Below are 144,179 nucleotides of genomic sequence, written 5' to 3' on the forward strand. Positions count from 1 at the left end.
CTCCAACAATACTTCCATTTCATCATGCCATGACTAATCAAAGAAAAGTGAATCACAATTCAGTAATCTTTAAAAATTTTAAATAGGTAAAGATCAATATACTTTTGTTAGATGTTATTAAACAAGTACTCTTTCTTATGCAAATTTTTTAAAAAGAATTGTGCACCATGAAAAGAAAATCAAATGTGAAAAAGAAAGCTGAAAAAGTAAATGTCATTCTTCAAAACGATAATCCTTTGAAATATAAAGACCCTAGTTGTCCTATAATTTCACGTCTTATTAGAGAATATAAAATTGAAAAAGCTTTACTTGATCTTTAGAGCTAGTGTGAATTTACTTTCATATCCAGGTTTTCAAAGTCTCAATCTAGTTGAGTTAAAACTAATGCAAACCTTGTGATCACGTGATCATGCAATCCACACGCAAAGACACCAATTCCTGGAAAGCCAAGTAAATCAGGTTTGATAGGAGTGTGACACGAAAATAACTTGTACCTAAACACCAGCACTATTGGAAATGGAAAACACCAGCACAAGTTGATAAATTCATTTATTCTATGGATTTTAATGTTTTAGATACACAACCTATTGAAGCATATAATTTAATTCTTGTTATTTTAGGACATCCATTTCTTGCAAGATGAGGTTATCCTTTGGAAACATTGATGTAATCATATTATTCGATAGTTTCACTCATATTTACCTAGTTTTTCCTATGTTTTATATATAAAATACCATGATATTCTTTGTTTTATATTTTGAAGACACTTTTAGATGAAAGATTCAAAAAAAAGTAAATTGGTTGATTTGACCTCCAATCGATGTTTTGTGTAGAGCTTGAGCTTTAGAGGTCGAAATGAAATGATTCCAATGGCATTAGAAATCTAACATACCTTTTTATATATATATATATATATATATATGGAAATAAAAATAAAACTAGAAAGAGCATGGAAATCGCAGCCTTCAAAGACAAATCTTGCATTCTTTGAGTGTTAAGCTTCGACCATTCCGACTTGAATATCTTGAGCTAGAGAAGTTCATTTGATGCAAACTCAATTTTGTTCGATTCTTGACTCAAAGACCTATTAGCTTACCAAATTGAGATTATCTATTGCTAAGTTTTCTATTAACACCAGAGTTGTATATAAACTTTGAAGCAATTGAGATTAATAGTTATGGCAGATTGAGGTTATTAATCTTAGGGAAAATATTCGATCAATTCAACTTACCAAAAAAAAAAGGAAAATATTAGATCAAATCAAACATGAACTGCAGACAGTTATGTTGTCTAGATTAATCAATCTATCTAGTTCTTAAGGCTGCCATTGAAATAAATTACTAGGGCGGACATTGTGGTTGTTTGATGGTTAGGGTTATTTATACGGCGGATCTGTTAACTAACCAATGTTAAGAAAAGATAAATATTCATAATATAAATTGATGTATCGTTTCAATAATCGGTTTTAATTTCTGTAGGTGGACATCTACTTGAAACCAAGGTTTTTTCTCTTGATAGTTTTTTGATTTATTTAATTTAGCTTGATTTTTTTATTCTACTATATAACCTAGATAATCTCAAACCCCCCCATCGCATCGTATAGTATAAAAATCTGAACTAAACCTTCCTCTTGTGTTCGACTCTTGCTTGCTCTATATTATCTTGTTTATGTTAGGCTAATTAATTTATGTGACCGCGACATAGTAACAAACATAATAGTAGAAATGAAAGTATTTAACATTTATAAACAGCCTGAAGATGATCATGATTTATAAGAAGTAGATTTTATTAAAAAATTAGTTTGTGTTTAATTTGAAATACTCCTTAGTTGTTGTGGATTAGCCCATGAACACCAAGGACCCATTACATTTTCTAAAGAGGCCGGTCACAAGATCCAATGAGAAGTCATTGAAAGAAGCATTAAGAGGATTGGTTGGGCAAGTTTCAGCCAAGAATGAACATGGGGATCTTTTAGAGCATCAAGAGGAGGCATTAGTGCATTTAATCCATGTGCAAAAGGGGCCCAATCCACCCTTATTTTGGGCCATGAAGTTTTGACAACAAGGCTGCCAATTTTGTATCATTTTTTGCCAGCCTTGTTTAGTGATGTCTCCATGTGCTTTGTGGATTATTAACTAGTTTTGAATTTCCTATCATGTATGGGAACATTAATTATCTCCTTTAAAAATTAGGATTTATTATTTTTATTTTATTTTCTTGTTAGGTGAAGAAAAAACACAGCAAAAGAAATAAAAGAATCCAAGCTGACATAGAAACACATGTGGCCGCAAAGTTTCCTTGTTATGCAATCTGAATAATTTAGTAGCTTAATTGTGTTTCCTAGCATTAGAAGGATAGCTAGAGTTGGAAAAGAGAAGCGTTAAAAGCAACATCCTTTTCCTCCCAAAAGAATGATAAATAGAAGGTTGACATCAGAATCCTATTGTTACTTGGAAAACAAAGAGGTGGCAACTTCTCTTTTAGGTCCTTGGATTATTGGGTAGCATAATAGGCTATAAAGTAAGTCTTGTATTAGACCTACAATGTTTTATTTTTTTCTCTTCTCACAGTAGAATAAGGCTTAGACTTATGAGTTTTATTTTTATTTTGTTAGCTACATCCCAAGGATTGTTTGAGCTTAATTAATATTTTAATTTCAGCTAGGATCCAAGGCTTATTTAGATAGGATTTGAGTTTACTAGTAAAGGCTTTGGGTCAATTTTTGTAAGCGAGTCAATTTGGCCCACAAAAGTAGATCTATTAGGGTTAATTTCTTAGAACTTTTTAAACACATGTAAGCCTAAATTTCAGCACTTTTTGGTCAATAATACTTTTGAACTTTTTAGTTTAACGTGTGTGAGAGATTCTTGCATTCTTTGGTTCTTAAACAAATTGAATCTGACTTATTGAAGATTAACTGGTTTTGTGATGTCATTGGACTTCATTCTAATAGTGTTAGTATTTTGAGACTGGTTTTCAATGTGCCATACTCCTATCAGAGCTCTTTTAAGTTTCCAGGATCAAATCTTAATCCTAACTATATGTTGCATGACCTCGTGATCATGAGGTTTAGATTATTTGGTATTAGAGCTAGGTTGTAAAAACAGGTCATGTCTTTATAAAAAATTTATTTTCCTAGTTTTCATTAAGTTTTTAATGTTCACACCAATCTTCTTCTTCGAACTTCTTCTTCTTCGTGTTTACGACATCCTAGTACAAAAAACTAATAATTAATATTTTGTTTTATTCCTGTCTCTAAACATATTAGTATCATTAAATTAAAAAAAAGAAAAAAGAAAAGAAAAGATGTTATTTGAAGCTTTTTGCAATTCTGTTGTAGAAACACAACACTTTGGGAACCCTAAGTAAAACCACCTTAGAATTAATTAAAATTTTATATACTACTTTCTAGGGGTTCAGTTTCACTACATAATAAATTTGGGATTATTTTGATAATGTTTTCTTAAGGTTTTAATTCGGGGTTCAATTCTGTCGTAAACTGATTAGTTTTAATGCCTAGACACTGAAACCCATGTATAAACTAAGAAGAACCTATAAAATGAGATCTATAGTTTTGTAGGTAAGAGATTAATACATATTGAATTGAAGGTGATTTTGATATCATTAGGTCTAAGTTTCAGTTCTGGTGCTTTAAAATTGTGTAGTTGGTGAAATTTGTGTCAAGTTCCAAAACGTGTTTGTCTACTGTCTATTTCAAGCAAATAAGTTTTTTTCTATTTTGTTTTGGTTATTTATGAGCCAAATAAGTTTCTTCATTAATTTTCATTTTTGTTTTATTTCGCGTCTTCGTTTCATCCACAATTCAAACGACGTTGTGTTGCTAATCATGAAATCGTAATTGTAGTTTTGTTTTGCTTGTTTTCAGTATATTTATTGATTCTCGAATCAATATTCATAAATGGATTACATTGTGAAAGGTGTTCTCCAATGATGTTTCCATTGGAGTTCGTTCGACGAAGGCTTAAAGTGGTCAACTTAGTCAACCACGACTATGGATACCCATTGCACAAAACCATTGTTTTTTTTTATGTTCACACTTCAAGATGAAAAGCGTTGGCCATATTTCTCTCGAGATCAAAAGGCCATAAACAACTCATTTCCCTCCAAGTTTAGCAAAACCATCATAATCTCAAAACCAAGCTTGTTGTAGAACCACCATTGCAAAACCAACAAGGTATAAAGCTTCCAGCTATAAAAAAAATACCCAAAACGCTTCCATTTGTGTCAAAGGGTGAAGCATTAATCAACCATGATCAAACCTTAATCAAAATCATAGATCAAAACCCTATAAATACCCTCTAAAAGATTAGAGCAGGAGGAGAAAAGGAGGAAGAAGGGGGTATAAAGATTCTTTAAGCTTTGAGTGTGGAGGTAAAGGTAAACTTTGCAAAAGAAAAGCATAAATGGGAAGCAACCATTAATGAGCTTTGAAGGTATAAACTTTCTCTAACCTAGTAGGTAATGTCCGTGAGGCACACCTCTAACTTGTTTTGCATGTTTAAAGATGTTTATGAACTTGTTTTGATGTTATAATGTCTTTAGTTTTGATTTTGATTAATGTATAAAATGTTGTTTCTTCTTTTTTTCATCATGCTTGAAGTTGTTCGTTATTGTTGCTGGATGTAAACCCCTTAAACATCAATGCATGAGATTAAGTAAATAGAGAAGATCCATTGGCAAGAAACAAAAACTTTAACTTGAAGTGTGAAATACCTAAGTGAATAAAGAGAAAATTAGGACCTAACGTTGGAAAAATAAAGGGAGAGGATTAAATTGAAAAGGCATGGACAAGTGAGGGATGCTTTAAGGGGTCATTCAACCCTCTAATATTCCAACAACCAATAAGCACAGAAAAAGAAAATAGGGGACAAACAACAACCCGAGGATTACCTCATCTTGCCTTTTTCATGAATAGGTAGATTTCTTAATCTTCTTGGACAAACCCATCAAACCCTTCTTTTTTATCGAGAGAGTCTTTAGCCTTACTTGCTAGCTGATTACCGTGATCTATTGCTGGAATGAAAAGGAGATTGAGGTGATGACCCCGTCACTTTCCTTTTCCCTTCCCCTAACTTCCATATCAATCTCCTCCTTGCACCCATCTTGAAGCAAACCTCATGATCCCGCAACTCACAATCAAGAATGTGATTTAATCTTGGAAGGTCGAAATAAGTCTGATAGGAGTGTGACACAATATAAACTTGCCCTAAGGCACCAACACTATTAAAATAAAGTAGAATGACGCCACGAAGCAAGTTAATCTTTCATAAGTCAGATTCAGTTTGTTCAAGAACTAAAGAATGCAAGAATCACTCTTACACGTTAAAACTAAAAAATTCAAAAGTAATATTCATCAATGACTGCAAAAACTTTGGTTACATGAGCTTAAATAGTTCTTGAAAAATTAACCCTAATGGAACCCTTATGTGGACTTATATGAGGTCCCAAAAACAAACAAGCCTTAAATCCTAGTTGAAAACAAAATATTAATTAAGCCCAAACAAGCCTTGGGTTGTAGGTAACAAAATAAAATAAAGCCCCTAATATTAAATCCATGTTGATGCGAACCTCGTGATCACATGGTCATGCAACCCACACGCAAAGACATTAATTCCCGGAAAGCCCAGTAAATCAAGTTTGATATGAGTGTGACACAAAGATAACTTGTACCTAGACACAAATATTGATTCACGAATGAGAAGTATAAGGATGACACCATGAAGCCAGTTGTTCTTTGATAAGTACTTTTCAATTCTTTAGAGAACCCAGGATGGAGATTATCCCACCAACACATAATAAGTGCGACAAAAAAAGTTTATTGATCTGAAAATTGCATCACCTTACATGTCTGGTTATGCCCTTATTTATAGTGACTCCAAACAAAAATAAACCATAATCGACCCCTTATGTGGACTTATATGATGCCCGTTACAATTTAACCCAAATAATATAAATAAACTCTAAAGTAAGAAAATAATAATGATAAAAATAATAAATCTGAATTTGATATCCTAAATATGATAGGATCAAATTTGTTGCTCTTTAGAAGTCCCATATAAGTTAAGAGAATCGAATCTGAAGGTATAATTAATTATGAATCTGAAGGTGATGCCTTTCCGAATTCTGATTCAATTGAAATATTAACCTAAGGTAGGAAAACCTTTATGGAGAGTCCATGTAAAATTGCAATCCGATCCAATGGTTGAATTAAGAATTATAACTCTTACCGTGAAATTGGACAGTTGTGCATTTCACGTCAGAATCCAAATTTAATTGTTTTTTCATTGCCCGAATAATATCACATGTTCTACCATGAGAAGAAGAGATGGAAATAAAATATTACAGAACTAATTCAAGGCTTATTTTTCATGTAGCCCATTAATCCTAGAAACAAAACGAAAAGGTAGCCACCTATGTTGTTTTCAAATTGTAGTAGTATTCTTTTGTTTCCTTTGCTGTCCTCACCTCATGGACCAAATAAGGTTGTATTGAGCAACTCTTGCACATGGATAAGACGTACTAAGACCTCCTCTTGATACTCCAATGGACCTTTCAATTCTGACTTGGTCAAAACCTTTAAAACCCTTGTCTTGAACCGAGTCATTGGACCATTTGGAATATATAATGGTTTCTTGGTGGTGTTTTTAGGCTGGTCCACATCATTGACCCCTCTCTCCTTGAATGTATCACGAATGATACATTCGATTTGATTAAAGACCAAATTCGAAGTTCTAGACATTCCAGCAAAGATCCTTGCATTCCGTTCTTGCCATACATGATACACTGTAGCTGCAAAACTCAGTTTACGAGAAAAATTGACGAAACTCTTGCCATGCCAAGAGACAGTGGCCCATCGAATCCATTCATCCCAGCCTTTTGTCATTCTTGGAATGTCGCATCTGTCACAAACATCCCACCAGATCGCTTTAGTATAGGAGCATTCAAAGAACAAGTGGTTGTGATCCTCATTGTTGCGGAGACAGAGCGAGCATCTATTGGGACCATGTATACCAAACCGATGAAGTTTATCTTGAGTTGTGAGTTTCTGTTGGACAGCCATCCATAGAAGAAATGAATGTCTTGGAACAGCATTCTTGAACCACACAATGTCATGCCATTCAACCATCTGACGATGATGTCTTAGTTGTTCCCAAGCTACTTTGATCGAGAATCTGTGATTTGGTGAATCCAACCAAACTATCTCATCCTTTTGCCCCATTTTAGGATTAGAATTGGAAGGAATAGCTTCTATAATGGGGTGCCAGCCAATAGCTTGGGTGGTAGGAGTTTTCCATTCTGAGTTATGAATTAGCACATTCACCTTCGCGTTCTTGGCCATACCTGAATCATAGATGAATCTTTCCCCGTAAGAATCCGCGAGTGGGCTGTGAGGATGCCAATTGTCAAACCATAGAGAGGTTGTCATTCCATCTCCTATGATGTACTTCATCTTCGGCCATGCTAAGGATCTCAGCTTTAGAATCTTTCCCCAAGCCCAAGAGCAATTCTGTGGTGTCTTGATTGTCCAGAATGCTGTTCGTCTATACGCTTCTACCGTCAGGTCTGAAGAGAGTTTTTTCAAACAGAAGGCAAGGATACAATGGCTTAGCTTGGGGGATCAGAATACTAGCTACTTTCACAAATCAGTAAATGGAAGACAGAATAGAAATAAGCTTCTATCACTTACAAGGGAGGATGGAGAGGTTGTCGAAGGACACGAGGCAGTCAAATCAGAAGTAATTGCATACTTCCATCGTGTGTTAGGAGTGGATCAGATGCCTAGGGTTCTGAACGAGGAAGTGATGGAATCGGCAATTAACTTGAAACTGTCTTCAACGCAACAGCATCTACTCGCACAAGATGTAACAAGGGAGGAGATTAAGCATGCTATGTTTAGTTTGAAGAACAACAAAGCCCCTGGTCCGGATGGCTTTAACGCAGGTTTCTTCAAAAGAATGTGGCACATAGTTGGGGAAGATGTAATCAACGCTGTTAGATCCTTCTTTCAGACTCGTAGAATGCTTAAAGAAATGAATGCTACATCCATTTCTCTTATTCCTAAAGTTGCTAATCCTACAAGGTTGACTGATTTTCGTCCTATATCTTGCTGCAATACAGTGTACAAATGCATCGCTAAGATTCTAGCTGGGAGAATCAAAGTTGTTTTGCCATCCTTAGTTGGTCCATATCAGACTGCTTTTATCTCAGGACGGCGAATCAGTGATAACATTCTTTTGTCTCAGGAACTAATGAAAGGCTATCATAAATCTACGGGACCTGCTCGTTGTGCTATGAAAGTTGATCTGATGAAGGCTTATGACTCGGTGCGGTGGGATTTCGTTGACGCCATGTTAATAAAAATGGGATTTCCTAGAACAGTCATTGATTGGATCATGGTTTGTGTTACATCATGTCAATTCTCTATCAACGTCAATGGTGAGCTTGCAGGTTACTTTCAAGGGGGAAGAGGGCTGAGACAAGGGGATCCATTGTCGCCATATTTGTTTGTCCTATGTATGGAAATCCTTTTGGGGCTATTCTGCAAGATGAGTGCCAACCAAGAATTCAAGTTCCACTGGAGATGCAAGAAGGACAAAATTTCTCATCTTTGTTTTGCTGACGACTTGATGATTTTTAGCAACGGGGATGTAAAGTCAATTCGTATGATCAGAACGGTGCTCACAAAGTTTCAAGACCTATCAGGTCTGTATCCAAATCCAAACAAAAGTGACATCTTCTTGAGCGGTGTGTTAAATGCTGAGAAGGAGCAAATTATTCATATTCTTGGGTTTAGAGAGGGGGAGCTCCCTATGAAATATTTGGGAGTACCTCTTCTCTCATCCAGACTAAAGGCTGTTTATTGTAAGGGCCTTGTGGATCGAATCACCTCTAAAGTTCGACATTGGACTTGTCGAACACTCTCGTATGCAGGACGGGTACAACTGATTAATTCAGTCTTATTTTCCATACAGGTCTACTGGGCATCTCTCTTTCTCTTACCTGGGCAAGTAATTAAAAATGTGGAGCAAATTATGAAATCCTTTCTTTGGTCAGGTTCAGATATGAGAACTACTGGGGCTAAAGTGGCTTGGGATCAGGTATGTCTTCCAAAAAAAGAGGGGGGGCTAGGAATAAAACGGATAACAGAATGGAACAAGATTGCTTTGTTGAAACACATTTGGAACCTGTGCAATGACTCAGATGGCTCAATATGGTCTACTTGGATCAGATCCAATCTTTTGCGAGGTAGGAATTTCTGGACAATCAAGACACCACAGAATTGCTCTTGGGCTTGGGGAAAGATTCTAAAGCTGAGATCCTTAGCATGGCCGAAGATGAAGTACATCATAGGAGATGGAATGACAACCTCTCTATGGTTTGACAATTGGCATCCTCACAGCCCACTCGCGGATTCTTACGGGGAAAGATTCATCTATGATTCAGGTATGGCCAAGAACGCGAAGGTGAATGTGCTAATTCATAACTCAGAATGGAAAACTCCTACCACCCAAGCTATTGGCTGGCACCCCATTATAGAAGCTATTCCTTCCAATTCTAATCCTAAAATGGGGCAAAAGGATGAGATAGTTTGGTTGGATTCACCAAATCACAGATTCTCGATCAAAGTAGCTTGGGAACAACTAAGACATCATCGTCAGATGGTTGAATGGCATGACATTGTGTGGTTCAAGAATGCTGTTCCAAGACATTCATTTCTTCTATGGATGGCTGTCCAACAGAAACTCACAACTCAAGATAAACTTCATCGGTTTGGTATACATGGTCCCAATAGATGCTCGCTCTGTCTCCGCAACAATGAGGATCACAACCACTTGTTCTTTGAATGCTCCTATACTAAAGCGATCTGGTGGGATGTTTGTGACAGATGCGACATTCCAAGAATGACAAAAGGCTGGGATGAATGGATTCGATGGGCCACTGTCTCTTGGCATGGCAAGAGTTTCGTCAATTTTTCTCGTAAACTGAGTTTTGCAGCTACAGTGTATCATGTATGGCAAGAACGGAATGCAAGGATCTTTGCTGGAATGTCTAGAACTTCGAATTTGGTCTTTAATCAAATCGAATGTATCATTCGTGATAAGCTTGATTTGATGAGGAATGTCGCACCAACAAATGAAAACAAAAGGATCCAACGAGCTTGGAGGGTGAATACCATAGATTCTTAATTTGTTAGTTAGCTGGTTGTATTGGTTTCCCTAACGAATCCAGTGAGGTTTCAGTGTTATGGTCGGTGGCTAGCTTGTAGCCATCTGTTGTTTTATGTTTCTGTTATCATTGTAAATCTGGGGTATGCCCCTTATAATGTTTGTATCTTCTTCTTTTAATACATACGTCAACTTACCAAAAAAAAAGAAAGGATTCAACCTGGAATCAAAACTTGTGTCAAACAACGTAAGATCAGCAACGTTAAAGGTAGCACTAACACCATACTTACGTGGAAGATCAATTTTGTATGAGTTGTCATTGATTCTCTCTAAAACCTGAAATGGACTATCACCACTAGGCTGTAATTTTCATTTCCTTTGGTTAGGAAATCATTCCTTATGAATGTGCACCCAAACCCAATCATCGGGTTGCAAAACAACTTGTTTACGTCCCTTATTTGCTTTAGAAGCTTATAGTCTATTTTTTTTCTCTATTTATAGTCGAACTCCCTCATAGAGTTGTCTCACCGTCTTTGCCTTATTTTCACCATCTAAACTTACCCTTTCTTCAAAAGATAAAGGAATTAAGTCCATAGGAGTTAGTGGATTAAACCCATAAATAATTTTAAAAGGAGAAAAGCTAGCGGTCGAAGACATAATTCTATTATAAGCAAACTCAACAAAAGGCAAACATTTTTCCCAACGTTGTTTACATTCTTTTGAATTACAACACGTAAAAGTTAGGATAATGTTCTACTCACTACCTTAGTTTGTCAATTTGTTTGAGGATAAGATGTTGAAAACAAGAGTTTACTTCCCAACTTTCCCCATAATATCTTCCAAAAGTAGCTAAGAAACTTAACATCACGATCTGACACTATACTCCTAGGAATGCCATGCAAACGTACAATCTCTCTAAAGAACTAGTCTGCAATATAAGATGCATCATCTGTTTTATGACATGTAATGAAATGCACCATTTTAGAAAACCTATCAACCACAACAAAAATAGAATCTTTACCTTTCTTTGACCTTGGTAAACCTAAAACAAAATCCACAGAGATATCTACCCAAGGTTCAGTAGGCATAGGCCTCCATGCAGTTGCACTCTAGATTTTACTTTTTTACAAGCAATGCACTGTTCACAAATCACCCCCATGTGCTTCACGAATAAGAAATTCAAGCAAAGAACTAGTAGGAACACATAATCTATTCTCTTTGAATAAATAACCATTCATCAAATAAAAATTACCAAAAGCTAAATGTCAACATGCAATATATAAATCTCGGCAAAGTGAGAATCTGATGTGAACATCTTGAACACACGGTTAAGCAACCCTCATGTGAAGACACCAATTCCCGAAAAGCCAAGTAAATCAGGGTGGATAGGAGTGTGATACAAAGATAACTTGTACCACCAACATTATTAGAAACGGAAACCCCCACCCAACGTATATTGATTTGCAAACGAGAAGTATAAGAACGACGCCACGAAATTAGTTTTTCTTTGATAAGTTATTTTTCAGTTCTTTAGAGAAACAAGGAATGGAGATCATCTCACCAACACACACACATACACACAAAGTGCAGCAAACAAGAATTTTTATTAATCTGAATTGTCTAATTTACATGTTTGGTTATGGCTTTATTTATACTAACCCTAGACTGAAACAAACCCTAATGGACCCCTTATGTGGACTTATATAATGCCCACTTACAATTAAACCCAAATAATGTAAATAAACCCTAAACCAAGAAGAAAATAATAATAACAATAATAAATTTGAATTTAATATCCTAAATATGATAGGATCAAATTTGTTGCCCTTTAGAAGTCCTATATAAGTTAGGAGAATCAAATCTGAAGTTGCCTCTGCTTTAGTTTCCTTTTTCTTTTTTTTTGGTAAGTTGACGTATGTATTAAAAGAAGAAGATACAAACATTATAAGGGGCATACTCCAGATTTACAATGATAACAGAAACATAAAACAACATATGGCTACAGGCTAGCCACCGACCATAAAACTGAAACCTCACTAGGTTTTTTTTTTTTTGGTAAGTTGACGTATGTATTAAAAGAAGAAGATACAAACATTATAAGGGGCATACCCCAGATTTACAATGATAACAGAAACATAAAACAACAGATGGCTACAAGCTAGCCACCGACCATAACACTGAAACCTCACTGGATTCGTTAGGGAAACCAATACAACCAGCTAACTAACAAATTAAGAATCTATGGTATTCACCCTCCAAGCTCGTTGGATCCTTTTGTTTTCATTTGTTGGTGCGACATTCCTCATCAAATCAAGCTTATCACGAATGATACATTCGATTTGATTAAAGACCAAATTCGAAGTTCTAGACATTCCAGCAAAGATCCTTGCATTCCGTTCTTGCCATACATGATACACTGTAGCTGCAAAACTCAGTTTACGAGAAAAATTGACGAAACTCTTGCCATGCCAAGAGACAGTGGCCCATCGAATCCATTCATCCCAGCCTTTTGTCATTCTTGGAATGTCGCATCTGTCACAAACATCCCACCAGATCGCTTTAGTATAGGAGCATTCAAAGAACAAGTGGTTGTGATCCTCATTGTTGCGGAGACAGAGCGAGCATCTATTGGGACCATGTATACCAAACCGATGAAGTTTATCTTGAGTTGTGAGTTTCTGTTGGACAGCCATCCATAAAACCTCACTAGGTTCGTTAGGGGAACCAACATTATATAAATGTAGTAGACGATAATAATTTTAAATAAACATGTATTGCCATCCACTTGGGTGTATATTTTTGAATGATAACAACTGCTGCCCTCTTTCGTTTTTTATCCCTTAGGCGCTGAACTGAAGCTCTCCATTATTCACGTTCTTTATTTGTTTCTTTATAAACATTTGCCAGTCGTTCAACCTCGCCCTCTTTATCTAACATCATAAAAGCATTATGAGCATAAATATTTGAAACTCGAAACCTCAGTTTCTCCTCCTTACTCATAATGAATCTCCTACAATCAGCCCTACTAATCTGTTGCCTCATTGAATCTATATCATCTTCCATCTTATTTGCCTCTGAATTGACCCCTAGTTCTATTCCCAAAATCCCTTGGGTTTCTAGGATGCCGAAAGCCTTCTCGATAGCCTATGCGAGATCTTATTCTCAAAATCACCATCACCAATATCATCAACGTCCTCCTCAAAATCCTCATAATCAGCCCACCTTGGCCTTTCGACCCTACTGCCACTGTTTGATTTTGATTTTGCCCCAACCTTCCTCACGTCTTGGGTGCTTGTACCAGTCTTGTTGCCGTGTCTCTCCACCCTATCAAGTCTGTCACACACGTTACCCATCATAAATTCATCCTCTCCATCATCCTGCGTCATGGCTTGCATTTGGAACTAAAGTTCTTCCTCGAGAGGGGGTAGTGTGTTGTTTTGATTTGACATGATAGCACCTGCAAAAATTGGTTAGCGGTAAAAAACAATATCCTCATGTCGCTTGTGTTCAATCAAACACTCTTAATATCCTCACATGCTCACACCTCTCATCTCACTTTCTTGCAGTTCTTGTGAAACTGAAACCAACAACAAATAGAATCAACCTAGCATCGCATACCAAATATGTATTATATGACTGAAGAAGCAATAAAAACCAGAAAACAAGCAAAACAAAACTGCAATGATAGACTCGCGAGTAGTAAGCAAATCTATCCAAAATATGAACAGTCTTTGTTGACTAGTATCGTGATGCCTTTTCGAAATCTGATTGACCTAAAATTTTAACCCAAGGTCGTACAACTTGTTTGGACACTACATGTAAAATTTCAGCTTAATCCAACGGTTGGATGAAGAATTATAGCTACTGCCGTGAAACTGGATAGTTGTGCATTTTATGTCAGAATCCGAATTTAATTGTTTTTTCATTGCCCGGATCGTATCAATACACTATAAGAATTCCACATTAATATGACTCATTGCACATATCAAAACTATGTTGTTGTCCATTAAATATCCTTGCAAGACTAAGAAATTCCCAAAACTAGCTGTCACATCCTTGTAGGAAAAGAATCCTAGCCAAATAGAAAGTCCAAAAGTCAAAAGAAAGTAAATAACAAAATTCATACGGCCTCTGTTGACCAGTATTGCGATGTCTTCCTAACTACGATTGACCTAAGTGTTTAACCCAACGTAGAAAAACATGTTAAAAGACTTCACCTAAAAGTTCAATTCGATCTAATGGTTAGATTGAGAATTATAATTGTTTTCGTAAAACAATTATACCAGCTACTATGTTTTCGTAAAGCAAATTATTTACCATTATGTTTTTCGTAAAACATGGTGCATTTTACGTCAGAATCCGAATCTAATTGTTTTTTCGTTGCCTGGATTGTACCAGAATCATTATCATACAATTCCTTCACATATTCAAAGCCTAGCAATCTAGTATTCATGGTGTGTAAAAAAACATACTTGTGTGAAAGTGAATCAGCTACTATGTTCTCTTTGCCTTACTTATACTTGATTACGTAAGGAAAAGTTTCAAAGAATTCAACCCATTTTGCTTGTCTTCTTTTCAACTTACTTTGTCCTTTCAGATGTTTCAAGGATTCATGATCCTAATGGATTACAAACTCTTTTGGCCACAAGTAATGTTGCCATGTCTCAAGTGCTCTTACCAATGCATGAAGTTCTTTATCATTAGTGGGATAGTTCAAGGTCGTTACACTTAACTTCTCATTGAAATATGCAATAGGTCTTCGATCCTACATCAAAATAGCACATATTCTCATTCCCGACGCATCACATTCTATTTCAAATGCTTTTGTAAAGTAAAGCAAAGCTAAAATAGGTGTAGAGCATAATTTCTCTTTTAAAAGAACAAAAGCTAATTCTTGTTACTCTCCCCATTTAAACCCAATTGACTTTTTAACAACTTCATTCAAGGGTGCAGCTATTGTACTACCATCTTTCACAAAACACCTGTAAAAAACCAGCTAACTCATGAAAACTCCTTACCTCACTTATTGATTTGCGTGCAGGCCAATCCTGGATGACTTTAACTTTCTTATCATTCATCTCATTCATCTCACTACCCTGTGCAGTTACAAAATAGCCAATAAACACAATTTTTCCATGCAAAAGGCAAACTTTTTAAGATTAGCATATAATTTCTAACTACGCAACACCTTCAGTACATTACGCTTAGTTAAGTTCTTGCTATAGATCAGAATGTCATCAAAATACACAACCATAAACTTACCTATGAATGCACACAACACATGATTCATTAAAGGCATAGATGTATTAGGTGCATTTGTAAGTCCAAACGACATTACAAACCATTCATACAACCCATGCTTCATCTTAAATGGTGTTTTCTACTCATCCTAATCTAACGGTACCCACTTTTCAAGTTAATTTTAGAGAAAATACAAGATCCATGGAACTCATCTAACATGTCATCAAGCCTAGGAATGGGATGTTTATACTTTACCATTATATTATTGATGGCTCGACAATCAACACACATCCTCCATGTTCCATCCTTTTTAAGCACAGATTGCAGGGGTACAACACACAGGGTATACTCTCATGAATGTAACCCTTTTCCATTAGTTCATCAACTTGCCTTTTGATGCATACCTCGTGATCACGTGGTCACGCAACCCACACACAAACACTAATTCCCGGGAAGCCAAGTAAATCAGGTTTGATAGGAGTGAGACACAAAGATAACTTGTACCTAGGTACCAGCACTATTGGAAACGGAAACCCCTACCCAACGAATATTGATTCGAGAACGAGAAGTATAAGGATGACACCACGAAGCCAGTTGTTCTTCGATAAGTCGTTTTCAGTTCTTTAGAGAACCAAGGAAGGGAGATTATCCCACAAACACACAACAAGTGCAGTAAAGAAGTTTATTGATCTAAAAATTGCGTAACCTTACATGTTTGCTTATGCCTTTATTTATACTGACTCTAGACTTAAAGAAACCTTAATGGACCCCTCTTAGGTGGACTTATATGAAGCCCACTTACAGTTGACCCAAATAAGTAATAAAAACCCAAAAACTAAGAAGAAAATAATAAAATTAATAAAAATCTGAAGATTACCATCTTAAATATGCTAGAATAAGATTTGTCACCCTTAAGAAGTCCTACATAAACTAGGAAAAATCTAATTTGGAAAATTTGTGTTGCTGCTCCCTTTCCTTTTATGTCCTTAATTAGCTTGGATTTCCTTGTTCAGCTTGGAAAAATAAGAAAACAAATTTCCTCCTTTGTTGCTGATTTAATTACTTTCCTTCCTATGTTAGGAAAAGCATTAAATAGTCCTCCCCTCTTTAGGAATAAGATATGACCAACTTCCTTACTTAATTAGGAGAATAAATTGCTGACTTTTTATCCTTGTAGCATTAGGAAAAAAAACAAGCCTAACAAGACTGGTATTGGGCCGGACATATCAACCCCTTGTTCCACAGGAATTGGGCTCTTCTTGAACCTGAACTAGATGAATTAAAAGGTTGTCCATCATGCTCCTTAAATGTCCCAAGCCCCTCTAGGTCCATCATGCTCCTTAAATGTCCCAAGCCCCTCCTTAAATGTCCCAAGCCCCTCTAGGTCCATCTTGCTCCATAAGTTCTGAACATGATAATACCTGCAAAATTCATCCTCAAAATCCTCATAATCAGCCCATCTTGACCTTTCGGCCCTATTGCCATTGTTTGCTTTTGGTTCAGCCCCAAGCTTCCTCACGTTTTGGGTGCTTGTACCAGCCTTGTTACCACGTTTCTCCACCCTATCAAGTCTGTCACACACATTTCCCATCACAAAATTCATCCTCTCCATCATCTGCGTCATGGCTTGCATTTGGAACGTAAGTTCTCCCTCGGGATGGGGTGGTGTATTGTTTTGATCTGACATGATAGTACCTGCAAAAATTGGTTAGAGGTAAAAAAAATTATCCTCACGTCGCTCGTGTTTCGCTCAAACACTCTTAATATCCTCACACGCTCACAACTCTCGTCTCACCTTCTTGCGGTTCTTGCGAAACTGAAACCAACACCAAATAAAACCAACTTGGCAGTGCAATCCAAATATATATATATATATATATATATATATGACTCAAGAAGCAATAAAAACCAGAAAACAACCAAAACAAAACTGCGATGATAGTCTCGCGAGTAGCAAGCGAGTCTATCCGAAATATGAACAAAACTGAAGACTCGAATAAAAAACAGAAATAAAATATGAAAAATGATGAAACAACACCCAGATATGTTGGATATGATGAAAATAAACTACAAGAAATGAAAACAACAGAAAGCAAGCGAATTTCAAGAGTTGACGCAAAACGAACTGGTTTACAACGAGTTAAGTCCGAATCTGGAACCTAGAGTAAATGATGTCAAATTGAGTAAAAATTTCAGATATAGTGCTATATCAACCCAAATAGACAGAATATAAATTTTGAGCAATTTACGACAAGGTTTGATATACTGACGCAAAAACGTTATGAATCAGACCTGATTAGACCCGAATTTGAAACCCAAAGAAAACGATATCCAATTGACTCCAAATTTGATATGTGGTGCGACTAGGACATCAATAATTAGTATCAAATTTGAGCTAATTCCAAGTTGATTTGATCCAATTTTCTATTTTTTGAATGATTTTTTTTTTTGCTTCTCTTTTCTCTTTTTTTTTTTGTTTTTTATGCTACTGATATATTTTGAACAATAACAGAATGAAATAACAAATTTTTTTTTATATGCCGCAAATTCAAGGAGAGGAAGAAATTGGACACTAAGGAATTTTTTTGCGGAAACAAGAAACGAAAATTTCAGAAGGATATAACCTGGTTAATGGAGCCAAGCTCTGATATCAAATGATGCGAACCTCGTGATCACGTGGTCACGCAACCCACACGCAAAGACACCAATTCCCGAAAAGCCAAGTAAATCAGGTTTGATAGAAGTTTGACACAAAGATAACTTGTACCTAGGCACCAGCACTATTGGAAACGGAAACCCTCACCCAATGAATATTGATTCGCGAACGAGAAGTATAAAGATGACGCCACGAAGCCAGTTGTTCTTCGATAATTCGTTTTCAGTTCTTTAGCGAACCAAGTAAGGGAGATTATCCCACCAACACACAACAAGTGCAGCAAAGAAGTTTATTGATTTGAAAATTGTGTAACCTTACATGTTTGGTTATGCCTTTATTTATACCGACTCTAGACTTAAAGAAACCCTAATGGAACCCCCGTAGGTGGACTTATATGAAGCCCACTTACAATTGACTCAAATACGTAATAATAACCCCAAAAACTAAGAAGAAAATTAGAAAATTAGAAAATTATCATCTTAAATATGCAAGAATCAGATTTGTCACCATTAAGAAGTCCTACATAAACTAGGAAAACTCTAATTTGGAAAATTTGTGTTGCAGCCCCCTTTCCTTTGATGTCCTTGATTAGCTTGGATTTCCTTTTAAAGCTTGGACAAATAAGAAAACAAATTTCCTCTTTTGTTGCTGATTTAATTACTTTTTTTTTTTTTGGTAAGTTGACGTATGTATTAAAAGAAGAAGATACAAACATTATAAGGGGCATACCCCAGATTTACAATGATAACAGAAACATAAAACAACAGATGGCTACAAGCTAGCCATCGACCATAACACTGAAACCTCACTGGATTCGTTAGGGAAACCAATACAACCAGCTAACTAACAAATTAAAAATCTATGGTATTCACCCTCCAAGCTCGTTGGATCCTTTTGTTTTCATTTGTTGGTGCGACATTCCTCATCAAATCAAGCTTATCACGAATGATACATTCGATTTGATTAAAGACCAAATTCGAAGTTCTAGACATTCCAGCAAAGATCCTTGCATTCCGTTCTTGCCATACATGATACACTGTAGCTGCGAAACTCAGTTTACGAGAAAAATTGACGAAACTCTTGCCATGCCAAGAGACAGTGGCCCATCGAATCCATTCATCCCAGCCTTTTGTCATTCTTGGAATGTCGCATCTGTCACAAACATCCCACCAGATCGCTTTAGTATAGGAGCATTCAAAGAACAAGTGGTTGTGATCCTCATTGTTGCGGAGACAGAGCGAGCATCTATTGGGACCATGTATACCAAACCGATGAAGTTTATCTTGAGTTGTGAGTTTCTGTTGGACAGCCATCCATAGAAGAAATGAATGTCTTGGAACAGCATTCTTGAACCACACAATGTCATGCCATTCAACCATCTGACGATGACGTCTTAGTTGTTCCCAAGCTACTTTGATCGAGAATCTGTGATTTGGTGAATCCAACCAAACTATCTCATCCTTTTGCTCCATTTTAGGATTAGAATTGGAAGGAATAGCTTCTATAATGGGGTGCCAGCCAATAGCTTGGGTGGTAGGAGTTTTCCATTCTGAGTTATGAATTAGCACATTCACCTTCGCGTTCTTGGTCATACCTGAATCATAGATGAATCTTTCCCCGTAAGAATCCGCGAGTGGGCTGTGAGGATGCCAATTGTCAAACCAGAGAGAGGTTGTCATTCCATCTCCTATGATGTACTTCATCTTCGGCCATGCTAAAGATCTGAGCTTTAGAATCTTTCCCCAAGCCCAAGAGCAATTCTGTGGTGTCTTGATTGTCCAGAAATTCCTACCTCGCAACAGATTGGATCTGATCCAAGTAGACCATATTGAGCCATCTGAGTCATTGCACAGGTTCCAAATGTGTTTCAACAAAGCAATCTTGTTCCATTCTGTTATCCGTTTTATTCCTAGCCCCCCCTCCTTTTTTGGAAGACATACCTGATCCCAAGCCACTTTAGCCCCAGTAGTTCTCATATCTGAACCTGACCAAAGAAAGGATTTCATAATTTGCTCCACATTTTTAATTACTTGCCCAGGTAAGAGAAAGAGAGATGCCCAATAGACTTGTATGGAAAATAAGACTGAATTAATCAGTTGTACCCGTCCTGCATACGAGAGTGTTCGACAAGTCCAATGTCGAACTTTAGAGGTGATTCGATCCACGAGGCCCTTACAATAAACAGCCTTTAGTCTGGATGAGAGAAGAGGTACTCCCAAATATTTCATAGGGAGCTCCCCCTCTCTAAACCCAAGAATATGAATAATTTGCTCCTTCTCAGCATTTAAAACACCGCTCAAGAAGATGTCACTTTTGTTTGGATTTGGATACAGACCTGATAGGTCTTGAAACTTTGTGAGCACCGTTCTGATCATACGAATTGACTTTACATCCCCGTTGCTAAAAATCATCAAGTCGTCAGCAAAACAAAGATGAGAAATTTTGTCCTTCTTGCATCTCCAGTGGAACTTGAATTCTTGGTTGGCACTCATCTTGCAGAATAGCCCCGAAAGGATTTCCATACATAGGACAAACAAATATGGCGACAATGGATCCCCTTGTCTCAGCCCTCTTCCCCCTTGAAAGTAACCTGCAAGCTCACCATTGACGTTGATAGAGAATTGACATAATGTAACACAAACCATGATCCAATCAATGACTGTTCTAGGGAATCCCATTTTTATTAACATGGCGTCAACGAAATCCCACCGCACCGAGTCATAAGCCTTCATCAGATCAACTTTCATAGCACAACGAGCAGGTCCCGTAGATTTATGATAGCCTTTCATTAGTTCCTGAGACAAAAGAATGTTATCACTGATTCGCCGTCCTGAGATAAAAGCAGTCTGATATGGACCAACTAGGGATGGCAAAACAACTTTGATTCTCCCAGCTAGAATCTTAGCGATGCATTTGTACACTGTATTGCAGCAAGATATAGGACGAAAATCAGTCAACCTTGTAGGATTAGTAACTTTAGGAATAAGAGAAATGGATGTAGCATTCATTTCTTTAAGCATTCTACGAGTCTGAAAGAAGGATCTAACAGCGTTGATTACATCTTCCCCAACTATGTGCCACATTCTTTTGAAGAAACCTGCGTTAAAGCCATCCGGACCAGGGGCTTTGTTGTTCTTCAAACTAAACATAGCATGCTTAATCTCCTCCCTTGTTACATCTTGTGCGAGTAGATGCTGTTGCGTTGAAGACAGTTTCAAGTTAATTGCCGAGTCCATCACTTCCTCGTTCAGAACCCTAGGCATCTGATCCACTCCTAACACACGATGGAAGTATGCAATTACTTCTGATTTGACTGCCTCGTGTCCTTCGACAACCTCTCCATCCTCCCTTGTAAGTGATAGAAGCTTATTTCTATTCTGTCTTCCATTTACTGATTTGTGAAAGTAGCTAGTATTCTGATCCCCCAAGCTAAGCCATTGTATCCTTGCCTTCTGTTTGAAAAAACTCTCTTCAGCCCTGACGGTAGAAGCGTATAGACGAACAGCATCCCTTTCTCGCATGCGCAAAATTGGATTCTCATGCGCTGTATGCAGAGCCTGTTGAGCTCTATCCATTTCGTTTTTTGCATCTTTAACTCTATCTGAAATGTTAGAGAAGTGAGCCATATTGAAAAGTTTCAATTCCTGCTTTAGCTTTCTTAATTTGCAACACAGCTGATACATTGGACAACCCCCCGAATTCTGATCCCATACCTTCTTCACCAAGGGCATGAACTCGTCATGATCCATCCACATATCGAAGAATCTGAATGGTTTCTTTATGTTCTGATCATTGCCAATAACCTTTACCACCATAGGAGAATGGTCTGACATACCCGAAGGCAAAAATCTCGCTTCCGATAATGGAAAGTTCAGATTCCACTTCTCATTAACAAGTACTCTATCTAGTTTCCGCATGATCAGATTCTCAGGACATTGGTTCGACCAAGTATAATGCATTCCTGAATACCGAAGATCATCTACTTTCGCTTCTCGAATACATGTATCCAATCTGTCCATGGTACCAGCCCACGTAGTAGACCCTCCTAACCTGTCCGACTGGTTGCGGATAGCATTAAAGTCACCCATAAGAATCCACGGGGTTGACTCCCATCCATCACTACGACTCACTATATCAGCCCATAATGCCTCACGTAAGGAAGCATTGTTGTCTCCATAAATAATTGAAGTATTGAAACTGATTTTGGTAGCTAATATAGTGACAGAAACATGAATAGCCTGGTCTGACATTCCAACAACATCCACCTTCACCGTATCAGCATTCCAACAAACCCAAATACGACCACGACAAGAGAAATCATAATTATACAAGAAGGACCAAGAACGCAGAAGAAGTTTAGAAACATTATCTTTATTCTTGTCTTTAACTCGAGTTTCAACCAAACCAAAAAAAGCTATCCTCTCTTGATGGATGAGTCTACGCAATTCTGAATGCTTTATAGGATCATTCAAACCTCTAATATTCCAACATCCAATAATCATAGGAAAATAGAGAGGAGTACAAACAACAACACAAAGATTACCTTGACGTGCCTCCTGGAGAGGAGCCAGATTTCTGATTCTTCTTTGAAGAGGCTTTTGAACCCCTTTTCTTTTTCTCTAGAGAGTCTCTAGCCTTAATAGCTAACTGATTAACAGTTTCCCTTTCGGAGGAATTCAGGGTTTGAGGGGTTGTCATGATATCGGTTGGTTCCCCATCTGTATCACCTCCCATTGCGTCCATATCTTGATCTAAAGCAGTACTTGCAGCCCCTTGCTCCTGTTTCATGTCTTCTCGTAAACTCTTCAAGACAAGAGGAGAGGAAGGATTTTCATCTTCATGACAACCAGCATTGCACACATCTGATGTCGCATGATCATTCATATTACAATCAGGCATATGTATACCAGATGTTGAACAACCATTCTCATCACAATTACCCACTTTAGATGCCAAGGGAGCATTCTCCCCACTCACAGAACCCTTGTTTCGTTTACCGACTACCTGCCACTGAAACTGATTCGGCTTGTTATCCGCAGATTTAGAGTTCATAGCTCCTAGATTCCTCTTACCCTCTGCCACCACTTTAAGATTATCAATGTTATTAGTAGCACATAGCGCTGTGGTGTGTCCAAAGACATTGCAATTACTGCACTTCGACGGTATCCATTCGTATTCAGCTGAAATTGTTATGAATAACCCATTTGGACAGCGAAGATCATATTCCTTAACCAACGTCTTCGAAGCATCTATCTCAACGCAAACTCTTGCGTAACTAAGCCTTTTACGCAACAATGTCGTATGATCCGCATGAAGGGGGACTCCAATAGCACTCGCTACACAGCTCAGCCCCTTAATAGTCCAATACTCGAGAGGGACATTATACAGCTTAACCCATACCGGAACTCTTGCCAAATCATCTTTCAAAAATTGCATGTTCGGTTGCCAACGTTTAAGCACCAAAGGCCTGTTTGCCATGTGCCATGGGGCTCTTTCCAGCACATTAATGGCATGATCAACCGAATCAAAGGTGAAGATGAAGAAGCCATTATCCGAAGACAAAACTTCTGATAGACCGTAGGAGCTCCATATTCTTTTGGCAATAGAATTAACCACGGGATACGGTAATTTCTGCCCCACAAAATGACCAACTAGGGTGGATTTCCAAAATTCACAGCCATCTTCAAACACATCAAGAGGAGGAGCTACTGTCACACGACCATCAGTCATAGTAGGGGGAGCAAAGTGCAGATTACGGACTGAACTAATGCCAAGGGTCTTGCTACCCTCATTGTCATCAACACCAGAACCCTTCAAAGCATTTAAAAAATTCAATTTGGGTCTAGGTTTTAGTTGTTCTTGTTGATGAGACCCTACCTTCACCTCATCAACTTTAGAACCCAACACATGGTTCATTTCTGGAACAACATTAGAAGCTTGGGCAGTAGAGTGTTTCTCTATACTAGCATCAGAATCAGCTTGAAACTGAGAAATCCTCATCCCATGGCTATTCAACATATCTTGCAGTTCTAATCTTAATGTATGTCCAGACTTAACTTGATTATGTTGTTCAATGTGAGAGCTAACCATTGGAACATTTTCCACAGAAGAACATAGAGACATTATGGTAGCATACAAATATTAGAGAGAGCAAAATTCTAATAAGATAAACTGAGTCCAAGAAGCAACCTAAGCTCAGAAATAACAGAATTACGAGGCCAATATCTCCCAGCACACTGATTGTAACAAAAATCCGTTCGGTCAAGACTTAGAGTAGGTTCCGAAGAACAACATACTCAAATATGGTAACGATCCAACGGTGAACAAAGGAGATCAAGCTACGACAAACCACTCTGGAACTAGCAAGAAAATTGAAACTTTTCCAAAGAACTGTGATTTAATCTTCACATATGGCAAAGGCCTTCATGTCTATGACAGCCATAACAGAAATCATGAAGAAAATCCATGCAATATGCTGCAATTTCACCACTTCTCTATAGTTCCAGAACTGAAAATGCAGAATAGTAGAAATATTGCGAGATCAATATCTCTTACCTCGTTGATTGGATAACAAATCCGTTCGGTCAATGTTGAGAGAAGGTTGGAAGGAACAACATAGTCAAAAATGAGAATAATCCAACGGTGGACGGAGTAGATGTAGCTCCGACAGCACCACTCTCTCTCTCTTTCTCTCTTTTCTCTCTCGATTTAATTACTTTCCTTCCTATGTTAGGAAAAGCATTAAATAGTCCTTCCCCTCTTTAGGAATAAGATATGGCCAACTTCCTTACTTAATTAGGAGAATAAATTGCTGACTTTTTATCCTTGTAGCATTAGGAAAAAAAAAAACCTAACAAGGCTGGTATTGGGCCGGACATATCAACCCCTTGTTCCACACGATTGGGCTTTTCTTGGACCTGAACTAGATGAATTAAAGGCTGTCCATCATGCTTCTTAAATGTCCCAAGCCCCTCTTGGTCCATCTTGCTCCAAAAGTTCTGAACAAGCCCATTCAATGCTTCTTTAAGCTTCTTTGCCCTAGCTCTTGTGATTGGCTCAATTGGCACCTCCAATGGATCGTTTGCATGATTACGCTTGGTGTTGGGCTGATCTGCATCACTTATAAAGTTGATTTGCTAGGTGAGTATGGTGTTGGTGCTACCTTTAATGTTTTTGATCTTACTATGTTTGATGCAGGTGATGATTCGAGGTCGAATCCATTTGAAGAGAGATAGGAAATGAGGAGCAACCAAGACCAAACGTAATCATGCCAATGACCCAATTGGGCCAATTACAAGAACAAGGGAAAAGAAGCTTAAAGAAGTATTGAATGGGTTTGTTTAGAACATATAGAGCAAGATGGACCTATAGGGGCTTGGGACATTTGAGGAGCATGAAGGACACCGTTTTATTGATCTACTTCAGGTCCAAGAAGAGCCTAATTCGTTTGGAACAAGGGGCTGATGTGTCCGGGCCCATACCAGCCTTGTTAGGCTTGTTTTTTCCTAATCCTACAAGGATAGAAAGTCAACAATTTATTCTCCTAATTAAGTAAGGAAAGAGGCCAACTCTTGTTCCTAAAGAGGGGAGAATTATTTGCTGCTTTTCCTAACTTGAGACTTTACGTTATTTTTATTTCTTTATTTCTTCTGGTAGTGTTTTGCCGCATATAAATTGAGAAAATAAAACCTAATTAATCTGATTTGGTTTCTTTGCTACCGCCCCTTTGTTTTCCTTGATTAGCTTGGATTTCCTTGTATAACTTGAACAAATAACAAAGCAAATTTCCTCATTTCTTGCTAATTTAATTACTTTCCTACCTAGGTTAGGAAAAGCACTAAATAATCCTCCTCTCTTTATGAACAAGAGTTGGCCTACTTCCTTACTTAATTAGGAGAATAAATTGCTGACTTTCTATCCTTGTAGCATTAGGAAAAACAAGCCTAACAAGGCTGTTATGGGGCCAAACCATCAACCCTTTGTTCCCCACGAATTGGGCTCTTCTTGGATCTGAATTAGATGAATTAGAGGCTGTCCTTCATGCTACGTTTTCAATAGTTCTGGTGCCTAGGTACAAATTATCTTTATGTCACACTCTTATCAAACCTGATTTACTTTTTTTTTTCAGGAATTGGTGTCTTTGTGTGTGAGTTGTGTGACCACGAGGTTCAGATCATTTGGTATCAAAGGTTGCCTGCTGAACCTTGGGTAGATATCTTTGTGGACTTTGTTTTAGGTTCACCTAGGTCAAATAAAGGTAGAGACTCTATTTTTGTTGTGGTTGATAGGTTTTCTAAAATGGTGCATTTCATTCTATGTCATAAAATAGATGATGTATCTCATGTCGCAGACTTGTTCTTTAGAGAAATTGTATGTTTGCATGGCATTCTCAAGAGTATAGTATCAGATCGTGATGTTAAGTTCCTTAGCAACTTTTGGAAGACTTTATGGGGAAAGTTGGGAACTCTTATTTTCAACAACATGTCATCCTTAAACAGATGGACAAACTAAGATAGTGAATAGAACATTGTCCTAACTTTTACATTTTGTAATTCAAAAGAATCTGAAAAGTTGGGAAGAATGTTTGCGTTTTGTTGAGTTTGTTTATAATAGAACATAGTATTCAACCACTAGCTTTTCTCCCTTTAAAATTGTTTATGGATTTAATCCATGTAATTTGGTGGAATTAATTCCTTTACCTTGTGAAGAAAGGGTAAGTTTAGATGGTGAAAATAAGGCAAAGATGGTGAAACAACTCCATGAGGGAGTTCGACTATAAATAGAGAAAAAGAATAAACTATACACTTCTAAAGCAAACAAGGGACGTAAACAGGTTGTTTTCCAACCCGGTGATTTGGTTTAGGTGCACATGTATAAGGAACGATTTCCTAACCAAAGGACATCAAAATTACAGCCTCGTGGTGATGGTCCATTTCAGGTTTTAGAGAGAATCAATAACAATATAAACAAAATTGATCTTACAGATGAGTATGGAGTTAGTGATACCTTTAATGTTGTTGATCTTACATTGTTTGACATAAGTTTTGATTCGAGGTCGAATCCTTTCGAGGAGAGAGGGGATGATGTGGACCAGCCTAGAAACACCAGCAAGGAACCATTACATGTTCCAAATGGTCAAATGACGTGGTCCAAGACAAGGACATTGAAAGACGCATTGAATGCATTGGTTTTGAATGTTTCGACCAAGTCAGAATTGAACGGTCCATTAGTGTATCAAAAGGAGGCCCTAGTACATCTTATCCATGTACTAGAGGGGCCCGAAACAACCTTATTGGGGCCATGAGGTGAGGACAATAAAGGAAACAAAAGAATCCTACTACAACTTGGAAACAACATGCGTGGCTACCTTTTCGTTTTGTTCTAGGATTAATGGGCTAGATGAAAAATAAGCCTTGAATTGGTTCTATAATATGTTATTTTCACCTCTTCTTCTCATGGCAGAACATGTGATACGATCCGGGCAATGAAAAAACAATTAAATTTGGATTCTGACATAAAATGCACAACTGTCCAGTTTCACAACAATAGTTATAATTTTCAATTCAACAGTTAAATGGGGTTGAAATGTTACGTGGGATCTTCAGACAAATTGTGCTACCTTGGGTTAAAATTTCAGGTCAATCAGAGTTCGGGAAGGCATCACAATACTGGTCAATAGAAGCTTCACAAATTTTATTATTTACTTCCTTTTGACTTGTGGACTTCCCATTTGGCTAGGATTCTTTTCCTACAAGGATGTGGCAGCTTGTTTTGGAAATCTCCTAACTCTACAAGGATCTTTAATGGGCTGCAACATAATTTTCAAGTGTGGCAAGGATTCATAAATGTTTTAGAATTATTCTCTTACAAGGATTCCTTATTCATCCTGCCTACAACATGAGAAGAAGATTTCAGAATTAATTCTACCTTCAGATTCAATTGTCCTAACTTATATGGGACTTGTAAAGGGCAAAAAATCTGATCCTATCATATTTAGGATATTAAATTCAGATTTATTATTGTTATTATTATTTTCTTCTTAGTTTAGGGTGTGTTTATATTATTTGGGTTAAATTATAAGTGGACATTATATAAGTCCACATAAGGGGTTTATTAGGGTTTATTTTAGTTTGGAGTCACTATAAATAAGGGCATAACCAAACATGGTCACGCAATTTCCAGATCAATAAACTTTTTTGGTTGCACTTGTTGTGTGTTGGTGGGATAATCTTGTGGATTGTTGTTCATGAAGCTCTCTTTACTTGTAATAAGCGCTATAGTGCTGTTATTCAAACTATGCACTGCCATTTATGTAGAGGTGATAGGAAAGATGTTGATCACTTATTCTTATATTGTCCATTCTCCCATCGCATTTGGTTTGATATATGCTCCAAATGTCTGATTCCCTTTTGTCGTTGTTCTCAGGTTAGAACTATCTCTCAGCTTTTTAATTTGAGAGATTGCTTTTTTAATTATGTGCTTACGAGATTGATATTAGCTTCTGTCGTTTGTTATATTTGGAGGGAGAGGAATGCTTGCCTTCATGGTGATGCTCCTCGTACTAGTTTAATGGTTTTTAGAGACATTGTAAGTTGTATTGTTTCAAAAGTTAAATGTATTCGTAATATGGCTTCTTTGATTACTAATAGAAGACTTCATATAATGTAGGTATTTTCTGATGACATTCTCAATCCTATTTGATTTCTTTATTGGATTTTTAGGTTTTGAGGACATTTTCTCCTAGTTCCCGAGATTTACCCTGGTTATATATGTTGTTTTTGGTTTTGTTTAAGGTAAGCGGGTTTGTCCGCTAGTGCCCCTTGTAGGGTTTTTACCCTTTATTGCATTTCACTACTTTTTTTGTTAATATACTTACCTTATCCACAAGGATCTTTAATGAGCTACAATATAATATCCAAGTGTGGTAAGGATTCATTAATGTTTCAGAATCCTTTTTTTTATAAGGATTCCTTATTCATCCTAGCTACACAAGGAAAGAAGGGCTAATGGTATTTAATGACAAATTAGTTATTTTTATTATTTTCTTTCATGTTCGGGCTTAATTAAAACTTTGTTTTGAGCTAGGATCCAAGGCTTGTTTGGATCATGTTATGGGCTTTTCAGTTTAGGGTTTTTGGGTCAGTTTTGTATGGGGGTCAGTTCAGCTCACAAGGGTAGATCCATTATGGTTACTTTTAAGAATTATTTAAACACATGTAACCTAAATTTCGACAACTTTGATGATATTTACTTCTGAAGTTTTCAGTTTTAACGTGTGAGAGTGATTCTTACATTCTTCAGTTCTTGAACAAACTGAATTTGACTTATCGAAGATTAACTAGCTTTATGGAGTTATTCTACTCATTCCAATAGTGTTGGTGTCTTGGGACAGGTTTTCATTGTGTCACACTACTATCAGATCTATTTCGGCTTTCCAGGATCATATCTCAATCTTGATTGTGGGTTGCATGACCACGTGATCACGAAGTTCGCATCACATTTGAAATAGATTATCATGTGTCTGGAATGGGAATAAGTGTTGTTTTGATGCAGGATCAGAGACCTATTGCGTATTTCAGTGAGAAATTAACTGGAGCAACCTTGAACTATCCCATACACGACAAAGAAATGCATTGGTAACAGCCCTTAAGACATGGCAGCATTACTTGTGGCCAAAAGAGTTCGTAATCCATTCAGATCATGAGTCCTTGAAACATCTGAAAGGACAAGGTAAGCTGAATAGGAGACATGCAAAATGTGTTGAATTCATTGAAACTTGTCCTTACGTAATCAAGTATAAGCAAGGCAAAAGGAACATATTAGCTGATGCAATTTCGCGCATGTATATTCTTTTAAACACCATGAATACTAGATTTCTAGGCTCTGAATATGTGAAGAAATCATATGATAATGATTCTGACTTTGCTGAGATTTATAATGCATGTGCACATTCCGCTTTTGGTAAGTTTTATTTGATGGATGGTTATTTGTTCAAACAGAATAGTTGTGTTATTGCTAGTTCTTTGTGTGAATTGCTTGTTCGTGAAGCATATAAGGGTGGTTTAATGGGTCGCTTTGGGGCTGCGAAAACCTTGAATGTATTGGCCAAAGGTGAAAATGGATGTGACGAATTTATGAATAATGCATTATTTGTAGAAAGGCAAAATCTAGAGTACATCCACATAAACTATATACACCATTGTCTGTGCTTATTGAACCTTGGGTAGAATATCTCTATGGACTTTATTTTAGGTTTACCTAGGTCAAAGAAAGATAGAGACTCTATTTTTGTTGTCGTTGATAGATTTTCTAAGATGACGCATTTCTTTGCATGTCATAAAATAGATGATGCATCTCATATCACAGACTTGTTGTTCAGGGAGATTGTATGTTTGCTTGACATTCCTAGGAGTATAGTATCAGATCGTGATGTTAAGTTCCTTAGCTACTTTTGAAAGACCTTATGGGGAAATTTGGGAACTAAACTTTTATTTTCGACAACATGTCATCCTGAAACAAATGGACAAACTGAGGTAGTGAGTAGAACATTATCCCAACTTTTGTGTTTTGTAATTCAAAAGAATCTGAAAAGTTGGGAAGAATTTTTACCTTTTGTTGAGTTTCCTTATAATAAAACTGTGCATTCAACCACTGGTTTTTTTTATTTTTGAAATATTTTTTTTGGGTAAGTTGACGTATGTATTAAAAGAAGAAGATACAAACATTATAAGGGGCATACCCCAGATTTACAATGATAACAGAAACATAAAACAACAGATGGCTACAAGCTAGCCACCGACCATAAAACAACAGATTCAGACATTTTATTTTTGAAATTGTTTATGGGTTTAATTGACTAACTCTTATGGACTTAATTCCTTTACCTTTTGAAGAAATGGTAAGTTTAGATGGTGAAAGGAAGGAAAAGATGATTCCATTAGGGAGTTCGACTGCAAATAGAGAAAAAGAATAGACTTTACGATTCTAAAGCAAATAAGGGATGTCAAGAGGTTGTTTTCCAATCTGGTGATTGGGTTTGGGTGCACGTGCGTAAGGAACAATTTCCTAACCAAAGGAAATCAAAATTACAGCCTCGTCGTGGTGATGGTCCCTTTCAGGTTTCAGAGAGACTCAACGACAACGCAAACAAAATTGATCTTCTAGGTGAGTATGGTGTTAGTGCTACATTTAATGTTTCTAATCTAAGGATGAATGTCTGAATGATTTGTTTGCGACAGAATTGAACCTCAAATAGAGAGAGAGAGAGAAGAGAGAAAGAGAGAGAGTGTGGTGCTGTCGGAGCTACATCTACTCCGTCCACCGTTGGATTGTTCTCATTTCTGACTATGTTGTTTCTTCCAACCTTCTCTCAACATTGACCAAATATATTTGTTATCCAATCAACGAGGTAAGAGATATTGATCTCGCAATATTTCTACTATTCTGCATTTTCAGTTCTGGAACTATGGAGAAGTGGTGAAGTTGCAGCATAGTGAATGGATTTTCTTTATGATTTCTCTTATGGCTGTCATAGACATGAAGGCTTTCACCTCCTTTTTTTGGCTTCGTATCTGATCCTCTCTAACCTGTTGAGAACTCAATGGTAACAAGTTCACCTTCTTTCAATGCGCCACTCTCTCTTGGCATGGCAAGAGTTTCGTCAATTTTTCTCGTAAACTGAGTTTCGCAGCTACAGTGTATCATGTATGGCAAGAACGGAATGCAAGGATCTTTGCAGGAATGTCTAGAACTTCCAATTTGGTCTTTAATCAAATCGAATGTATCATTCGTGATAAGCTTGATTTCATGAGGAATGTCGTACCAACAAATGAAAACAAAAGGATCCAACGAGCTTGGAGGGTGAATAACATAGATTCTTAATTTGTTAGTTAGCTGGTTGTTTCGGTTTCCCTAACGAATCTAGTGAGGTTTTAGTTTTATGGTCGGTGGCTAGCCTGTAGCCATCTGTTGTTTTATGTTTCTGTTATCATTGTAAATCTGGGGTATGCCTCTTATAATGTTTGTATCTTCTTCTTTTAATACATACGTCAACTTACCAGAAAAAAAACATTGTGTAGAATTGGAAGACATGGTCTATATAGCAATGAAGGTGGAGAGGCAAATAAAGAGAAAGGGCAATACATGTTTGTAGACCAATTGGGCTTCATCTTCCTCAATATGAAGGCCGAATCTGAAGAGAGAAGGGGTTGTCCAACCAAAGCATAAGCAAAGGCTGAACCACCTAAGGCAAAAAGGGATGCTCATACGGATGGGAAAGGTAAATTTGAATCTCAACCTACTCGTGATAGAGATATTATATGTTTTAAGTGTTTAGTGAAGGGGCACATTGCATCACAGTGTCCAAACCGAAGAGTTATGCTTACTACAGATAATGGGGAGGTTGAATCTTAAAGTGAAAATCTGAAAGTGAAGAGATGCCACGTTTGGTGGATTGCAGTGATGAGGAGATTGGATATATTGTTGAGGGGGAGGCTTTGGTTATAAGATGTATAATTATAACCTAGACATAAAAGAATGACCTATAAATTGATTTTTGTTGTTTGTTTCGTATTATAATACTAAATATTAAATTTGAGGTTATTTCGAGATCGTTTGGTCTGGGTTTCAATTTTGTTACGTAAAAATTGCGTAAGAGGTTAGATTTGCGTGCAGTTTCAAAACGTGATCCTACTGTTTAGTTTTGTCCAAATCTCTTTGTTTCTATTATATTTGGGTTTTCTAGGAGTCAAGTAACTATTTTCGCTAATATTCGTTTCGTCCACAATTCGTATGAATTTGCATTTCTACTCGCGAAATCGTAATCGTAGTTTTGTTTTGCTTTGTTTTCAGTATATTTATTGATTCTTGAGTCTGAAAATTATAATTAGAGTGCGCTGCAAAGGCTACTGACTTTGATTTGTTGATTTCAGTTCCTAAAGAACCAAAAGAAAACAAATTTTGAGGTAAAAGGCTTAGTGAGCTTATTAGAGTGAAAAGCCTTGATTTTTTTTGTGTGATGCACGAGAGGTGTGAGGATATATTTTGCAGATTCAAAGAATGTCTGAAAACAACGAATCAGTGACACAAAATGCTGACATAGTTTGGTTGGATGAGATAGTTTGGTTGGATTCACCAAATCACAGATTCTCGATCAAAGTAGCTTGGGAACAACTAAGACGTCATCGTCAGATGGTTGAATGGCATGACATTGTGTGGTTCAAGAATGCTGTTCCAAGACATTCATTTCTTCTATGGATGGCTGTCCAACAGAAACTCATAACTCAAGATAAACTTCATCGGTTTGGTATACATGATCCCAATAGATGCTCGCTCTGTCTCCACAACAATGAGGATCACAACCACTTGTTCTTTGAATGCTCCTATACTAAAGCGATCTGGTGGGATGTTTGTGACAGATGCGACATTCCAAGAATGACAAAAGGCTGGGATGAATGGATTCGATGGGCCACTGTCTCTTGGCATGGCAAGAGTTTCGTCAATTTTTCTCGTAAACTGAGTTTTGCAGCTACAGTGTATCATGTATGGCAAGAACGGAATGCAAGGATCTTTGCTGGAATGTCTAGAACTTCGAATTTGGTCTTTAATCAAATCGAATGTATCATTCGTGATAAGCTTGATTTGATGAGGAATGTCGCACCAACAAATGAAAAGAAAAGGATCCAACGAGCTTGGAGGGTGAATACCATAGATTCTTAATTTGTTAGTTAGCTGGTTGTATTGGTTCCCTAACGAATCCAGTGAGGTTTCAGTGTTTTGGTCGGTGGCTAGCTTGTAGCCATCTGTTGTTTTATGTTTCTGTTATCATTGTAAATCTGGGGTATGCCCCTTATAATGTTTGTATCTTCTTCTTTTAATACATACGTCAACTTACCAAAAAAAAAAAATGCTGACATAGCTTTCCAATTGCGAGCCATAGGCCAGCAACTTGAGATGTTGTCTAGAACGTACAAGGATTTGAAAGATGAGGTGAATTCAATAAAGCAACAGAATAGTGGGGCTGATCACCGAGGAAATACAGTCCGTATGGCCGTACGAAATGTCAGATCTGATTTTGAAGAGTTTGTTGATGAAAACGCAGATACGATTGAAGATGACTATGATTTTGCATCTGCTGGCCAAGGAATCAGGTCTCGGCCAAACAGGGCTAGGAGGAATGTGAATTTCTGTGGCATGGGCACTTATGAAGATATGGATGGGGACTTGGACACTATTAAACTGGAAATTCCTAACTTTCAAGGTAAAAACGATCCCGAGGCTTATTTGGAGTGGGAGAAAAAGGTAGATTGGATTTTTATTGCCATATCTATTCTGAACAAAAGAAGGTGAAATTGGTGATAATTGAGTTTATGGAGTATGCATTGATTTGGTGGGATGAAATTGTAATCAGAAGGAGGACGCATGGGGAGCGACCCGTTCAGACTTGGAAGGAGATGAAAGTCTTAATGAGGAGACGATTTGTGCCAAACCACTATTACAGAGACTTATATCTGAAGCTCCAAGGTCAGAATCAAGGTTATAAGACAGTAGATGAATATCACAAAGAGATGGAGATAGCAATGATTCGGGCCAATGTTGTTGAGGATAGAGAAGCCACCATGGCTAGATTTCTTAATGGGTTGAATTGGGACATTGCCAATATGGTTGAGCTACAGCACTATGTGGAGCTAGAGGACATGGTTCACATGGCTACGAAGGTGGAGAGACAACTTCAGAAGGGACATGCTCGACCAGCGTTTAATTCGAGCTCTTCATCATCTTGGAAACCGAATCTAAAGAGAGAGGGTACTGTCCCGCCGAGATCCTTTGTTCCTTCTAGAACTGAACCACCAAAGGCTAAAGTTGATGTCCCTAATAATGCCAAAAGTAAATCTGAAACTCAACCTAAACGTACCCATGATGTTAAATGTTTCAGGTGGCAGGGATATGGACATTATGCTTCAGAGTGTCCAAATAAGAGAATCGTGATGATTAGAGATAATGGTGATATGGAATCTGAAAGTGACAAATCTGATTGTGAAGGCATGTCACCATTGGAGGATAGTGATGGGGATGAGTTTGCATTACCAGTTGAGGATTTCTTGGTTATAAGACCAACACTTCAGGTTCAGGTCAAGGAAGATGAAACTAATTAACAAAGCGAAAACATCTTCCATATGCGTTGTTATGTACAAAGCAAGGTGTGTGGTTTAATTATAGATAGTGGAAGCTGTGTTAATGTTTGTAGTACCACCCATGTTAGTAAACTAAATTTGTGTACTGTTAAGCATGCTAAACCATATAGATTGCAATGACTGAATGATAATGGTGAAGTGAAAGTGACTAAACAGGTTTGGTTCCATTTTTTATTGTGACGTGGTACCAATACAAGCAAGTCATATCTTGTTGGGGAGACTATGACAATATGATAGGAAGGCAATTCATGATGGGGTTAAAAATAGGTATACCATTGTAAAAGATAGGGAGAGAAAAGAAAAGGAAGGTGAGGAACAAGGGGAGAGAAGACCATCAGATTCGGCTAGAACCCAAACCACTACAGCCCAAATGCCACCCATCCAAACACAAACAAATATTCGGCCAACACTCCAAACAAATCATACCATTCGACCACAACTCAAAAACACCCAAGTTTGGTCGAGAGTAGAGGTAAGACATGAGTGAAGAAAGTCAGGAAGGGTGATGATAATTGTTTGGAAAAAATAAGGAAATAACCTAATTTTTATGCTAGAGGGTGACGTAAGATTTGCATTTTTCTTTAACAAGCCAATGATTTTACTTGTGTACAAAGAGGCTTACTTTAATACTAATGATCTTGGTCATATTGTGCCTAGTGTTGCTATTTCTTTGTTGCAGGAGTTTGATGATGTGTTCCTCGACGATACTCCTAGGGGATTACCACCATTGAGGGGGATAGAGCATCAGATTGATTTCGTACCTGGAGCTTCAATTCCTAACCGATTAGCCTATAGAAGCAACCCGAGGAGACGAAGGAGCTTCAAAGGCAAGTTGATGAGCTGATGGAAAAGGGCTACATTCGTGAGAGTATGAGCCCATGTGCTGTACCCGTGCTACTTGTGCCTAAGAAGGATTGAACATAGAGGATGTGTGTTGATTACCGAGCCATCAACAACATAACGGTAAAGTATAGACACCCTATTATATGGATCCTGTATTTTCTCTAAAATTGACTTGAAAAGTGGGTACCATCAAATTAGGATGAAAGAAGGTGATGAGTGGAAAACAGCATTTAAGACTAAGCATGGTTTGTATGAATGGTCAGTAATGCTGTTTGGACTTACAAATGCACCTAGTACGTTTATGTGTTTAATGAATCATGTGTTGCGTGCATTCTTAGGTAAGTTTGTGGTTGTGTATTTTGATGACATTCTGATCTATAGCAAGAACTTAACTGAGCATCTTGATCATTTGCGTAATACAATAGTTGCACCCTTGAATCAAGCGTTTTATGAAAGATTTCAATACAATAGTTGCACCCTTGAATGAAGTTCTTAAAAAGTCAGTTGGGTTTAAATAGGAGGAGGAACAAGAATTGGCTTTTGTTCTTTTGAAAGAGAAATTATGTTCTGCACCTGTTTTGGCTTTACATGACTTTATGAAAGCATTTGAAATAGAATGTGATGCGTCTAGAACCAACCAGACCCATCCTTCATTCATTTTCATCAGATTCATTGTTGCCGACTTTCGAATCAGTCACGGCATATCAGAAAACCTTGGACGTATTGCATGAGCATTTCTATTGGCAAAAGATGAAAAAAGATGTGCAACGAATTTGTGAACGGTGCATTGCTTGTAGAAAGGCAAAATCTAGAGTACAACCGCATGGACTATATACACCATTACCTGTGCCTACTAAACCTTGGGTAGATATCTCTATGGACTTTGTTTTAGGTTTACCTAGGTCAAAGAAAGGTAGAGACTCTATTTTTGTTGTGGTTGATAGGTTTTCTAAAATGGCTCATTTCATTGCATGCAATAAAACGGATGATGCATCTTATATCGCAGACTTGTTTTTTAGGAAGATTGTACGTTTGCATGGCATTCCAAAGAGTATAGTGTCAAATCGTGATGTTAAGTTCCTTAGCTACTTTTGGAAAGACCTTATGGGGAAAATTAGAAACTAAACTCGTATTTTCGACAACATGTCATCCTCAAACAGATGGACAAACTTACGTAGTGAATAGAACATTATCCCAACTTTTGCGTGCTATAATTCAAAAGAATTTAAAAAGTTAGGAAGAATGTTTGCCTTTTGTTGAGTTTGCTTGTAATAGAACTGTGCATTCGACCACGTTTTTCTCCTTTTGAAATTGTTTATGGTTTTAATCCACTAACTCCTATAGACTTAATTCCTTTGCCTTTTGAAGAAAGGGTAAGTTTAGATGGTGAGACAACTCCATGAGGGAGTTCAACTGCAAATAGAGAAAAAGAACAGACTTTGCGCTTCTAAAGCAAATAAGGAAGATAAATTGGTTGTTTTCCAACCCGGTGATTGGGTTTGGGTGCACATGCGTACAGAACAATTTTCTAACCAAAGAAAATCAAAATTATAGCCTCGTGGTGATGGTTCATTTCAGGTTTTAGAGAGAATCAATGACAACGCATACAAAATTGACCTTCCAGGTGAGTATGGTGTTAGTGCTACCTTTAATGTTGCTAATCTTACATTGTTTGACATAGATTTTGATTCGAGGTCGAATCCTTTTGAAGAGAGAGGGAATGATGTGGACCAGCCTAGAAACACCAGCAAGGACCCATTACATATTCCAAATGGTCCAATGACTCGGTCCAAGACAAAGGCATTCAAAGAGGCATTGAATGCATTGGTTTTGAATGTTGCAACCAAGTCAGAATTGAAAGATCCATTAGAGTATCAAGAGGAGACCCTCGTACATCTTATCCATGTGCAAGAGGGGTCCAATACAACCTTATTTGAGCCATAAGGTGAGGACAACAAAGGAAACAAAAGAATCCTACTACAACTTTGAAACATGGGTGGCTACCTTTTCCTATAGTTTCTAGGATTAAGGGGCTGCATGAAAGGCTATAAATAAGCCTTGAATCAGTTCTGTAATATTTGCCTTCTTTCACTTCTTCCCATGATAGAACATGGATTTACTATTAGGGGCTTTATTTTATTTTATTAGCTATAGCCCAAGGCTTGTTTGGGCTTAATTAATACTTTATTTTTAGTTAGGATCCGAGGCTTGTTTGGATTAAGTTATGGGGTTTTCAGTTTAGCGTTTTGGGTCAGTTTTGAGTGGACCTCATATAAGTCCACATAAGGGGTCCATTAGGGTTAATTTTTCAAGAACTATTTAAACATATGTAAGCCAAAATTTCAGCAGCTTTGATGATAATTACTTTTGAATTTTTCAGTTTTAACATGTGAGAGTGATTCTTGCGTTCTTCAGTTCTTGTACGAACTGAATCTGACTTATCAAACTGAGTCTGACTTATCGAAGATTAACTGGCTTCGTGGTGTCATTCTACTCAATCCAGTAGTGTTGGTGCCTTGGGACAGGTTTCCATTGTGTCACACTCCTATCAGACCTATTTCGGCTTTCCGAGATCAAATCTCAATCTTGATTGTGGGTTCCATGATCACGAGGTTCGCATCATAAACTTATTGCAAATTCAGAAAATGAAAGAGATAGAAAATAATTTTGAAAACATAATAGTACCCCTCCTTTTCTTCTCCTATATTCTGAACATAACCCCTTTTCAGAGGTTAGGATTGGTTATATATAAAATGGTGTGAAGAAGTTTTCTAGTTAATAGTTAATTTCTAATTAGATTAAATAAGGTTTTCCTTGTACTAATTTGATTCTAATGACTTGTGCATTGTCTTTAACCTTATAGATAGGTTTCCTAGTCACGTGGGACCTTTTCCATGGATAAAAACAAGTAGATTTGAAACAAAACAAGACAAAAAAAAAACTTAACATAAAGATATAACCTAATTAATGATACAATAAAAATAGAGTTTACAATGCAAAAACACTAATTTGAATTTAATCTATACCCTAGACCAAACGACATCCAATTGAGCTAAAAACTGATATTTAGTGCATAATAAATAGAATATTAATTTTGCATCAATTATGATAACATTTGATATGCTAATGTGAAACAAATAAGTAACAGTCCCTTCCTTATCTCGGAATATGAAAGCCTAATAAATTGATGCTTGAATGAATTGAAAATTTATAATTGGTGTATTCCCACCCCAAATAACTAGAATATGAAATTTGAGTCAATTTTTAGGTGTTTTGATAGTCTAACACAAAACAAATGTAATTAGACCAGATTTAGCCCAACTAACATTTTTGGTGTGTAATTTTCTTTTTTACTCCAGGAAAAACAACAACAATAATAATAAAATCACAATAGAAAGAAAACAAAAATGACCAAAACTGACCCTTAGGATTTGACCGAAAACAAAGATGCAAGGACAAAGATGAAATTAACATTAAGAAAAACACAAAAACTAAAATGCAAGAAATAAGGGATACCAAATCGATCCGGACTTATTGATCATGCGGCCAAGCAACCCACAACAAAGATAATTCAACTCCCAAACAGCCAAGAAATCAAGTTTAATAAGAGTGTGACACAATATGTCTCAAGGCACCAACACTATTGGAATAAGAAACCCCCCACACAATGAATACCAATTCAGGAACAAGAAGGATAAGAAAGACTCCAAAAGATCAGTTTTATTTTGATAAGTTAATTCGTTCTTTGTCCTAGCAAAGAACACGTGTTGATTTATCAAAACATAAGTTTATTTCATAAATTCATGGCTGCTGAAAATTTTAGCTTAAAAAACCTTATATAATGGGTCACCTAGTAACTCTAACAGATCCAAAAATTATGAGCATTAATTTACCCACTTACAATAAACCCAAAGTATGATAACTAAGCTAAACATGAAGAAAATAGTAGAAATAGCACCTAATCAAACAAAATAACCTAAGATAGATAATTTTCTAGTTTAAATAATATCATAAACGAAATTTCCATCCTAAAAACACTAAGATCTTTTTTATAGAATGATACGATTCGAGCAACGAAAAAACAATCAGATTTAGATTCTGATGCAAAATACACATCAATCTAGTTCACGACAATAGTCATAATAACCAATCCAACTGTTGGATCAAGATGCAATTTTACATGGCGTCATCTCACAAGTTGTCCTATCTTGGGTTAAAATTTCAGGTCAATTAGAGTTCGAGATGACATCACAATACTAGTCAATAGAGGATGTACAAATTTTGTTATTTACTTCCTTTTTATTTGTGGAATTCCTATTTAGCTAGGATTCTTTTCCTACAAGGATGTGACAGCTGGTTTTCGGAATTTTTCAAGTCTTGCAAGGATATTTAATGGGAAAAAACATAGTTTCCATGTGTGGTATGAACTCCATAGTAATGTGGAATTCTTATGGTATATGGAAACAATTATTCTATCCTTATTATTGTAGGAATCTATCATTAAATGGGTTTTCAAGTCAATTAAGAATACTTTGCAAACAAGGAAACTAAAGAGGAGGCAACTTCATATTTGATTCTCCTTGCTTATATGAGACTTTTAAATAGCAGCAAATCTGATCCTATCATAATTAGGATATTAAATTCGGAATTATTATTGTTATTATTATTTTCTTCTTAGTTTAGGGTTTATTTATATTATTTATGTTTAATTGTAAGTAGGCATCATATAAGTCCACATATAGGGCTTATGAGGGTTTGTTTCAGTCTAGAGTCAGTATAAATAAAGGCATAACCACACATGTAATGTTAGCCAATTCATATTAGTAATACTTCTTGTTTGCCTTACTTGTTGTGTGATGGTGGGATAATCTCCCTTTCTTGATTCTCTAAAGAACTAAAAATGAATTATCGAAGAACAACTAATTTTGTGGCATCATCCTTATACTTCCCATTCGTAAATCAATATTCGTTGGGTGGGGGTTTCCATTTTCAATCGTGTTGATGCCTAAGTACAAGTTATTTTTGTGTCACATTCCTATCAAACCTGATTTACTTGACTTTCATATTCTATCTATTGGGGGTGAGATCATAACTTATATAAAATCTAGGCTTATTTTAATATTGTTTGCTTGAGATTTTAATTTGAGGTTCAATTCTGCCACAGAAAACACTGCTCTTTGTGTTCATAAGCAAACCATCTTACAATCAATTGAAACTTTAAATTATATGTATTGGGGTGAGATCGCACCATATATTAAATTTAGGCATATTTGGATATTTGTTTCTTGAGGTTTTAATTTGAGGTTCAATTATGCCGCAAATTGATCATACAAGGGGTTTGGGAGACATGATAGAACAACCTATAAACTAAGATTTGTTGTTTTCTTTAGGTTCCATAATCAGGTTTTGTTTTGCTGTAATGGGTTTGTTTTGCGCTATCTTTCAAAACTTGTTTTGTTTTTGTTGATTTTGTTCTTGCTAGTATATTATCATCATATTTGGCTGTTATTTGAGTCATTTTCATCACTTTTATATATTTTTTTGTTTTCGATCAGTTCTGGTCCAAACAAAAGTCAGATTTGTAATTTCGAGTCTAAATCAGTGTTCTTCCAGTCGGAAACTCTATTCTTGTTGTGTCTTCATCTTCTTCTATTTTTCCTATTTGTGTCATGTATTCAGCAAGGGAGAGGGAACGAAGGAGGATTCTAGCTCAAGGATGCGGAAAACTAAGTAACGGTTTCAGGGTTTTAGAACAAGTTGATAAAGTGTAGAAGATTATTCAAATCTTCAAGCTTCATGGGAAAAGGAGGTACAACGTCAAAAAAATGAAAGATGAAGGAGAGTCGTTGTTGTTATCATTCAAAAGTATGTACGCAAGTGGTTCGTACGGCATGCTTACCTGAAATTCTTGTCAATCACCATTTTCATACGGTGTTAGCAATAAGGGAATTTTGAAGGCTAAAACAATAGGCTAATGAAGTCCCTACTAATCCTATTCAAGATTCGAGGGTGAATCTTTTTGAAGAGGGAGGGAATGATACAGTTTAGCCTTGTGATACAACCCAAGCAAGGTCAGATTCGAATTTTGGCGTAAAATGTTCTACCATCCAATTTTACACTATTAAACATAACTCCAAATCTAATCACTGGATCGAGCTGAACTTTACCAGAAGATTCTAGAGGTATTTGTCTATAATGAGATAAAGGTTTAGGTGAATCAAACTTTGAAAAATACTTGCAACATAGGTTAGAACAGGTTGTACAAATTTTATTTTTTACTTTCTTTTGACTTATAGACTTCTTATTTGGCAAGGATCCTTTTTCTAAAAGGATGTGGCAACTTGTTTAATGAATTTTCTAGTTCCACAAGAATTTTTAATGAGTTGAAACATAATTTCCAAGGGTGGCAACAATTCATTAATGTTCAAGAATCCTTTTCTTATAAGGATTCCTTATTCATCCTAGCTACACACGGAAAGAAGGGTTGGTGCTATTTAATGACAAATTAGTTATTTTTATTATTTTCTTTCATGTTTGGGCTTAATTAAAACTTTGTTTTGAGTTAGGATCCAAGGCTTGTTTGGATCAGATTATGGGCTTTTCAGTTAATGGTTTTTGGATCAGTTTTGTATATGGGTCAGTTCAGCCCACAATGGTAGATCCATTAGGATTAATTTTTGAAGAACTATTTAAACTCATGTAACCAAAATTTTGGCAGCCATTGGTGAATATTACTTCTGAAGTTTTGAGTTTTAACTTGCGAGAGTGATTCTTGCACTCTTCAGTTCTTGAACAACTAAATCTGACTTATCAAATTTTAACTGACTTCGTAGCGTCATTCTGCTTCATTTCAATAGTGTTGGTGGTTTGGGGCAGGTTTTCATTGTGTCATACTCTTATCAGATCTTTTTTGACTTTCTAGGGTCAAATTTCAATCTTGATTCTGGGTTGCTTGAGACGTGATCACGAGGTTTACATCAGTTTGATACTTGTGATATCTAAATTTTACGTCAAAATCCAAATCTTATCTTGCTTGGGTCGTATCACAAGGCTGAACCGTATCACATCATCTTTGTTACCACCTTTAGATATCCAAAAAGCTATGAAATTGATGGTTGAAGTTGTCTCCCTTTTAGTTTCCATGTTTGTTTAGAATAATTAATTATAGCTTTAAAGAATCCTATCAAGCACGGAATCCCTTGTTATCTTTCTTTAACCTTCCTTATAGAATTAGAAAACTCCCAAAACAAGCTGTCATGTCTTTTTAGGAAAAGAATCATTGTCAAATAAGAAGTTCACAAGTCAAAAGGAAAGAAAAGAACAAAATTCATACAGTTTTTTTTTTACTTATATCGAAAGGCTTTCCCAATCTCTAATTAACCTGAACTTATAGCTCAATATAGAAAATTATTCCGGGAAACTCTTGGTAAATTTTCAACCTGATCCAATTGTTGGATTGATAACTATAATTGTTGCCGTAAAACTAGACATTAGGCTCAATTATACTAGAATTCAAACTTTCTTATTCGATTTTTTTTTTGGATCACATCACTTAATACAAAGATAACAATCAAAACGTAATGGAAAAGGAAGGGGTGTGCTCATTAAGCTACACCCTCTTATCAAAGTTGAAATCTAACTTTATCTAAAAATATTGCCTCTTTAGTATCTTTCCTGATTTGTGATGGTGTGTGTGGCATTGTAATTGTGTGTCTGATAGAGGGTAGAGAGCTTGGTAACAATGGTGAGGATGGTTGGTTCAAAGGGTAATCTTTATTTTTTTACTTTTTTTCTTTTGCCCTCCCCCACTTGATGCGAATGATATGATCTAGGAAAGGTCAAATTCGGATTTTGACGTAAAAAGTGCAACTATAGAGTTTTACGGCAACAGTCATAATTCTCAATCCGACCATTGGATGGGGCTGCAATTTTACGTGGAGTCGTATACCTTGGGTTAAAATTTCAGGTCAATCGGAGTTCGGAAAGGCATCTCAATACGGGTCAACAGAGGGTGTACGAATTTTGTTATTTACTTCCTTTTGACTTGTGGACTTCCTATTTGGCTAGGATTCTTTTCCTAAACGGATGTGGCAGCTTATTTGGGAATCTCTTAATTCTTCAAAGATCTTTTTTTTGGTAAGTTGACGTATGTATTAAAAGAAGAAGATACAAACATTATAAGGGGCATACCCCAGATTTACAATGATAACAGAAACATAAAACAACAGATGGCTACAAGCTAGCCACCGACCATAACACTGAAACCTCACTGGATTCGTTAGGGAAACCAATACAACCAGCTAACTAACAAATTAAGAATCTATGGTATTCACCCTCCAAGCTCGTTGGATCCTTTTGTTTTCATTTGTTGGTGCGACATTCCTCATCAAATCAAGCTTATCACGAATGATACATTCGATTTGATTAAAGACCAAATTCGAAGTTCTAGACATTCCAGCAAAGATCCTTGCATTCCGTTCTTGCCATACATGATACACTGTAGCTGCAAAACTCAGTTTACGAGAAAAATTGACGAAACTCTTGCCATGCCAAGAGACAGTGGCCCATCGAATCCATTCATCCCAGCCTTTTGTCATTCTTGGAATGTCGCATCTGTCACAAACATCCCACCAGATCGCTTTAGTATAGGAGCATTCAAAGAACAAGTGGTTGTGATCCTCATTGTTGCGGAGACAGAGCGAGCATCTATTGGGACCATGTATACCAAACCGATGAAGTTTATCTTGAGTTGTGAGTTTCTGTTGGACAGCCATCCATAGAAGAAATGAATGTCTTGGAACAGCATTCTTGAACCACACAATGTCATGCCATTCAACCATCTGACGATGATGTCTTAGTTGTTCCCAAGCTACTTTGATCGAGAATCTGTGATTTGGTGAATCCAACCAAACTATCTCATCCTTTTGCCCCATTTTAGGATTAGAATTGGAAGGAATAGCTTCTATAATGGGGTGCCAGCCAATAGCTTGGGTGGTAGGAGTTTTCCATTCTGAGTTATGAATTAGCACATTCACCTTCGCGTTCTTGGCCATACCTGAATCATAGATGAATCTTTCCCCGTAAGAATCCGCGAGTGGGCTGTGAGGATGCCAATTGTCAAACCATAGAGAGGTTGTCATTCCATCTCCTATGATGTACTTCATCTTCGGCCATGCTAAGGATCTCAGCTTTAGAATCTTTCCCCAAGCCCAAGAGCAATTCTGTGGTGTCTTGATTGTCCAGAAATTCCTACCTCGCAAAAGATTGGATCTGATCCAAGTAGACCATATTGAGCCATCTGAGTCATTGCACAGGTTCCAAATGTGTTTCAACAAAGCAATCTTGTTCCATTCTGTTATCCGTTTTATTCCTAGCCCCCCCTCTTTTTTTGGAAGACATACCTGATCCCAAGCCACTTTAGCCCCAGTAGTTCTCATATCTGAACCTGACCAAAGAAAGGATTTCATAATTTGCTCCACATTTTTAATTACTTGCCCAGGTAAGAGAAAGAGAGATGCCCAGTAGACCTGTATGGAAAATAAGACTGAATTAATCAGTTGTACCCGTCCTGCATACGAGAGTGTTCGACAAGTCCAATGTCGAACTTTAGAGGTGATTCGTTCCACAAGGCCCTTACAATAAACAGCCTTTAGTCTGGATGAGAGAAGAGGTACTCCCAAATATTTCATAGGGAGCTCCCCCTCTCTAAACCCAAGAATATGAATAATTTGCTCCTTCTCAGCATTTAACACACCGCTCAAGAAGATGTCACTTTTGTTTGGATTTGGATACAGACCTGATAGGTCTTGAAACTTTGTGAGCACCGTTCTGATCATACGAATTGACTTTACATCCCCGTTGCTAAAAATCATCAAGTCGTCAGCAAAACAAAGATGAGAAATTTTGTCCTTCTTGCATCTCCAGTGGAACTTGAATTCTTGGTTGGCACTCATCTTGCAGAATAGCCCCGAAAGGATTTCCATACATAGGACAAACAAATATGGCGACAATGGATCCCCTTGTCTCAGCCCTCTTCCCCCTTGAAAGTAACCTGCAAGCTCACCATTGACGTTGATAGAGAATTGACATGATGTAACACAAACCATGATCCAATCAATGACTGTTCTAGGAAATCCCATTTTTATTAACATGGCGTCAACGAAATCCCACCGCACCGAGTCATAAGCCTTCATCAGATCAACTTTCATAGCACAACGAGCAGGTCCCGTAGATTTATGATAGCCTTTCATTAGTTCCTGAGACAAAAGAATGTTATCACTGATTCGCCGTCCTGAGATAAAAGCAGTCTGATATGGACCAACTAAGGATGGCAAAACAACTTTGATTCTCCCAGCTAGAATCTTAGCGATGCATTTGTACACTGTATTGCAGCAAGATATAGGACGAAAATCAGTCAACCTTGTAGGATTAGCAACTTTAGGAATAAGAGAAATGGATGTAGCATTCATTTCTTTAAGCATTCTACGAGTCTGAAAGAAGGATCTAACAGCGTTGATTACATCTTCCCCAACTATGTGCCACATTCTTTTGAAGAAACCTGCGTTAAAGCCATCCGGACCAGGGGCTTTGTTGTTCTTCAAACTAAACATAGCATGCTTAATCTCCTCCCTTGTTACATCTTGTGCGAGTAGATGCTGTTGCGTTGAAGACAGTTTCAAGTTAATTGCCGATTCCATCACTTCCTCGTTCAGAACCCTAGGCATCTGATCCACTCCTAACACACGATGGAAGTATGCAATTACTTCTGATTTGACTGCCTCGTGTCCTTCGACAACCTCTCCATCCTCCCTTGTAAGTGATAGAAGCTTATTTCTATTCTGTCTTCCATTTACTGATTTGTGAAAGTAGCTAGTATTCTGATCCCCCAAGCTAAGCCATTGTATCCTTGCCTTCTGTTTGAAAAAACTCTCTTCAGACCTGACGGTAGAAGCGTATAGACGAACAGCATCCCTTTCTCGCATGCGCAAAATTGGATTCTCATGCGCTGTATGCAGAGCCTGTTGAGCCTTATCCATTTCGTTTTTTGCATCTTTAACTCTATCTGAAATGTTAGAGAAGTGAGCCATATTGAAAAGTTTCAATTCCTGCTTTAGCTTTCTTAATTTGCAACACAGCTGATACATTGGACAACCCCCCGAATTCTGATCCCATACCTTCTTCACCAAGGGCATGAACTCGTCATGATCCATCCACATATCGAAGAATCTGAATGGTTTCTTTATGTTCTGATCATTGCCAATAACCTTTACCACCATAGGAGAATGGTCTGACATACCCGAGGGCAAAAATCTCGCTTCCGATAATGGAAAGTTCAGATTCCACTTCTCATTAACAAGTACTCTATCTAGTTTCCGCATGATCAGATTCTCAGGACATTGGTTCGACCAAGTATAATGCATTCCTGAATACCGAAGATCATCTACTTTCGCTTCTCGAATACATGTATCCAATCTGTCCATGGTACCAGCCCACGTAGTAGACCCTCCTAACCTGTCCGACTGGTTGCGGATAGCATTAAAGTCACCCATAAGAATCCACGGGGTTGACTCCCATCCATCACTACGACTCACTATATCAGCCCATAATGCCTCACGTAAGGAAGCATTGTTGTCTCCATAAATAATTGAAGTATTGAAACTGATTTTGGTAGCTAATATAGTGACAGAAACATGAATAGCCTGGTCTGACATTCCAACAACATCCACCTTCACCGTATCAGCATTCCAACAAACCCAAATACGACCACGACAAGAGAAATCATAATTATACAAGAAGGACCAAGAACGCAGAAGAAGTTTAGAAACATTATCTTTATTCTTGTCTTTAACTCGAGTTTCAACCAAACCAAAAAAAGCTATCCTCTCTTGATGGATGAGTCTACGCAATTCTGAATGCTTTATAGGATCATTCAAACCTCTAATATTCCAACATCCAATAATCATAGGAAAATAGAGAGGAGTACAAACAACAACACAAAGATTACCTTGACGTGCCTCCTGGAGAGGAGCCAGATTTCTGATTCTTCTTTGAAGAGGCTTTTGAACCCCTTTTCTTTTTCTCTAGAGTCTCTAGCCTTAATGGCTAACTGATTAACAGTTTTCCTTTCGGTGGAATTCAGGGTTTGAGGGGTTGTCATGATATCGGTTGGTTCCCCATCTGTATCACCTCCCATTGTGTCCATATCTTGATCTAAAGCAGTACTTGCAGCCCCTTGCTCCTGTTTCATGTCTTCTCGTAAACTCTTCAAGACAAGAGGAGAGGAAGGATTTTCATCTTCATGACAACCAGCATTGCACACATCTGATGTCGCATGATCATTCATATTACAATCAGGCATATGTATACCAGATGTTGAACAACCATTCTCATCACAATTACCCACTTTAGATGCCAAGGGAGCATTCTCCCCACTCACAGAACCCTTGTTTCGTTTACCAACTACCTGCCACTGAAACTGATTCGGCTTGTTATCCGCAGATTTAGAGTTCATAGCTCCTAGATTCCTCTTACCCTCTGCCACCACTTTAAGATTATCAATGTTATTAGTAGCACATAGCGCTGTGGTGTGTCCAAAGACATTGCAATTACTGCACTTCGACGGTATCCATTCGTATTCAGCTGAAATTGTTATAAATAACCCATTTGGACAGCGAAGATCATATTCCTTAACCAACGTCTTCGAAGCATCTATCTCAACGCAAACTCTTGCGTAACTAAGCCTTTTACGCAACAATGTCGTATGATCCGCATGAAGGGGGACTCCAATAGCACTCGCTACACAGCTCAGCCCCTTAATAGTCCAATACTCGAGAGGGACATTATACAGCTTAACCCATACCGGAACTCTTGCCAAATCATCTTTCAAAAATTGCATGTTCGGTTGCCAACGTTTAAGCACCAAAGGCCTGTTTGCCATGTGCCATGGGGCTCTTTCCAGCACATTAATGGCATGATCAACCGAATCAAAGGTGAAGATGAAGAAGCCATTATCCGAAGACAAAACTTCTGATAGACCGTAGGAGCTCCATATTCTTTTGGCAATAGAATTAACCACGGGATACGGTAATTTCTGCCCCACAAAATGACCAACTAGGGTGGATTTCCAAAATTCACAGCCATCTTCAAACACATCAAGAGGAGGAGCTACTGTCACACGACCATCAGTCATAGTAGGGGGAGCAAAGTGCAGATTACGGACTGAACTAATGCCAAGGGTCTTGCTACCCTCATTGTCATCAACACCAGAACCCTTCAAAGCATTTAAAAAATTCAATTTGGGTCTAGGTTTTAGTTGTTCTTGTTGATGAGACCCTACCTTCACCTCATCAACTTTAGAACCCAACACATGGTTCATTTCTGGAACAACATTAGAAGCTTGGGCAGTAGAGTGTTTCTCTATACTAGCATCAGAATCAGCTTGAAACTGAGAAATCCTCATCCCATGGCTATTCAACATATCCTGCAGTTCTAATCTTAATGTATGTCCAGACTTAACTTGATTATGTTGTTCAATGTGAGAGCTAACCATTGGAACATTTTCCACAGAAGAACATAGAGACATTATGGTAGCATACAAATATTAGAGAGAGCAAAATTCTAATAAGATAAACTGAGTCCAAGAAGCAACCTAAGCTCAGAAATAACAGAATTACGAGGCCAATATCTCCCAGCACACTGATTGTAGCAAAAATCCGTTCGGTCAAGACGTAGAGTAGGTTCCGAAGAACAACATACTCAAATATGGTAACGATCCAACGGTGAACAAAGGAGATCAAGCTACGACAAACCACTCTGGAACTAGCAAGAAAATTGAAACTTTTCCAAAGAACTGTGATTTAATCTTCACATATGGCAAAGGCCTTCATGTCTATGACAGCCATAACAGAAATCATGAAGAAAATCCATGCAATATGCTGCAATTTCACCACTTCTCTATAGTTCCAGAACTGAAAATGCAGAATAGTAGAAATATTGCGAGATCAATATCTCTTACCTCGTTGATTGGATAACAAATCCGTTCGGTCAATGTTGAGAGAAGGTTGGAAGGAACAACATAGTCAAAAATGAGAATAATCCAACGGTGGACGGAGTAGATGTAGCTCCGACAGCACCACTCTCTCTCTCTTTCTCTCTTTTCTCTCTCTCTCTCTCCTCTCTCTGATTGCTTCTGGTGCTCTGTTGCCGATCCATGTGTGTCAAGGATTCATAAATGTTTCAGAATCCTTTTCTTACAAGGATTCCTTATTGGGATAATCTCACTTCCATGGTTCTCTAATGAACTGAAAAATGACTTATCGAAGAACAACTGTCTTCGTGGCATCATCCTTATACTTCTCGTTTGCGAATCAATATTCATTGGGTGGGGGTTTCCGTTTCCAATAGTGCTGGTGCCTAGGTACAAGTTATCTTTGTGTCCCACTCCTATCAAACTTGATTTACTTGGCTTTCCGGGAATTGGTGTCTTTACGTGTGGGTTGCATGACCACGTGATCACGAGGTTCGTATCATTTGGTATCAAAGCCTGTTTCCATTAATCAGGTTATATCCTTCTGAAAATTTTCGTTTCTTGTTGTTTCCGCGAAAATTCCTTAGTGTCAAATTTCTTCTTCTCTTGATTTTTGCAGCATATCAGAAAAACAAAAATACTTATTTCATTTGGTTCCATGTATTTTGATGACGTGCTATGGCAAAAGAAAAAGCAGATTCAAAAGGAAAGGTGGTATCAAAGGGAGCGAAATAAAGAGATTAGTGTTCTAAAAACAAAATCCAAGAGTCTATCGCGTATTCTAGGAGAGATGAAGCAAGAACTTGATGTGTTAACAGCAACAATCAATGCCCACCAAGCTTCAGCAAGAGAGGAGAAAAAAAGGATGCAATGATGATATACAAAATAGAACAGCTGCTACTTTCATCCAAAGTTGTTGGCGACGATTGTTGGCAAGAAAAGAACTCCAAAGGCTTCAAAATGAGGCTAAGAAATTGTCGATTCAACTTGTTAGTGATTCGAGGACGAATCATCTTGAAGAGAGAGGGAATGATACGATCCAGGAAAGGTCAAATTCGGATTTTGACGTAAAAAGTGCAACTATCCAATTTTACGGCAACAATCATAATTCTCAATTTGACCATTGGATCGGGCTGCAATGTTACGTGGAGTCTTATGACATGGTTTCCTACCATGATTTAAAATTTTAGGTCAATCGAAGTTCGGGAAGGCATCTCAATACGGGTCAACAGAGGCTGTACGAATTTTGTTATTTACTTCCTTTTGACTTGTGGACTTCCTATTTTGCTAGGATTCTTTTCCTAAAAGGATGTGGCAGCTTATTTGGGAATCTCCTAATTCTCCAAAGATTCATAAATGTTTCAGATCCTTTTCTTACAAGGATTCCTTATTCATCCTAGCTACCAAAAGGAAAGAAGACTTTAGAATAACTTTTACCTTTAGATCAGATTTTCTAGTCTATTGGGACATCTTATTGGTGACAAATCTGATGTGGGGGTCTCCGTTTCCAATAGTGCTGCTGCCTAGGTACAAGTTATCTTTATGTCACACTCCATTTTCAAGTGAATCCACGTTCAAAAAAGACTTGCGATATAGGTCAGAACAGGTTATACGAATTCTGATACTTACTTTCTTTTGACTTATGAACTTCTTATTTGGCAAAGATCATTTCCTACAAGGATGTGGGAGCTTGTTTTGGGAATTTCCTAGTTCCACAAGGATCTTTAATGAGCTGCAATATAATCTCCAAGTGTGGCAAGTATTCATTAATGATTCATAATCCTTTTCTTATAAGGATTCCTTATCCATCCTAGCTACACAAAGAAAGAAGGGTTGGTGGTATTTAATGACAAATTAGTTGTTTTTTTTTTTTTTTTCATGTTTTGGCTTCATTAGAACTTTGTTTTGAGCTAGGATCCAAGACTTGTTTGGATCAGGTTATGGGCTTTACAGTTTAGGGTTTTTGGATCAGTTTTGTATGTGGGTTAGTTCAGCCCACAAGGATATATGCATTAGGGTTACTTTTAATAACTATTTAAACACATTTTACCTAAATTTCAGAGCTTTTGATGATTATTACTTCTGAATTTTTCGGTTTTAATGTGTGAGAGTGATTCTTGCATTCTTCAGTTCTTGAACGAACTGAATCCGACTTATCAAAAATTAACTGGCTTTCTTGCAATTTCATTCTACTCATTCCAATAGTGTTGGTGCCTTGAGGCAAGTTTCCATTGTCTCACACTCCTAGGAGACCTATTTCGGCATTTCGGGATGAGATCTCAATCTTGATTGTGGGTTGCGTGACCACGTGATCACGAGGTTCGCATCAGTTGGTTTAAGTAAACCTTTAGTAGGTCAATCTATTAAATCATAGGTTAAATAAAGGTTTGATTAAGTTTAAGAATCAATTTGGGATTTAATTATGTGATAAGACTTGATTAGACTTTTAATGAGTTACATTAATTAAACAGGGACTTAATTTGTGAAAATTCAAGTTTGGAAGCTTAATTTGGGTTTAATTTAGAAGACTAGAAATTAAAAGGACTAGATTTAATTTCAATTGGGCGAAATCAGAGATGAAATTGCAAGAAAATCAAATTTAGGGATCAATTAAGGGCCAAATTAAAGAAATTCAAAACTAAGAACCAACTTGTAAAACGCACGAGACTTCACGGATCAAAATTGATAAAATTTAGGGCCAAATTGAAGAAATTCAAAACCAAGAACCAACTTGTAAAACACACGAGACTTCAGGGATCAAAATTGATGAAATTAAGGGCCAAATGAGGATCACAACCACTTGTTCTTTGAATGCTCCTATACTAAAGCGATCTGGTGGGATGTTTGTGACAGATGCGACATTCCAAGAATGACAAAAGGCTGGGATGAATGGATTCGATGGGCCACTGTCTCTTGGCATGGCAAGAGTTTCGTCAATTTTTCTCATAATCTGAGTTTCGCAGCTATAGTGTATCATGTATGGAAAGAACGGAATGCAAGGATGTTTACTGGAAGGTGTAGAACTTCGAATTTGGTCTTTAATCAAATCGAATGTATCATTCGTGATAAGCTTGATTTCATGAGGAATGTCGTACCAACAAATGAAAACAAAAGGATCCAACGAGCTTGAAGGGTGAATAACATAGATTCTTAATTTGTTAGTTAGCTGGTTGTATTGGTTTCCCTAACGAATCTAGTAAGGTTTCAGTTTTATGGTCGGTGGCTAGCCTGTAGCCATCTGCTGTTTTATGTTTCTGTTATCATTGTAAATCTGGGGTATGCCCCTTATAATGTTTGTATCTTCTTCTTTTAATACATACGTCAACTTATCAAAAAAAAAAGAAATTAAGGGCCAAATTGAAGAGAATTGAAAGTTAAATAGTCAATTGGGGACTAATTTGCATAAATCAGAAACCAAAGACTAAAATGGAAAAGACGTTGAACTTCAATATTGATGTTTGAGTTTGACAGTGGTGAAATTGCATGAAATTAAAAGTTATAAGGTAATAACAAGTGCAATTAAAAGAAGTTAAGAGATCAAAGCCTAATTTGGCTTTTGGTCAAATCCCAATTTTAGAACCCTAATTAGCCAAGGGTTATCAAAATGGTGCAATTTTATTTAAATAAAATGTTGTGTTTTGGCCAAAACATGTGGTTTTTGTTCAAAATGATGTCATTTTGATCAGTCCAAAATAAATAAATACAAAAGAAGGCCAGAAGATGACAATAAACGTACCCTTTAACACCAAGAAGGATGGTTATTGGCACCTCCCAAGCCTGAAATTGCCCTCATCTCTTCCTCGAACATGATAATAAACATACCTCCTAACACCCTGGATGTTGTACTCCTACCTAGACAAAATAAAAGTTTTTTTTATAGTCCTTAAAGTGCTACTACAAGAAGGCAAAATCCGCGCCCTAACCAAGATGCTTGCTAGTGTACCCTTTTTTGTTGGCTTGAAACACTACAAAGCATAACCCTCAACCTCAATTAATGGTTTGGATTGATTCTCTTACATTAATGGGAGAGAATTATCCAGCCTATGGCCTCTAAAAGGATTCTAATAGCCTTTTAAAAACTCATAAAAAAGGCTATGAAAGCGTGCGAGGGGGGCGGGGGGAGGAAGAAAGGGTAAAAATTGAGATTACCCTTTGAACCACACATCCTTACCATTATTACCAAGCTCTCTACCCACTATCAGACACAATTACAATGCCACACACACCATCACAAATCAAGAAAGATGCCAAAGAGGCAATATTTTTAGATAAAGTTAGATTTCAACTTTGATCAAGAGGTTCGTATCGGTTTGGTATCCCTTATTTCTTGCATTTTAGTTTTGTGTGTTTTTCTTAATGTCAATTTCATCTTTGTCGTTGCATCTTTGTTCTCGGTCAGAATTCTAAGGGTCAGTTTTGGTCATTTTTGTTTTCTTTCTATTGTGATTTTTTATTTATTTTAATTATTATTGTTCTTCTTGGAGTAAAAAAAAAATTACACACCAAAAATGTTAGTTGGGTTAAATCTGGTCTAATTAAAATAGTTTGGTGTCAACCTATCAAAACACCTCAAAATTGACTCAAATTTCATATTCTTGTTATTTGGGGTGGGAATACACTAATTATAAGATATCATTTGGTCTAGGATACAGATTCAATTCAAATTAATGTTTTCGCATTGTAAACTCTATTCTTATTGTATCATTAATTAGGTTATATCTTTGTTTTAAGTTTTTTTTTCTCTTGTTCTGTTTCAAATCTACTTGTTTTTATCCATGGAAAAGGTCCCATGTGACTAGGAAACCTATCTAAAAGGTTAAAGTCAATGCACAAGTCATTAGAATCAGATCAATATAAATAAAACCTTATATTAATCTAATTAGAAATTAATTATTAACTAGAAAACTTCTCCACTCCATTTTATATATAACTAATCCTAACCTCTGAGAAGGGGTTATGTTCAGAATATAGGAGAAAAGAAGGAGGGGTAATATTATTTTTTCAGAATTATTTTCTATCTTTTTCATTTCGGAATTTACAATAAGTTTAGTTTTAATTTTAAAAGGGTAGTACTCTTGGATTTTAAATTATCATGAGTATTTGCACTTAAAATTATTCTATACCTAATTATGATGTACGAATATCTTAAGTTTTTTATGATTAAATTTAATGATTGATGACCTAAATTCTATATGATGTGTAATATATATTTTTGGTTTGAAATCTATTACTAGTTATTAGTTTATGAAAAATTTATGACTAATAAACTTTAGTAGCAGAAGTATTATAAGTCAATTAACTTATGATTGATGACCTAAACATGTTTGATTATATGTTACTTGAAAAACATAAGTCTTGATTAAATTACTTCCATATGCATGTTTAATTATCATAAGTCAATTGTACTTATCTTGATCTCGTTATTGTCACATAGTTAAATCTTGCATGCTTAATAGAGGTTATAATGTCATTAGGGTTAATTAATGGATGAATGTTAGGTTAACTAAAAAGTAAGGATAGATAGAAAAACTCATTTTTCATGATTCATTTATTTATGATCACAAGTCAAATTAGAAAACTTATCTAAATTCAATTATTGATGTTTAATTATCCTTGGGGATTACCTTTTATAAAAAAATATTTTTATTTTTTTACATTCTTCCAATTTGCCTTTTATTTCTTAGAATTGATTTCTTTTGTTTTCCTACCTTTCTAATTTGTTTTTAGTTAGTTAAGATGATAAAAAAATCTCTCTTTTAATTACTTATAGTTTAAATTTTATATTAGATAATTCTGTTAGAGTAGTATATTTAGTGCAAGTTTACTTGGTTTGCTTTAATTTAAACTTAAATAGCTTGTCTTGATTGAGTAATTAAGTTTTAATACTTCTATCTTTGTAGGATGATGCCCTTACTTTTTATATTACAAATAATTACTCTTAAGGGTTTCAATTTGCATAATTTTGACACTTGTCAACTCGGTTCTAAACAAACATCAAGGACAAATCATTATGACTCGAATAAACCAAAATCAAACCCAATTATTGAGGTATTGATTTCCTTCTTTATTCCAACTTGCAAAATAAATCATCGGTGATCTCATGCTCCTGAGATTGTCACACAATGGTGTGGACCTTAACACTTCATATATCATCAATAAATATCATATAAATATATGTGAAAATAAGTGAGAAGGGAAAAATCTAAACCCATGCATTAACGAATACATGAGATGAAAAGAATGGATAAATGATGATGATGGTAATAATAATAATATTAATAAATATGATGCGAAATGGTGGGCATGCCTCCATAAAATAAATATAGAAGCATTGTTAAGGTTAAAAATATAGGGGTTTTGAAATTATTGTTTAAAATTCATAACATTAATGAAATCCATATTATTTTTCAATAGATAGAAGAATTCAGAGAATTTAAAATAAATGTGTTATAAAACTGAGAAATAATTTTGACAAATTATATCAAAACATGAAGAATGAAATTTAGGAAATAATTACACATAAAAGTATTGAAGTAAACCCGAATAAAAATCGGTAACATTATGGCCATTTGGTAACAAGTCTATGAATGAAAATTAGTAAAAGGAAAGACAAATATACTTAGAATGGGAAAATGGTCTCGATGATTTATGAAAATAATCGGTAGAAGTTTTGCAAGGATTGGATAAGAAAATTTGGATTTCTAACGAAAAATACAAATTATCCTGTTTTACACTATCGGGAATAACTCTCAATTTTATTGTCAAATTGAGCTGAAGTTTTACGAGTAGCCTCCTAACACATTTCTCTATCTTGAGTTAAAATTTTAGGTAAATCAAGGTTTAGGAAGGACTCACGATTTAGGGCAGAAACCAAGTAGTTTACGTAAAAAAATAAAATAAAATACAAGAGACATTAAATGAAGGGAAAAACTGTAAATGAACATAAAATCAGCCTATACAAGGCTGTTTCCAGCATCCATAAGCGATTATGAGAGAAATGAAGTGAAGGTGAGAGTTTTCCATATTTCCTTTAAAATCCTTGAAAAATCCCATCTAAACAAATAGATTGAAGAATTAAAAAGGGTTGGAAGAAGATTTACGCTAAGAAAATGAAGAAATTCCAAGGGCTTTGCTTGGGAGGGGTGGCAGTTTGGAAAGAAAACTATAAGGAAAGGAGAAAATTTGTTTTTCTTACCTTTTTCTTCCAAATTCCTCCTAAAAATACAACTATTGACACACCTCTCATTAACCCAAGGCTGCCTCCTCCATATACTAAATGAATTTTTCTCTTAGTTAGTACCTGATCAGGATGATTTGCTGATTCTAAAAACTCTTTTTCTTTCCCAGGACCACCGAAAACATAAATATTTCTGATGTGATGACTTGAGGAACCTGCCATTTCTACACACTTCTATATTTTTTGAATGTATGGGTTGAGTAGAAATGAAGGGAAGGAAGAGAAGATTTTATAAATGAGAAATTAAAAAATGCAATCATACCACCTATATGTAGGCCAACTGGAGTCTCACTCTCTCTCTTTATTATTTATTTATTTAAAAAACACATGTGTATGTACAAGTAGTTGTGATTGTGGCTCATATCTTCCTTTAGTTTTACGTCCAAGAACAACTTAAACGCCCTCTATGGTTCGGGGATAGGCTTCCCATCTGTTTTCTTAAAAACTCGCAGACAAGGTCTTTTATAGTCAGATTCCCAAGACTAAGTCGATCATGTTCTTTATGGAATTGTGGCCATAAATCATGAATTGCACAATGCACATCTCCACTAGGATACATTTCAAGAGTCAATAGAAGATTATCTAAAGACCCCTTACTCAGGCCATCCTTAATGAATTCTATTTTATCTTCACGGTTTACAGATACCATTTCTAAAGAACGACATGTTGCATTACAAGTCCATCTGGCACATCGGTGACAGACTTTCAATCGTTTTGTATGACGTTTCTTTGCAAAAGTGCTTTTACCTATTCCAGACATGTATGAAATGAAAGAATTGGAGGACTCACCTCATAATCGGACCTTTGCTTCAATCAGCCAGCGGATATTTTTAGGAATTCCATGATTCATTAACAACCTCAATCTTGCACACCTTGCTTAGTAAATTTTTGTAATCGCATTTTAAGGCAAAGCGGGAAAATAAAATTTTTATTTTATTTTATTTTATTTTATTTTTTAAAATTTTCAAGAGTGGTGTCCATTTTTTAGATGAGAAATGGAAAAAAATGCAAAAAGAAGGAACAAGAAATTGAACAAATAGGAGAGAAAAAGAGAGTGTGTGGTGCTGTCGGAGCTACATCTACTCCGTCCACCGTTGGATTGTTCTCATTTCTGACTATGTTGTTTCTTCCAATCTTCTCTCAAGATTGACCGAACGGATTTGTTATCCAATCAACGAGGTAAGAGATATTGATCTCGCAATAGGAGATGGAGTGACAACCTCTCTATGGTTTGACAATTGGCATCCTCACAGCCCACTCGCGGATTCTTACGGGGAAAGATTCATCTATGATTCAGGTATGGCCAAGAACGCGAAGGTGAATGTGCTAATTCATAACTCATAATGGAAAACTCCTACCACCCAAGCTATTGGCTGGCACCCCATTATAGAAGCTATTCCTTCCAATTCTAATCCTAAGATGGGGCAAAAGGATGAGATAGTTTGGCTGGATTCGCCAAATCACAGATTCTCGATCAAAGTAGCTTGGGAACAACTAAGACGTCATCGTCAGATGGTTGAATGGCATGACATTGTGTGGTTCAAGAATGCTGTTCCAAGACATTCATTTCTTCTATGGATGGCTGTCCAACAGAAACTCACAACTCAAGATAAACTTCATCGGTTTGGTATACATGGTCCCAATAGATGCTCGCTCTGTCTCCGCAACAATGAGGATCACAACCACTTGTTCTTTGAATGCTCCTATACTAAAGCGATCTGGTGGGATGTTTGTGACAGATGCGACATTCCAAGAATGACAAAAGGCTGGGATGAATGGATTCGATGGGCCACTGTCTCTTGGCATGGCAAGAGTTTCGTCAATTTTTCTCGTAAACTGAGTTTTGCAGCTACAGTGTATCATGTATGGCAAGAACGGAATGCAAGGATCTTTGCTGGAATGTCTAGAACTTCGAATTTGGTCTTTAATCAAATCGAATGTATCATTCGTGATAAGCTTGATTTGATGAGGAATGTCGCACCAACAAATGAAAACAAAAGGATCCAACGAGCTTGGAGGGTGAATACCATAGATTCTTAATTTGTTAGTTAGCTGGTTGTATTGGTTTTCCTAACGAATCCAGTGAGGTTTCAGTGTTATGGTCGGTGGCTAGCTTGTAGCCATCTGTTGTTTTATGTTTCTGTTATCATTGTAAATCTGGGGTATGCCCCTTATAATGTTTGTATCTTCTTCTTTTAATACATACGTCAACTTACCAAAAAAAAAAAACTTGATTTGTTGTCAACATAAGTTAGCATCATGAATACCTGATAAAATTTATAAGTATGGTGTTACGTAAATAAGATGATTAATATGATCATGTTGATAATTTATAAAGAGTTTATACTTTACTTATCTCTAATACTATTAGCGGATCTTCTAACCTTAACATTTATTTTTATCATTGTTTAATCCTCACATTAATCTTACATCTCAAAGTCCTCTTTAACTCATCATCACCATTATCCTTGTTGTTGTTGTTGTTCTTATTATTATTATTTATAATTTATATAGTTTACCTCCCTATGATTCGATCCCGGTCTTGCCGGGTTATTTATTACTTTGACACTCTTACACTTGGAAAAAGACAACAATCCTTTGGTCGTGTCACCAAGATATCATCAATAATTACCCTCCGCATTTTGGTCCAAGTACAGTCAAAACACCTGATTCATCAAGTCCATAAACATGGCCAAAGCATTGGTTAACCTGAAAGGCATCACCAAAAACTCCTAATGTCCATAACGGGTTCGAAATGCAGTCTTTTGTCTGTCTTGTTCCTTGATTCTCAACTAGTGATATACAAATCTCAATTCTATCTTAGAGAACACCTTAGCACCCTTCAACTGATCAAATAAATTATCTATTCGTGGGAATGGGTACTTGTTCTTCACTGTCACTTTATTCGATTGATGATAATCAATGCACAAACGAAGTGTGCCATCCTTCTTCCTTTTTTTATTTTTTATTTTTTTTTACAATCAATACCGAAGCTCCCCAAGACGAGTTACTAGGCTGAATGAAGCATTTATCTAACAATTCCTGAAGCTGGACCTTCAGTGCAGCCAATTCCATAGGTGTCATCCTATAAGGAGACTAGGCTATAGGAGAAATTCCTAGAATAATTTCTATGGAAATTTCAATTTCTCTAACTGGAGGTAATCCAGACAACTCTTCTGAGAATACATCTCGAAACTCCCTCAAACCGAGAATACCAGCCAAATCTATACTACCTTTTCCAGCTCTCTTACATGGGCTAACCAAGCAAAACAATCCTTCCTCAGTAACTTTCCAGCCACCAAGACTGAGATTACACGCTTGGAATATCTTTTCGTTCCCCTTTAAACACTACTCTTTTATCACCTATTCCGTGGATTGTCACCGTTTTGGTGAAACAGTCCCCTCATGCCTTATGTTTACTTAGTCAAGCCATGCCCAGATTCAAGTCAAAATCATATAACTCTAACAGCAAAAGATCTACCCTCAATTCTGACCCCCCTAATATATAGTTACCCCTCTATAAATATCATCAATATGCATATTCTCTCCCAAAGGTGTACTAATAGTCACTCCTACACCCAATTTACTAGATAACACATGCAAGATATCCATAATTTTTTTTTTTTTGATTGATTCATCATCATTCTCACAAGGTTCAAGAATGGGTTTTTTTTTTTTTTTGGTAAGTTGACGTATGTATTAAAAGAAGAAGATACAAACATTATAAGGGGCATACCCCAGATTTACAATGATAACAGAAACATAAAACAACATATGGCTACAGGCTAGCCACCGACCATAAACTGAAACCTACTAGATTCGTTAGGGAAACCAATACAACCAGCTAACTAACAAATTAAGAATCTATGGTATTCACCCTCCAAGCTCGTTGGATCCTTTTGTTTTCATTTGTTGGTGCGACATTCCTCATCAAATCAAGCTTATCACGAATGATACATTCGATTTGATTAAAGACCAAATTCGAAGTTCTAGACATTCCAGCAAAGATCCTTGCATTCCGTTCTTGCCATACATGATACACTGTAGCTGCAAAACTCAGTTTACGAGAAAAATTGACGAAACTATTGCCATGCCAAGAGACAGTGGCCCATCGAATCCATTCATCCCAGCCTTTTATCATTCTTGGAATGTCGCATCTGTCACAAACATCCCACCAGATCGCTTTAGTATAGGAGCATTCAAAGAACAAGTGGTTGTGATCCTCATTGTTGCGGAGACAGAGCGAGCATCTATTGGGACCATGTATACCAAACCGATGAAGTTTATCTTGAGTTGTGAGTTTCTGTTGGACAGCCATCCATAGAAGAAATGAATGTCTTGGAACAGCATTCTTGAACCACACAATGTCATGCCATTCAACCATCTGACGATGACGTCTTAGTTGTTCCCAAGCTACTTTGATCGAGAATCTGTGATTTGGTGAATCCAACCAAACTATCTCATCCTTTTGCCCCATTTTAGGATTAGAATTGGAAGGAATAGCTTCTATAATGGGGTGCCAGCCAATAGCTTGGGTGGTAGGAGTTTTCCATTCTGAGTTATGAATTAGCACATTCACCTTCGCGTTCTTGGCCATACCTGAATCATAGATGAATCTTTCCCCGTAAGAATCCGCGAGTGGGCTGTGCGGATGCCAATTGTCAAACCATAGAGAGGTTGTCATTCCATCTCCTATGATGTACTTCATCTTCGGCCATGCTAAGGATCTCAGCTTTAGAATCTTTCCCCAAGCCCAAGAGCAATTCTGTGGTGTCTTGATTGTCCAGAAATTCCTACCTCGCAACAGATTGGATCTGATCCAAGTAGACCATATTGAGCCATCTGAGTCATTGCACAGGTTCCAAATGTGTTTCAACAAAGCAATCTTGTTCCATTCTGTTATCCGTTTTATTCCTAGCCCCCCCTCCTTTTTTGGAAGACATACCTGATCCCAAGCCACTTTAGCCCCAGTAGTTCTCATATCTGAACCTGACCAAAGAAAGGATTTCATAATTTGCTCCACATTTTTAATTACTTGCCCAGGTAAGAGAAAGAGAGATGCCCAATAGACTTGTATGGAAAATAAGACTGAATTAATCAGTTGTACCCGTCCTGCATACGAGAGTGTTCGACAAGTCCAATGTCGAACTTTAGAGGTGATTCGATCCACGAGGCCCTTACAATAAACAGCCTTTAGTCTGGATGAGAGAAGAGGTACTCCCAAATATTTCATAGGGAGCTCCCCCTCTCTAAACCCAAGAATATGAATAATTTGCTCCTTCTCAGCATTTAACACACCGCTCAAGAAGATGTCACTTTTGTTTGGATTTGGATACAGACCTGATAGGTCTTGAAACTTTGTGAGCACCGTTCTGATCATACGAATTGACTTTACATCCCCGTTGCTAAAAATCATCAAGTCGTCAGCAAAACAAAGATGAGAAATTTTGTCCTTCTTGCATCTCCAGTGGAACTTGAATTCTTGGTTGGCACTCATCTTGCAGAATAGCCCCGAAAGGATTTCCATACATAGGACAAACAAATATGGCGACAATGGATCCCCTTGTCTCAGCCCTCTTCCCCCTTGAAAGTAACCTGCAAGCTCACCATTGACGTTGATAGAGAATTGACATGATGTAACACAAACCATGATCCAATCAATGACTGTTCTAGGGAATCCCATTTTTATCAACATGGCGTCAACGAAATCCCACCGCACCGAGTCATAAGCCTTCATCAGATCAACTTTCATAGCACAACGAGCAGGTCCCGTAGATTTATGATAGCCTTTCATTAGTTCCTGAGACAAAAGAATGTTATCACTGATTCGCCGTCCTGAGATAAAAGCAGTCTGATATGGACCAACTAAGGATGGCAAAACAACTTTGATTCTCCCAGCTAGAATCTTAGCGATGCATTTGTACACTGTATTGCAGCAAGATATAGGACGAAAATCAGTCAACCTTGTAGGATTAGCAACTTTAGGAATAAGAGAAATGGATGTAGCATTCATTTCTTTAAGCATTCTACGAGTCTGAAAGAAGGATCTAACAGCGTTGATTACATCTTCCCCAACTATGTGCCACATTCTTTTGAAGAAACCTGCGTTAAAGCCATCCAGACCAGGGGCTTTGTTGTTCTTCAAACTAAACATAGCATGCTTAATCTCCTCCCTTGTTACATCTTGTGCGAGTAGATGCTGTTGCGTTGAAGACAGTTTCAAGTTAATTGCCGAGTCCATCACTTCCTCGTTCAGAACCCTAGGCATCTGATCCACTCCTAACACACGATGGAAGTATGCAATTACTTCTGATTTGACTGCCTCGTGTCCTTCCACAACCTCTCCATCCTCCCTTGTAAGTGATAGAAGCTTATTTCTATTCTGTCTTCCATTTACTGATTTGTGAAAGTAGCTAGTATTCTGATCCCCCAAGCTAAGCCATTGTATCCTTGCCTTCTGTTTGAAAAAACTCTCTTCAGCCCTGACGGTAGAAGCGTATAGACGAACAGCATCCCTTTCTCGCATGCGCAAAATTGGATTCTCATGCGCTGTATGCAGAGCCTGTTGAGCCTTATCCATTTCGTTTTTTGCATCTTTAACTCTATCTGAAATGTTAGAGAAGTGAGCCATATTGAAAAGTTTCAATTCCTGCTTTAGCTTTCTTAATTTGCAACACAGCTGATACATTGGACAACCCCCCGAATTCTGATCCCATACCTTCTTCACCAAGGGCATGAACTCGTCATGATCCATCCACATATCGAAGAATCTGAATGGTTTCTTTATGTTCTGATCATTGCCAATAACCTTTACCACCATAGGAGAATGGTCTGACATACCCGAAGGCAAAAATCTCGCTTCCGATAATGGAAAGTTCAGATTCCACTTCTCATTAACAAGTACTCTATCAAGTTTCCGCATGATCAGATTCTCAGGACATTGGTTCGACCAAGTATAATGCATTCCTGAATACCGAAGATCATCTACTTTCGCTTCTCGAATACATGTATCCAATCTGTCCATGGTACCAGCCCACGTAGTAGACCCTCCTAACCTGTCCGACTGGTTGCGGATAGCATTAAAGTCACCCATAAGAATCCACGGGGTTGACTCCCATCCATCACTACGACTCACTATATCAGCCCATAATGCCTCATGTAAGGAAGCATTGTTGTCTCCATAAATAATTGAAGTATTGAAACTGATTTTGGTAGCTAATATAGTGACAGAAACATGAATAGCCTGGTCTGACATTCCAACAACATCCACCTTCACCGTATCAGCATTCCAACAAACCCAAATACGACCACGACAAGAGAAATCATAATTATACAAGAAGGACCAAGAACGCAGAAGAAGTTTAGAAACATTATCTTTATTCTTGTCTTTAACTCGAGTTTCAACCAAACCAAAAACTAGCTCAAATTGCCTGATTCTGCTCGCCACTGGCTTCGGGGTATCCCTTCCCTCTCTATACCCTGAGCAGCCCGTACCATTTCCCACATAGATTGAAACTGCATGGCTATTAACATCCTCCTCAGTTCCTGCTTTAGTTCATCACGGAACCTCTCCACCCTGTAGCATTCTGTGGGAAGGTAAACAGAGGCAAAAGGGTCTATGAACTGCCCGGTGACCACCTCACGTGAAGGCAGTGTAGGGTTTACAATGAATGGTTGGGGCATAGTGTGACCGCCATTACCGAGTAAACACTCAACTCATAGTTGGATGTTTCACGAATCTGAACCCCGACTGAAAGTCATGAGGCATACCGCTACTCCCCACCTAACCTAGAATTGGGTTTATTCACAAAATTAAAATGCTAAAGGAGTAAAAATACGAGCTAAAATTAAAGATTAACAAAAGGAAAACAATCAAAGCTCAGTCCGACCAGACAAGGCTATCCCCAATGGAGTTGCCATCCTGTCGCGGGGGCGCGACGTCGTCTGATGACGGCGGAGGCTCCTGTCGTGCCTCCTGGTGTGAAATGTGATGTGTTGGGAAGGTTTTCGGATTTAATCATAAAATTATGATTAATGTTTAGGAGTCGCCACCTAGTATTATGGTCACTAGGAACCTATGGTCTGTGAGAGTCTCAGTAAGGGACGGGTTGTATAAGGGGAAGACACATCACCCCCAGTGCACCCTGTCTAAAGTAAGCTGCATTGTTGTTTGATTGTTTTTTTTTTAACTCAAGTTTCTATTTGTTGGTCTTTTCTAAGGTTCAAGGCAGATCTCTCTTTATGAGAGAGTCTCTACTTTATCGGGTTAAATCCTAACTGTTCTAAAGTCTGAATATTAGCATCGCATTTATTTACATATTTTATCTTTAATACCTGAGGGTGTACTTTATCGTGTAATTTTACACTCCACAAATATTAAAGTCTACATCTGGTTCCTAAAAAAGATTGGAAAAAGCTTTTTGACATGTTGGCCAAATCCTAATGGATAATCATAAACTGGTTATGATATCCATTTAAAAAAAAATATGAAAAATATGCAATTTTTATTTTTATTTTTATTTATTTTTTATGAAAAATATGCTTGGAAAAATTTTACAATTTGGCCGTATGAAAACAATTGTTTTTTGAAAAAGGAATTTGATTTAAAAGTTTTTGAGATTTTTTTTAAATATTTTGATTTTTTTTTTGAAATATTTCAGAGAAAACCAGGTATTTTAATACCGGATTTGTATTTTATAGTGTAAATATACAACCCGGTATTATGCAAAATTGATAGAAAAATAGGCGAGAAAAATAACAATTTTTTTTCAAAGGTTTTTTGAATTTTTTTTGTTTTTTTTATAATAATAACATATAATATATTATTATATTAATACATTACAAAGAGTGTTGCAGAACGTGAACAATTACTGTTCACGTTCTCCACGCAACCAAATGGTTGCAGAAGTTGGAGATGGGCGGAGGAGAAGGCTACCGGGCGCCGTGGTGGTCTGACACGGAGGATGTCTTGCTGTGGTGATGCCGGCGGTTGGAGGTGGTTGTAGGTGGCGGAGCAAGAAGAAAGAAGGAGAAGAAAATCTACAGGAAAGAAAGAGGGACCGGCAATGTATGCTGCGCAGCTGGTGAGGAGTTAAGGCGACTGCTAGTAGTGGAGACGGTGAGGGGCTGACGTGAGGACGGTGGCTGAGGCTGTGGCAGAGGCGGTGGCCGGTGGCAGAGGAAGCAAAAGAAGAAGAAAACGGGAGGGGCTGCAGAGAGGAGAGAGAAACTGACGGTGGCTCTTGGTGGTCGGTTGATGGTTGTGTTGGCTTCCTGTGGTGGAGCTGATTATGGGAAGACCAGTGATGAGTGTGGTGGTGGCTGAAGACACGGTGGAGAGAGAAAGAAAAAAGGGGAAAACAGAGAGAGTGGCAGAAACCGGGAAGAGGCTGGTTTGTTGGCTTATTTTGGACCCGATTTTCTCCCCCCTCATGCCATCAACTCCACCTCTATTTATAGGCGGTGGAAGAGGGCAATCTCGTCTACACAAGGGAAAAATTGCAGCCCTTGATTCGGATGGGAAAGATCCCAACCGTTGGCTCAAAGTAGGCATGGTGCATTATCAAATTGTCAAATCTGCAGCTGCAGGCTGCCTGAGTTGGCCTCTTTAAGGTGGTGCCACGTCCGTTTATTTGCTAGTGCACCAATGACGACTATACCCGGATATAGAGGGATGCCTGGTGATCAGTTTCGCGTAAGTTTTGGAAAATTTGATGGACGTTAGGTACATTAAATACAGCTGCAAAATAGGTAACCGAAACCGCTGTTTCAAAGATTTAAAGAAGAAGATGAACAGTACAAAAGTTCTGATTTTGACCAAAGTTCATTTCAGTCATTCCTCTTTAAATTTGATTTAATTGCACCTATAATTGATCTTAAAACTTCAATTTTCTTACAATTTTGCCCCTGATTTTGTCAAATGAACCCCCATAGTTGGCCGCCTGTTGCAGAATGGTCCTTGGTTGTGAAGTTTGTCAATTTAACCCCTAATTGACCCCAAAACTTCAATTTTCTTGCAATTTGGCCTCTAATTTCAATCAATTAACTTGGTAAAAATTAAATTTAGTCTCTTAAAATTCCAATCTTCTCAATTAAGCTCAAATTAGGCTCCCAAACTTAACTTTTCACCAATTAAGCCCCAAAAAAAATTAATTTCACACATTTAAAGTATAATTAAGTCCTTGCACTTAATTAAATCCTTCAATTGGACCCAAATTAATTGTTAAACATAATTTAAATTTAATTTGGCCCATGATTAAATCAAATTGGCCTATTAAAAATTTAATTATGTCCTTGGACTTAATTTTTATGCAAATTCATCCAATAATCATTTAATTTGACCTTAAATTTGCATTTTTTTTCTCTATTTTTGGGCATGATGGGGTACAATTATCCTTGAATTTTCTTCAAAAAATACAGTTTGATTTCTTCCTATTTTTTAGTCCTTCTTGATATGCTTTCTCCACATTGCCAGCCTTTATTTTATTTTTTTGATTTTTATTTTGAAAAAAGGTGATTTTTGGGGAATAATCTAGAATTGGGTTATGACAGTTGCCCCCCTCTTTACAATGCTTACGATAGAAAGTCTCGTAAGAGACTTTAGATAGTAAGCATTGTAAACAAGAAAAAAAAGGATGAGAGATGATTGACTCATCATGTTGAGAAATGATGAATCCTTTTGAGGGCTAGAAAGCGCACTCAAAGTAAAAATTGGAAGAGTTTTCTTTTGAAAATTCAGAGATTTTGAAATGGTCGAATTGTCATGGGTGACTTACCCAGAAAAAATTAAAAAAAGGTTTTTTTGAGGTGGTCTTATTGTAATGGGTGACCTACCCAGGTGAAAAATGCATAGATTTTTTAAATTGATGAAAAATACAAAGATTTTTCAAAGTGATCTTGTTGTAATGGGCGACCTGCCCAAGTGAAAAACACGAAGATTTTTGAAAGAGGTGAAAAATATGGAGATTTTTCAAAGTGGTGAAAAATGCAGAGATTTTTCAAAGTGGTCTTGTTGTAATGGGTGACCTGCCCAAGTGAAAAATGCAAAGATTTTTCAAAGTGGTCTTGTTGTAATGGGTGACCTACCCAAGTGAAAAATACAAAGATTTTTCAAAGAGGTGAAAAATACGATGATTTCTCAAAATGGTTTCATTGTAATGGGTAACCAGCCTAGATGGAAGATTTTGAAGGTGGTGAGAAATGTAAGGATTTCTCAAAAGATGGTTTCATTGTAATTGGCAACCGACCTAAATGGAAGATGAAAAGAGTTTTCAAAGAGGTCTGATTATGATGGGTGACCTGCCCAGGTGAAAATAATGAAATGTCTTGAAAAGACAACATGATAGGAGTCGAAGGTGCACTATACAAGAGATTAGAGCTCAAATTAGTGTTTGAAAAGAGATAGGACCCAAGGGGAACGAGGTTTGAAAGGCACACTCGATAGGAGGTAGGGTTAGAAAACGCACTACCTGAGAGGTGAGGGCTTAAAGGCGCGCTAAAAAGAGGTAAGGTTAGGAAATGCACTACCTAAGATAGTCGAGGGCTCTAAGGCACATTCGAAAGGAGGCAGGGCTAGAAAACGCAATACCCATTAGGTGAGGGCTCTAAGGCGCACTAAAAAGAGATGGAAGCTTAAAGGAGCATTCAAAAATAAATAGGATTCGAAGGGGAACGAGGGCTGAAAAGGCGCATTCGATAGGAGGTAGGGTTAGAAAACACATTAACTAAGAGGTCGAGGGCTCTAAGATGCACTCGAAAGGAGGCAGCGTTAGAAAACGCACTACCCAAGAGGTGAGGGCTCGGAGGCGCACTTAAAAAAAGGTAGGGTTAGAAGACACACTACCCAAGAGGTGAGGGATCAAAGGCACCCTCAAAAGAAGGTATGGTTAGAAAACACAATATGCAAGATGGTCGAGGGCTCTAACGCGCACTCGAAAAGAGGTAGGGTTGTAAGGTGCACCGGATGGGATGTTCGATGGCTCAAAGGCGCACTCAAAGAGAAGGAAGATAGGGCTAGAAAGCACACTATCTAAATGATGAAGACTCAACAGCCCGCTCAAAAAGAGGTGATGGTGAGACACTGATCTGTCAAGGATGAAAGTATACTTACCTAAGAAATATAGGCCCCTTTTTCTTCATGAAGTTTTCCTTTTCTCAAAAGTTTGAGTCTTTGATAGTAAGCTTCAATGGCTCTTTTCCTTTTCACACTTGGCATTAGTTCAGTCCATAATCTGCACTTTGCTCCCCCTACTATGACTGATGGTCGTGTGACAGTAGCTCCTCCACTTGATGTGTTTGAAGATGGCTGCGAATTTTGGAAATCCACCCTAGTTGGTCATTTTGTGGGGCAGAAATTACCGTATCCGGTGGTTAATTCTATTGCCAAAGGAATATGGAGCTCCTACGGTCTATCAGAAGTTTTGTCTTCGGATAATGGTTTCTTCATCTTCACCTTTGATTCTGTGGATCATGTCGCTAATGTGCTGGAAAGAGCCCCATGGCACATGGCAAACAGGCCTTTGGTGCTTAAACGTTGGCAGCCGAACATGCAATTTTTGAAAGATGATTTGGCAAGAGTTCCGGTATGGGTTAGGCTGTATAATCTCCCTCTCGAGTATTGGACTATTAAGGGGTTGAGCTGTGTAGCGAGTGCTATTGGAGTCCCCCTTCATGCGGATCATACGACATTGTTACGTAAAAGGCTTAGTTACGCAAGAGTTTGCGTTGAGATAGATGCTTCGAAGACGTTGGTTAAGGAATATGATCTTCGCTGTCCAAATGGGTTATTCATAACAATTTCAGCTGAATACGAATGGATACTGTCGAAGTGCAGTAATTGCAATGTCTTTGGACACACCACAGCGCTATGTGCTACTAATAACATTGATAATCTTAAAGTGGTGGCAGAGGGTAAGAGGAATCTAGGAGCTATGAACTCTAAATCTGCGGATAACAAGCCGAATCAGTTTCAGTGGCAGGTAGTTGGTAAACGAAACAAGGGTTCTGGGATCAGAATTCGGGGGGTTGTCCAATGTATCAGCTGTGTTGCAAACTAAGAAAGCTAAAGCAGGAATTGAAACTTTTCAATATGGCTCACTTCTCCAACATTTCAGATAGAGTTAAAGATGCAAAAAACGAAATGGATAAGGCTCAACAGGCTCTGCATACAGCGCATGACAATCCAATTTTGTGCATGCGAGAAAGGGATGCTGTTCGTAAATACGCTTCTACCGTCAGGGCTGAAGAGAGTTTTTTCAAACAGAAGACAAGGATACAATGGTTTAGCTTGGGGGATCAGAATACTAGCTACTTTCACAAATCAGTAAATGGAAGACAGAATAGAAATAAGCTTCTATCAATTACAAGGGAGGATGGAGAGGTTGTCGAAGGACACGAGGCAGTCAAATCAGAAGTAATTGCATACTTCCATCGTGTGTTGGGAGTTGATCATATGCCTAGGGTTCTGAACGAGGAAGTGATGGAATCGGCAATTAACTTGAAACTGTCTTCAACGCAACAGCATCTACTCGCACAAGATGTAACAAGGGAGGAGATTAAGCATGCTATGTTTAGTTTGAAGAACAACAAAGCCCCTGGTCCGGATGGCTTTAACGCAGGTTTCTTCAAAAGAATATGGCACATAGTTGGGGAAGATGTAATCAACGCTGTTAGATCCTTCTTTCAGACTCGTAGAATGCTTAAAGAAATGAATGCTACATCCATTTCCCTTATTCCTAAAGTTGCTAATCCTACAAGGTTGACAGATTTTCGTCCTATATCTTGCTGCAATACAGTGTACAAATGCATCGCTAAGATTCTAGCTGGGAGAATCAAAGTTGTTTTGCCATCCTTAGTTGGTCCATATCAGACTGCTTTTATCTCAGGACGGAGAATCAATGATAACATTCTTTTGTCTCAGGAACTAATGAAAGGCTATCATAAATCTACGGGACCTGCTCGTTGTGCTATGAAAGTTGATCTGATGAAGGCCTATGACTCGGTCCGGTGGGATTTTGTTGACGCTATGTTAATAAAAATGGGATTCCCTAGAACAGTCATTGATTGGATCATGGTTTGTGTTACATCATGTCAATTCTCTATCAACGTCAATGGTGAGCTTGCAGGTTACTTTCAAGGGGGAAGAGGGCTGAGACAAGGGGATCCATTGTCCCCATATTTGTTTGTCCTATGTATGGAAATCCTTTCGGGGCTATTCTGCAAGATGAGTGCCAACCAAGAATTCAAGTTCCACTGGAGATGCAAGAAGGACAAAATTTCTCATCTTTGTTTTGCTGACGACTTGATGATTTTTAGCAACGGGGATGTAAACTCAATTCGTATGATCAGAACTGTGCTCACAAAGTTTCAAGACCTATCAGGTCTGTATCCAAATCCAAACAAAAGTGACATCTTATTGAGCGGTGTGTTAAATGCTGAGAGGGAGCAAATTATTCATATTCTTGGGTTTAGAGAGGGGGAGCTCCCTATGAAATATTTGGGAGTACCTCTTCTCTCGTCTAGACTAAAGGCTGTTTATTGTAAGGGCCTCGTGGATCGAATCACCTCTAAAGTTCGACATTGGACTTGTAGAACACTCTCGTATGCAGGACGGGTACAACTGATTAATTCAGTTTTATTTTCCATACAAGTCTATTGGGCATCTCTCTTTCTCTTACCTGGGCAAGTAATTAAAAATGTGGAGCAAATTATGAAATCCTTTCTTTGGTCGGGTTCAGATATGAGAACTACTGGGGCTAAAGTGGCTTGGGATCAGGTATGTCTTCCAAAAAAGAAGGGGGGGCTAGGAATAAAAAGGATAACAGAATGGAACAAGATTGCTTTGTTGAAACACATTTGGAACCTGTGCAATGACTCAGATTGGATCAGATCCAATCTGTTGCGAGGTAGGAATTTCTGGACAATTAAGACGCCACAGAATTGCTCTTGGGCTTGGGTAAAGATTCTAAAGCTCAGATCCTTAGCATGGCCGAAGATGAAGTACATCATAGGAGATGGAATGACAACCTCTCTATGGTTTGACAATTGGCATCCTCACAGCCCACTCGCGGATTCTTACGAGGAAAGATTCATCTATGATTCAGGTATGGCCAAGAATGCGAAGGTGAATGTGCTAATTCATAACTCAGAATGGAAAACTCCTACCACCCAAGCTATTGGCTGACACCCCATTATAGAAGCTATTCCTTCCAATTCTAATCCTAATGATCCTATAAAGCATTCAGAATTGCGTAGACTCATCCATCAAGAGAGGATAGCTTTTTTTGGTTTGGTTGAAACTCGAGTTAAAGACAAGAATAAAGATAATGTTTCTAAACTTCTTCTGCGTTCTTGGTCCTTCTTGTATAATTATGATTTCTCTTGTCGTGGTCGTATTTGGGTTTGTTGGAATGCTGATACGGTGAAGGTGGATGTTGTTGGAATGTCAGACCAGGCTATTCATGTTTCTGTCACTATCTTAGCTACCAATATCAGTTTCAATACTTCAATTATTTATGGAGACAATAATGCTTCCTTACGTGAGGCATTATGGTCTGATATAGTGAGTCGTAGTGATGGATGGGAGTCAACCCCGTGGATTCTTATGGGTGACTTTAATGCTATCCGCAACCGACTTCGGACAGGTCAGGAGGGTCTACTACGTGGGCTGGTACTATGGACACATTGGATACATGTATTCGAGAAGCGAAAGTAGATGATCTTCGGTATTCAGGTATGCATTATACTTGGTCGAACCAATGTCCTGAGAATCTGATCATGCGGAAACTAGATAGAGTGCTTGTCAATGAGAAGTGGAATCTGAACTTTCCATTATCGGAAGCGAGATTTTTGCCTTCGGGTATGTCAGACCATTCTCCTATGGTGGTAAAGGTTATTGGCAATGATCAGAACATAAAGAAACCATTCAGATTCTTCGATATGTGGATGGATCATGACGAGTTCATGCCCTTGGTGAAGAAGGTATGGGATCAGAATTCGGGGGGTTGTCCAATGTATCAGTTGTGTTGCAAACTAAGAAAGCTAAAGCAGGAATTGAAACTTTTCAATATGTATCATTCGTGATAAGCTTGATTTGATGACGAATGTCGTACCAACAAATGAAAACAAAAGGATTCAACGAGCTTGGAGGGTGAATACCATAGATTCTTAATTTGTTAGTTAGCTGGTTGTATTGGTTTCCCTAACGAATCTAGTGAGGTTTCAGTTTTATGGTCGGTGGCTAGCCTATAGCCATCTGTTGTTTTATGTTTCTGTTATCATTGTAAATCTGGGGTATGCCCCTTATAATGTTTGTATCTTCTTCTTTTAATACATACGTCAACTTACCAAAAAAAAAGTTAATGTTTGTAGTACCACCCTTCTTAGTAAACTGAATTTGTGTACTGTTAAGCTTGCTAAACTATATAGATTGCAATGGTTGAATGATAGTGGTGAAGTGATAGTGATTAAACAGGTTGTGTTCCCAATTTCAATTAGGAAGTATGTTGATGAAGTTTTGTGCGATGTGGTTCCAATGCAAGCAAGTCACATCTTGTTAGGGAGACCATGTCAATATGATTGGAAGGCAATTCATGATGGGATTAAAAATAGGTATAACATTATAAAATAGGGTAAAATCATCACTCTTGTACCTCTTACACCCAAACAGGTGTATGATGATCAAATAAAGCTAAAAAGTGAGCATGACGCTATGGAGATAGAAAATTAAGGTGAGGAACAATGGAAGAGAAGACCATCAGATGTAGCTCGATCCAACGGTCGGATTGAGAATTATAACTTTTACCGTAAACCTGGACTGTTGCGCTTTTTACGCCAAAATTTGAATATGACCTTACTTGGGTCGTATCACAAGGCTGAACCGTATCATAAACCCCCACCCAATGAATATTGATTCGCGAATGAGAAGTATAATGATAACGCCGCGAAGTTAGTTGTTCTTTAATAAGTTGTTTTCAGTGCTTTAGAGAACCAAGGAAGGGAGATTATCCCACAAACACACCACAATGGCCAAAGAATTTTATTGATCTGAAAATTATATAACCCTTACATGTTTGGTTATGCCCATATTTATACTTTAGACTCAAATAAACCCAAATGGACTTATATGAAGCCCCCACTTACAATTGACCCAAATAAGTAATAAAACCTTAAACTATGAAGAAAATAATAATAACAACAATAAATCCGAATTTAATATTATAAATATGCTAGGATTAGATTTGTCACCCTTAATAAGTCCTAAATAAACTAGAAAATTTGATCTGAAGGTCGAATTAATTATGTGTCTTCTTTCCTTGTTGTTGCTAGGATGAATAAGAAGTCCTTGTAAGAAAAGGATTCTAAAACATTTATGAATCCTTGTCACACATGAAAACTATAGAAACATTTATTAACAAAGATGTTTGTAGACTAGTAAATTTTGAAAACTAGCTGCCACATCCTTTTAGGCAAAGAATCCTAGCCAAATAGGAAGTCTAGTATTCAAAAGGAAGTAAATACCAAAATTCATACAACCTATATTGACCAGTATTGCGATGTTTTCCCAAACTGTGATTGACCTGAAATTTTAACCCAATATAGGACAATATGTTAAGCGAGTCCACATAACATTTCAGCTCAATCCAACAGTCAAATTGAAAATTATGACTGTTGTCATAAAACTAGATAGTTACACATTTTACATCAAAATCCGAATTTGACCTTGTATGGATCGTATCAATAAGCTTCTTTGCCGCACTTGTTGTGTGTTGGTGGGATAATCTCTTTTCCTTAGTTCTCTAAAGAACTTTAAACGACTTATCAAAAAACAACTAGCTTCGTGGTGTCATCCTTATACTTCTCGTTGCCAATCAATATTTATTGAGTGGGGGTTTCTGTTTCCAATAGTGTTAGTGCCTAGGTACAAATTATTTCTGTGTCACACTCCTATCAAACCTGATTTACTTGGCTTTCCAGGAATTGGTGTCTTTGTGTGTGGGTTGCGTGACCGTGATCACTAGGTTCACATCAAGCTATAACTAACAAAATAAAATGAAGCCTCTAATATTAAATCCATGTATTTCCATGAGAAGAAGTGAAGGAAATAAAATATTATAGAACTGATTTAATGCTTATTTATAGCTTTTCATGTATCCTATTAATCATAGAAACAAAAGGAAAAGGTAGCCACCTATGTTGTTTCCAAGTTGTAGTAGGATTCTTTTGTTTCCTTTGTTGTGCTCACCTCATGGCCCAAATAAGGTTGTATTGGGCCCCTCTTGCACATTGGATAAGATGCACTAGGGCTTCCTCGTGATACTCTAATAAACCTTTTAATTTTGACTTGGTCGAAACCTTGAAAACCAATGCATTCAATACCTCTTTAAATACCTTTATCTTGGACCGAGTTATGGGACCATTTGGAACATGTAATGGGTCCTTGCTGATGTTCCTAGGCTAGTCCATATCATCCCCTCTCTCCTCGAAAGGATTTGACCTCGAATCAAAACCTGTGTTAAATAACGTAAGATCAACAACATTAAAGGTAGAGCTAACACCATACATACCTGGAAGATCAATTTTGTATGTGTTGTCATTGATTCTCTATAAAACCTGAAATGGACTATTACCACGAGGGTGTAATTTTGATTTCTTTTGGTTAGGAAATCGTTCCTTACGCATGTGCACCCAAACCCAATCACCGGGTTAGAAAATAACCTGTTTAAGTCCCTTATTTGCTTTAGAAGCATATAGTATGTTTTTTTTCTCTATTTGCAATTGAGCTCTCTCATGGAGTTATCTCATGCCTTCTTTTCACCATATAAACTTACCCTTTCTTCAAAAGGTAAAGGAATTAATTCCATAGGAGTTAGTGGATTAAATGCATAAACAATTTTAAAAGGAGAAAAGTTAATAGTCAAATGCACAGTTCTATTATAAGCAAATTCAACAAAAGGCAACATTCTTCCTAACTTTTCAGATTATTTTGAATAACAACATGCAAAAGTTGGGATAATGTTTTATTCTCTACCTCAGTTTGTTTATCTGTTTGAGGATGACAAGTTGTCAAAAATAAGAGTTTAGTTCCCAACTTTCACCATAAAGTCTTTCAAAAGTAGCTAAGGAACTTAACATCATGATTTGACACCATACTCTTAGGAATGTGATAAAAATGATATGATCCAGGCAAGGTCACATTCAGATTTTGACGTAAAAAGTGCACCTATCCAGTTTTACGGCAACAGCCATAATTGTCAATTCGACTGTTGGATCGAGCTGAAATTTTACGTGGAGTCTCCTGACATGTTGTCCTACATTGGTTTCAAATTTCATATCAGTTGGAGTTCGGGAAGGTATCACAATATGGGTCAATAGAGGCTGTATGAATTTTGTTATGTACTTCCTTTTGGCTTGTGGACTTCCTATTTGGCTAGGATTCTTTTCCTAAAAGGATGTGGCAGCTTATTTTGGGAATCCCTTAATTCTCCAAAGATCTTTAATGGGCCGCAACATAGTTTTCATGTGTTGTAATGATTCATAAATATTTCAGAATCCTTTTCTTAGAAGGATTCCTTATTCATCTTAGCTACAAAAAAGAAAAGAAGACTTCAGAATAAATTCTACCTTCAGATAAGATTTCCTAGTCTATTTAGGACTTCTTAATGGTGACAAATCTGATTCTAGCATATTTAGGATGGTAATTTTTTGATTTTTAATATTGTTATTATTTTCTTCTTAGTCTTTGGGTTATTATTACTTATTTGGGTCAATTGTAAGTGGACTTAATATAAGTCCACCTAAAGGGGGTCCATTAGGGTAAATTTAAGTTAGAGTTAGTATAAATAAAGGCATAGCTAGACATATAACTTATGCAATTCAGATTAGTAAAACTTCTTGTTTGCCGCACTTTGTGTGTGTGTGTGTGTTTGTTCGTGAATAATCTCCTTTCCTTGGTTCTCTAAAGGACTGAAAACAACTTATCGAAGAACAATTGTCTTCGTGGCGTCATCCTTTTACTTCTCATTTGCGAATCAATATTCGTTGGGTGGGGGTTTTTGTTTCCAATAGTGCTGGTGCCTATGTACAAATTATCTTTGTGTCACACTCCTATCTAACCTGATATACTTGGCTTTCCGAAAATTGGTGTTTTTGCATGTGGGTTGTGTGATCACGAGGTTCGTATCATGATGCTAAATGCTTCAGGTGTTAGGGATATGGACATTATGCTTCAGAGTGTCCAACCACGAGAACCATGATGATTAGTGATTAGTACTTAAAAGTGCATTTTTATTAAGGTTTTATATCATCATTTTGCGCTTGAAGTATCAATAAGTCCTTAACTAAAGCATGTTTTATAATAACAAGTCTGACACCATAAGATACCTTTGATTTATGATAAATGTTCATCTTAAATGCAAGCTTATCACATAAATGAAAGGATTGATTGATGAGTTTAAGTACGGAAATTGAAAGGATAAAGAAAGGGCTAAACTTAGAAAAGAGATGTTGGTTCAGTCCAAACTGAAACACTATTCTGTCATTGGGTCATATCTAGAGCTATAGATCTTAGATAGATGCCTTATATGGATGGAAATCTAAGACATAAGCCTAAAACTTTCATGGGAGTCCAAGATTTAAAAAGGTCGTTTTCAAGTCCAAATTGTAGCAACAAAGAAGAAGTTCAAATCTGTTCTGCAGCCCAGACACTGTTCAGTGTTCAGCCCATATCTCGAGTTCTAGAAGTTCGAATGACCTCACCTTTTTTAGGCATCTGGATTTTAGTCAATAAATCAATAGTTCCGAATTTTAGTCTATAAAAGGAGGCATTTGCCTTCTATTTAGGCATCTGGATTTTCAGATCCAGATCATGCTCTTGCTCTCTCTTTATATTTTGTAATGTTTAAGTTTTGTTTATATTAATCTCTTGCTTATGCTTTTCATTTTCTTTCCTTGTTTATTTATGTTTCTCTCTTTCATTATGTTTTGCTAAGTTTATCATGTCAAGGTGAAAAGGTTACACTAATGATGTAAGAATAAGTATAATATAAACTCAACATGGACCTTAATGTTTGATACTAACATGCTTTATATTTGTTATCTTCTTCACACTTAATACTTTGCTTGTTAAATGGTTAATCTAGATTTATGCTGTATAACTCTTGGTACAACAAATACTTGACACATTCATAGCCCAAACCGTATGGTATAACCGACACCTGTGTCAAAAGAACTTGATTTGTTGTTAACATAAGTTATAATTATGAATGTCTGACAACATTTACAAGTATTAGCATTATTCGAATAAGATAACATTTACAAGTATTAGCATTATTCGAATAAAATAACTAATGTAATCATGTTAATAATTTATAATCCGATTGGAACCTCCTTTGTGTGTGGTTTCCAGTTGAATAATAAGAGTTTATGCTATACTTGTTTGAAATACCATTAGTGGATCCTCTAACTTTGACAATTGTTTTTATCATTGTTTAATCCTTATATCAATATCAAATCTCAAAGCTCTCTTTATTATTATTGTTGTTGTTGTTGTTGGTCTTATTTATAATTTATACAATTAACCTCCCTGTGGTTCGACCCTGGTCTTGCTGGGTTATTTATTACTTCGACATTCCTCCACTTAGGAGAAGACATCAATCTTTTGGTCGTGTCAATTAGAGATAATGGTGATATGGAATTTCAAAGTGACAGATCAGATTGTGAAGGCATGCAACCATTGGAGGATAGTGATGGGGATGAGTTAGCATTACCGGTTGAGGAGTCCTTGGTTATAAGGCGAGCACTTCAGTTTAAGGTCAAGGAAGATGAAACTAATGACCAAAGGGAGAACATCTTCTAAACGCGTTGTTATGTATAAAGCAAGGGGTGTGATTTAAGTATAGATAATGGAAGCTGTGTTAATGTTTGTAGTACCACCCTTGTTAGTAAACTGAATTTCTGTACTGTTAAGCATGCTAAACCATATAGATTGCAATAACTGAATGATAATGGTGAAGTGAAAGTGACTAAACAAGTTGTGGTTCCATTTTTTATTGGGAAATATGTTGATGAAGTTCTGTGTGACATGGTACAAATGCAAGCAAGTCACATCTTGTTGGGGAGACCATGACAATATGACAGGAAGGTAATTCATGATGGGGTTAAAAATAAGTATACCATTGTAAAATGTGGTAAAACCATCATTTTTGTACCTTTTACACCTAAACAGGTGTATGATGATCAAATAAAGCTAAAGGGTGATGGGGAGAGAAAATCAAGGTGACGAACAAAGGGAGAGAAGACCATCATATTCGGCTAGAACCCAAACCACTACAACCCTCGGCCACCCATCCAAACATAAACAAATATTCGACCAACACTCCAAACAAATCAGAGCATTCAACCACTACTCAAAAACACCCAAACCTAGCCGGGAGTGGAGGTAAGACAAGAGGAGTGAAGAAAGTTAGGAAGGGTGATGAGAATTGTGTGGAAAAACTAAAGAAACAACCCAATTTTTATGCTAGAGAGGGTGAGGTCAGATCTGTATTTTTCACTAATAAGCCAAAGATTTTACTTGTGTACTTAAATACTAATGATCTTGATCATATTGTGCCTAATGTTGCTATTTCTTTGTTGCAGGAGTTTGATGATGTGTTCCCCGACGATACTCCTAGCGGATTACCACCATTGAGGGGGATAGAGCATCAAATTATTTTCGTACCCAGAGCTTCAATTCCTAACCGACCAGCCTAAAGAAGCAATCCCGAGGAGACAAAGAAGCTTCCAAGACAAGTTGATGAGCTGATGAAAAAGGGATACATTCATGAGAGTACTCACCGTGTGTTGTACCCGTGCTACTTGTTCCTAAAAAAGATGGAACATGGAGGACGTGTGTTGATTGTCGAGCCATCAACAACATAATGGTAAAGTATAGATACCCCATTCCTAGGCTTGATGACATGTTAGATGAGTTACATGGATCCTGTATTTTCGCTAAAATTGACTTGAAAAGTGGGTAACATCAGATTAGGATGAAAGAAGGTGATGAGTGGAAAACAATATTTAAGACGAAGCATGGTTTGTATGAATGGTTAGTAATGCTGTTTGGACTTACAAATGCACCTAGCAGTTTATGCGTTTAATGAATCGTGTTGCGTGCATTCATAGGCGAGTTTGTAGTTGTGTATTTTGATGACATTCTGATCTATAACAAGAACTTAATTGAGCATCTTGATCATTTGCGTAATGTACTTAGCAGCGTAGTGAGAAATTATATGCTAATCTTAAAAAGTGTGCCTTCTGCATCGAAAAAGTTGTGTTTTTGGCTATGTTGCAACAGCACAGGTATCGAGATGGATAAGGAGAAAGTTAAGGTCATCCAGGATAGGTCTACACCCAAATCGGTAAGTGAGGTAAAGAGTTTTTATAGGTTAGCTAGTTTTTACAAGCGTTTTGTGAAAGATTTCAGTACAATAGCTGCACCCTTGAATGAAGTTGTTAAAAAGTCAGTTGGGTTTAAATGAAGGGGAGGAACATAATTAGCTTTTGTTCTTTTGGAAGAGAAATAATGTTCTACACTTGTTTTGGCTTTACATGACTTTACAAAAGCATTTGAAATAGAATGCGATGCGTCTGGAATGGGAATACGTGCTGTTTTGATGCAGGATCGGAGACCTATTGTGTATTTCAGTGAGAAGTTAAGTGGAGCGACCTTGAATTATCCCACTTACGACAAAGAACTCTATGCATTGGTAAGAGCACTTGAGACATGACAGCATTACTTGTGGCAAAAAGAGTACGTAATCCATTTGGATCATGAGTCCTTGAAACATCTGAAAGGACAAGGTAAGTTGAATAGGAGACATGCAAAATGGGTTGAATTCATTGAAACCTTTCCTTACGCGATCAAGTATAAAGAAAGGCCAAGAGAAAATCGTAGCCGATGCACTTTCACACAGGTATGTTCTTTTACACACCATGAATACTAGATTGGTAGGCTTCGAATATGTGAAGGAATTGTATGATAGTGATTATGACTTTCCAAGATTTATAATGCATGTGGACATTCCGCTTTTGGTAACTTTTATTTGATGGATGGTTATTTGTTAAAAAAGAATAGATTGTGTGTTCCTGCTAGTTCGTTGCGTAAATTGCTTGTTCGTGAAGCACATGGGGATGGTTTAATGGGTCAATTTGGGGTTGTGAAAACCTTGGATGTATTGCATGAGCATTTCTATTGGCCAAAGATGAAAAGAGATATGCAATGAATTTGTGAACAGTGCATTGATTGTAGAAAGGCAAAATCTCTAGTACAACCGCATGGACTATATACACCATTACCTATGCCTACTGAACCTTGGGTAGATATCTCTATAGAGTTTGTTTTAAGCTTACCTAGGTTAAAGAAAAGTAGAGACTCTATTTTTGTTGTGGTTGATAGGTTTTCTAAAATGGCGCATTTCATTGCATGCCATAAAATAGATGATGCATCTCATATCACAGACTTGTTCTTTGGAGAGATCGTACGTTTGTATGGCATTCCTAAGAGTATAGTGTCAGATCGTGATGTTAAGGTCCTTAGCTACTTTTGGAAGACCTTACAGGTAAAATTGGAAACTAAACTCTTATTTTCGACAACATGTTATCCTCTAATAGATGGACAAACTGAGGTATGAATAGAACATTATCAAAACTTTTACGTGCTGTAATTCAAAAGAATTTAAAAAGTTAGGAAGAATGTTTGCCTTCTGTTGAATTTGCTTATAATAGAACTGTGCATTCGACCACTGGTTTTTCTCCTTTTAAAATTGTTTATAGTTTTAATCCACTAACTCCTATGGACTTAATTCCTTTGCCTTTTGAAGAAATGGTAAGTTTAGATGGTGAAAAGAAGGCAAAGATGGTGAGACAACTCCATGAGGGAGTTCGACTGCAAATAGGGAAAAGGAACAGACTTTACCCTTTTTGATGCGAATCTCGTGATCACATGGTCACGCAACCCACACGCAAAGACACTAATTTTCAGAAAGCCAAGTAAATCAGGTTTGATAGGAGTATGACACAAAGATAACTTGTACCTAGGCACCAGCACTATTGGAAACGAAGACCCCCACCCAACGAATATTGATTCGCGAACGAGAAGTATAAGGATGCCATCACGAAGCTAGTTGTTCTTTGATAAATCATTTTCAACTTTAGAGAACCAAGGAATAAATGTCCAACTTCGTTTTAGGAATAAGATATGGCCAACTTCCTTACTTAATTAGGAGAATAAATTGCTGAATTTTTATCCATGTAGCATTAGGAAAAAAAAAAGCCTAAGCTAACGAATCTAGTGAGGTTTCAGTTTTATGGTCGGTGGCTAGCCTGTAGCGATCTGTTGTTTTATGTTATGTTATCATTGTAAATCTGGGGTATGCCCCTTATAATGTTTTTATCTTCTTCTTTTAATACATACGTCAACTTACCAAAAAAAAAAGAATTACTTTCCTTCCTAAGTTAGGAAAATCATTAAATAGTCCTCCTCTCTTGAGGAATAAGATATGGCCAACTTCCTTACTTAATTAGGAGAATAAATTGCTGACTTTTTATCCTTGTAGCATTAGGAAAAAAAAAGCCTAACAAGGCTGGTATTGGACAGGACACTTCAACCCCTTGTTCCACATGAATTGGGCTCTTCTTGGACCTGAACTAGAGGAATTAAAGGCTGTCCTTCATGCTCCTTAAATGTCTCAAGCCCATCGAGGTCCATTTTGCTCCTTATATTCTGAATAAGCTCATTCAATGCTTCTTTGCCCTAGCTCTTGTGATTGGCCCAACTGGCACCTCCAATGGATCGTTGGCATGATTACGCTTGGTGTTGGGCTGATCCGCATCATATCTAGTTTACCAAGATTTTTAATAGGCTACAACATAGTTTTCATGTGTGGCAAGAATTCATAGATGTTTAAGAATCATTTTCTTACAAGGATTCCTTATTCATCCTAGCTACAAAAGGATTTTTAAACATGTATGAATTGTTGCCACACATGAAAATTATGTTGCAGCCCATTAAAGATCTTTGCAGACTAGAAAATTCCCAAAACCAGCTGCCACATCCTTTTAGGAAAAGAATCTTAGTCAAATAGGAAGTCCACAAGTCAAAAGGAAGTAAATAACAAAATTCGTACAACCTTTGTTGATCAGTATTGTGATGCCTTCTAGGACTTCGATTAACTTGAAATGTTAACCTAAGATAGGAAAACATGTCTGTAGACTCGATGTAAAATTTCAGCCCGATCCAACAATCGAATTAAGAATTATGATTGTTGTCGTTCAACTAGAAATATGCGCATTTTATTTGTCCGAATCTAATTGTTTTTTCATTGTCTAGATCATATCATTCATCGAGTCTAAGGACATATTTGTTTTTATTAGGGTTTTTTCGATGCCCGGATCATATTAACAAGTAGGAGAAATGGCCTCAAAACCTAAAGAGCCACTCAATGAATATTAATTCGTGAACGAGAAGTATAACGATGACGCCACGAAGTCATTGTTTTTCATGTCGTATTTGCTCTTTAGAGAAACAAGGAATCTCATAACACCAATCACACATAAAGTTGCGGCAAAAGACATTTATTAACCTGAAAATTTCAAAGGTCCCCGCACAACTGATTATAGCTTTATTTATGTAATTCATCTAATTCATGTCCAAGAAGAGCCCAATTCATGTGGAACAAGGGGCTGATGTGTCCGGCCCCATACCAGCCTTGTTAGGCTTGAGTTTTTTTCATAATGCTACAAGGATAGAACGTTAAAATTTTATTCTCCTAATTAAGGAAGGAAGTTGGCCAGATCTTGTTTCCAAAGAGGGAAGGATTATTTAATGTTTTTCCTAACCTAGGAAGAAAGTCATTAAATCAGCAATAAAGGAGAAAATTTATTTTCTTATTTTGTCCAAGTTAAACAAGTAAATCCAAGTTAATTAAGGGCCTAAAAGGGACGACAACACAAATTTTCAAATCAGATTTCTCCTAGTTTATTTGGGACTTTTTAAAGGTGATAGATCTGATTTTAACATATTTAGAACAGTAATTTTTGGATTTTTAATATTTTCTTAATCTTTGGCTTGTTATTACTTATTGGGGTCAATTGTAAATGGGTTTCAAATAAATCTACCTAAGGGGGAGGTCCAAATAAGTCTTAGAAACCCCATGAAAATTTAATAGTAGAATGTACACAATAATTATATGTACACTCTATAAATGGCAAATAAAGCATTATTTTTATTTTTTTAGCTATAATCAAAGACTTGTTTGGGTTTAATTAATACATTGATTTCATCTAGGATCTAAGGATTGTTTAGATCGGGGTTTTGGCAAACTGATAAAGGTTTTAGGTTAGTTTTTGTATGTGGATCAATTCAGCCAACAAGAGTAGATCCATTAGGGTTAATTTTTCATAACTATATAAACACATTTAAGCCTAAACTTCTACAACCATTGATGAATAATACTTTTGAACTTTCTAGCTTTAACGTCTGAGAGAAGTTCTTGCATTCTTTGGCTAAATCTAACTTATCAAAGATTAACTGTGATGAGGATCAGCCCAACACGAAGCGTAATCATACCAATGACTCATTAGAGGTGCCAATTGGGCCAATTACAAGGGCTAAGGCCAAAAAGCTTAAAGAAGCATTGAATGGGCTTGTTCAGAACATATGTAGCAAGATGGACATAAAGGACCTTCGGACATCTAAGAGTATGAAGGATAGCCTCTAATTCATATTCAAGAAGAGCCTAATTCATATGGAAGAAGGAGATGATGTGTCCGGCCCCATACAAGGATAGAAAGTCAACAATTATTCTCCTAAACAATTAAAGAAGTTTCGGCAGATCTGATTCCTAAAGAGAGAAGATTGTTTAATGTTTTTTCTAGCCAAGGAAGGAAAGTAATTAAATCAACAACAAAGGGAGAAATTTGTTTTCTTATTTTTTCAAGTTAAACAAGGAAATGCAAGCTGATCAAAGACCTAAGGAGAGCGGCAACACAAATTTTTCAAATCAGATTTTTCCTAACTTATATGGTACTTTTATAGGGTAGCAAATCTGATCATATCATATTTGAGTTTAATTGCAAGTAGGCCTTATATAAATCCACCTAAGGGGTGGTGCGAATCTCTTGAACACGTGATCAAGCAACATATACGCAAGGAGAGATTTGCGGCCTATAAGTAATCAAAGCTACAACCACGAGGAGATTGGTCATTTGAGATCCTTGAGAGGATCAATGACAATTTTTATTAAGTTGATCTGTCAGGTAAGTATGGTGTTAATGTTACCTTTAATGTTTATGATCTTACTCTGTTTGATGTAGGTGATGATTTGAGGTCAAATTATTTTGAAGAAAAGGGAAAATGAGGATTAGCCCAACACCAAGCATAATCATGCCAATGACCTATTGGAGGTGACAATTTAGCCAATACTAGAGCTAGAGCAAAGAACCTAAAGAAGCATTGAATGGGCTTGTCATAACATATGGAGCAAGATGGATCTAGAGGCGCTTGGGACATTTAAGGAGCATGAAGGACAGCTGCTAATTCATCTAATTCAGGTCCAAGAAAAGACCAATTCATGTGGAATAATGGGGTGATGGTTCGGCCTCACAACAAGGGTTAGGCTTATTTTTCCTAATGCTTCAAGGATAGAAAATCAGCAATTTATTCTCCTAATTAAGTAAGGAAGTCGGCCAAATCTTGTTCCTAAAGAGGGGAGGATTATTTAATGCTTTTCCTAACCTAGTAAAGAAAGTAATTAAATCAATAACAAAGGAGGAAGTTTGCTTGGTTATTTGTTGAAGTTATAAAGGGAAATCCAAGCTAATCAAGGAATAGAAAAGGGCAGCAGCAAGGAAACTAAATCAGATAAGATTTTCCTAGTCTACGAGGGACTTATGATGGGCAGAAACTAATACTTATGAATTAACTTTTATTTTCTCAAATTATATGCAGCAAAACAATACCAAACTTTATGTTATTTTTATTTCTTTATGTTTTGGGTTATATTTTGGTTTAATTGTAACACTTCATATAAGTCCACATAAGGGGTCCATTAGGGTTTCTTTCAGTTTGAATTTGGTATAAATAAGGGTATAACCAAACACGTAAGGTTACGTATTTTTCAGATCAATAAACTTCTTTTGCTACGCTTTTGTGTTGGTGGGATAATCTCCATTCCTTGGTTCTCTAAGGAACTAAAAGACAACTTATCAAAGAACAACAGACATTGTGGAGTCATCCTTATACTTCTTGTTCGCGAATCAATGATTCGTTGGGTGGGGGTTTCCGTTTTCAATAGTGGTGGTGCCTAGATACAAGTTATCTTTATGTCACATCTCCACGTAGAATTTCAGCCCAATCCAATGATCGAATTGAGAATTATGATTGTTGTTGTGAAACTAGATAGTTGTGCATTTTACGTCAGAATCTGAATTTTATTGTTTTTTTATTGCCCAGATCGTATCAATTAGAGGTTGTCCTTCAGGCTCCTTAAATGTCCCTAGCCCCTCTAGGTTCATCTTGCTTCATATGTTCTGAATAAGCCTATTCAATGCTTCTTTAATATTATTTACCCTTGCTCTTGTAGTTGCCTCAATTGGCACCTCTAACAGGTCGTTGTCATGATTCCGCTTGGCGTTGGGCTTATAGTGATTTTACTAATGTTTACAATGCTTGCGAAACTTCAGCTTTTAGGAAGTTCTATAGATTTGATGAATATTTGTTTAAAAAGAGCCGTTTGTGTGTTCCATCAATTTCTGTGCGTGAATTGCTTATACTTGAAGCACATCGGGGTGTTGTTAAGACTTTGAATGTGTTGGATGAACATTTTTATTGGCCTAAAATGAAAAACGATGTGCAAGGTATATGTGATAAATGCATAACTTGTATGAAAGCAAAGTCTAGGATTCAACCACATGGCTTGTACACCCCTTTGCCTGTACCAAAGGAACCATGGGTAGACATTTCGATGGACTTCATCTTAGGTTTACCTAGGTTGAAACAGGGCAGGGATTCAATCTTTGTAGTCCTTGATAGGTTTTCAAAGGTGGCACACTTCATTCCATGTCATAAAATCGACGATGCAACTAACATTGGTGATTTGTTCTGTAGTGAGATTGTACGGCTTCACGAGGTCTCTAAAAGCATTGTTTCTGATAGAGATGTTAAGTTTCTTAACTATTTTTGGAAGGTGTTATGGGCCAAATTGGGTACTAAATTGTTGTTTTCAACTAGTGTCAATCTTGATTGTGGGTTGCTTGACCATGTGATCACGAGATTCGCATCACTAGCTCTAATAACAATTGATATGAACCTCTTGATCATGTTGTCACACAATCCACAATCAATATTGAGATCTGATCCCGGAAAGCCCAATTAAGTATGATAGGAGTGTGACACAATGAAAACCTGCCCTATGAAACCCTAAAAATTTATAATTTAAATATGAAGATATGTAAACCCCCGTGTAAATGAAAAACTGAAAGTCGTAAGATCTCGATGAGTGATGGAAATTGAGATTAGAATAGATAAATGATGATAATAAAAATAATTATGATGTATAATGGAGGGGATGTCCTCCATAAAATGAATTTTAGTTTAGAAATCATAATGATACAGAAACTGGTAACATGTTTTGATGGATAAACAAGGAAAATGATAAAATTTTACAGGGAATAAATGAGGTAATAAAGAACAAATTATAAGAAAGGATATTGCAATGAAAAGGCAGGACTGAAGGTGCAAGCACCAATTAAAAATCAACAATGTTACTTTGAAACGGTAATAAGTCTGATAAATAAATAAAAGTGGAAAATTTAAAATGAATATATTCCAAAATAATAAAATGACCCTAAAGGTTTAGAAGTGATGTGGACCAGCCCAGAAATAACATCAATGACCCATTACATGTTCGAAATGGCTTCATGACTCGGTCTAAGATAAAGACATTGAAAGAGGCATTGAATGCATTAGTTTTGAAGATTGCGACCAAGTCAGAATTGAAGGGTCCATATGAGTATCAAAATGAGGCCCTGGTACATCTTATCCATCTGCAAGAGGGGCCCAATATAACCTTATTTGGGCCATGAGGTGAGGAAAACAAAGGAAATTGTGTTTCTTGGCTATGTTGTAAATGCACAGGGTATCGAGATGGATGGGAAGAAAGTTAAGGCCATCCGGGATTAGCTTACACCCAAATCGTTAAGTGAGGTAAGGAGTTTTCACGGGTTAGCTAGTTTAATTAGCATTTTGTGAAAGATTTCAGTACAATAGCTGCACCCTTGAATGAAGTTGTTAAAAAGTCAGTTGGGTTTAAATGGGGGGGGGGGGGGGAGGACCAAGAATTGGCTTTTGTTCTTTTGAAAGACAAATTATGTTTCACACCTGTTTTGGCTTTACTTGACTTTACAAAAGTATTTGAAATAGAATATGACGCCTCTGGAATGGGAATAGGTGCTGTTTTGATGCAGGATCAGAGACCTATTGTGTATTTCAGTGAGAAGTTGAGTGAAGCGACCTTAAACTATCCCACTTACAATAAAGAACTCTATGCGTTTGTAAGAGTACTTGAGACATGACTGCATTACTTGTGGCCAAAAGAGTTCGTAATCCATTCGAATCATAAGTCCTTGAAGCATCTGAAAGGACAAGGTAAGTTAAATAGGAGACATGCAAAATGAGATGAATTCATTGAAACTTTTCCTTACGTAATCAAGTATAAGCAAGGCAAAAGAACATCGTAGCTGATACACTTTTCATGCAGGTATGTTCTTTTACACACCATCACGTGATCAAGCAATCCACACGCAAAGACACCAATTCCCGGAAAGCCAAGTAAATCAGGTTTGATACGAGTGTGACACAAAGATAACTTGTATCTAAGCACCAACACTATTGGAAACAAAAACCCTACCCAATAAATATTGATTGGCGAACGAGAAGTATAAGGATGACGCCACAAAGCTAGTTGTTTTTTGATAAGTTGTTTTCAGTTCTTTAGAGAACCAAGGAAGGCAGATTATCCCACCAACACATAACAAGTGCAACAAAGAAGTTTATTGATACGATCCAAACAAGGTCAAATTTGGATTTTGATGTAAAAAATGCAACTATCTAGTTTTACAACAACAGTCATAATTTTAGGACAGCATCGCAATACTGGTCAATAGAGGTTGTACAAATTTTGTTATTTACTTCATTTTGACTAATGGACTTCCTATTTGGCTTCTTTTCCTAAAAGGGTTTAGCAACTGGTTTTGGGAATTTACTAGTCTACAAAGATCTTTGTTAATAAATGTTTCCATAGTTTTCATGTGTGACAATGATTCATAAATGTGTCAGAATTCTTTTTTTTACAAGAATTCCTTATTTATCCTAGCAACAAGGAAAGAAGACCACAAAATTAATTCTACCTTTAGATCAAATTTCCTAGTCTATTTGGGACTTTTTAAGGGTGACAAATCTGATCCTATCATATTTAGGATTTTAAATTCGGATTTATTATTGTAATTATTATTTTCTTCATAATTTAAGGTTTTATTACTTATTTGGGTCAATTGTAAGTAGGTTTCATATAAGTCCATCTAAGGGGGTCCATTAGGGTTTATTTGAGTCTAGAGTCAGTATAAATAAGGGCATAACCAAACATGTAAGGGTTACGCAATTTTCATATCAATAAAATTCTTTTGCCACACTTATGGTGTGTTGGTGGGATAATCTCCCTTCTTTGGTTCTCTAAAGTACTAAAAATGACTTATTGAAGAATAACTAGCTTTGTAGTGTCATCCTTATACTTCTTGTTCGCGAATCACTATTTGTTGGGTTGGGGTTTCTATTTCCAATAGTATTGGTGCCTAGATACAAGTTATCTTTGTGTCACACTCTCATCAAACCTGATTAACTTGGTTTTTCAGGAATTGGTGTCTTTGTATATGGGTTGCGTGAATACGTGATCACGAGGTTCACATCATTTATTGATTTGAAAATTGTGTAAGCCTTACACGTTTGGTTATGCCTTTATTTATATTTACTCTAGACTTAAAGAAACCTAATGGATCCCCCTTAGGTGGACTAATATGAGGGTCACTTACAATTGACCCAAATAGGTAATAATAACCCAAAGTTTAAAAAGAAAATAATAAAAGAAAAATAAAAATAAAAAAATTACCATCTTAAATATGCTAAAATCAAATTTATCACCCTTAAGAAGTCCCAAATAAATTAGGAGAAATCTGATTTAGAAAATTTGTGCTATTGCCCCTTTTGATGTCCTTGATTAGCTTTGATTTCCTTGGACAAATAAGAAAACAAATTCTCTCCTATGTTGCTGATTTAATTACTTTCTTACTAAGTTAGGAAAAACATTAAATACTCCTACCCTATTTAGGAACAAGATCTGGTCAACTTCCTTACATAATTAGGAGAATAAATTGCTGACTTTTTATCCTTGTAGCATTAGGAAAAAACAACTTTTTCAAGTGCTTCAATGATTCATGATCAAAATGTATCACAAACTCCTATACCAATACCTGACGCATCACATTCAAAAGTTCTTACCAAGGCATAGAGCTCCTTGTATATGTAGGGTAATTCAAGGCTGCTCCAGTAAGTTTTTCGTTGAAATAGGCAATGGGCCTCCTATCATGCATTAACACAGCTCCTATACCAATACCTGACGCATCACATTCAACTTCAAAATCTCTGGTAAAGTCTAGCAAAGCTAAAACAGGCGTCGAACAAAGATGCAATGTACCCCTTCCCTAAACACTTAAAACATTTAATATCTATCTCACAAGTACATTGAGATGTAGATTTACCTTTCCAATACGTATGAGCATTCTTTTTGCCCTTAGGTGGTTCGGCCTTTGTATAAGGCTTTAGTTGGACAGCCCCCTCTCTCTTTAGATTCGGCCTCCATGTTGAGGAAGATGAAGCCAAATTGGTCTGAAAACATGTAATGCCCCTTCTCTTTATTTGCCTCTTCACCTTCGTTGCCATAGGCTCTGCATACAGCGCATGAGAATCCAATTTTGTGCATGCGAGAAAGGGATGTTGTTCGTCAATACGCTTCTACCGTCAGGGCTGAAGAGAGTTTTTTCAAACAGAAGGCAAGGATACAATGGCTTAGCTTGGGGGATCAGAATACTAGCTACTTTCACAAATCAGTAAATGGAAGACATAATAGAAATAAGCTTCTATCACTTACAAGGGAGGATGGAGAGGTTGTCGAAGGACACGAGGCAGTCAAATCAGAAGTAATTCCATACTTCCATCGTGTGTTAGGAGTGGATCAGATGCCTAGGGTTCTGAACGAGGAAGTGATGGAATCGACAATTAACTTGAAACTGTCTTCAACGCAACAACATCTACTCACACAAGATGTAACAAGGGAGGAGATTAAGCATGCTATGTTTAGTTTGAAGAACAACAAAGCCCCTGGTCCGGATGGCTTTAACGCAGGTTTCTTCAAAAGAATGTGGCACATAGTTGGGGAAGATGTAATCAACGCTGTTAGATCCTTCTTTCAAACTCGTAGAATGCTTAAAGAAATGAATGCTACATCCATTTCTCTTATTCCTAAAGTTGCTGATCCTACAAGGTTGACAGATTTTCATCCTATATCTTGCTGCAATACAGTGTACAAATGCATCGCTAAGATTCTAGCTGGGAGAATCAAAGTTGTTTTGCCATCCTTAGTTGGTCCATATCAGACTACTTTTATCTCAGGACGGAGAATCAGTGATAACATTCTTTTGTCTCAGGAACTAATGAAAGGCTATCATAAATCTACAGGACTTGCTCGTTGTGCTATGAAAGTTGATCTGATGAAGGCTTATGACTCGGTGCGGTGGGATTTCGTTGACGTCATGTTAATAAAAATGGGATTCCCTAGAACAGTAATTGATTGGATCATGGTTTGTGTTACATCATGTCAATTCTCTATCAACGTCAATGGTGAGCTTGCAGGTTACTTTCAAAGAGGAAGAGGGCTGAGACAAGGGGATCCATTGTCCCCATATTTGTTTGTCCTATGTATGGAAATCCTTTCGGGGCTATTCTGCAAGATGAGTGCCAACGAAGAATTCAAGTTCCACTGGAGATGCAAGAAGGACAAAATTTCTCATCTTTGTTTTGCTGACGACTTGATGATTTTTAGCAACGGGGATGTAAAGTCAATTCGTATGATCAGAACGGTGCTCACAAAGTTTCAAGACCTATCAGGTCTGTATCCAAATCCAAACAAAAGTGACATCTTCTTGAGCGGTGTGTTAAATGCTGAGAAGGAGCAAATTATTCATATTCTTGGGTTTAGAGAGGGGGAGCTCCCTATGAAATATTTGGGAGTACCTCTTCTCTCATCCAGACTAAAGGCTGTTTATTGTAAGGGCCTCGTGGATCGAATCACCTCTAAAGTTCGACATTGGACTTGTCGAACACTCTCGTATGCAGGACGGGTACAACTGATTAATTCAGTCTTATTTTCCATACAGGTCTACTGGGCATCTCTCTTTCTCTTACCTGGGCAAGTAATTAAAAATGTGGAGCAAATTATGAAATCCTTTCTTTGGTCAGGTTCAGATATGAGAACTACTGGGGCTAAAGTGGCTTGGGATCAGGTATGTCTTCCAAAAAAAGAGGGGGGGCTAGGAATAAAACGGATAACAGAATGGAACAAGATTGCTTTGTTGAAACACATTTGGAACCTGTGCAATGACTCAGATGGCTCAATATGGTCTACTTGGATCAGATCCAATCTTTTGCGAGGTAGGAATTTCTGGACAATCAAGACACCACAGAATTGCTCTTGGGCTTGGGGAAAGATTCTAAAGCTGAGATCCTTAGCATGGCCGAAGATGAAGTACATCATAGGAGATGGAATGACAACCTCTCTATGGTTTGACAATTGGCATCCTCACAGCCCACTCGCGGATTCTTACGGGGAAAGATTCATCTATGATTCAGGTATGGCCAAGAACGCGAAGGTGAATGTGCTAATTCATAACTCAGAATGGAAAACTCCTACCACCCAAGCTATTGGCTGGCACCCCATTATAGAAGCTATTCCTTCCAATTCTAATCCTAAAATGGGGCAAAAGGATGAGATAGTTTGGTTGGATTCACCAAATCACAGATTCTCGATCAAAGTAGCTTGGGAACAACTAAGACGTCATCGTCAGATGGTTGAATGGCATGACATTGTGTGGTTCAAGAATGCTGTTCCAAGACATTCATTTCTTCTATGGATGGCTGTCCAACAGAAACTCACAACTCAAGATAAACTTCATCGGTTTGGTATACATGGTCCCAATAGATGCTCCCTCTGTCTCCGCAACAATGAGGATCACAACCACTTGTTCTTTGAATGCTCCTATACTAAAGCGATCTGGTGGGATGTTTGTGACAGATGCGACATTCCAAGAATGACAAAAGGCTGGGATGAATGGATTCGATGGGCCACTGTCTCTTGGCATGGCAAGAGTTTCGTCAATTTTTCTCGTAAACTGAGTTTTGCAGCTACAGTGTATCATGTATGGCAAGAACGGAATGCAAGGATCTTTGCTGGAATGTCTAGAACTTCGAATTTGGTCTTTAATCAAATCGAATGTATCATTCGTGATAAGCTTGATTTGATGAGGAATGTCGCACCAACAAATGAAAACAAAAGGATCCAACGAGCTTGGAGGGTGAATACCATAGATTCTTAATTTGTTAGTTAGCTGGTTGTATTGGTTTCCCTAACGAATCCAGTGAGGTTTCAATGTTATGGTCGGTGGCTAGCTTGTAGCCATCTGTTGTTTTATGTTTCTGTTATCATTGTAAATCTGGGGTATGCCCCTTATAATGTTTGTATCTTCTTCTTTTAATACATACGTCAACTTACCAAAAAAAAAAAAAGATGGGGAAGAATGGACTGGTTGTCGGGCTGTTAGGTTGAGGAGATCGAAGAGGGAGGCTAATGGGTCGACTGAGAAAGGAGAGGTCCGGTGAGGGGAAAGGGAAAAATGAGGGGGAGCTGCTAGCTAGCTTTTGGTTTTTTTCTTTTGCAAAAGGTAGGGGGCGGCCAATTTAGTTTTGTCAAGGGAAGGGAGGAGGTCTAGTTTGTCTTTGGTGAAGAGAGGTGGCTGGCCGAGAGGTTGTGTGCAGGGACGAGATGGCTGGAGATTGGGGCTGCGCTTTATTTTTTTAAGAGGGTGAACGACGACCTCTTTTGTTGGCTGGGAGAGGGGAGCCTGGTGAGGTAGTGCGAGGGAAGAGAGATGGCGGGGGGGGGGGGGGGCTCTAAGAGAAAGGAGAAGGGTTGAGTGGATTTAATTGGTTCCTCAACTTTCTTTTTTTATATAAATTTTGATTTTTCTTGTTTTTTATTGTATTTTTTGAAAACAAGCAATATCAATGTCGACTCAATGAGAAAAATCATTGCTTTTAAAAATGACGCGTGAAAAGTTGAACGCGTTCGAAAAACCTTTAAAAATTTAAAACGATGTTGAAAATGCTAAAATGATGCAAATATATTAAAAACATATTTTTTTGGATTTTCATTATTTTTCGCTATTTTTGGATTTTTCGAAAATTTTATCAAAAAAGTGGGTAAAAAATTGGGTAACAATAGATGCCACCTATTTACATTGCTTACAAAGCAAAACTCCTCAATGTTTTGCATAGTAAACTTTGTAAGGAAAAGAAAAGGAAAATGATCTTCTTGGGCGACCTGCCTCTTTCGAAGAAAAGAGGTCAATTTTCAGGGGCAACCTGCCCACACAAACACACACTGGTCTATTTTCAGGGGCGACCACCCACACACACTTACCTTGGTCTATTTTGTGGGCGACCTGCCTAGGTGGAAAAAAGGAAGCGTGGTCTCATTATAATGGGTAACCTATCCATGTGGAAGAATGACCTAATTCTAATGGGTGACCTACCCAGATAAAAAAAAATGGAGAATTGGTTGTGTTATAATGGGTGACCTACCCAAGAAAAAAGGAAAGAGTAGTCTCATTGTAATGGGTGACCTACCCAAGAAAGAGTGGTCTCATTGTAATGGGTGACCTACCCAGGTGGAAGAATAGCCTCATTGTAATAGATGACCTACCTGGATAAAAAAAAACATAGAGAATTGGTCGCGTTGTAATGGGTGACCTACCCAGAAAAATGTTAGTCTCATTGTAATGGGTGACCTACCCAGAAAAATGTTAGTCTCATTGTAATGGGTGACCTACCCAAGAAAAAAGGAAAGAGTGGTCTCATTGTAATGGGTGACCTACCCAGATAAAAAAACAATATTTGATCTAATTGTAATGGGTGACCTACCTAAGAAAAAAGGAAAGAGTGGTCTCATTGTAATGGGTGAGTTACTCAAGTGGAAGAATGACCTCATTGTAATGGGTGACCTACCCAAATAAAATAAAACATGGAGAATAGGTTTTTTTGTTTTTTTCTTTTAAAATTGCCCTCCTCTCCTTGTGTGAGTTGTGGACCTATATTTATAGGTAAAATGTTGTTTGGGCCTCAAAATTGGTTCCTTAAATTTCTTTTTTTTTTTGTAATTTTGATTTTTCTTGTATTTTTTAAAAACGAGCAATATCAACGTCGACTTAATGAGGAAAATCAATGCTTTTAAAAATGACATGTGAAAAGTTGAAGGCCTTCGAAAAACCTTTGAAAATTTAAATTCTATTTTAGAGGACGTTGAAAATGTTAAAAACAATGCAAAATATATTAAAAACATATTTTTTGGATTTTCGTTGTTTTTTGCTATTTTTGGATTTTTCAAAAATTTTATAAAAAAAGGTGGGTCAACAATTGGGTAACAACATTTAGGTTGAGTTTCACATTTACCTTTGGCACCAGTAGGAACATCAACTTTGGCCTTTGGTAGTTCGGCTTTGGAAGGAACAAAGGACCTCGGCCGGTCAGTACCCTCTCTGATGCGAACCTCATGATCACGTGGTCACGCAACCCAAGTAAATCTGAAAATTAGGTTGATAAGAGAGTGACACAGAGATAACTTGTACCTAGGCACCTGCAATAGTGGAAATGAAAACCCCTACCTAACGAATATTGATTCGCGAACGAGAAGTATAAGGATAATGCCACGAAACCAGTTGTTCTTCGATAAGTTGTTTTCAGTTCTTTAAAGAACCAAGGGAGATTATCCCACAACACACAACTAGTGCGTAAAACAAGTTTATTGATCTGAAAATTACGTAGATCTAAAAATTGTGTAACCCTTACATGTTTGGTTATGCCCATATTTATACTGACTCTAGACTCAAATAAACCCTAATGGACCCCCCTTAGGTGGTGAACTTATATGAAGCCCATTTAGAATTGACCCAAATAAGTAATAACAACCCAAAGTCTAAGCAGAAAATAATAAAAATCAGATTTGTCACCTTTAAGAAGTCCCAAATAAATTAGGAGAAATTTGATTTGTAAAATTTATCTTGCTGTTGACATGACCAAAAGATTGATGTCTTCTCCCAAGTGTAGGAGTGTCGAAGTAATAAATAACCCGGCAAGACCAGGGTCGAACCACATGGAGATTAACTATATAAATTATAAACAACAACAACAACAACAACAACAATAATAAAGAGAGCTCTAAGATGTGATATTGATATAAGGATTAAACAAGGATAAAATAATTGTCCAGGTTATAGGATCCACTAATGGTATTTCAAACAAGTATAATATAAACTCTTTTTATTACTCAACTGGAAACCACACACTAAGGAGGTTCCAATCGGATTATAAATTGTTAACATAATTACATTGGTTATCTTATTCGAATAATGCTAATACTTGTAAATGTTATCAGGTATTCATGATTATAACTTATGTTAACAACAAATCAAGTTCCTTTCATATTACAAGTGTCGGTTATACCATATGGTTGGGCTATGAAAGTGTCAAGTATTTATTGTACTAAGGGTTATACAACATAAATCTAGATTAACCATTTAACAAGTAAAGTATTAAGAGTGAACAAGATAACAAATACAAAACATGTTAGTATCAAACATTAAAGTCCATGTTGAGTTTATACTATACTTATTCTTACACCATTAGTGTAACCTTTTCACCTTGACATAATAAACTTAACTAAACATAATGAAAAAGAGAAACATAAATAAACAAGATAAGAACATAAAAAAGATATAAGTTAACTAAGTAAAGGAAAGGAAATGAAAAGCATAAACAAGATTAAAGAAAACAAAACTTAAGCATTACAAAAATATAAAGAGAGAGAGCAAGAACATGAACTTGATCTAAAAACCAAGATACCTAAATGCATAGCAAATGCCTCTTTTTATAGGCAAAAATTCGGATCTATTGATTTGATGATTAATTATTGAGTGGGTGACCACCTCTTGACTTGGTAACACTCCTTATCTTCTTATCTGCAGAAAATATCATTGCTAACACCAGAATTTGAACAGATAGTCTACATGAAAGTTCTGGGAAATTGTCTCAGCTTTCTAATAAAACAAGAATCGATGTATTTGGACTTCTAGAACTTGAGATAGGGGTTGAACACTGAATAATGTCTGGGCTGTAGGACAGATTCCGACTTCTCCGATGTTGCTACCATTTGAACTAAAAAATGGCACTTTTAAATCTTAGACTCTCAATGAAAGTTTTAGGCCTATGTCTTAGCTTTCCATACATATAAACTAGACCTAAATCCAAGTTCTAAAGCTCCAGTTATGATCCAATAATCGAATAGTGTTCTAGTTTCGACTGAACCATCATCTCTTTTTTAAATTTAGCCCTCTCTTTGTCTTCTCAATTTTAGTACTTAAACTCATTAATCAATCCTTTGATTTATGTGATAGGTCTGCATTTAAGATGAACATTTACCATAAATTAAATGTATCTTATATTATTAGACATGTTATTATAAAACATGCTCTGGTTAAGGAGTTATTGATACTTTAAGTGCAAAATAATGATATAAAACCATGATAAAAATACACTTTTAAGTACTAATTAGTCTCCATCAAAATAAACACCTTAAAATTATTAGAAATATTTAGGATGAAAACAAATATGGAGTTGGTTTATAGGCGTGAAAACACTATATTTAAGGTGTTTATCACTACCAGAAAACCAGAGAAAACCAACGGAATTACCGACGAAAATATTATGTCGATAGTTATTACCGACAAACTAAATTCCGTCTCAAAATCTGTCGGTATAGACCGACGGGCTAACTCCGTCGGAGATACGGTCGGTATATACCGACAGAATATGTCCGTCGGTATATACCGACCGTTTACCAATGGAATGATCGAGGGATTCAAATTGAGATAGCTGTACAATGACATGACACTGTCACCGTTGAAATCACCGATGGAATAATCGACAGAATGTTTTCGTCGGTGATTCCATCGGTAAAGACCATTATATACCTCTACCGACACTCTCTTCCTCTGTTTCTCCTTCTTCTTCTTTCCCATCCCACCTCTCCCCTCCCAAACTGCAGCCAACCACCCATCCCAACTCTCCACTATTCTCAACACAAGCACTCAAGTTTCTTATACCTGTACGTGGTCACAATATCCGTTTCTTGTGGAGTTTATCATTTGTTTTAAGTAAATCTATTCTTTTTAGTTTTAACATTTAAATGTGATCAATTTTATTGTTTTTTTAGTGTATGTATTTTGTTAACGTATGTACTTGTTTCATTGTTATTTGTCAAAGAAACTTGTAGTATAAATGTATAATTTTGTAATTGTTATACTTTGTTTTAGATTTTGTCAAATTATATTTGTTTGTAAATTGTTGAAATTTTGTTTGAATTACACCGAATTAAATGTATTGTGATGAAATAAATAATTAATAGCTTGTTTAACGGGTCTTTTTTAATTGTTATCAATTCTATTTCGAAGTTGTGATTTCTGTAAATTTATATATATGTATAAATTTGTATGTATGAACGTTGATAGTTGATAATTGATAATGAATATTTAACATAAGTGTTATTTTAGTTTGTTTGATAATGTCGGGGAAAACCAATATTTTTGTTATGTTTTATAGAGGTTTAATAGAAGTCATGGATGATCGTTCATGGATGTATTGGGACTCACCCCAAGGATTGCGGAGGATGGATTATTGGAACGGTGTCCAGGGTTTTATTAATTTTGCAACATCTATTCCGAGAAATTTTACTGATGGCGGTATTAGGTGTTCATGCAGGAAGTGTAAATATTTAAAGTTTCTACATCAAGATGTTGTAACGATGCATCTTCTAACCAAAGGGTTCAAGAAGGATTACATGTGTTGGTATGCACACGGAGAACTATTTGTTCCTGATGAGAGCATGGAAGAACAGGTGGTTGGGTCGACTTCTAGTGCTAGCAACATGCATGAAGTTAGAAATGAGAACAGTAATCCTTACAGGAATATGGTTATGGATGCAATGAGAATGAGTGAAGGTAATGTCAGGGAATGTCCAATCATAGAAGAATAACCTAATGCAGATGCAGCAAGGTTTTTTGATCTGTTGAAAGATTCTGACGAACCATTATGGGATGGCTACACGAACCACAGTAAATTATTAGCCATAGCACAAGTGTTCACCATCAAGTCAGATCACGAGTTGAGTGAGGCCGGTTATGACAAGATTATTGAATGGGCGAGAAGCATTTTACCTTAAGGGAACAGGCTGAAAGAGAACTTCTATATTGCCAAGTCTATGATGAAACCCCTCGGTTTAGGATACCAGAAAATTGATATATGCCTAACTTCTGCATGTTATACTACCTTGAAAATGCTGAGATGACCGAGTGCATGACATATAGGCTCCTGTCGTGCCTCCTGGTGTGAAATGTGATGTGTTGGGAAGGTTTTCGGATTTAATCATAAAATTATGATTAATGTTTAGGAGTCGCCACCTAGTATTATGGTCACTAGGAACCTATGGTCTGCGAGAGTCTCAGTAAGGGACTGGTTGTACAAGGGGAAGAGACATCACCCCAAGTGCACCCTACCTAAGGTAAGCTGCATTGTTGTTTGATTGTTTTTTTTAAGTCAAGTTTCTATTTGTTGGTCTTTCCTAAGGTTCAAGGCAGATCTCTCTTTATGAGAGAGTCTCTATCTTATCGGGTTAAATCCTAACCGTTCAAAAGTCTGAATATTAGCATCGCATTTATTTACATATTGTATCTTTAATACCTGAGGGTGTACTTTATCGTGTAATTTTACACCCCACAAATATTAAAGTATACATCTGGATCCTAAAAAAGATTGGAAAAAGCTTTTTGACATGGTGTCCAAATCCTAATGGTTAATCATAAACTGGTTATGATATCCATTTTTTAAAAAAAATATATGAAAAAGATGCAATTTTTATTTTTATTTTTATTTTTATTTATTTTTTATGAAAAATATGCTTGGAAAAATTTTAGAATTTGGCCGTATGAAAACAATTTTTTTTTGAAAAAGGAAATTGATTTAAAAGTTTTTGAGATTTTTTTAAAAATATTTTGATTTTTTTGAAATATTTCAGAGAAAACCAGGTATTTTAATACCGGATTTGTATTTTATAGTGTAAATATACAACCCGGTATTATGCAAAATTCATAGAAAAATAGGCGAGAAAAATAACAATTTTTTTTCAAAGGTTTTTTGATTTTTTTTGTTTTTTTTATAATAATAACATATAATATATTATTATATTAATACATTACAAAGAGTGTTGCAGAACGTGAACAATTACTGTTCACGTTCTACACGCAACCAAATGGTTGCAGAAGTTGGAGATGGGCGGAGGAGAAGGCTACCGGGCGCCGTGGTGGTCTGACACGGAGGACGTCTTGCGGTGGTAATGCCGGCGGTTGGAGGTGGTTGTAGGTGGGGGAGCAAGAAGAAAGAAGGAGAAGAAAATCTACAGGAGAGAAAGAGGGATCGGCAATGTATGCTTCGCAACTGGTGAGGAGTTAAGGCGACTGCTAGTAGTGGAGACGGTGAGGGGCTGACGTGAGGACGGTGGCAGAGGCGGTGGCCGGTGGCAGAGGAAGCAAAAGAAGAAGAAGAAGAAAACGGGAGGGGCTGCAGAGAGGAGAGAGAAACTGACGGTGGCTCTTGGTGGTCGGTTGATGGTTGTGTTGGCTTCCTGTGGTGGAGCTGATGGTGGGAAGACCGGTGATGAGTGTGGTGGTAGCTGAAGACACGGTGGAGAGAGAAAGAAAAGAGAGGAAAACAGAGAGTGGCAGAAACCGGGAAGAAGCTGATTTTTTGGCTTATTTTGGACCCGATTTTCTCCCCCCTCATGCCATCAACTCCACCTCTATTTATAGGCGGTGGAAGAGGGCAATCTCGTCTACACAAGGGAAAAATTGCAGCCCTTGATTCGGATGGGAAAGATCCCAACCGTTGGCTCAAAGCAGGCATGGTGCATTGTTAAATTGTCAAATCTGCAGCTGGAGGCTGCCTGAGTTCGCCTCTTTAAGGTGGTGCCACATCCGTTTATTTGCTAGTGCACCATTGACGACCATACCCGGATATAGAGGGATGCCTAGTGATCAGTTTCGTGCAAGTTTTGGAAAATTTGATGGACGTTAGGTACATTAAATACAGTTACAAAGTAGGTAACCGAAACAGCTGTTTCAGAGATTTAAAGAAGAAGATGAACAGTACAAAAGTTCTTATTTTGACCAAAGTTCATTTTAGTCCTTCCTCTTTAAATTTGATTTAATTGAACCTATAATTGACCCCAAAACTTCAATTTTCTTGCAATTTTGCCCCTGATTTTCAATCAATTAACTTGGTAAAAATTAAATTTGGTCTCTTAAAATTCCAATCTTCTCAATGAAGCTCAAATTAGGCACCCAAACTTAATTTTTCTTTTTTTTGGTAAGTCCAAACTTAATTTTTCACCAATTAAGCCCCAAATAAAATTAATTTGACCCATTTAAAGTATAATTAAGTCCTTGCACTTAATTAAATCCTTTAATGGGACCCAAATTAATTCTTAAACATAATTAAAATTTAATTTGGCCCATGATTAAATCAAATTGGCCTATTAAAAATTTAATTATGTCCTTGGACTTAATTTTTATGCAAATTCATCCAATAATCATTTAATTTGAGCTTAAATTTGCATTTTTTCCCTCTATTTTTGGGCATAATGGGGTACAATTATCCTTGAATTTTCTTCAAAAATTGCAGTTTGATTTCTTCCTATTTTTGTAGTCCTCCTTGATCTGCTTTCTCCACATTGCCAGCCTTTATTTTATTTTTTTGATTTTTATTTTGAAAAAAGGTGATTTTTGGGGAATAATCTAGAATTGGGTTATGACAGTTGCCCCACTCTTTACAATGCTTACGATAGAAAGTCTCGTAAGAGACTTTAGATAGTAAGCATTGTAAACAAGAAAAAAAAGGATGAGAGATGATTGACTCATCATGTTGAGAAATGATGAATCCTTTTGAGGGCTAGAAAGCGCACTCAAAGTAAAAATTGGAAGAGTTTTCTTTTGAAAATTCAGAGATTTTGAAATGGTCGAATTGTCATGGGTGACTTACCCAGAAAAAATTGAAAAAAGGTTTTTTTGAGGTGGTCTTATTGTAATGGGTGACCTACCCAGGTGAAAAATGCATAGATTTTTTGCACTTGCCCCCCAGTGTAGGGTGTGATCCTAGCCAAGGTTATTTTTCAAGAAAATGCATTAGGCTCAAAAGGGGACTACAAGTGATACGATCCAGGAAAAGGCTATTCGGATTTTGACGTAAAAAGTGCAATTGTCGAGTTTTACGGCAACAGTCATAATTCTCAATCCGATGAGGTGCTATGGCAAAAGAAAAGGCAGATTCAAAAGGAGAGGTGGTATCAAAGGGAGCAAAATAAAGAGATTAGTGTTCTAAAAACAGAATCCAAGAGTCTATCGCGTATTCTAGGGGAGGGAGATGAAGCAAGAACTTGATGTGTTAGCAGCAACAATCAATGCCCAGCAAGCTTCAGCAAGAGAGGAGAAAAAAGGCTGCAATGATGATATACAAAATAGAACAGCTACTACTTTCATCCAAAGTTGTTGGCGACGATTGTTGGCAAGAAAAGAACTCCAAAGGCTTCAAAATAAGGCTAAGAAATTGTCGTTCAACTTGTTGGTGATTCGAGGATGAATCATCTTGAAGAGAGAGGGAATGATACGATCCAGAAAAGGTCAAATTCGGATTTTGACGTAAAAAGTGCAACTATTCATTTTTACAGCAATAGTCATAATTCTCAATCCGACCGTTGGATCGGGCTGCAATTTTACGTGGAGTCTTCTGACATGTTTTCCTATCTTGGTTTAAAATTTCAGGTCAATCAGAGTTTGGAAAGGTATCGAAACACGGGTCAACAGAGGCTGTACGAATTTTGTTATTTACTTCATTTTGACTTGTAGACTTCCTATTTGGCTAGGATTCTTTTCCTAAAAGGATTTGGCAGTTTATTTGGGAATCTCCTAATTCTCCAAAGATCTTTAATGGACTGCAACATAGTTTCCAAGTGTGGCAAGTATTCATAATTATTTCAGAATCCTTTTCTTACAAGGATTCCTTATTAATCCTAACTAGAAAAAGGAAAGAAGACTTCAGAATAAATTCTACCTTCAGATCAGATTTTCTAGTCTATTTGGGACTTCTTAATGGTGACAAATCTGATGCTAGCATATTTAGGATATTAATTTCGGATTTCTTATTGTTACTATTATTTTCTTCTTAGTTTAGGGTTTATTTATATTATTTGGGTTTAATTGTAAGTGGGCATCATATAAGTCCATATAAGGGGTCCATTAGGGTTTATTATAGTTTGGAGTCACTATAAAAAAGGGCAAAAGCAGACATGTAAGGTTAGACAATTCAGATTAATAAATCTTCTTATTTGCCGCACTTTGTGTGTGTGAGTGTTGGTGAGATAATCTCCCTTTCATGGTTCTCTAAAGAACTGAAAACCGACTTATCGAAGAACAACTGTCTTCGTGGCGTCATTCCTTATACTTCTCATTTGCGAATCAATATTCTTTGGGTGGGGGTCTCCGTTTCGAATAGTGCTGGTGCCTAGGTACAAGTTATCTTTGTGTTGACTCCTATCAAACCTGATTTACTTAGCTTTCCGGGAATTGGTGTCTTTGCGTGTGGGTTGCGTGACCACGTGATCCTTGAGAGGATCAATGACAATGCTTATAAAGTTGATTTGCCAGGTGAGTATAGTGTTAGTGCTACCTTTAATGTTTCTGATCTTACTCTGTTTGATGTAAGCGATGATTCGAGGTTGAATCCTTTTGAAGAGAGAGGGGATGATGCAGATCAGCCCTACACCAAGCGTCATCATGCCAACGACCCATTGGAGGTGCTAATTGGGCCAATCACAAGAGCTAGGGCAAAGAAGCTTAAAGAAGTATTGAATCAGCTTGTTCAGAACTTATGGAGCAAGAACTTGATGTGTTAACAGCAGCAATTAATGCCCAGCAAGCTTTAACAAGAGGGGAGAAAAAAGGCTGCAATGATGATATACAAAATAGAACAGCTGCTACTTTCATCCAAAGTTGTTGGCGACGATTGTTGGCAAGAAAAGAACTCCAAAGGCTTCAAAATAAGGCTAAGAAATTGTCCATTCAACTTGTAGGTGATTCGAGGACGAATCATCTTGAAGAGAGAGGGAATGATAGGATTCAGGAAAGGGCAAATTCGGATTTTGACGTAAAAAGTGCAAATATCCAATTTTACAGCAATAGTCATAATTCTCAATCTGATTGTTGGATCGGGCTGCAATTTTACATGGAGTCTTCTGACATGTTGTCCTACCTTGGGTTAGAATTTCAGATCAATAGAACTTGCAGCTCATTAAAGATCTTTGGAGAATTAGAAGATTCCCAAATAAGCTACCACATCCTTAGGAAAAGAATCCTAGCTAAATAGGAAGTCCACAAGTCAACAGGAAGTAAATAACAAAATTCGTACAGCCTCTTTTGACCCGTGTTTCGATATCTTTCTGAACTTCAATTGACCTGAAATTTTAACTCAAGGTAGGACAACATGTCAGAAGACTCCACGTAAAATGGCAGCCTGATCCAATGGTCGGATTGAGAATTATGACTGTTGCCGTAAAATTAGATAGTTGCACTTTTTACGTCAAAATCCGAATTTGCCCTTTCCTGGATCGTATCAACAAGGGATTTTTAGCGTTGTGGAAGGATGATCAAGATGGCCTTTCTTCATTTCAAATGCATTCAATTAGAATCGACAAGGTTTGCTTTCTCACATGTGAATTGCAAAATGGTTTCTCATTATTCATGCAATCAAAACTCAGCTTTTGAAGTTATCTCATGGTGTTCGGGTTGTCTTTTAGGTTTTATAGGTGTTAGGATATTACTTGAATTTCCACAACTTGTTTTTTAGAACAAACACCAATTTGATTTTTATTTTGTATTAAAACTTTGATTTCCCAAAAATCTTTGTGAAAACATGGGGTCATGCTTGTTTTTTTTTGGGAGAGAAAAAAAAAGGAAAACACCAAGTAATTCTTGGTGCAGTGGTTTTGTGAGTAAAAGATGTGTTTAATATGTTATTTTTTTTTGTAAGTTGACGTATATATTAAAAGAAGAAGATACAAACATTATAAGGGGCATACCCCAGATTTACAATGATAACAGAAACATAAAACTACAGATGGCTACAGGCTACCCACCGAACATAAAACTGAAACCTCACTAGATTCGTTAGGGAAACCAATACAACTAGCTAACTATCAAATTAAGAATCTATGTTATTCAACCTCCAAGCTCTTTGGATCCTTTTGTTTTCATGAAAGTACATCATGAACACAGGAAAACACATGATTTTATTTACAGGAGAGGCTCATTTGATAGAGAAAGTCTTGTGGCATTATAAGCTAAATTGCTAACAAGACTAAAATAGGTTGAAACAGACATGATCAAACAAAAGGAAATAATTGGGTAGGCTCCATCTTCCCTAACTATAGAAGAACTTTGTCTTCTATCCTCGAGAGTGCACATTGCCTTTTTCACACTTTGCTCTTTCCATTGATGCTTTGACGTTTCCAGAGCATTCTGCCTCCAGTGCATTCACCGATCCAATACCTGAAGCATGATTGGGTAGAGGGTTCAAACTCACGTTTGGAGTTCCTTTGAATGTTATCCACCCAGATTTGATCAAATGCATAAGCCTCTTTTTGAAGGCACTACAGGTATGGATGTTGTGTCCCGCAGCGCCAACATGGTACTCGTAAGTGAGGTCAGGTTTGTACCAGTTGGGGTAAGGTGGTTGTAGAGGCGTGAGAGGTTCAGGGGCTACATGCACAATGCTCAGTAGCTTTTGGTACATCTCATTTAAGGGCAGTGGTAACGGACATAGTTGTTCCTGGACTCTTTGTTGTTTGGTTTAAGGCTCAGGTTTTCTGGAAGTAAAAGAAGAGTTGAAATTGATGTTGGCGATTTGGGGTGAAGAGGATGGAGTGTGGTATTTTTGGAATGGGTTCTTCCTACCCTCAACATGGTCAACCTCTTTCTTTTTACTTTCGAAACCCTTTTTTTTCCACAGGTGCAAAGATTCTACCACTCTTTACTCCTTGCTCTATGTGCTCAGCTACTGCCACAACGTCAGTAAATTGTTGGGCCGAACTACCCATCACATGTTCATAGTATAGGTCCTTGAGCGTGTTGGAAAATAGATTGACCATCTCTTTGTCCAAAAGTGGGGGATGCACCTGAGCAGCTAGGTCTCTCTATCTTTGAGCATATTCCCTTATGCTTTCTTTATCCCTTTTTTCAAGATTGAACAAACTGGTTCTATCAGGAGCAAGTCCATATTGTACTTGTATTGCTTGACAAAAGCATCCACCAAGTCTTTCCATTTTTGGATCTTTGTGTTGTCCAATCTCATATACCAGCTTAACGCCGCCCCAATTAAGCTATCTTGGAAAAAGTGCATCAGTAGTTTCTCATCGTATACTACTTCTGTCATTTTATTGCAGTAGGATTTTAAATGAGTTATGGGGCATTATGTTCCAGTGTATTTGATGAATTCAGGAACACGAAACTTTTTTGGGACAATCACATTTGGGACCAAACACATTTCTACTACCCGTACTGGATTGTACAAGTCTACCCCTTCAATGGCTCTAATCCGAACTTCCAACGCTGCCATCTTATCTTGATCAATGCTAATGGATGACTTGGTCTTGTGAGACTCATTGGCAAATGTATCTATGACTGCAGGGGCGAGTGCTGGTGGCGTTGAGTGTAAAAATGCGGGATTGTATAGAGGTTCTTGACCATGTTCACCCATTGTTTCTTCGGGTTGAGCTGTTGCTGGAGGCTGAACAAAAATAGCTGGCCGATTGGAAGGACCTTCACCAGAGGCATTTCTAAGTGTCTGCTCGGGTAAGCTAGTGAGGCGAGCCACGCTTGCTTTCAGAGACTCTAACTCTTCTTGGAAATGGGCGTCACAGTGAGCACGCTCTTCATCTTCCGTGTTTCTTGCTCAGAGTCGGGTGTTGTAGGCTCTTTGGGGACCTATATTTCAACCTGTTGCATGTATGTATGTTATTTACAATGGATGGATGTATGTTTGTGGATGCAAATGTATGTAGATGCACGTTGGGTATGAATGGCAAAAACCCATGCAAAATGAATATGTAGGGAGTTCATGCTCTAAGGAAGGTTCTAGGTCATTACATGATGGGCAGGCTTTCTACCTGGTCTTAAAAGGGTCTATGAACTGCCCAATGACCACCTCACGTGAAGGCAGTGTAGGGTTTACAAGGAATGGTTGGGGCACAGTGTGACCGCCATTACCGAGTAAACACTCAGCTCATAGTTGGATGTTTCACGAATCTGAACCCCGACTGAAAGTCATGAGGCAGACCGCTACTCCCCACCTAACCTAGAATTGGGTTTATTCACAAAATTAAAATGCTAAAGGAGTAAAAATACAAGCTAAAATTAAAGACTAACAAAAGGAAAACAATCAAAGCTCCCCAATGGAGTCGCCATCCTGTCGCGGGGGCGTGACATCGTCTGGTGACGGCGGAGGCTCCTGTCGTGCCTCCTGGTGTGAAGTGTGATGTGTTGGGAAGGTTTTCGGATTTAATCATAAAATTATGATTAATGTTTAGGAGTCGCCACCTAGTATTATGGTCACTAGGAACCTATGATCTACGAAAGTCTGAGTAAGGGACGAGTTGTATAAGGGGAAGACACATCACCCCAGTGCACCCTACCTAAGGTAAGTTGCATTGTTGTTTGATTGTTTTTTTTTTAACTCAAGTTTCTATTTGTTGGTCTTTTCTAAGGTTCAAGGCAGATCTCTCTTCATGAGAGAGTCTCTACCTTATCGGGTTAAATCCTAACCGTTCTAAAGTCTGAATATTAGCATCGCATTTATTTACATATTGTATCTTTAATACCTGAGGGTGTACTTTATCGTGTAATTTTACACCCCACAAATATTAAAGTCTACATCTGGATCCTAAAAAAGATTGGAAAAAGCTTTTTGACATGGTGGCCAAATCCTAATGGATAATCATAAACTGGTTATGATATCCATTTTTTAAAAAAAATATATGAAAAAGATGCAATTTTTATTTTTATTTATATTTATTTTTTATGAAAAATATGCTTGGAAAAATTTTGTCAAATGAACCCCCATAGTTGGCCGCCTGTTGCAGAATGGTCCTTGGCGTTGAAGTTTGTCAATTTAACCCTTAACTGACCCAAAAACTTCATTTTTCTTGCAATTTGGCCCCTAATTTCAATCAATTAACTTGGTAAAAATTAAATTTGGTCTTTTAAAATTCCAATCTTCTCAATTAAGCTCAAATTAGGCTCCCAAACTTAATTTTTCACCAATTAAGCCCCAAATAAAATTAATTTGACCCATTTAAAGTATAATTAAGTCCTTACACTTAATTAAATCCTTCAATTGGACCCAAATTAATTCTTAAACATAATTAAAATTTAATTTGGCCCATGATTAAATCAAATTGGCCTATTAAAAATTTAATTATGTCCTTGGACTTAAGTTTTATGCAAATTCGTCCAATAATCATTTAATTTGACATTGAATTTGCATTTTTTTTTCTCCATTTTTGGGCATAATGGGGCATAATTATCCTTGAATTTTCTTCAAAAATTGCAGCTTTATTTGTCCCTAATTTTGTAGTCCTCCTTGATCTGCTTTCTCCACATTGTCAGCCTTTATTTTATTTTATTTTATTTTGAAAAAAGGTTATTTTCAGAAAATATGGTTGAAGAAGATAATCAATCGCTTCATAATGAGAATAATGAGAATAACCGAGTTAGAACACTTAGAGACCCATGAATCCTACAAGAACAAGTGCACCCTCATGTATAGTTTTCCCTCCTGATGCATCTCACTTTAATTTTAAGCTAGACATCCACCGTTGGATTATTCTCATTTTTGACTATGTTGTTCCTTCCAACCTTCTCTCAACATTGACCGAACGGATTTGTTATCCAATCAACGAGGTAAGAGATATTGATCTCGCAATATTTCTGCTATTCTGCATTTTCAGTTCTGGAACTATAGAGAAGTGGTGAAATTGCAGCATATTGCATGGATTTTCTTCATGATTTCTGTTATGGCTGTCATAGACATGAAGGCCTTTGCCATATGTGAAGATTAAATCACAGTTCTTTGGAAAAGTTTCAATTTTCTTGCTAGTTCCAGAGTGGTTTGTCGTAGCTTGATCTCCTTTGTTCACCGTTGGATCGTTACCATATTTGAGTATGTTGTTCTTCGGAACCTACTCTACGTCTTGACCGAACGGATTTTTGTTACAATCAGTGTGCTGGGAGATATTGGCCTCGTAATTCTGTTATTTCTGAGCTTAGGTTGCTTCTTGGACTCAGTTTATCTTATTAGAATTTTGCTCTCTCTAATATTTGTATGCTACCATAATGTCTCTATGTTCTTCTGTGGAAAATGTTCCAATGGTTAGCTCTCACATTGAACAACATAATCAAGTTAAGTCTGGACATACATTAAGATTAGAACTGCAAGATATGTTGAATAGCCATGGGATGAGGATTTCTCAGTTTCAAGCTGATTCTGATGCTAGTATAGAGAAACACTCTACTGCCTAAGCTTCTAATGTTGTTCCAGAAATGAACCATGTGTTGGGTTCTAAAGTTGATGAGGTGAAGGTAGGGTCTCATCAACAAGAACAACTAAAACCTAGACCCAAATTGAATTTTTTAAATGCTTTGAAGGGTTCTGATGTTGATGACAATGAGGGTAGCAAGACCCTTGGCATTAGTTCAGTCCGTAATCTGCACTTTGCTCCCCCTACTATGACTGATGGTCGTGTGACAGTAGCTCCTCCTCTTGATGTGTTTGAAGATGGCTGTGAATTTTGGAAATCCACCCTAGTTGGTCATTTTGTGGGGCAGAAATTACCGTATCCCGTGGTTAATTCTATTGCCAAAAGAATATGGAGCTCCTACGGTCTATCAGAAGTTTTGTCTTCGGATAATGGCTTCTTCATCTTCACCTTTGATTCGGTTGATCATGCCATTAATGTGCTGGAAAGAGCCCCATGGCACATGGCAAACAGGCCTTTGGTGCTTAAACGTTGGCAACCGAACATGCAATTTTTGAAAGATGATTTGGCAAGAGTTCCGGTATGGGTTAAGCTGTATAATGTCCCTCTCGAGTATTGGACTATTAAGGGGCTGAGCTGTGTAGCGAGTGCTATTGGAGTCCCCCTTCATGCGGATCATACGACATTGTTGCGTAAAAGGCTTAGTTACGCAAGAGTTTGCGTTGAGATAGATGCTTCGAAGACGTTGGTTAAGGAATATGATCTTCGCTGTCCAAATGGGTTATTCATAACAATTTCAGCTGAATACGAATGGATACCGTCGAAGTGCAGTAATTGCAATGTCTTTGGACACACCACAGCGCTATGTGCTACTAATAACATTGATAATCTTAAAGTGGTGGCAGAGGGTAAGAGGAATCTAGGAGCTATGAACTCTAAATCTGCGGATAACAAGCCGAATCAGTTTCAGTGGCAGGTAGTTGGTAAACGAAACAAGGGTTCTGTGAGTGGGGAGAATGCTCCCTTGGCATCTAAAGTGGGTAATTGTGATGAGAATGGTTGTTCAACATCTGGTATACATATGCCTGATTGTAATATGAATGATCATGCGACATCAGATGTGTGCAATGCTGGTTGTCATGAAGATGAAAATCCTTCCTCTCCTCTTGTCTTGAAGAGTTTACGAGAAGACATGAAACAGGAGCAAGGGGCTGCAAGTACTGCTTTAGATCAAGATATGGACGCAATGGGAGGTGATACAGATGGGGAACCAACCGATATCATGACAACCCCTCAAACCCTGAATTCCACCGAAAGGGAAACTGTTAATCAGTTAGCTATTAAGGCTAGAGACTCTCTAGAGAAAAAGAAAAGGGGTTCAAAAGCCTCTTCAAAGAAGAATCAGAAATCTGGCTCCTCTCCAGGAGGCACGTCAAGGTAATCTTTGTGTTGTTGTTTGTACTCCTCTCTATTTTCCTATGATTATTGGATGTTGGAATATTAGAGGTTTGAATGATCCTATAAAGCATTCAGAATTGCGTAGACTCATCCATCAAGAGAGGATAGCTTTTTTTGGTTTGGTTGAAACTCGAGTTAAAGACAAGAATAAAGATAATGTTTCTAAACTTCTTCTGCGTTCTTGGTCCTTCTTGTATAATTATGATTTCTCTTGTCGTGGTCGTATTTGGGTTTGTTGGAATGCTGATACGGTGAAGGTGGATGTTGTTGGAATGTCAGACCAGGCTATTCATGTTTCTGTCACTATATTAGCTACCAAAATCAGTTTCAATACTTCAATTATTTATGGAGACAACAATGCTTCCTTACGTGAGGCATTATGGGCTGATATAGTGAGTCGTAGTGATGGATGGGAGTCAACCCCGTGGATTCTTATGGGTGACTTTAATGCTATCCGCAACCAGTCGGACAGGTTAGGAGGGTCTACTACGTGGGCTGGTACCATGGACAGATTGGATACATGTATTCGAGAAGCGAAAGTAGATGATCTTCGGTATTCAGGAATGCATTATACTTGGTCGAACCAATGTCCTGAGAATCTGATCATGCGGAAACTAGATAGAGTACTTGTTAATGAGAAGTGGAATCTGAACTTTCCATTATCGGAAGCGAGATTTTTGCCTTCGGGTATGTCAGACCATTCTCCTATGGTGGTAAAGGTTATTGGCAATGATCAGAACATAAAGAAACCATTCAGATTCTTCGATATGTGGATGGATCATGACGAGTTCATGCCCTTGGTGAAGAAGGTATGGGATCAGAATTCGGGGGGTTGTCCAATGTATCAGCTGTGTTGCAAATTAAGAAAGCTAAAGCAGGAATTGAAACTTTTCAATATGGCTCACTTCTCTAACATTTCAGATAGAGTTAAAGATGCAAAAAACGAAATGGATAAGGCTCAACAGGCTCTGCATACAGCGCATGAGAATCCAATTTTGCGCATGCGAGAAAGGGATGCTGTTCGTCTATACGCTTCTACCGTCAGGGCTGAAGAGAGTTTTTTCAAACAGAAGGCAAGGATACAATGGCTTAGCTTGGGGGATCAGAATACTAGCTACTTTCACAAATCAGTAAATGGAAGACAGAATAGAAATAAGCTTCTATCACTTACAAGGGAGGATGGAGAGGTTGTCGAAGGACACGAGGCAGTCAAATCAGAAGTAATTGCATACTTCCATCGTGTGTTAGGAGTGGATCAGATGCCTAGGGTTCTGAACGAGGAAGTGATGGACTCGGCAATTAACTTGAAACTGTCTTCAACGCAACAGCATCTACTCGCACAAGATGTAACAAGGGAGGAGATTAAGCATGCTATGTTTAGTTTGAAGAACAACAAAGCCCCTGGTCCGGATGGCTTTAACGCAGGTTTCTTCAAAAGAATGTGGCACATAGTTGGGGAAGATGTAATCAACGCTGTTAGATCCTTCTTTCAGACTCGTAGAATGCTTAAAGAAATGAATGCTACATCCATTTCTCTTATTCCTAAAGTTGCTAATCCTACAAGGTTGACTGATTTTCGTCCTATATCTTGCTGCAATACAGTGTACAAATGCATCGCTAAGATTCTAGCTGGGAGAATCAAAGTTGTTTTGCCATCCTTAGTTGGTCCATATCAGACTGCTTTTATCTCAGGACGGCGAATCAGTGATAACATTCTTTTGTCTCAGGAACTAATGAAAGGCTATCATAAATCTACGGGACCTGCTCGTTGTGCTATGAAAGTTGATATGATGAAGGCTTATGACTCGGTGCGGTGGGATTTCGTTGACGCCATGTTGATAAAAATGGGATTCCCTAGAACAGTCATTGATTGGATCATGGTTTGTGTTACATCATGTCAATTCTCTATCAACGTCAATGGTGAGCTTGCAGGTTACTTTCAAGGGGGAAGAGGGCTGAGACAAGGGGATCCATTGTCGCCATATTTGTTTGTCCTATGTATGGAAATCCTTTCGGGGCTATTCTGCAAGATGAGTGCCAACCAAGAATTCAAGTTCCACTGGAGATGCAAGAAGGACAAAATTTCTCATCTTTGTTTTGCTGACGACTTGATGATTTTTAGCAACGGGGATGTAAAGTCAATTCGTATGATCAGAACGGTGCTCACAAAGTTTCAAGACCTATCAGGTCTGTATCCAAATCCAAACAAAAGTGACATCTTCTTGAGCGGTGTGTTAAATGCTGAGAAGGAGCAAATTATTCATATTCTTGGGTTTAGAGAGGGGGAGCTCCCTATGAAATATTTGGGAGTACCTCTTCTCTCATCCAGACTAAAGGCTGTTTATTGTAAGGGCCTCGTGGATCGAATCACCTCTAAAGTTCGACATTGGACTTGTCGAACACTCTCGTATGCAGGACGGGTACAACTGATTAATTCAGTCTTATTTTCCATACAAGTCTATTGGGCATCTCTCTTTCTCTTACCTGGGCAAGTAATTAAAAATGTGGAGCAAATTATGAAATCCTTTCTTTGGTCAGGTTCAGATATGAGAACTACTGGGGCTAAAGTGGCTTGGGATCAGGTATGTCTTCCAAAAAAGGAGGGGGGGCTAGGAATAAAACGGATAACAGAATGGAACAAGATTGCTTTGTTGAAACACATTTGGAACCTGTGCAATGACTCAGATGGCTCAATATGGTCTACTTGGATCAGATCCAATCTGTTGCGAGGTAGGAATTTCTGGACAATCAAGACACCACAGAATTGCTCTTGGGCTTGGGGAAAGATTCTAAAGCTGAGATCCTTAGCATGGCCGAAGATGAAGTACATCATAGGAGATGGAATGACAACCTCTCTATGGTTTGACAATTGGCATCCGCACAGCCCACTCGCGGATTCTTACGGGGAAAGATTCATCTATGATTCAGGTATGGCCAAGAACGCGAAGGTGAATGTGCTAATTCATAACTCAGAATGGAAAACTCCTACCACCCAAGCTATTGGCTGGCACCCCATTATAGAAGCTATTCCTTCCAATTCTAATCCTAAAATGGGGCAAAAGGATGAGATAGTTTGGTTGGATTCACCAAATCACAGATTCTCGATCAAAGTAGCTTGGGAACAACTAAGACGTCATCGTCAGATGGTTGAATGGCATGACATTGTGTGGTTCAAGAATGCTGTTCCAAGACATTCATTTCTTCTATGGATGGCTGTCCAACAGAAACTCACAACTCAAGATAAACTTCATCGGTTTGGTATACATGGTCCCAATAGATGCTCGCTCTGTCTCCGCAACAATGAGGATCACAACCACTTGTTCTTTGAATGCTCCTATACTAAAGCGATCTGGTGGGATGTTTGTGACAGATGCGACATTCCAAGAATGATAAAAGGCTGGGATGAATGGATTCGATGGGCCACTGTCTCTTGGCATGGCAATAGTTTCGTCAATTTTTCTCGTAAACTGAGTTTTGCAGCTACAGTGTATCATGTATGGCAAGAACGGAATGCAAGGATCTTTGCTGGAATGTCTAGAACTTCGAATTTGGTCTTTAATCAAATCGAATGTATCATTCGTGATAAGCTTGATTTGATGAGGAATGTCGCACCAACAAATGAAAACAAAAGGATCCAACGAGCTTGGAGGGTGAATACCATAGATTCTTAATTTGTTAGTTAGCTGGTTGTATTGGTTTCCCTAACGAATCTAGTAGGTTTCAGTTTATGGTCGGTGGCTAGCCTGTAGCCATATGTTGTTTTATGTTTCTGTTATCATTGTAAATCTGGGGTATGCCCCTTATAATGTTTGTATCTTCTTCTTTTAATACATACGTCAACTTACCAAAAAAAAAAAAAAAAAAAAACTTTTACCTTCTTTTCATGGTTTAAATCTAGAAAATCCATACTTGCATTGGAGAAAATTTGAAGAAGTCTCTAACACCTATAATGACTTAAATTGTAGCATGAACACCATCAGATTAAAACTTCTGCCTTTTTCATTAAAAGATAAAGCTAAAACATGGCTACAAAATCTTAGATCAAGATCTATTTATGCTTGGGATGAAATGCAACAACAATTTTTAAAGAAGTTTTTTTATCAATGTTGGGATAGGTATCTAGACTTGCTTAATATTTGCCCTCATCATGGTTTTGAAACATGGAGATTTGGTTTCACATTTTTATGAAGGGTTAACACCTAAAGATAGACAAATGGTGGAATTGATATGCAATTGAACTTTTGAAAATAAAGACCATGATGAAGCAATGGAGTACCTAAACTTGCTAGCTGAAAATGCTCAAAATTAGGACACTACAGGTACTTATAAGGCATCAAGTAAGACTCAACCTCATATATCTAGTGGAGTTATGTACAACTTTAGGGAAGATCATGACCTCCAAGCCAAATTTGCATCTTTAGCTAGAAAAGTTGAGGCACTAGAATTAAAAAAGAGTGGTCAATTAAAATTTGTGAAACGAATGAACATGCAACCAATGACTGTCCACCTTTTCCTTCTTTCAAAGAATGCCTCCATGAACAAGCTCATGCTTTAAACAGTTTTCAAAGGCTCAATCATAACCCATGCTCGCAAACATACAACCCTGGTTGGAGAAATCACCCAAATTTCAGTTGGAAGAGTAGTAACAATAATGGACAAACTTCACAGCCACCGTTTCAAGCACATTATAATTTCCAAAATTCTCATGAATATGCACCTCCTTATGTTGCACCTCCTAGAAGAAATCTTGAGGAAACATTGCATGCATTCATTGAAAAGCAGGAGACAATCTTTTTTTTTGGTAAGTTGACGTATGTATTAAAAGAAGAAGATACAAACATTATAAGGGGCATACCCCAGATTTACAATGATAACAGAAACATAAAACAACAGATGGCTACAAGCTAGCCACCGACCAAAACACTGAAACCTCACTGGATTCGTTAGGGAACCAATACAACCAGCTAACTAACAAATTAAGAATCTATGGTATTCACCCTCCAAGCTCGTTGGATCCTTTTGTTTTCATTTGTTGGTGCGACATTCCTCATCAAATCAAGCTTATCACGAATGATACATTCGATTTGATTAAAGACCAAATTCGAAGTTCTAGACATTCCAGCAAAGATCCAAAAGCAGGAGACAATCAACACTCAAAATGCTCAAACCATGGCAGATCTAAAAGATGCTCTTGCAAAATTCACATCTACTCTCAGTTTTCAAGAGAAAGGTAAGTTTTCATCTCAATCATAGCAAAATCTGGGGCAATACAATGCAAATGCAAGTAGTTCCAGAAGCCAACACATGGATCAAGTCAAATCAATCATCACTCTTTTGCATATCGAAGGATGCCATTTGGATTATGTAATGCACCAGCCACATTTCAAGGATGCATGCTTAGCATATTTAGTGATATGGTTAAATGTTTTCTTGAAATTTTTATGGATGATTTTTTTTTTGTTTTTGGTGATTCATTTGATGATTGTTTGACTAACTTAGAAAAGGTTATGAGCACATGTGAAGAGAAAAATTTTGTGCTGAATTGGGAAAAATGTCATTTTATGATAACAAACGACATTGTACTTGGTCACATTGTTTCATCAAAAGAAATTGAGTTTGACAAACATAAAATCGAGTTCATTGCCAACTTGCTAACACTAAAATCTGTTAAAGATGTTAGATCATTCTTAGGACATGCTGGTTTTTACAAAAGGTTTATCAAATATTTTAGTGTCATATCTAAGCCATTGTGTAACCTTCTAACAAAGAAAAATGTTTTTGAATGGACTGAACAATGTGAAAAAACATTTGTTACACTTAAAAGCTTTCTTACTTCTACTACAGTCATTCAACCTCCTGATTGGTCATTATCTTTCGAAATAATATGTGATACTAGTGATTATGCTGTAGATGCTATCTTAGGACAAAGAAAAGATAAGAAACCCTATGTGATTTACTATGCAAGTAAAACTTTAAATAGTGCTCATATGAATTACACTAACACTGAAAAGGAATTACTTGCAGTAGTATTTGCATGTAACAAGTTTAGATCTTATCTTGTTGGCTCACCTGTTGTTGTTTTTAGTGATCATGCACCTTTGAAATATGTTCTTTCAAAAAAGGATTCTAAGGCTAGATTGGTACGATGGATTTTGTTACTTTAAGAATTTGATATCACAGTCAAAGATAAAAAAGGCACCGAAAATGTTGTAGCACATCACAACAATCGATGATTATTTTCCTGATGAATATTTACTTTCTATTGCTACAATGCCTTGGTTTGCTAATATTGTTAATTTTCTTATTTTAGGATATTTGCCAGCTCATTGGAACACCCAAGACAAAAGAAAGTTCTTGAACGAAGTGAAGAACTTTTATTGGGATGACCCTTATTTATTCAAATATTATCCTAATCAAATATTTCGAAAATGCATTCCTGATAATGAGGTAAGTAGTGTCATTAAATTTTGTCATTCCGAGGCATGTGGGGGTCATTTCTCATCAAGAAAGACAACTGCAAAAATCTTACAAAGTGGATTTTACTGGCCCACCATGTTTAAGGACTCACATGCATTATGCAAGACTTGTGAAAATTGTCAAAAGTTGGGATCTATTTCAAAACTTCACATGATGCCTTTAAATCCTATTCTTGTCATTGAGATCTTTTACTGTTGGGGGATTTCATGGGTCCATTTCCTCCATCATTTGGTTTCTTGTACATATTAGTCGCAGTAGATTATGTTTCAAAATGGATAGAGGCAATTCCAAGTCGAAATAATGATCACAAAACAGTGATAAAATTTTTGAAAAAAAATATTTTAAGTCGATTTGGAATCCCTCAAGCTATGATAAGTGATGGTGGAACACATTTATGCAACAAGTCATTTGAGTCTTTAATAAACAAATATGTAATCACACACAAAGTTGCCACCCCTTATCACCCTCAAACAAGTGGACAAGTAGAACTTGCTAATAGGGATCAAATCAAACAGATCTTGGAGAAAACAATGAACCCTAATAGGAAAGACTCGTCTTTGAGACTTAATGATGCACTTTGGGCTTATCGAACTGCTTATAAAACATCATTAGTCTATGGAAAACCTTGTCACTTACCTGTGAAACTTGAACATAAAGCTTATTGGGCTATTAAAGCTTTCAATTCAAATCTTGATGATGTTAGTCAGCTACGAAAATTACAATTAAATGAGCTTGAGGAAATAAGAAATGATGCATATGAAAATTCAAGAATTCATAAAGCAAGAATCAAAGAGTTTCATGACAAAAAATACTAAGAAAAACATTCAATGTTAGTCAAAAAGTCTTGCTTTATAATTCTCGACTTCATTTATTTCCTGGGAAACTAAGATCAAGATGGAGTGGTCCTTTTATTGTGAAACATGTGTATCCATATGGGGCCTATGATATCGAGAATTCAAAGAATGGTAATGTTTTCAAAGTAAATGGACATTGTTTGAAAGTTTACTTTTATAATTTTTCAATTGAAAATGACTCTATTGAATTGGGTGATCCTGTATATAAAGATTGATTCTTTTTCTCACATTGTTTTTGTGTTTCTTTTAGGTGTGACCTTTGTTTTGCTAGTTTCTCTCACCTCGGTCAAATGGCAGATAACGGTACTCCGTGACTCATAAAGTCGGCTCTTTTAGTTTCCCATGATAACTGATATATGTGTATATATTTGTGCAATTCTTTGCTCTTTCTCCCTTCTTTGCATCTCTTTTCCACTTCTCATCTAAAAAAAAATGGACACCACTCTTGAAAAATTGAAAAAGTATTTTCCCACTCTACCTCAGAATGCGATTACAAAAATGTAACGTGCTAGGTGTGAAAGATTGAGATTGTTAATGAACCATGGAATTCCTGAAGATATTCGCTGGCTAATTGAAGCAAAGGTCCAATTATCAGGTGAGTCCAATTCTTTCATTTCATACATGCCTGGAACAGGTAAAAGCATTTTTCCAAGGAAACATCGTGCAAAACGACTGAAAGTCTGTCACAGATGTGCCAGATGGACTTGTAATGCAAAATGTCGTTCTTTAGGAATGGTATCTATAAATCATGAAGATAAAATACAGTTCATTAAGGATGGCCTGAGTAAGGAGTCTTTAGATATTTTTCTATTGACTCTTGAGACGCACCCTAGTGGAGATGTGCCGATTGTGCAATTCATGATTTATGGCCACAATTTCATAAAGAACGTGCTCGACATAGTCTTGGAAATCTGACTAAAAAAGACCATGTTTGCTAGTTTTTAAGTCAACTGGATGGGAAGCATATCCCCAACCCATAGAAGGCTTTTAAGCCGTTCTTGGACGTAAAACCAAAGGAAGATGTGAGTCACAATCACAACTGCTTTTACATACACATGTTATATTTAAATGTACATACACCTGTTATATTTAAAAAAACATAAAAAAAAAAGAGAAAAAGAGAGAGACTAGCTGGCCTACATATAGGTGGTATGATTGCATTTTCATCTAATTCAGGTCCAAGAAAAGACCAATTCATGTGGAATAATGGGGTGATGGTTCGGCCATTTATTTTTCCTAATGCTTCAAGGATAGAAAATCAGCAATTTATTCTCCTAATTAAGTAAGGAAGTCGGCCAAATCTTGTTCCTAAAGAGGGGAGGATTATTTAATGCTTTTCCTAACCTAGTAAGGAAAGTAATTAAATCAATAACAAAGGAGGAAGTTTGCTTGGTTATTTGTTCAAGTTATAAAGGGAAATCCAAGCTAATCAAGGAATAGAAAAGGGCGGTAGCAAGGAAACTAAATCAGATAAGATTTTCCTAGTCTACGAGGGACTTATGGTGGGCAGAAACTAATACTTATAAATTAGCTTTTATTTTCTCAAATTATATGCAGCAAAACAATACCAAACTTTATGTTATTTTTATTTCTTTATGTTTTGGGTTATATTTTGGTGTAATTGTAACACTTCATATAAGTCCACATAAGGGGTCCATTAGGGTTTCTTTCAGTTTGAATTTGGTATAAATAAGGGTATAACCAAACACGTAAGGTTACGTATTTTTAAGATCAATAAACTTCTTTTGCTACGCTTGTGTGTTAGTGGGACAATCTCCATTCCTTGGTTCTCTAAGGAACTAAAAGACAACTTATCAAAGAACAACAGACATTGTGGAGTCATCCTTATACTTCTTGTTCGCGAATCAATGATTCGTTGGGTTGGGGTTTCCATTTTCAATAGTGGTGGTGCCTAGATACAAGTTATCTTTATATCACACCTCCACGTACAATTTCAGCCCAATCCAATGATCGAATTGAGAATTATGATTGTTGTTGTGAAACTAGATAGTTGTGCATTTTACATCAGAATCTGAATTTTATTGTTTTTTTATTGCCCAGATCGTATCAATTAGAGGTTGTCCTTCAGGCTCCTTAAATGTCCCTAGCCCCTCTAGGTTCATCTTGCTTCATATGTTCTAAATAAGCATATTCAATGCTTCTTTAATATTATTTACCCTTGCTCTTGTAATTGCCTCAATTGGCACCTCTAATAGGTTGTTGTCATGATTCCGCTTGGCGTTGGGCTCATAGTGATTTTACTAATGTTTACAATGCTTCCGAAACTTCAGCTTTTAGGAAGTTCTATAGATTTGATGAATATTTGTTTAAAAAGAGCCGTTTGTGTGTTCCATCAAGTTCTATGCGTGAATTGCTTATACTTGAAGCACATTGGGGTGTTGTGGTGTTGTTAAGACTTTGAATGTGTTGGATGAACATTTTTATTGGCCTAAAATGAAAAATGATGTGCAAGGTATATGTGATAAATGCATAACTTGTATGAAAGCAAAGTCTAGGATTCAACCATATGGCTTGTACACCCCTTTGCCTGTACCAAAGGAACCATGGGTAGACATTTCGATGGATTTCTTCTTAGGTTTACCTAGGTTGAAACAGGGCAGGGATTCAATCTTTGTAGTCCTTGATAGGTTTTCAAAGGTGGCACACTTCATTCCATGTCATAAAATCGACGATGCAACTAACATTGGTGATTTGTTCTGTAGTGAGATTGTACGGCTTCACGAGGTCTCTAAAAGCATTGTTTCTGATAGAGATGTTAAGTTTCTTAACTATTTTTGGAAGGTGTTATGGCCAAATTGGGTACTAAACTGTTGTTTTCAACTAGTGTCAATCTTGATTGTGGGTTGCTTGACCATCTGATCACGAGATTCGCATCACTAGCTCTAATAACAATTGATATGAACCTCTTGATCATGTTGTCACGCAATCCACAATCAATATTGAGATCTGATCCCGGAAAGCCCAATTAAGTATGATAGGAGTGTGACACAATGAAAACCTGCCCTATGAAACCCTAAAAATTTATAATTTAAATATGAAGATATGTAAACCTCCGTTGTAAATGAAAAACTGAAAGTTGTAAGATCTCGATGAGTGATGGAAATTGAGATTAGAATAGATAAATGATGATAATAAAAATAATTATGATGTATAATGGAGGGGATGTCCTCCATAAAATGAATTTTAGTTTAGAAATCATAATGATAGAGAAACTGGTAACATGTTTTGATAGATATACAAGGAAAATGATAAAATTTTCCAGGGAATAAATGAGGTAATAAAGAACAAATTATAAGAAAGGATATTGAAATGAAAAGGCAGGACTGAAGGTGCAAGCACCAATTAAAAATCAGCAATGTTACTTTGAAACGGTAATAAGTCTGATAAATAAATAAAAGTGGAAAATTTAAAATGAATATATTCCAAAATAATAAAATGACCCTAAAGGTTTAGAAGTGATGTGGACCAGCCCAAAAATAGCATCAATGACCCATTACATGTTCGAAATGGCTTCATGACTCGGTCTAAGATAAAGACATTGAAAGAGGCATTGAATGCATTAGTTTTGAATATTGCGATCAAGTCAGAATTGAAGGGTCCATATGAGTATCAAAAGGAGGCCCTGGTACATCTTATCCATGTGCAAGAGGGGCCCAATATAACCTCTTTTGGGCCATGAGGTGAGGAAAACAAAGGAAATTATGTTTCTTGGCTATGTTGTAAATGCACAGGGTATCGAGATGGATGGGAAGAAAGTTAAGGGCATCCGGGATTAGCTTACACCCAAATCGTTAAGTGAGGTAAGGAGTTTTCACGGGTTAGCTAGTTTTAATTAGCATTTTGTGAAAGATTTCAGTACAATAGCTTCACCCTTGAATGAACTTGTTAAAAAGTCAGTTGGGTTTAAATGGGGGGGGGGGGGAGGAACAAGAATTGGCTTTTGTTCTTTTGAAAGAGAAATTATGTTCCACACCTGTTTTGGCTTTACTTGAATTTGGTCTTTAATCAAATCGAATGTATCATTCGTGATAAGCTTGATTTGATGAGGAATGTCGCACCAACAAATGAAAACAAAAGGATCCAACGAGCTTGGAGGGTGAATACCATAGATTCTTAATTTGTTAGTTAGCTGGTTGTATTGGTTTCCCTAACGAATCCAGTGAGGTTTCAGTGTTATGGTCGGTGGCTAGCTTGTAGCCATCTGTTGTTTTATGTTTCTGTTATCATTGTAAATCTGGGGTATGCCCCTTATAATGTTTGTATCTTCTTCTTTTAATACATACGTCAACTTACCAAAAAAAAAAAAGACTTTACGAAAGTATTTGAAATAGAATATGACGCCTCTGGAATGGGAATAGGTGGTGTTTTGATGCAGGATCAGAGACCTATTGTGTATTTCAGTGAGAAGTTGAGTGAAGCGACCTTAAACTATCCCACTTACAATAAAGAACTCTATGCGTTTGTAAGAGTACTTGAGACATGACTGCATTACTTGTGGCCAAAAGAGTTCGTAATCCATTCGAATCATAAGTCCTTGAAGCATCTGAAAGGACAAGGTAAGTTAAATAGGAGACATGCAAAATGAGATGAATTCATTGAAACTTTTCCTTACGTAATCAAGTATAAGCAAGGCAAAAGAACATCGTAGCTGATACACTTTTCATGCAGGTATGTTCTTTTACACACCATCACGTGATCAAGCAATCCACACGCAAAGACACCAATTCCCGGAAAGCCAAGTAAATCAGGTTTGATACGAGTGTGACACAAAGATAACTTGTACCTAAGCACCAACACTATTGGAAACGAAAACCCTACCCAATAAATATTGATTGGCGAACGAGAAGTATAAGGATGACGCCACAAAGCTAGTTGTTTTTTGATAAGTTGTTTTCAGTTCTTTAGAGAACCAAGGAAGGGAGATTATCCCACCAACACATAACAAGTGCAACAAAGAAGTTTATTGATACGATCCAGACAAGGTCAAATTTGGATTTTGATGTAATAAATGCAACTATCTAGTTTTATAACAACAGTCATAATTTTAGGACAGCATCGCAATACTGGTCAATAGAGGTTGTACAAATTTTGTTATTTACTTCATTTTGACTAATGAACTTCCTATTTGGCTTCTTTTCCTAAAAGGGTTTAGCAACTGGTTTTGGGAATTTACTAGTCTACAAAGATCTTTGTTAATAAATGTTTCCATAGTTTTCATGTGTGACAATGATTCATAAATGTTTCAGAATTCTTTTTTTTACAAGAATTCCTTATTTATCCTAGCAACAAGGAAAGAAGACCACAAAATTAATTCTACCTTTAGATCAAATTTCCTAGTCTATTTGGGACTTTTTAAGGGTGACAAATCTGATCCTATCATATTTAGGATTTTAAATTTGGATTTATTATTGTAATTATTATTTTCTTCATAATTTAAGGTTTTATTACTTATTTGGGTCAATTGTAAGTAGGTTTCATATAAGTCCATCTAAGGGGATCCATTAGGGTTTATTTGAGTCTAGAGTCAGTATAAATAAGGGCATAACCAAACATGTAAGGGTTACGCAATTTTCATATCAATAAAATTCTTTTGCCACACTTATGGTGTGTTGGTGGGATAATCTCCCTTCTTTGGTTCTCTAAAGTACTAAAAATGACTTATTGAAGAATAACTAGCTTTGTAGTTTCATCCTTATACTTCTTGTTCGCGAATCACTATTTGTTGGGTTGGGGTTTCTATTTCCAATAGTATTGGTGCCTAGATACAAGTTATCTTTGTGTCACACTCTCATCAAACCTGATTAACTTGGTTTTTCAGGAATTGGTGTCTTTGTATATGGGTTGCGTGAATACGAGATCACGAGGTTCACATCATTTATTGATTTGAAAATTGTGTAAGCCTTACATGTTTGGTTATGCCTTTATTTATATTTACTCTAGACTTAAAGAAACCTAATGGATCCCCCTTAGGTGGACTAATATGAGGGTCACTTACAATTGACCCAAATAGGTAATAATAACCCAAAGTTTAAGAAGAAAATAATAAAAGAAAAATAAAAATAAAAAAATTACCATCTTAAATATGCTAAAATCAAATTTATCACCCTTAAGAAGTCCCAAATAAATTAGGAGAAATCTGATTTAGAAAATTTGTGCTATTGCCCCTTTTGATGTCCTTGATTAGCTTTGATTTCCTTGGACAAATAAGAAAACAAATTCTCTCCTATGTTGCTGATTTAATTACTTTCTTACTAAGTTAGGAAAAACATTAAATACTCCTACCCTATTTAGGAACAAGATCTGGTCAACTTCCTTACATAATTAGGAGAATAAATTGCTGACTTTTTATCCTTGTAGCATTAGGAAAAAACAACTTTTTCAAGTGCTTCAATGATTCATGATCAAAATGTATCACAAACTCCTTTGGCCATAAGGCACGTCTCTAAAGTTCTTACCAAGGCATAAAGCTCCTTGTATATGTAAGGTAATTCAAGGCTGCTCCAGTAAGTTTTTCGTTGAAATAGGCAATGGGCCTCCTATCATGCATTAACACAGCTCCTATACCAATACCTGACGCATCACATTCAACTTCAAAATCTCTCGTAAAGTCTAGCAAAGCTAAAACAGGCGTCGAACAAAGATGCAATGTACCCCTTCCCTAAACACTTAAAACATTTAATATCTATCTCACAAGTACATTGAGATGTAGATTTACCTTTCCAATACGTATGAGCATTCTTTTTGCCCTTAGGTGGTTCGGCCTTTGTATAAGGCTTTAGTTGGACAGCCCCCTCTCTCTTTAGATTCGGCCTCCATGTTGAGGAAGATGAAGCCAAATTGGTCTGAAAACATGTAATGCCCCTTCTCTTTATTTGCCTCTTCACCTTCGTTGCCATATGGACCATGTACTCCAATTCCACACAATGTTGTAATTCAACATTCGTAATGTTCCTATTCATCCCATTTAGAAATCTAGCCATGATAGCTTCCCTATCCTTAATCAAATTGGCCCGCATCATTGCGATCTCCATCTCCTTGAAATACTCATCCATAGACCTAGAACCCTGATTCAAACCCTGCAGTTTCATATACAAATGGCACACGGGCTCATACTCTCACGAATGTACCCCTTTTCTATCGGCTCATCAACTTGCCTTTAAAGCTCCTTCATCTCCTCTGGATTGCTTCTATAGGCTGGTGGGTTAAGAATTGAAGCTTTAGGTACAAAATCAATCTAATGCTTTATCCCCCTTAAAGGTGGTAATCCGCTAGGAGTATCATCGGGGAATACATCATCAAACTCTTGCAACACAGAAATAGCAACATTAGGCATAATATGATTAAGATCAGTAGTATTAAAGTTGATACAATCTAGGCAACAAAAAAACAATCAGATTCGGATTTTGACATACAATATGCAACTGTCCAGTTTTATGGCAACAATCACAATTCACAATCTGACCATTGGATCGGGCTAAAAGTTCACGTCGGATCTCCTAATGTTTCCTACCTTAAATTAAGATTTCAAGTAAATCGGAGTTTAGAAAGGCATCCCAATAGTGGTCAATATAGGATGTATGAATTTTGTTATTTACTTCCTTTTTACTTGTGGACTTCCTATTTGGCTAGGATTTTTTTCCCTAAAATGATTGATAAATGTGGCAGCTGGTTCTGGGAATTTCCTAGTTTTACAAGGATCTTTAATGGGTTGCAAGATAGTTTTCAAGTGTGGCAAGGATTCATCAATGTTTGAAAATCCTTTTGTTATAAGGATTCCTTATTCATCCTAGCTACAACAAGGAAAGAAGACCTCATCATTAATTCTAACTTCAGATCAGTTTTCCTACTTTATTTGGGACTTCTTAAGGGTGACAAATCTGATCCTATCATATTTAAGATATTAAATTCGGATTTATTATTGTTATTATTATTTTCTTTTTAGTTTAAGGTTTTATTTACATTATTTGGGTTTAATTGTACGTGGGCCTCATATAAGTCCATATAAGGGTTCATTAGGGTTTCTTTCAGTCTAAAGTCAGTATACATGAAGGTATAACCCCACATGTAAGGTTATGCAATATTTAGATTAATAAAACATATTGTTTGCCGTACTTGTTGTGTGTTGGTGGGATAATCTCCCTTCCTTGGTTCTCTAAAGAACTGAAAATGACTTATCGAAGAATAGCAGGCTTCGTGGCATCATCCTTATACTTGTCGTTCACGAATCAATATTCGTTGGGTGGGGGTTTCCATTTCTAATAGTGCTGGTGTTTAGGTATAAGTTATCTTTGTGTCACACTCTTATCAAACCTTATTAACTTGACTTTCCGGGAATTGGTGTCTTTGTGTGTGGGTTGCGTGACCATGTGATAACAAGGTTCACATCAAAAGTAAGCCTCTTTAGCTTGTTAGTGAAAATGCAGATCTGACCTCATCCCCTCTAACATAAAAATTAGGTTGTTTCTTTAATTTTTCCACAAAAGTCTCATCATCCTTCCTAACTTTCTACTCATCTTGTCTTACCTCCACTCCCGGCCAGGTTTGGGTGTTTTTGAGTAGTGGTTAAAAGGTCTGATTTGTTTGGAGTGTTGGGTGAATATTTGTTTGTGTTTGGATGGGTGGTCGAATGGGTTGCAGTGGTGTTTTGGGTTATGGCTGAATTTGATGGTCTTTTCTCCCCTTGTTCCTCACCTTGATTTTCTCTCCCCATAACCTCTTTTTTTTGGTAAGTTGACGTATGTATTAAAAGAAGAAGATACAAACATTATAAGGGGCATACCCCAGATTTACAATGATAACAGAAACATAAAACAACAGATGGCTACAAGCTAGCCACCGACCATAACACTGAAACCTCACTGGATTCGTTAGGGAAACCAATACAACCAGCTAACTAACAAATTAAGAATCTATGGTATTCACCCTCCAAGCTCGGTGGATCCTTTTGTTTTCATTTGTTGGTGCGACATTCCTCATCAAATCAAGCTTATCACGAATGATACATTCGATTTGATTAAAGACCAAATTCGAAGTTCTAGACATTCCAGCAAAGATCCTTGCATTCCGTTCTTGCCATACATGATACACTGTAGCTGCAAAACTCAGTTTACGAGAAAAATTGACGAAACTCTTGCCATGCCAAGAGACAGTGGCCCATCGAATCCATTCATCCCAGCTTTTTGTCATTCTTGGAATGTCGCATCTGTCACAAACATCCCACCAGATCGCTTTAGTATAGGAGCATTCAAAGAACAAGTGGTTGTGATCCTCATTGTTGCGGAGACAGAGCGAGCATCTATTGGGACCATGTATACCAAACCGATGAAGTTTATCTTGAGTTGTGAGTTTCTGTTGGACAGCCATCCATAGAAGAAATGAATGTCTTGGAACAGCATTCTTGAACCACACAATGTCATGCCATTCAACCATCTGACGATGACGTCTTAGTTGTTCCCAAGCTACTTTGATCGAGAATCTGTGATTTGGTGAATCCAACCAAACTATCTCATCCTTTTGCTCCATTTTAGGATTAGAATTGGAAGGAATAGCTTCTATAATGGGGTGCCAGCCAATAGCTTGGGTGGTAGGAGTTTTCCATTCTGAGTTATGAATTAGCACATTCACCTTCGCGTTCTTGGCCATACCTGAATCATAGATGAATCTTTCCCCGTAAGAATCCGCGAGTGGGCTGTGAGGATGCCAATTGTCAAACCATAGAGAGGTTGTCATTCCATCTCCTATGATGTACTTCATCTTCGGCCATGCTAAGGATCTGAGCTTTAGAATCTTTCCCCAAGCCCAAGAGCAATTCTGTGGTGTCTTGATTGTCCAGAAATTCCTACCTCGCAACAGATTGGATCTGATCCAAGTAGACCATATTGAGCCATCTGAGTCATTGCACAGGTTCCAAATGTGTTTCAACAAAGCAATCTTGTTCCATTCTGTTATCCGTTTTATTCCTAGCCCCCCCTCCTTTTTTGGAAGACATACCTGATCCCAAGCCACTTTAGCCCCAGTAGTTCTCATATCTGAACCTGACCAAAGAAAGGATTTCATAATTTGCTCCACATTTTTAATTACTTGCCCAGGTAAGAGAAAGAGAGATGCCCAATAGACTTGTATGGAAAATAAGACTGAATTAATCAGTTGTACCCGTCCTGCATACGAGAGTGTTCGACAAGTCCAATGTCGAACTTTAGAGGTGATTCGATCCACGAGGCCCTTACAATAAACAGCTTTTAGTCTGGATGAGAGAAGAGGTACTCCCAAATATTTCATAGGGAGCTCCCCCTCTCTAAACCCAAGAATATGAATAATTTGCTCCTTCTCAGCATTTAACACACCGCTCAAGAAGATGTCACTTTTGTTTGGATTTGGATACAGACCTGATAGGTCTTGAAACTTTGTGAGCACCGTTCTGATCATACGAATTGACTTTACATCCCCGTTGCTAAAAATCATCAAGTCGTCAGCAAAACAAAGATGAGAAATTTTGTCCTTCTTGCATCTCCAGTGGAACTTGAATTCTTGGTTGGCACTCATCTTGCAGAATAGCCCCGAAAGGATTTCCATACATAGGACAAACAAATATGGCGACAATGGATCCCCTTGTCTCAGCCCTCTTCCCCCTTGAAAGTAACCTGCAAGCTCACCATTGACGTTGATAGAGAATTGACATGATGTAACACAAACCATGATCCAATCAATGACTGTTCTAGGGAAGCCCATTTTTATTAACATGGCGTCAACGAAATCCCACCGCACCGAGTCATAAGCCTTCATCAGATCAACTTTCATAGCACAACGAGCAGGTCCCGTAGATTTATGATAGCCTTTCATTAGTTCCTGAGACAAAAGAATGTTATCACTGATTCGCCGTCCTGAGATAAAAGCAGTCTGATATGGACCAACTAAGGATGACAAAACAACTTTGATTCTCCCAGCTAGAATCTTAGCGATGCATTTGTACACTGTATTGCAGCAAGATATAGGACGAAAATCAGTCAACCTTGTAGGATTAGCAACTTTAGGAATAAGAGAAATGGATGTAGCATTCATTTCTTTAAGCATTCTACGAGTCTGAAAGAAGGATCTAACAGCGTTGATTACATCTTCCCCAACTATGTGCCACATTCTTTTGAAGAAACCTGCGTTAAAGCCATCCGGACCAGGGGCTTTGTTGTTCTTCAAACTAAACATAGCATGCTTAATCTCCTCCCTTGTTACATCTTGTGCGAGTAGATGCTGTTGCGTTGAAGACAGTTTCAAGTTAATTGCCGAGTCCATCACTTCCTCGTTCAGAACCCTAGGCATCTGATCCACTCCTAACACACGATGGAAGTATGCAATTACTTCTGATTTGACTGCCTCGTGTCCTTCGACAACCTCTCCATCCTCCCTTGTAAGTGATAGAAGCTTATTTCTATTCTGTCTTCCATTTACTGATTTGTGAAAGTAGCTAGTATTCTGATCCCCCAAGCTAAGCCATTGTATCCTTGCCTTCTGTTTGAAAAAACTCTCTTCAGCCCTGACGGTAGAAGCGTATAGACGAACAGCATCCCTTTCTCGCATGCGCAAAATTGGATTCTCATGCGCTGTATGCAGAGCCTGTTGAGCCTTATCCATTTCGTTTTTTGCATCTTTAACTCTATCTGAAATGTTAGAGAAGTGAGCCATATTGAAAAGTTTCAATTCCTGCTTTAGCTTTCTTAATTTGCAACACAACTGATACATTGGACAACCCCCCGAATTCTGATCCCATACCTTCTTCACCAAGGGCATGAACTCGTCATGATCCATCCACATATCGAAAAATCTGAATGGTTTCTTTATGTTCTGATCATTGCCAATAACCTTTACCACCATAGGAGAATGGTCTGACATACCCGAAGGCAAAAATCTCGCTTCCGATAATGGAAAGTTCAGATTCCACTTCTCATTAACAAGTACTCTATCTAGTTTCCGCATGATCAGATTCTCAGGACTTTGGTTCGACCAAGTATAATGCATTCCTGAATACCGAAGATCATCTACTTTCGCTTCTCGAATACATGTATCCAATCTGTCCATGGTACCAGCCCACGTAGTAGACCCTCCTAACCTGTCCGACTGGTTGCGGATAGCATTAAAGTCACCCATAAGAATCCACGGGGTTGACTCCCATCCATCACTACGACTCACTATATCAGCCCATAATGCCTCACGTAAGGAAGCATTGTTGTCTCCATAAATAATTGAAGTATTGAAACTGATTTTGGTAGCTAATATAGTGACAGAAACATGAATAGCCTGGTCTGACATTCCAACAACATCCACCTTCACCGTATCAGCATTCCAACAAACCCAAATACGACCACGACAAGAGAAATCATAATTATACAAGAAGGACCAAGAACGCAGAAGAAGTTTAGAAACATTATCTTTATTCTTGTCTTTAACTCGAGTTTCAACCAAACCAAAAAAAGCTATCCTCTTTTGATGGATGAGTCTACGCAATTCTGAATGCTTTATAGGATCATTCAAACCTCTAATATTCCAACATCCAATAATCATAGGAAAATAGAGAGGAGTACAAACAACAACACAAAGATTACCTTGACGTGCCTCCTGGAGAGGAGCCAGATTTCTGATTCTTCATTGAAGAGGCTTTTGAACCCCTTTTCTTTTTCTCTAGAGAGTCTCTAGCCTTAATAGCTAACTGATTAACAGTTTCCCTTTCGGTGGAATTCAGGGTTTGAGGGGTTGTCATGATATCGGTTGGTTCCCCATCTGTATCACCTCCCATTGCGTCCATATCTTGATCTAAAGCAGTACTTGCAGCCCCTTGCTCCTGTTTCATGTCTTCTCGTAAACTCTTCAAGACAAGAGGAGAGGAAGGATTTTCATCTTCATGACAACCAGCATTGCACACATCTGATGTCGCATGATCATTCATATTACAATCAGGCATATGTATACCAGATGTTGAACAACCATTCTCATCACAATTACCCACTTTAGATGCCAAGGGAGCATTCTCCCCACTCACAGAACCCTTGTTTCGTTTACCAACTACCTGCCACTGAAACTGATTCGGCTTGTTATCCGCAGATTTAGAGTTCATAGCTCCTAGATTCCTCTTACCCTCTGCCACCACTTTAAGATTATCAATGTTATTAGTAGCACATAGCGTTGTGGTGTGTCCAAAGACATTGCAGTTACTGCACTTCGACGGTATCCATTCGTATTCAGCTGAAATTGTTATGAATAACCCATTTGGACAGCGAAGATCATATTCCTTAACCAACGTCTTCGAAGCATCTATCTCAACGCAAACTCTTGCGTAACTAAGCCTTTTACGCAACAATGTCGTATGATCCGCATGAAGGGGGACTCCAATAGCACTCGCTACACAGCTCAGCCCCTTAATAGTCCAATACTCGAGAGGGACATTATACAGCTTAACCCATACCGGAACTCTTGCCAAATCATCTTTCAAAAATTGCATGTTCGGTTGCCAACGTTTAAGCACCAAAGGCCTGTTTGCCATGTGCCATGGGGCTCTTTCCAGCACATTAATGGCATGATCAACCGAATCAAAGGTGAAGATGAAGAAGCCATTATCCGAAGACAAAACTTCTGATAGACCGTAGGAGCTCCATATTCTTTTGGCAATAGAATTAACCACGGGATACGGTAATTTCTGCCCCACAAAATGACCAACTAGGGTGGATTTCCAAAATTCACAGCCATCTTCAAACACATCAAGAGGAGGAGCTACTGTCACACGACCATCAGTCATAGTAGGGGGAGCAAAGTGCAGATTACGGACTGAACTAATGCCAAGGGTCTTGCTACCCTCATTGTCATCAACACCAGAACCCTTCAAAGCATTTAAAAAATTCAATTTGGGTCTAGGTTTTAGTTGTTCTTGTTGATGAGACCCTACCTTCACCTCATCAACTTTAGAACCCAACACATGGTTCATTTCTGGAACAACATTAGAAGCTTGGGCAGTAGAGTGTTTCTCTATACTAGCATCAGAATCAGCTTGAAACTGAGAAATCCTCATCCCATGGCTATTCAACATATCCTGCAGTTCTAATCTTAATGTATGTCCAGACTTAACTTGATTATGTTGTTCAATGTGAGAGCTAACCATTGGAACATTTTCCACAGAAGAACATAGAGACATTATGGTAGCATACAAATATTAGAGAGAGCAAAATTCTAATAAGATAAACTGAGTCCAAGAAGCAACCTAAGCTCAGAAATAACAGAATTACGAGGCCAATATCTCCCCATAACCTCATGCTCACTTTTTAGCTTTATTTGATGATCATACACCTATTTAGGTGTAAAAGGTATAATAGTGATGGTTTTACCATATTTTACAATGTTATACCTAGTTTTAACCCCATCATGAATTGCCTTCCAATCATATTGCCATGGTCTCCCCAACAAGATGTGACTTGCTTACATTGGAACAATATCGCACAGAACTTCATCAATATACTTCCTAATTGAAATTGGAACCACAACTTGTTAAGTCACTTTCACTTCACCACTATCATTCAGCCATTGCAATCTATATGGTTTAACATGCTTAACAGTACACAAGTTCAGTTTACTAACATTAACACAATTTCTACTATCTATAATTAAACTAAAGCATGTTTTAGTTTCATCTTGCTTGACCTGAACCTGAAGTGTTCGCCTTTGATTAGTACTTAAAAGTGCATACTCATTGTGGTTATACAACATCATATTGCACTTGACGTATCAATAACTCCTTAACTAAATCATGTTTTATAATAACAAGTCTGATAATATAAGATACCTTTAATTTATGGTAAATGTTCATCTTAAATGCAGGTCTTTCACATAAATCAAAGGATTGATTGATGAGTTTAACTATTGAAATTGAGAAGACAGAGAGGGTTGAGCTTAGAAAAAGATATCGGTTCAATTCAAACTAGAACATCATTTGGTTATTGGATAATAACTGGAGTTGTAGACCTTGATTTAGGTTTGATTTATTTTGATGGAAAGATAAGAAATAGGCCTAAAACATTTATGAAGAGTCTAAGACTCAAGACTGTCGTTTTGGAGTTCAAATCTTAGAAGCAAACGAGAAGTCTGAATCTGTCTTATAGCCCAGATATTGTTTGGTGTTTGAGCCATATCTCGAGTTTTAAAAGTCTAAATGAGCTCATTCTTGTTTTGTTGGAAAGCTAAGACACATTCCCAGAACTGTCATGAAGAAGATCAGTTCAAATTCTGATGTTAACAATGACGTTTTGTCTTGCCAACAATGTCAAGAGTTAGCCATCAAGTCAAAGGTTAGCCACCAACTCTTTTATTAGTCATCAAATCAATAGTTCTGAATTTTGGCCTATAAAAGGAGGCATTTGCCATGCATTTGGATATCTTGGTTTTCAGATCAAGATCTTGCCTTTATTCTCTTTCTTTGTATTTTTTTAATGTTTAAGTTTTGCTTTCATTAATCTCTTGTTTATACTTTTCATCATAACTATGTTCTTATCTAGTTTATTTATGTTTATCTTCTTTATAATGTTTAGTTAAGTTTATCATGTCAAGGTAAAAAGGTTTCATTAATGGTGTTAGAATAAGTATAGTATAAACCAACATGGACTTTAATGTTTGATATTAACATGTTTATAATTGTTATCTTACTCACTTTTAATACCTTGCTTGTTAAATGGTTAATCTAGATTTTTGTAGAACAACCCTTGGTACAACAAATATTTGATCCTTTCATAGCCAACTGTATGGTATAAGCGACACCTGTGTTATGAAAAGAACTTGATTTGTTGTTGACATAAATTATCATCATGAATGCTTGACAATATTTACAAGTATTGGCATTACTCAAATAAGATAATTAATATGATCATGTTAATAATTTATAATCTGATTGGAACTTTCTTTATGTGTGGTTTACAGTTAAGAAATAAAAAGAGTTTATATTATACGTATTTGAAATACCATTAGTGGATCCTCTAACCTTGACAACTATTGTATCATTAATTAATCCTTACATCAAAATCACACCTTAAAGCTCTCTTTAACACTGTTATTATTCTCTTCAGATCTTTTCTTTTATTTGTGATTTATATAGTTGACCTCCTTGTGGATAGACCTCGGTCTTGCCGCATTATTTATTACTTCAACACTCCTGCATTTGGATAAGACATCAATCTTTTGATAGTGTCAAGTTTTTGATGCCGTTGCTAATGCGAACCTCGTGATCACGTCGTCACGCAACCCACAATCAAGATTGAGATCTGATTCCGGAAACACAAAATAGATCTGATTGGAGTGTGACATAATGGAAACCTACCCCAAGGCACCAACACTATTGGAATGAGTAGAATGACACCACGAAGCCAGTTAATCTTCGATAAGTCAGATTTAGTTCGTTTAAGAACTGAAGAAAGCAAGAATCACTCTCACATGTTAAAACTAAAAAATTAAAAAGTAATAATCATCAAAGCTGCCGAAATTTCAGTTACATGTGTTTAAATAGTTCTTAAAAGCAACCCTAATGGATCTAACCTTGTGGGCTGAACTGACCCACATACAAAACTGACCGAAAAATCCTAAACTAAAAAGCCCATAACCTGATCCAAACAAGCCTTGGATCCTAACTCAAAACAAAGTTTTAATTAAGCCTAAACATGAAAGAAAATAATAAAAACTAATCTATCATCAATAGCACCAGCACTCCTTTCCTTGTGTAACTAGGATGAATATGAAATCCTTATAAGAAAAGGATTCTTAAACATTAATGAATCCTTGCCACACTTGGAGATTATATTGCAGCTCATTAAAGATCCTTGTGGAACTAGGAAATTCCCAAAACAATCTCCCACATCCTTGTAGGAAAAGAATCCTAACCAAATAGGAAGTCCACAAGTTAAAAGAAAGCAAATAACAAAATTCATACAGCCTTTGTGGACCCATATTGTGATGCCTTTCCAAACTCTGATTGACTTGAAAGTTTAACCCATGGTAGGAAAACATGTCAGGAGACTCCACATAAAGTTTCAGCCTGACACAACGGTCGGATTGAGAATTATGACTATTACCGTAAAATTAGACAGTTGCGCATTTTACGTCAGAATTCAAATCTAATTATTTTTTTCGTTGCCTGGATCGTACCAATGGCGGGGAGGAAAATGATAGTATAAATTATAAATTATAACCAAGCACTCCTTAATCGGTAATGCTAACTCATCCCCGTCACTATCCTCCAATGGTGGCATGCCTTCATTATCAAATCTGTCTCTTTTAGATTCAATATCACCATTATCTCTAATCATCATGATTCTCTTATTTGGACTCTTTAAAGAATAATGTCAAATCTGTACGGCGTCTGTTTGGCGATTTTTCATTCGGTTTGCTTTGTTTGGTTCATTTGGAGTTGCCACCTAGTATTTAATTGAGGGCTACTAGGAAACCCGGGTGTACTGGTCTTGTCAGAGATTCACAAGTAAGGGACTGGTTGTGGTTAGGGAAGGTATTAATACCCCTAACGCACCCTACCGGAGGTAAGCTGCTTCGTGGCTTTAATGTATTAAAGAAGTTTTTAAATTTTTGTTTTTTCATTAGATATTAGAAATACGACTGACGTGTAAATTCATAATTCTTGACCGTGAACAAATCAAAATATTAAATTCTTCTTTATTCCTTGCGATTTTATCATAAAAAACATTCATTAGAAAAAAACAACACATTCACTTTCACTATATTTTTCTTTTTTTTTTTATATCCACACTACAAATTATAAAAAATTCAAAACAAATCAAATACATTTCAACAAAATTACAAAATAAACCCAAAAAAATCCAAAGCCTTCTAGAATCTGCAAAAATAGTGTTGAGGAAGGTTTCTGGGCGCGGGAATAGTGGTGGCGCGTGGGTTCACGCGCCACCGTAAAAATCAGGAAACCAGATGGGTCTGGTCAGCTTCTTCTCCTCTTCCCTTCCCTGCCGGCGGTGACTTGCACAACATAAAAAAAAACACAACAAATCTCTGTTTTAGTTTTATTTTTTCTTCTCAGATCCGGATACTTCGGGTCTGTCACGGTTTGTTGCCCGAGAGTTCATCCCTTGTAGCACATCTGGTTGTTAAGCATCGTTGGCGCTAATGGTGGCTGGATCTCGGTCTAGATCTGCTACACGGGTTTGAGTCAGATGAGAGCCAGTTGCTAAAGGGTTTTCTAGTGGTAGATTCTGCCGGCGTTCGGTGAGCTGGCCGCTGGTTCAGGAGGAAAGAGTTGAGGGCTGAGAGAGGGACAAGACGATGGGGACAACTGTGCTGGCTTTGGTTCTCTCTAGTTTTGGGAGCATAAAAAAAAGGCCAAAGAGGGGTCGGCTTGTGTCTTCTAGAGATGGGGAAGAATGGACCGGTTGTCGGGCTGTTAGGTGGAGGAGATCGAAGAGGGAGGCTGATGGGTTGACTGAGAGAGGAGAGGTCCGGTGAGGGGAAAGGGAAAAATAAGGGGGAGCTGCTAACTAGCTTTTGGTTTTTTTCTTTTGCAAAAGGTAGGGGGCGGCCAATTTAGTTTTGTCAAGGGAAGGGAGGAGGTCTAGTTTGTCTTTGGTGAAGAGAGGGGGCTTGCCGAGAGGTTGTGTGCAGGGACGAGATGGCTGGAGATGGGGGCTGCGCTTTATTTTTTTAAAAGGGAGAACGACGACCTCTTTTGTTGGCTGGGAGAGGGGAGCCTGGTGAGGTAGTGTGAGGGAAGAGAGATGGCGGGGGGGGGGGGGGCTAGGAGAGGGGAGCCTGGTGAGGTAGTGTGAGGGAAGAGAGATGGCGGGGGGGGGGGGCTCCAAGAGAAAGGAGAAGGGTTGAGTGGATTTAATTGGTTCCTCAACTTTCTTTTTTTTATATAAATTTTGATTTTTCTTGTTTTTTCTTGTATTGTTTGAAAACAAGCAATATCTTTTTTTTTGGTAAGTTGACGTATGTATTAAAAGAAGAAGATACAAACATTATAAGGGGCATACCCCAGATTTACAATGATAACAGAAACATAAAACAACAGATGGCTACAAGCTAGCCACCGACCATAACACTGAAACCTCACTGGATTCGTTAGGGAAACCAATACAACCAGCTAACTAACAAATTAAGAATCTATGGTATTCACCCTCCAAGCTCGTTGGATCCTTTTGTTTTCATTTGTTGGTGCGACATTCCTCATCAAATCAAGCTTATCACGAATGATACATTCGATTTGATTAAAGACCAAATTCGAAGTTCTAGACATTCCAGCAAAGATCCTTGCATTCCGTTCTTGCCATACATGATACACTGTAGCTGCAAAACTCAGTTTACGAGAAAAATTGACGAAACTCTTGCCATGCCAAGAGACAGTGGCCCATCGAATCCATTCATCCCAGCCTTTTGTCATTCTTGGAATGTCGCATCTGTCACAAACATCCCACCAGATCGCTTGGAAAACAAGCAATATCAATGTCAACTCAATGAGGAAAATCATTGCTTTTAAAAATGACGCGTGAAAAGTTGAACGCGTTCGAAAAACCTTTAAAAATTTAAATTCTTTTTTAAACGAAGTTTTTTTTTTTGGTAAGTTGACGTATTTATTAAAAGAAGAAGATACAAACATTATAAGGGGCATACCCCAGATTTACAATGATAACAGAAACATAAAACAACAGATGGCTACAAGCTAGCCACCGACCATAACACTGAAACCTCACTGGATTTGTTAGGGAAACCAATACAACCAGCTAACTAACAAATTAAGAATCTATGGTATTCACCCTCCAAGCTCGTTGGATCCTTTTGTTTTCATTTGTTGGTGCGACATTCCTCATCAAATCAAGCTTATCACGAATGATACATTCGATTTGATTAAAGACCAAATTCGAAGTTCTAGACATTCCAGCAAAGATCCTTGCATTCCGTTCTTGCCATACATGATACACTGTAGCTGCAAAACTCAGTTTACGAGAAAAATTGACGAAACTCTTGCCATGCCAAGAGACAGTGGCCCATCGAATCCATTCATCCCAGCCTTTTGTCATTCTTGGAATGTCGCATCTGTCACAAACATCCCACCAGATCGCTTTAGTATAGGAGCATTCAAAGAACAAGTGGTTGTGATCCTCATTGTTGCGGAGACAGAGCGAGCATCTATTGGGACCATGTATACCAAACCGATGAAGTTTATCTTGAGTTGTGAGTTTCTGTTGGACAGCCATCCATAGAAGAAATGAATGTCTTGGAACAGCATTCTTGAACCACACAATGTCATGCCATTCAACCATCTGACGATGACGTCTTAGTTGTTCCCAAGCTACTTTGATCGAGAATCTGTGATTTGGCGAATCCAACCAAACTATCTCATCCTTTTGCCCCATCTTAGGATTAGAATTGGAAGGAATAGCTTCTATAATGGGGTGCCAGCCAATAGCTTGGGTGGTAGGAGTTTTCCATTCTGAGTTATGAATTAGCACATTCACCTTCGCGTTCTTGGCCATACCTGAATCATAGATGAATCTTTCCCCGTAAGAATCCGCGAGTGGGCTGTGAGGATGCCAATTGTCAAACCATAGAGAGGTTGTCATTCCATCTCCTATGATGTACTTCATCTTCGGCCATGCTAAGGATCTGAGCTTTAGAATCTTTCCCCAAGCCCAAGAGCAATTCTGTGGCGTCTTGATTGTCGAGAAATTCCTACCTCGCAACAGATTGGATCTGATCCAAGTAGACCATATTGAGCCATCTGAGTCATTGCACAGGTTCCAAATGTGTTTCAACAAAGCAATCTTGTTCCATTCTGTTATCCGTTTTATTCCTAGCCCCCCCTCCTTTTTTGGAAGACATACCTGATCCCAAGCCACTTTAGCCCCAGTAGTTCTCATATCTGAACCTGACCAAAGAAAGTATTTCATAATTTGCTCCACATTTTTAATTACTTGCCCAGGTAAGAGAAAGAGAGATGCCCAATAGACTTGTATGGAAAATAAAACTGAATTAATCAGTTGTACTCGTCCTGCATACGAGAGTGTTCTACAAGTCCAATGTCGAACTTTAGAGGTGATTCGATCCACGAGGCCCTTACAATAAACAACCTTTAGTCTGGACGAGAGAAGAGGTACTCCCAAATATTTCATAGGGAGCTCCCCCTCTCTAAACCCAAGAATATGAATAATTTGCTCCTTCTCAGCATTTAACACACCGCTCAAGAAGATGTCACTTTTGTTTGGATTTGGATACAGACCTGATAGGTCTTGAAACTTTGTGAGCACAGTTCTGATCATACGAATTGAGTTTACATCCCCGTTGCTAAAAATCATCAAGTCGTCAGCAAAACAAAGATGAGAAATTTTGTCCTTCTTGCATCTCCAGTGGAACTTGAATTCTTGGTTGGCACTCATCTTGCAGAATAGCCCCGAAAGGATTTCCATACATAGGACAAACAAATATGGGGACAATGGATCCCCTTGTCTCAGCCCTCTTCCCCCTTGAAAGTAACCTGCAAGCTCACCATTGACGTTGATAGAGAATTGACATGATGTAACACAAACCATGATCCAATCAATGACTGTTCTAGGGAATCCCATTTTTATTAACATGGCGTCAACGAAATCCCACCGCACCGAGTCATAAGCCTTCATCAGATCAACTTTCATAGCACAACGAGCAGGTCCCGTAGATTTATGATAGCCTTTCATTAGTTCCTGAGACAAAAGAATGTTATCACTGATTCGCCGTCCTGAGATAAAAGCAGTCTGATATGGACCAACTAAGGATGGCAGAACAACTTTGATTCTCCCAGCTAGAATCTTAGCGATGCATTTGTACACTGTATTGCAGCAAGATATAGGACGAAAATCAGTCAACCTTGTAGGATTAGCAACTTTAGGAATAAGGGAAATGGATGTAGCATTCATTTCTTTAAGCATTCTACGAGTCTGAAAGAAGGATCTAACAGCGTTGATTACATCTTCCCCAACTATGTGCCACATTCTTTTGAAGAAACCTGCGTTAAAGCCATCCGGACCAGGGGCTTTGTTGTTCTTCAAACTAAACATAGCATGCTTAATCTCCTCCCTTGTTACATCTTGTGCGAGTAGATGCTGTTGCGTTGAAGACAGTTTCAAGTTAATTGCCGAGTCCATCACTTCCTCGTTCAGAACCCTAGGCATCTGATCCACTCCTAACACACGATGGAAGTATGCAATTACTTCTGATTTGACTGCCTCGTGTCCTTCGACAACCTCTCCATCCTCCCTTGTAAGTGATAGAAGCTTATTTCTATTCTGTCTTCCATTTACTGATTTGTGAAAGTAGCTAGTATTCTGATCCCCCAAGCTAAGCCATTGTATCCTTGCCTTCTGTTTGAAAAAACTCTCTTCAGCCCTGACGGTAGAAGCGTATAGACGAACAGCATCCCTTTCTCGCATGCGCAAAATTGGATTCTCGTGCGCTGTATGCAGAGCCTGTTGAGCCTTATCCATTTCGTTTTTTGCATCTTTAACTCTATCTGAAATGTTAGAGAAGTGAGCCATATTGAAAAGTTTCAATTCCTGCTTTAGCTTTCTTAGTTTGCAACACAGCTGATACATTGGACAACCCCCCGAATTCTGATCCCATACCTTCTTCACCAAGGGCATGAACTCGTCATGATCCATCCACATATCCAAGAATCTGAATGGTTTCTTTATGTTCTGATCATTGCCAATAACCTTTACCACCATAGGAGAATGGTCTGACATACCCGAAGGCAAAAATCTCGCTTCCGATAATGGAAAGTTCAGATTCCACTTCTCATTAACAAGTACTCTATCTAGTTTCCGCATGATCAGATTCTCGGGACATTGGTTCGACCAAGTATAATGCATTCCTGAATACCGAAGATCATCTACTTTCGCTTCTCGAATACATGTATCCAATCTGTCCATGGTACCAGCCCACGTAGTAGACCCTCCTAACCTGTCCGACTGGTTGCGGATAGCATTAAAGTCACCCATAAGAATCCACGGGGTTGACTCCCATCCATCACTACGACTCACTATATCAGCCCATAATGCCTCACGTAAGGAAGCATTGTTGTCTCCATAAATAATTGAAGTATTGAAACTGATTTTGGTAGCTAATATAGTGACAGAAACATGAATAGCCTGGTCTGACATTCCAACAACATCCACCTTCACCGTATCAGCATTCCAACAAACCCAAATACGACCACGACAAGAGAAATCATAATTATACAAGAAGGACCAAGAACACTATATTTAAGGTGTTTATCACTACTAGAAAACCGGAGAAAAACAACGGAATTACCGACGGAAATATTCTGTTGATAGTTATTACCGACGAACTAAATTCTGTCTCAAAATCTATCGGTATATATCGACGGGCTAACTCCGTCGGAGATACGGTCGGTATATACCGACAGAATATGTCCGTCGGTATATACCAACCGTTTACCGATGGAATGACCGAGGGATTCAAACTGAGATAGCCGTACAATGACATGACACTGTCACCGTCGAAATCACCGATGGAATATCGACGAAATGTTTTCGTCGGTGATTCCATCGGTAAAGACCATTATATACACCCCCTCTACCGACACTCTCTTCCTCTGTTTCTCCTTCTTCTTCTTTCCCATCCCACCTCTCCCCTCCCAAACTGCAGCCAACCACCCATCCCAACTCTCCACTATTCTCAACACAAGCACTCAAGTTTCTTATACCTGTACATGGTCACAATATCTGTTTCTTGTGGATTTTATCATTTTTTTTTAAGTAAATCTATTCTTTTTAGTTTTAATATTTAAATGTGATTAATTTTATTGTTTTTTTAGTATATGTATTTTGTTAACATATGTACTTGTTTCATTGTTATTTGTCAAAAAAACTTGTAGTATAAATGTATAATTTTGTAATTGTTATACTTTGTTTTAGATTTTGTCAAATTATATTTGTTTGTAAATTGTTGAAATTTTGTTTGAATTACACCGAATTAAATGTATTGTGATGAAATAAATAATTAATAGCTTGTTTAACATGTCTTTTTTAATTGTTATCAATTCTATTTCGAAGTTGTGATTTCTGTAAATTTATATATGTATAAATTTGTATGTATGAACGTTGATAGTTGTTAATTGATAATGAATATTTAACATAAGTGTTATTTTAGTTTGTTTGATAATGTCAGGGAAAACCAATATTTTTGTTATGTTTTATAGAGGTTTAATAGAAGTCATGGATGATCGTTCATGGATGTATTGGGACTCACCCCAAGGATTGCGGAGGATGGATTATTGTAACGGTGTCCAGGGTTTTATTAATTTTGCAACATCTATTCCGAGAAATTTTACTGATGGCGGTATTAGGTGTCCATGCAGGAAGTGTAAATATTTAAAGTTTCTACATCAAGATGTTGTAACGATGCATCTTCTAACCAAAGGGTTCAAGAAGGATTACATGTGTTGGTATGCACACGGAGAACTATTTGTTCCTGATGAGAGCATGGAAGAACAGGTGGTTGGGTCGACTTCTAGTGCTAGCAACATGCATGAAGTTAGAAATGAGAACAGTAATCCTTACAGGAATATGGTTATGGATGCAATGAGAATGAGTGAAGGTAATGTCAGGGAATGTCCAATCATAGAAGAATAACCTAATGCAGATGCAGCAAGGTTTTTTGATCTGTTGAAAGATTCTGACGAACCATTATGGGATGGCTGCACGAACCACAGTAAATTATTAGCCATAGCACAAGTGTTCACCATCAAGTCAGATCACGGGTTGAGTGAGGCCGGTTATGACAAGATTATTGAATGGGCGAGAAGCATTTTACCTTCAGGGAACAGGCTGAAAGAGAACTTCTATGTTG

Source organism: Populus nigra, chromosome 12 (genome assembly GCF_951802175.1).
Source record: "Populus nigra chromosome 12, ddPopNigr1.1, whole genome shotgun sequence".
Lineage (NCBI taxonomy): Eukaryota > Viridiplantae > Streptophyta > Magnoliopsida > Malpighiales > Salicaceae > Populus > Populus nigra.